Source organism: Ovis aries, chromosome 2 (assembly GCF_016772045.2).
Source record: "Ovis aries strain OAR_USU_Benz2616 breed Rambouillet chromosome 2, ARS-UI_Ramb_v3.0, whole genome shotgun sequence".
Classification (NCBI taxonomy): Eukaryota; Metazoa; Chordata; class Mammalia; order Artiodactyla; family Bovidae; genus Ovis; species Ovis aries.
Window position 1 is genome coordinate 31,839,158 of NC_056055.1, and position 144,179 is coordinate 31,983,336.

General features: G+C 42.5%; 2 protein-coding genes and 1 pseudogene across 2 annotated transcripts; 2 read left to right on the forward strand and 1 right to left on the reverse strand.

The window, feature by feature from the left end:
* The first annotated feature begins 7,588 nt into the window (after positions 1-7,588).
* FBP2 (fructose-bisphosphatase 2) lies at positions 7,589-58,289 on the forward strand. The gene is made up of 7 exons (XM_027964239.2): positions 7,589-7,851; positions 12,867-13,029; positions 14,978-15,070; positions 37,223-37,363; positions 43,242-43,379; positions 54,545-54,664; positions 57,880-58,289. The coding sequence occupies exons 1-7, from the start codon at positions 7,682-7,684 to the stop codon at positions 58,072-58,074; spliced, it is 1,020 nt and encodes a 339-aa protein (XP_027820040.2). The 5' UTR covers positions 7,589-7,681; the 3' UTR covers positions 58,075-58,289.
* A 22,811-nt stretch (positions 58,290-81,100) lies between these two features.
* LOC101114425 (CTD nuclear envelope phosphatase 1-like) lies at positions 81,101-82,734 on the forward strand (annotated as a pseudogene).
* CTSL (cathepsin L) lies at positions 82,653-88,413 on the reverse strand. Its single transcript, XM_027964241.2, has 8 exons — positions 88,352-88,413; positions 87,762-87,897; positions 87,136-87,258; positions 86,895-87,041; positions 86,486-86,710; positions 84,774-84,936; positions 83,491-83,608; positions 82,653-83,027 (listed from the first exon to the last, which is right to left on the reverse strand). Exons 2-8 carry the CDS (start codon positions 87,885-87,887, stop codon positions 82,928-82,930), a joined length of 1,002 nt encoding a protein of 333 aa, XP_027820042.1. The 5' UTR covers positions 87,888-87,897; positions 88,352-88,413; the 3' UTR covers positions 82,653-82,927.
* Positions 88,414-144,179: the final 55,766 nt, after the last annotated feature.

Below are 144,179 nucleotides of genomic sequence, written 5' to 3' on the forward strand. Positions count from 1 at the left end.
GCCCTGCTTCATTCCGCATTCCAAGGCCAAATTTGCCTGTTACTCCAGGTGTTTCTTGACTTCCTACTTTTGCATTCCAGTCCCCTATAATGAAAAGGACATCTTTTCTGGGTGTTCGTTCTAAAAGGTCTTGTATGTCTTCATAGAACTGTTCAACTTCAGGTTCCTCAGCGTTACTGGTTGAGGCATAGACTTGGATTACCATGATACTGAATGGTTTGCCTTGGAAACGAACAGAGATCATTCTGTCATTTTGAGATTGCATCCAAGTACTGCATTTTGGACTCTTTTGTTGACCATGATGGCTACTCCATTTCTTCTGAGGGATTCCGTCCCACAGTAGTAGATATAATGGTCATCTGAGTTAAATTCACCCATTCCAGTCCATTTTAGTTCGCTGATTCCTAGAATGTTGACGTTCACTATTGCCATCTCTTGTTTGACCTAAAGCAAATCCTTTATGATTATACAGTGGAAGTGAGAAATAGATTCAGGGGCCTAGATCTGATAGATAGAGTGCCTGATGAACTATGGAATGAGGTTCGTGACATTGTACAGGAGACAGGGATCAAGACCACCCCAGGGAAAAGAAATGCAAAAAAGCAAAATGGCTGTCTGGGGAGGCCTTACAAATAGCTGAAAAAGTAGAGAAGTGAAAACCAAAGGAGAAAAGGAAAGATATAAGCATCTGAATGCAGAGTTCCAAAGAATAGCAAGAAGAGATAAGAAAGCCTTCTTCAGCAATTAATGCAAAGAAATAGAGGAAGATAACAGAATGGGAAAGACTAGAGATCTCTTCAAGAAAATTAGAGACACCAAGGGAACATTTCATGCAAAGATGGGCTCGATAAAGGACAGAAATGGTATGGACCTAACAGAAGCAGAAGATATTAAGAAGAGGTGGCAAGAATACACAGAAGAACTGTACAAAAAAGATCTTCATGACCCGGATAATCATGATGGTGTGATCACTCATCTAGAGCCAGGCATCCTGGAATGTGAAGTCAAGTGGGCCTTAGCAAGCATCACTATGAACAAAGCTAGTGGAGGTGATGGCATTCCAGTTGAGCTATTTCAAATCCTAAAAGATGATGCTGTGAAAGTGCTGCACTCAATATGCCAGCAAATTTGGAAAACTCAGCAGTGGCCACAGGACTGGAAAAGGTCAGTTTTCACTCCAATCCCAAAGAAAGGCAATGCCAAAGAATGCTGAAACTACTGCACAATTGCACTCATCTCACACGCTAGTAAAGTAATCCTCAAAATTCTCCAAGCCAGGCTTCAGCAATACATGAACCGTGAATTTCCAGATGTTCAAGCTGGTTTTAGAAAAGACAGAGGAACCAGAGATCAAATTTCCAACATCCACTGGATCATGGAAAAAGCGAGAGAGTTCCAGAAAAACATCTATTTCTGCTTCATTGACTATGCCAAAGCCTTTGATTGTGTGGGTCACAATAAACTGTGGAAGATTCTGAAAGAGATGGGAATACCAGACCACCTGACCTGCCTTCTGAGAAATCTGTATGCATGTCAGGAAGCAACAGTTAGAACTGGACATGGAACAACAGACTGGTTCCAAATAGGAAAAGAAGTACGTCAAGGTTGTATATTGTCACCGTGCTTATTTAACTTCTATGCAGAATACATCATGAGAAACGCTGGACTGGAAGAAGCAGAAGCTGGAATCAAGATTGCCGGGAGAAATATCAATAACCTCAGATATGCAGATGACACCACCCTTATGGCAGAAAGTGAAGAGGAACTAAAAGCCTCTTGATGAAAGTAAAAGAGGAGAGTCAAAAAGTTGGCTTAAAGCTCAACATTCAGAAAATGAAGATCATGGCATCCAGTCTCATCACTTTGTGGCAAATAGATGGGGAAACAGTGGAAACAGTGTCAGGCTTTACTTTTTTGGGCTCCAAAATCACTGCAGATGATGACTGCAGCCGTGAAATTCAAAGATGCTTACTCCTTGGAAGAAAAGTTATGACCTACCTAGATAGCATATTCAAAAAGCAATTGAAAGAGACACATGTACCCCAATGTTCATCGCAGCACTGTTTATAATAGCCAGGACATGAATCAGTTCTGATGAGATGGATGAAACTGGAGCCGATTATACAGAGTGAAGTATTTAGAAGATGGCAATGACGACCCTGTATGCAAGACAGGAAAGAGACACAGATGTGTATAACGGACTTTTGGACTCAGAGGAGAGGTGGGATGATTTGGGAGAATGACATTCTATGTCTGACGCAGGATGCAGCATGCTTGGGGGCTGGTGCAGAGACTAAGGTCCATCTAGTCAAGGCTATGGTTTTCCAGTAGTCATGTATGGATGTGAGACTTGGACTGTGAAGAAGGCTGAGCACTGAAGAATTGATGCTTTTGAACTGTGGTGTTGGAGAAGGAGAGTCCCTTGGACTGCAAGGAGATCCAACCAGTCCATTCTGAAGGAGATCAGCCCTGGGTGTTCTTTGGAAGGAATGATGCTAAAGCTGAAACTCCAGTACTTTGGCCAACTCATGGGAAGAGTTGACTCATTGGAAAAGACTTTGATGCTGGGAGGGATTTGGGGCAGGAGGAGAAGGGGACAACAGAGGATGAGATGGCTGGATGGCAGCACTGACTCGATGGACATAAGTCTGAGTGAACTCCGGGAGCTGGTGGAGCTGATGGCGTGCTGCGATTCATGGGGTCGCAAAGAGCTGGACATGACTGAGCAACTGAACTGAACTGAACTGATAGTCCTATGGGGACAAGTGTGTAGATATTCTGACATATTTTGCCATAATTGCATAATTTTTTGCATTACATTTTTTTTCCAGTTTTACCTGATGGCATTGTGATAGGGCTTCCCAGACCACATAGTGGTAAAGAATCCACCTGCAAATGCAGGAGATGCATGGGATAGGGGTTCAATCCCTGGGTCAGGAAGATTCCCTCCAGCAGGAAATGGCAATCCACTCTCATATTATTGCCTGAAAAATTCCATGGATGAAGGATCCTGGTATAGTCCATGAGGTTGCAAAGAGTCAGACAGGACTGAGCAATTAAGCACCTGTTTTGATATAATAAGATCTTCTCTGATTGAAAACTTCAAAAACAAAGTAAGATAAGAAACTATGTTGGGATTACATGAGAGTGTATACTTAGAGCATCTTAGCAGAGTTTTGCTAACAAAGAATAGTCCCTCAGTTGATAGTCTAAAGTCACATTCTGGATCCCTGCTTTTGGGTGGACAGCCCTGAGCCAGAAATGAGATCCTCCCTTCTATTAGAAGGATCTGCTTGTCTTTATTAGACTTAGGTCTGTGAGCATTTTTCACTAAGCAGAGCAAGGCCAGAGATAGCTTTGTGGTCACCAGTGTATCCTTAGCACTGAAATACATGTGATCTGCATGCTCTTCTCCCTTCCTCCGGGCTTTCACCATAGCTCCTAATATGTTTCCACCCTGTCATGTGCCCTGAAAGAACTTTGGCATTTGCTGAAAGGTCATCAGCTGCAATCTTAGACCACTGGGTAACTCAAACGTCTGACATTTAAATGCAGCTGCAAAGGGGGTGGGACTGCTGCTGCAGCCTAGCTCAGGCTGGAAGTTGGCAGCCCCTGCCTTGAATCCCTTTATAAAGGAGTGGTTGACTGCTTAGAGGTGACACCAACCAATACTCTCCCTCCTATCCTCAAATTATCAACCCTGGGTGCCTGTGATAAAGCACTAGTCTGTTACTTTCATTTCTAATCTCTTGTGAACAAATACTTTCAGAAAACACAATAAAAGGAAACTACAAAGGCTAATAAGTACATGAAAAGATGCTGAGCATCACCAATCATCAGGGAAATGCCAGACAAAGACACAATAAGATACCATTTCATACCCATGAGGATGGCTATTAAAAATAAACAAACACAATGGACATCCCTGGTGGTCCAGTGGTTAAGAATCCATCTGCTAATGCAGGAGACACAGGTTCAATCCCTGGTCTGGGAAGATTTCACATGCCATAGGGCAACAAAGCCTGTGCACCAAGACTACTAAAGCCCACGTGCTGTAGAGCCCATGCTCTGCAACAAGAGAAGCCGTTGCAATAAGAAGCCTGCACATTGCAATTGGAGCGTAGTCCCCACTCACCACAACCAGAGGAAGCCTGCTTGCAGCAACAAAGACCCAGCACAGCCAAAAATAAAAACAAATAAATAAATTTTTGAAAAAAATTCTTGGCAAAGATGTCTACACACTGGAACTCTTGTGCACTGCTGGCGGGAAAGTAAAATGGTGCAGCTTCTACGGAAAATAGTACAGCGATTCTTCAAGAAGTTAAACAGAGAGTTACCATATGACCCAGCAATTCTACTTCTGAGTATGTACCCTCAAAAAACTGAAAGCAGGGACTTGAACATGTATTTGTCCTACTATGGTCATGATAGCATTATTCATAGGAAAAGGTGGAAACAATCAAACCCGCTCTCAATGGATTAATGGGTAAACAAAATGTGATATATCCACCAGAGGAATATCATTCAGCCTTAAAAAAGAAGTTTCAGACACATGCTACAACATGGATGAACCTTGAAAATATGATGCTGAGTGAAATAACCCAGCCACAAAATGAGAAATAGTATATGACTCAGCCACAAAATGAGAAATATTATATGACTCCACTTATATGACATACCTAGAATAATCAAATCTGTAGAGACCAAAAGTAGAATGCTGGCTGCCAGGGGCTAGGGATTGAGGGGGAAGAGAGAATTATTGTTTAATGGGCACAGAGTTTCACTTTACAATAAAACGATGTTTTTTAAATGAATAGTTTTATGAATTTCAACACATGTATAGGTTCAAGTTGCCATCACCATAATCAATCAGGATACAAAACAGTTCCATCAGCAAAGAATTTCCTGTTCCATCCTCCTTGTCCACACCAACTACCCTGGCAACAATGAAGTTGGTCTCTGACTATAGTTTTCTTTTTTTTTTGAAAATATCATATAAATGGAATCATACAGCATATAGTCATTTAAGCTTAGCTTCCTTCACCCGCATAAGGTCTCTGCGATTCATCCCAGTGCCACGTGCAGTTTGTACCAATAGTTTATTCCTTTTCATTGCTGAATATTGTTCTATTTTGTGCATCTATTAATACCACAGTTTCTTTACCACCACTGAGGAGCATTTGGGTGTTAGCAGTTTCTGACAATTATAAATAGAGCTGTCATAACTATTTATGGATGGGTTTTGGCGTGAATGTACACATTCATTTCTCTAGAAGAGATGTGACAGTCCACTCTGAGTGGCATTGTTTTGTACCACCGTGGGGGAATCCCTCCTAATCAGATGACGACGTTCAACTTCAAAGGAAACCTGGAAACCAAGGAACCAGGCCAGTCTATTCAGTTATAGCCAGTTACTGACCCAGATAGCCTAATATCCAGCCACTGCCCTTTCTATAATTATGTCTGAAGAATTATGATTGATCTCCCGTGCAAAGGACAAAACTGAATTACTTATTGATGGTAACATGATACATGAGGACCAAAGAAAGTTCCATTCTACAGTCCTCACAATTCCCAGAAACTCTTGGGGAAGAAAAAGATAGTTTTCCTATGTTCTTAAAGACATTTAGATCCTGGTGATGTCAAAATTAAAATGCTGTGACACAGCAGTTCATCTTCTACAGCTGTATCCTACTGAAGCCCTCAAACAAGCCCTGGCACAAAGGTTAGGCAGCTTGGTACAGCACTGTTGGAAGAACAAACATTAAAAAAAAATCTAACTGTCCACACATGGGAATGCAGTATGTCTCTATGTATTGACACAAAGAGGTTTTGCTGTGGTAGACACTTGAGACTGGTTGATTCAATACCAGTGTCCAACTCTTGCAGCAAAGCATCACCCATCTAGCCAATGCTACATAAGTGGAACGTTACTTGGGACAGCGATGAGGGGTGGTAATGGATGTTTCCGGGGAATTACTTATTTATTTCCTAATAAAAGAGAACTAATGTGGTTGAAGCTGCCTACTCCTCTCTGAATCTTCAGCGTGAGCTAGATGTTTGGAGCTGCAGTTGCTGTTTTGTGCTGATGAGATGTGGCATGGAGGCAAAAGCCCGCTGGCCAAGGATTAGAGAGGAGACAGAGAGGTTCCTAATGGAACTTTTGACCAGCTATATGAATGCCAGCTGCTGCCTCAGAGAAAATATGGGAAAAATATGTGAGACTTCCCACATATTTAAATCACTCTATATTTACTATTACTTGCAGCTAAACACATTCCAATTGAAGTAACTGTCAAAGGAAAAAATCAAATTGCCCAGCAATGTGCATATTGTCCTATTTTGTAAAATGAAATTGTATATGTATACCTAATAGTTATACAGAATTCAAAAAATTGGAAAGGTAATAGTAATTAACCAGTATTGAGCACCTACTGTGTGACAAGCATACCTTATCACTTTAACCCTCACAATCACTCCGTAAACGTTGATGTTTTATTGTTTTCACCACTTATAAGTGAGGAAACTGAGGCTTCAGGAGCTTTTCCAAACTGTACAGCTAGCAGAAGGTTAGCCTGGAACCTGGAGCCAGGTTTCTCTGCTCCTGGAGAAAGTGCTTGGACCACTCTGTGCAGGCCCCACCCACACCCCTGCCTGAGGTGCGTATTACTAATACTGTGTGTGCGTAGTTGCTCAGTCATGTCTGACTCTTTGCGACCCCATGGGCTGTAGCTGCCCGGGCTCCTCTGTCCATGGGGATTCTCCAGGCCAGAATACTGGAGTGGGTTACCATGCCCTCCTCCAGGGGATCTTCCCAGTCCAGGGTTGAACCCAGGTCTCCTGCATTGCAGGCAGATTTTTTTTACTGTCTGAGCCACAAGGAAGCCCATTACCAATACAGACCCCACCAGCTCTAACGCAGCTATTTATTTCTATGGGGTGGTTTAGAGGATGGGCCATTTCGATAGTGTTTCCTTTTCAATAAGCAAGTATGAATTTTGTTTTGAAAATACAAATGTAGAGAAACTGAAAAACTAAAAAATTAATAAAGTGACTCTGGTGTTAGGCACTGTGCTGGGATTTTTTTTTTCTTCCAGATTTGAATATCAACTATAAATATCCATTCAGTCATATAGACCTTTTTGGAATTAAAAAGCATCCTTTTCAAACATATGAAAGAAGCCTGGCTAACTGGGTTGCCAATATTTTGTTATGTGACCTATACCCCAGATAAGTTATCTGCCAGTCTGACTCCTGCCCCATTAAGGAATGAAACCCTGCAGGAAGTACATGTGAAGAATACTTTTGAGTCTTTGAATAAGAGTTTTATGAATCATTTTTCTAGTGGCTGGATTTCTTGTCTCTACCTGTTACCAAATGATTGCTTCTTAGGGTCTTTAAAATAAAAAAGTTCATCAAGAAAAAGCAGGTCTGTGTTCCAAGTTCTATTTACAGCTGACTTCTGGTGCCTTGGCAGCCTTCAGGTCAGCCAGCCAGAAAGGTTTCCTTGAGGGCTCGCCCAGTTATCTCAACCACGTGGTCTGAGGCACTTTCCCTTAAAGGTCCTGGCACCAAGGTACAGATTTCTAATCAGCTCTGATACTGCGGAGCCACTGATCAGCCCTTAGAGATAAGGCTTTCTTCTGCAGTGAGAAAAGAATCTGAAAAATTACCTGCCGCCATGGGGGACAGAAGTCCCTTCGAAACGGACATGCTCACCCTGACCCGCTATGTTATGGAAAAGGGACGTCAGGCCAAAGGCACCGGGGAGCTCACGCAGCTGCTCAACTCCATGCTGACGGCCATCAAAGCTATCTCCTCAGCTGTGCGTAAGGCGGGCCTGGCCAACCTGTGAGTGATATCCCCGACGACATGTTGCGACCCCAGTCTGGTGGGGGTGGGCAGAGCTGCAGGAGTCTGGGCCGGAAACTGGGTCAAAAGTATTAACCTGCACACAACCCTGCAGGGAAATGGCCTTTCAAGTTTCTGCCAGGTGTGCTTTGATAAGGAGGCTTTTGACTTGTCTCAGGAAAGGCACAAAATTCTTGGAGACATGCTATGGAGAAAAAAAGCATCATTTTTCTAGTCGCTGTGTATTCTAATGACAAGCTCAGGGGCTTGTTCCATGAAAACATATCCTGAGTTAAATCTGAAATCTGTTAGTTGCTTGGTTGGGTCTGACTCTTTGCAACTCCATGGACTGTAGCCCACCAGCCCACCACAGAATTTTCTAGGCAAGAATACTGGAGTGGGTTGCCATTTTCTGCACCAGGGGATCTTCCCGACCCAGGGATTGAACCTGGGTGTGCTGCACTGCAGGCAGGTTCTTCACCCTCTGAGCCAACAAAGAAGCCCACCTCTGACAAAGGGACTCTTATTTGCATTCTCACTGGCACAAAGCGACTGGCGGGAGACTTGAGACGACTCCTGACACCCTGGGCAGATAGGAGTGGTTTTATTGTCACGACCTTTGCCCCTAGTTGTCAGGAGCTAGAAATCATTTACTGAATCTTTTTTTCTCTCATTTACCAAATCTTGAAGCCTGTCGTCCATTTCATGTTCATTGTTGAAAGAAGTGTTTTGCTTTTAAAACCAGTTGTTATTTCTTCCCTGTGACTCAAGCTTCTGTCTACTTGGTATGTAGGACGCTGGGAGGTGCTGGCCTGGGAGCGGGGAATGAAGGGCCTTCTTCCACTTTGCTCTCTTGGTGCTTCACCCAAGCCCAGGAGGCCAAGTTCAGGCTGTGCTGCTGATCCTCACAGCCAAGGGTCCAGTTCCAGTCTGTGGTGAAAAGGATCAGTCTTTGGGTTTCCACTTTCCAGGTAGCAATTCCAATGGAGGTCCTCTCAGATGAAGAGACCCCATCATTCATTATTATTATTATTCCAAAATGAAGAAATAACCAAATCCAATAATTTAAAATATTTATTCTTGGGCATTCCCTGCTGGCTCAGTGTTTAAGACTCTGTGGTTCCATTGCAGGGTGCATGGGTTTGATCCCTGGTCAGGGAACTAAGATCCTGACAGCCAAGGGACCAAAAAAAAAGTAAAAAATGTTTATTCTGAACAACTTAGCACTTTTAACACCAAAAACAATGTGATAATCACAGAATTTATTTTTATTAGTGTAAGGTTTCGTGACCCAGTAACCCAGTGATGAGCTCCAAGTCAGAGGAGATTGTGACTGGCTTCCCTTCTCTCTGTGTATTGCTTTAACTGTCTTAGCACCTCACTTGGCACTAATGGCCAACTCCACCTTTAAGGACCTTCGTGAATGCGAGTCACAGCCACTTGCCTCTGTTCTGCTCCAGCCTGATGGTGAGCGGGGCTGTGTGTAGAGCAGTTCCCCGGGCTGGCTGCTGAGTGTTACTCACCTGAATGGGCTCCCCTGTGCAGGGGGCTGGGCAGGGCAGAGTTTGTGGCTAATTGCTGCAGAACTCTGACTTCGTGGTCATGCAGTGTCCAGAGGAAGTGGACTTAGGGACTGGATGATTCAGGTGTTCCTCTGACTTGGTTTTTCATGCCGTCTGATTATAGTCAATGACCCACTCTCGCTAGGGACTGTAAAATGTAAAATGACTTGGATACTAATAGCCTCTAACTAAATTGTGGGGCTGTTGTAAGGCTTAGTAAGCCCATGTGATGATGATTTTGATGTTGCCAGCCCCATAATAAATGCTCAGTAAATGTTCATTATTTGTTGTTCAGTCGCTGTTGTGTCCGACTCTTAGACTCCATGGACTGCAGCATGTGAGGCTTCCCTGTCCTTCAGCATCTCCTGAAGTTTGTGCAAAGTCTTGTCCCTTGAGCTGATGATGCTATCTGACTATCTTATCCTCTGTCATCCCCTTCTCCCCCTACCCTCAATCTTTCCCAGCATCAAGGTCTTTTCCAACAAGTTGGCTTTTCACATCAGATGGCCAAAGTATTGAGGCTTCAGCTTCAGCATTGGCCCTTCCAATGAATATTCAGTGTTGATTTCCTTAAGAATTGACTGGTTTGATCTCCCTTCTGTCCAAGGGACTCTCAAGAGTCTTCTCCAACACCACAGTTCACAAGCATCAATTCTTCAGCACTCAGCTTTCTTTATAGTCCAACTCTCACATCCATACATAGCTACTGGAAAAACCATAGCTTTGAATATATGCACCTTGGTTGGCAAAGTGATGTCTCTGCTTTTGAATATGCTGTCTAGATTTGTCATAGCTTTTCTTCCAGGGAGCAAGTGTCTTTTGATTTTGTGGCTGCAGTCACTGTCTGCAGTGATTCTGGAAAATAAAATCTGCCACGGTTTCCACTTTTTTCCTCAACTATTTGCCATGAAGTGATGGGACAGGATGCCATGATCTTAGTTTTTTGAATGTTGAGTTTCAAGCCAGCTTTTTCATTCTCCTCTTTCATCCTCACCAAGAGGCTCTTTAGTTCCGTTTCCCTTTCTGCCATTAGAGTGTTATCACCTGCATATCTGAGGTCGTTGGGTTCCATGTCCAGGTCAGTTCAGTCGCTCAGTCATATCCGGCTCTTTGTGACCCCATGGACTGCAGCGCACCAGACTTCCCTGTCCATCACCAACTCCCAGAGATTGCTCAAACTCAGGTCCAAACCTGGGGAAATTTGCGGGCAAACAGGTTGATGTTGAAAACTGACCACTAGGTGGCAGGCGCAGCCTGTGGAAACAAAATGTCAGAATTTCACACTTCATCAGAGGGCAGAGGCAGGATTCTTCAGTTTGACAGAGACCATGTGTTCTGCTAGTTCAGATATTTCTGTCTCTTTCTCATTTAGGGGGGTTCCTCTTTTGGGGAAGATATTTCTAGGCACATGCTCCATAAATGCAAAACTGATCAGAGGCTCATATTTTTCTTCTTTTTTCTCTGCTTCCTGCTGTAGGAAGAAGGGAACACTAGCATTCTGGGAATGCTGTCCCCAGAATCCTTTCCACAGCTTCCTAATGTCAAAATGCAGAACAATTCATTTAAAATTTGTCAGCAAAGTCTTAATGTTAGTAAAAGCTGTAAGAAGATACTGTCTATGGGTTATAAAGCATTTTCCTGTCCATGATCTAACTTGGAGCAGTTGTCAGGCAATTAGATCTCTTGTAAATGAGCTTCCATTCTTTCTGAAAGTAGAGGTGTTGATGGAGGGATTGTGGAGAGGGAGGGAGACAGAGCAACATGCCCAGTTCCTGTAAGGAGGGTGCACAGGGTGGGCTGAGAGGTAGGGTAAGGGCAGGGTTAGTGTGGTGTTGGGGAGAGGTGTTTGCAAAACACTGAACAGAGAGCCTGTTTCTCTTCCCCACCACCCATAGGCTCCTGGCTCCCCTGCATTAAACAAGAAAACTGAGTTCACAGGGTTTGTGAACTCTGTAAACGCTGATGCAGAACAATCTAGTTTTGTCATTGTTGTGTGCTTGTTTGCTTTTATTTTGAAGTAGAAGGTACAGTCTTTGAGGTCAGTCTACCAGCATCATTTTCCAAGGCAGATCTCATCACATCAGACATCAAGTGATGGGGGACACCTGTTGGGGTGAGGGGAGATGTTGTCAGTCAGGGGAAGGGATGGGAAATGAGTTGTCTCCCAGTTTAGGGTAAATCAGTGACTCTCAACCCTGGCTACTTGTCAGAAACACTTGAAGAATCCTTCAATAAATAAATGATGTTAACAAAAAGGAGAGGAAGGAATTACTTTCCTGCCATCCATTCTTTGTAATTCAGTGAAGGTATTCTGAGCCTCTGAGCACTGCGGAAACAGGCACAGTGAGGCACAGCTCTTGCCTTCAGTGAGCAGACAGTCCAGCAGGGAGGACATTCCCATGAACAGACTGTGAGTTGCTGTGGAAGGGCTGACAGAGCTGTGTCTGGTATGTGGTGGGACCAGGGAAGCTTCTGGAAGATGTTAGGAGGTGGGCAGAAAGCACTCCCATGGGGTGGGGGGACACCCCATGACTGAAGGTGGGAAGGAGGGAAGCAGCTTGCAGGGTGCTGGTGGCCTCAGGACCTTTGCAGCTGTTGGAATGTGGAAGTCTGGAGGGGAGTGATAGCTATGTGGCTCATGGAGAGACGAGCATGAAGCCAGGGGACAGTGAACCAGGAGTCCATGGGAGGCAGGTGTGTGCCCACACGGTGCCAGAGGCTGAGGGTGAAAGGCTAAGTGGCGAGGCCAAGTGTGGGGCCAGGGCTTCCTTGATGGGGTCTGAAGCCAAGTATGGGGGACCTGGGGACTCTGGGAGAGATGGGGGTGGTCTGACTGGCTTTTTAGAAGGTTCCTACCCACGAGGACGGGAGCCGGAGACTTTAGATAGCAATCCTCTATAACCTAAAGCACCCAAATACAATTTTTACACTGGTATTCTTTCTTATATTGCTTGGTAATGGTAATAAAGAACAAAATTAAATTTTATCCCTAATTTCCTTCTTTATTCAAGTAATGCCAGGCTACAGCAGAACAGTTTTTAATTCAGCCCAACAGGCCACTATTTGAGGATAATCAACAAATACTAGAAATTCCAAGGCTGGAAATCCACAGTCCTTTACCTTCTAAAGTTTTTAATTATGGCGATGTGTCTGACTTTATGAACTCCCCCTCTGTCTTTCAGGGCCCCAAGGGAGGCGGAGGTGGGGCAGAGTTGTACATTAGCAAGACTGAATTCTGTAGTGTTACTGGGATGACTAGGAACTTGCAACAGTGGCCCCAAGCCAGGGTAAAAACCAGCGCTGTGAGACAGGACGCACTCGGTCGTATTTATGCTCTGGAGACCCTGGAGCCCTGAAGGGAAAAGGGATGCGGGGGAGGTGTCTTGGCGTCCTGGCATCTTCGCTGGAGTCTGGGCTCCCTTCCTGATTTCCTCCAGCTTTTTCCCGTCTTAGGTATGGAATCGCGGGAAGCGTGAACGTGACGGGGGATGAGGTGAAGAAGCTGGACGTGTTATCCAATGCCCTGGTGATCAACATGCTCCAGTCTTCCTACAGCACCTGTGTCCTGGTGTCGGAAGAGAATAAAGAAGCCATTATCACCGCCAAGGAGAAGAGGGTACGTGTGGCAGCCGGGCTGAGGTTCTTCTATTCACCAGTGGAGGTCGCAACTGAACTGGGAAGAATCTTTGATTCCCTTGCTTTATTTTAGTTTCTGGGATTTTCCTCTATTGCTTAATTTTTGTTTTCCAGAAACCACGGTTTGCATATTTCTTTACTTTGAAGTTTTATGCTGTTTAGTCAAAGAGACTCCATAATAAGGAAATGATTCATTCAGGAAATAAATCAGAGTGCTTTACCGAAACTTATCAGTGGACAGGGTTCATCTTGGGTTTCCACCTAATGTACTCGTAACAAGTCCCAATGTTTTGAAGCTTGAAAATCAGGTCCAGTAAAAAGTAGAGTTTCTGGGGAGAAAGATATTTTTGGTCTTTTACTCTTCTCATCCCCACAATCCTCGCCCCTTCCCCAAGGGGGTTTGGTTTTAGCAGAGATTTCGTCATGCCTGACAACCTGTTAGACTAAAACAGAAACGAAATTGTAAAGATTGTTGCTTTTGCCTTAATACAATGGTAAACTTGTTTAGCTCATGGCATGCCTGGGGAGGGTCTATATTCAGGATGGTTCCACAGTTTATTTTTTAAAAAATTCGTGGCCAAAAATTCAACCCATATTCAGTTGCGATGCAGTAATACCACATAAATGCCAGCACTGTTGGCTCTTGTTTTATACACTGGATCTTGGGGACAAGGTGCCATTACTTTATGATTAGCTGAAAGGATGGAAAAAGTAAAGCCAAATTTATTAAACACTTACTGTATACTGGGGATTGTGCAAAAGTCCTTTGTACTTGTTGTCTCACGTAATTCAGGCTAAGTCACATCTATTATTCTCAACTGTCACACTAGCTCCTGAACATTCTCCAGTGTGTGCTTGATGTTGAACAAATAACTGCTGAATGCATGCATGCATGCATGAATGAGCTGATTTGGATTATCTACAGGGAGAATGAGAGATTTCCAAGTTTATGGATTCCACTCCCCTACCCCCATCTCCTATTGAGAAAGAAGGAAGGAAAGAAAGGAAAGCCAAATTAATCTAGGGCACTACTCATTGGAAAGTCAGGGGAAAAGTAGCTAAGCAGTGGGAGAAATGACTCCCATTTTACTTGATGTTGTACTAGCAGTATTTAATGAGCCAGGAGACCCCAGTCCCCATCATTAAGGCTCTCATAGAACCTTGTACCTAGGAGGTCAGTAAAATGTATCTGGTGATTTCTTTCCACTGACTTGTCTGTGACAGCAGCGTGGGTGGACATGAGGGGCTTGGTATCTCAGGACCCCACCTGGTCTTCTGATCTTCAAGTCAGAAAGGAAAGGCAAATGCGGCAAAACCCAAAGGAATACTTTTATTCTCTTGATTTACTTACATACAGCTGCTATCTTAATAAGAGAGGCCCAGAGGCCCTGGGACCTTGTTCTGAAGTTTTCTTTTGATAAAAATGTGCCCAAATGAAGAAAGCCTGTCTGGGGAGAAGCGTGATGTATCAATAATTCAATAACAACGTTACTATGGACTTAGGTAGAACTTGCCCAAGTTTATCTTCAGCTTCTCCAACTCCTTCCAGCATGGTGCCCAGTTCAGACCAGTTCCTCTCACACCTTCAGCAATTCCAAGTTCCCAGGTAGGAGGGGAGGATGAAGCCAGAGTAGGTGGGAGCAAAGATATTTGGGGATAGGTGGGACCTCCTTCACCCCGTGTGGGCATCAGGTAATCTGTTTATGGGCAAGTGAGTTCTGAACTGCACAATTAATATATGTGGATATGCTCTGCATTCCTTAAGTAATTGTAAATTTTGATAAGGATATCCCTTTGCTCTAAGTTGCTTCTGATGGGGTGTTACCTGCCAGACTCAGCCACTTACACAGAGTGTGTTGACTGGTACAGAGTGTTGACTTACAGTATTGACCTGCGTTGATCAGGTGTTCTGCCTTCTGTGCACGTAGGGGAAATACGTGGTCTGCTTTGACCCGCTGGATGGATCTTCCAACATCGACTGCCTGGCTTCCATTGGAACCATATTTGCCATCTACAGAAAGGTAAGCAAACAGTCTGCTCTTTAACACCTCCTTCCTCTGATGGTTTCAGGAAGGTTCCTGGACTCAGAGCCACGAGTCTGGAGTTCTAGCCTTTGTCTTCCCAGTAACCAGATATACCACGGCAGGCAAGCTATGAACCTCCCTCTGCCTCAGGATCCTCATTTAAGACCCGAGTTGGTATTTTCCCTCAGCCTTCTTCTCAGTGTTCATGGGAAGGTAGGGTGAGAGGATACATGGGAACTTGTTTTGAAAATCTGGATGCGATACAAATGTCAGACATGGAGTTAGGTTCCAAGCGACATCTGAAGGCGCCTGTGTTCCTTCTTTATGTATCTCAAATCTTATTGCATTCATTTTCTGTTGCTGCTGTAACAATTCACATGCATTTAGAAGTTTAAAACAACACCCATTTATTGTGTCCCAGTTCTTGGGTCAGAAGTCTGACAGCATGGCTGAGCTCTATCTGATAAGGTCAAAATCTGGGTGTTAGCTGGCTTGGTCTCCTATTGAGAAGAGCTCGCTTCCAGGCTCATTGAAGTTGTTTGCAAAATTCAATGAAATAGTTAATATCCATCCTCTCAATAGTTACAGTTTTTGTTCTTGTGATGAGAACTTTTAAGATCTACTCTCACGTTAGTTGCTCAGTCATGTCTGACTCTTTGCCACCCCATAGACCATAGCCCACCAGGCTCCTCTGTCCATGGAGTTCTCCAGGCAAGAATACTGGAGAGGGTTGCTATCCCCTTCTCCAGGAGATCTTCCCGACCCAGGAATCGAACCGCATTGCAGGCAGATTCTTTATCATCTGAGTCACCAGGGAAACCCCATGAAGTGAAGTGAAGAAGTGAAGTGAAGTTGCTCAGTTGTGTCTGACTCTTTGCGACCCCATGGACTGTAGCCTACCAGGCTCCTCAGTCATTGGGATTCTCCAGGCAGGAATACTGGAGTGGGTTGCCATTTCCTTCTCCAGGAGATCTTCCCAACCCAGGGATTGAACCTGGGTCTCCTGTATTGCAGGCAGATGCTTTGAAACCCCATAGCAGCTTTCAAATACACAGTGTGGTATTAACTGTAGTCACCATGCCGTCTATTACATCCCAAGGACTTATTTGTTTTATAACTGGATGTTTGTACCTTTGACCACCTTCACTCTCTTCACCTACCTCCATCCCCTGATTCTGGCAACCACCAATCTGTTCTATGAGTTGGCTTTTTTTTTTTTTTTTTTTGAGTCCACATGTAAATGAGATCATACAGTACTTATCTTTCTCTGACTTATTTCATTTAGCATAACACTGTCAAAGTTCATTCAAATTGCAGGATTTCCTTCTTTTTCATGGCTGAATTTTATATATGTATGTATGTATACTTGAAATAGTGGTTTCATTTCCTTCATGTATATACCCAAAAGTATAATTCCTGGAAATTATATATAGTTCTATTTTTAATTTTCTGAAGAACCACCACACTGGTTTCCATAGTGGTTGTACCAGTTTACATTCCCACGGGCAGTTCACAAGGGTTCCGTTTTCTCCACATCCTCACCAACATGTGTCTTCTCTCATCTTTTTTATTTAGTCCTTCTGGCAGGTGTGAGGTGATCTCTCATTGTGGTTTTGATCTGCCTTTTCCTGATGGTTAGTGGTGTTGGACACCTTTTCATGTACCTGTTGGCCCTTTGTATGTCTTCTTTGGAAAAATGTCTATTTGGTCAGATTGTTTGTATTTTTTGCCATTAAGTTGTGTGAATTCTTTATAAATTCTGGATATTCATCCCTTATTCTAGGTATAATCTGCAAACGTTTTTTGCCTTTTCCTTTTTTTATGATGGTCTTAATAATGTCTTAAGACCAACTGATTTAAAAATGAAAAGGAATAATGAAGGAGGCTGTGCATGTGTGCAGGCAGCAGATATGTTGGAAATCTCTATTTCTTTCCCACAATTTTTCTGTGATTCTAAAACTGTTCTAAAAAAATGAAGTCTGAAATGAAAAAGAGAAGAATATTATTATATATAATATGGGCTATTCACATATGGGTTTTGGTGATTTTTGAACACAGAGATTTTGTCTTAAAATTTAAGTAAAACACAGACTCTGAAGACTAGTCCAAATAACCACAGGTTTTCTCTGATTGTATTGCTAAAGAAGGGGGACAGTGTTGCTTAATGCTCTAGTGAGAGAGCAGGTCTCTTCAGAGCTCTAATTACCAAAAAAAAACTGCAAAAGAAAAGACACTGTAAATAAAATCAACAGGCAGATGACAATTGAGGAAAATGTTTGCAACATATAAGGCATTTATATCTTTCATATGTAAGAAATAAATCAACATTGCCTGCATGCTAAGTTGCTTCAGTCATGTCCGACTGTGCTACCCTATGGACTGTAGCCCACTAGGCTCCTCTGTCCGTGGGATTCTCCAGGCAAGAATATTGGAGGTTGCTAAGCCCTCCTTCAGGGATCTTCTTGACCCAGGGATTGAACCCAAGTCTCTTATGTCTCCAGCATTGGCAGGCAGGTTCTTTACCACTAGCGCCACCTGGGAAGCCCAAAATCAACAATAAGAAGATGACTATCTAGATAGAAAAGTAACCAATGACGTGAAACAGGCAACTTACAAAATAAGAAACAAAATGGTCAATTAATATATAAAATTTTACTTTATTAATTATACAAAATGGAAACTTAAGCAAGTATATTTTTTTTTTCACCCATCAAGTTGACCAAGTTGAAAAAACAGCACTATCTTATTTTTATCAGATTAAATTGAATTGAATGCCCTTGTCACTGGTACCAGCCTTGTCATGGCGAATGGGCTTGCATAACTCTGTGAAGTTATGAGCCATACTGTGCAGGGCCACTCAGGACAGATGAGTCATAGTGAAGAGTTGTGACAAAATGTGGTCCACTGGAGGAGGCAATGGCAACACTCTCCAGTATTTTTGCCAGGAGAACTCTGTGAACAGTACAAAAAGATAAAAACATATGACACTAAAAGATGAGCCTCCCCCTCAGGTTGGAAGATGTCTAATATGATACTGGGGAAGAATGAAGGGCAATTACTAACAGGTTCAGAAAGAATGAAGCCGCTGATCAAGGAGGAGATGGCAAGACTGAACATCTGCTTCTTAGTAGATGTTAGTGAACATTGCATGTTAGGAATTAGTGAACTAAAATGGATGGGAATGGGTGAATTTAATTCAGGTAATCATTGTATTTACTACTGTGAGTAAGAATCCATTAGAAGAAATGGAGTAGCCCTCATAGTCAACAAAAGTGTCTGAAATGCAATACTTTGGAGCAACCTCAAAAATGGCAGAATGATCTTAGTTCATTTTCAAGGTGAACCATTCAGCATGACAGTAATCTAAGTCTATGCCCCAACCACTGATGGTGAAGAAGCTGAAGTTGACCAGTTCTATGAAGACCTACAACACATTTGAGAACTAGCACCAAAAAAAGATGTCCTTTTCATCATAGGGGATTGTAAAAATAAGGAATGCAAAAGTAGGAAGTCAAGAAATGCCTGGAGTAACAGGCAGGTTTGGTCTTGGAGTACAAAATGAAACAAGGCAAAGGCTAACAGGGTGTTGTCAAGAGAAAGCAATGGTCAGAGCAAATACCCTCTTACAACAGCATAAGAGAGGACTCTACACATGGAGATCACCACATGGTCAATATTGAAATCAGATTATGTTCTTTGCAGCCAAAGATGGAGAAGCTCTATACAGTCAGTGAAGACAAGACCTGGAGCTGACTGTAGCTCAGACCATGAGCTCCTTATTGCAAAATTCAGGCTTAAATTGAAAAAAGTAGTGGAAACCTCTAGGCCATTCAGTTCAGTTCAGTTCAGTTCAGTCACTCAGTCAAGTCCAAGTCTTTGCAACCTCAGGGACTGCAGCACGCCAGGCCTCCCTGTCTATCACCAACTCCCAGAGCTTACTCAAACTCATGTCCATCTCATCCTCTGTCATCCCCTTCTCCTCCCACCTCCATCTTTCTCATCTTTCAAATTACTCAGTTCTTCACATCAGTTGGCCAAAGTTTTGGAATTTCAGCTTTAGCATCAGCATCAGTCCTTCCAATGAATATTCAGGACTGACTGATTTCCAAAGAATAGCAAGGAGAGATAAGAAAGGCTTCCTCAGTGATCAATGCAAAGAAATGGAGGAAGTAGAATGAGAAAAACTAGAGATCTCTTCAAGAAAATTAGAGATACCAAGGGAACATTTCATGCAAAGATGGGCTCAATAAAGGACAGAAATGGTATGGACCTAACAGAAGCAGAAGATATTAAGAAGACGTGGCAAGAATACACAGAAGAACTATACAAAAAAGATCTTCACAACCTAGATAATTGTGTGATCACTCATCTAGAGTCAGACATCCTGGCATGTGAAGTCAAGTCGGGTAAAGGAACAGGATAAATGCCCACCAAACCAAACAAAAGAGGAAGAGATAAAGAACCTACCTGATAAAGAATTCTGAATAATGATACTGAAAATGATCCAAAACCTTGAAAACAAATTGGAGTTACAGATAAATAGCCTGGAGACAAGGATTGAGAAGATGCAAGGAAGGTTTAACAAGGACTTAGAAGAAATAAAAAAGAGTCAATATATAATGAATAATGCAATAAATGAGATTAAAAATACTCAGGAGGGAACCAACAGTAGAATAACAGGCAGAAGATAGGATAAGTGAGGTAGAAGATAGAATGGTAGAAATAAATGAAACAGAGAGGAAAAAAGAAAAAAGAATTAAAAGAAATGAGGAAAATCTCAGAGACCTCTGGGACAATGTTAAGTGTCCCAACATTGGACTCATAGGAGTCCCAGAAGAAGAAGACAGAAAGACTATGAGATAATACTTGAGGAGATAATAGTTGAAAACGTCCCTAAAATGGGGAAGGAAATAATCATCCAAGTTCAAGAAACCCAGAGAATCCCAAACAGGATAAACCCAAGGTGAAACACCCCAGGACACATATTAATCAAATTAACAAAGATCAAACACAAAGAACAAACATTAAAAGCAGCAAGGGAAAAACAACAAATAACACACAAGGGGATTTCCATAAGGATAACAGCTGATCTTTCAATAGAAACTCTTCAGGCCAGGAGGGAATGGCAGGACATATTTAAAGTGATGAAAGAAAATAACCTACAGCCCAGATTACTGTACCCAGCAAGGATCTCATTCAAATATGAAGGAGTAATCAAAAGCTTTACAGACAAGCAAAAGCTGAGAGAATTCATCACCACCAAACCAGCTCTCCAACAAATGCTAAAGGATCTTCTTCAGACAGGAAACACAGAAAGGGTGTATAAACTCAAACCCCAAACAATAAAGTAAATAGCAATGGGATCATACTTATTAATAGTTACCTTAGATGTAAATGGGTTGAATGCCCCAACCAAAAGACAAAGACTGGCTGAATGGATACAAAAACAAGACCCCTATATATGTTGTTTACAAGAGACCCAGCTTGAAACAAGGGACACATACAGACTGAAAGTGAGGGGCTGGAAAAATATATTCCACACAAATAGAGACCAAAAGAAAGCAGGAGTAGCAATACTCATATCAGATAAAACAGACTTTAAAACAAAGGCTGTGAAAAGAGACAAAGAAGGACACTAGATAATGATCAAAGGACCAACCCAAGAAAAAGATTTAACAATTATAAATATATATGCACCCAACATAGGAGCACTGCAATATGTAAGACAAATGCTAACAAGTATGAAAGGGGAAATTAGCAATAATAGTGGGAGACTTTAATATCCCACTCACACCTATGGATAGATCAACTAAACAGGAAATTAACAAGGAAACACAAACTTTAAATGATACAATAGAGCAGTTAGACCTAATTGATATCTATAGGACATTTCACCCCAAAACAATGAATTTCACCTTTTCTCAAGTGCACACAGAACCTTCTCCAGGATAGATCACATCCTGGGCCATAAATCTAGGCTTAGTAAATTTCCAAAAAAAAAAAAAAAATTGAAATCATTCCAAGCATCTTTTCTGACCACAATACAGTAAGATTAGATGTCGATTACAGGAGAAAAATTATTTAAAATTACAACATGTGGAGGGTGAACAACATGCTTCTGAATAACCAACAAATCACAGAAGAAATTTAAAACAATTAAAATATGCATAGAAATGAATGACAAATAAAAACACAGCAACCCAAAACCTGTGGGACACTGTAAAAGCAGTGCTAAGGGGAAGGTTCATAGCAACACAGGCTTACCTCAAGAGACAAGAAAAAAGTCAAATAAATAACCTAAATCTACACCTAAAGCAACTAGAAAAGGAAGAAATGAAGAACCCCAGGGTTAGTAGAAGAAAAGAAATCTTAAAAATTGGGGCAGAAATAAATGCAAAAGAAACAAAAGAGACCATAGCAAAAATCAACAAAGCCAAAAGCTGGTTCTTTGAGAAGACAAATAAAATCGACAAACCATTAGCCAGATTCATCAAGAAACAAAGGGAGAAAAATCAAATCAACAAAATTAGAAATGAAAACGGAGAGATCACAACAGACAACACAGAAATACAAAGGATCATAAGAGATTATTATCAGCAACTATATGCAAATAAAATGGGCAGGAAGAAATGGAAAAATTCTTAGAAAAGTACAACTTTCCAAAACTGAACTAGGAAGAAATAGAAAATCTTAACAGACCCATCACAAGTACAGAAATTGAAACTATAATCAGAAATCTTCCAACAAAAAAAAGCCCAGGACCAGACAGCTTCACAGCTGAATTCTACCAAAAATTTATAGAAGACCTAACACCTATCCTACTCAAACTCTTCCAGAAAATTGTGGAGGAAGGTAAACTTCCAAACTCATTCTATGAGGCCACCATCACCCTAATACCAAAACCTGACAAAGATGCCACAAAAAAAGAAAACTGATCAGGCCAATATCACTGATGAACATAGATGCAAAAATCCTTAACAAAATTCTAGCAAACAGAATCCAACATCATATTGAAAAGATCATACATCATGACCAAGTGGGCTTTATCCCAGGGATGCAAGGATTCTTCAATATCTGCAAATCAATCAATGTAATACACCACATTAACAAATGGAAAGATAAAAACCATATGATTATCTCAATAGATGCAGAGAAAGCCTTTGACAAAATTCAACATCCATTTATGATAAAAACTCTCCAGAAAGCAGGAATAGAAGGAACATTCCTCAACATAATAAAAGCTATATATGACAAACCCACAGGAAACATTATCATTAATGGTGAAAAATTGAAAACAATTCCCCTAAAGTCAGGAACAAGATAAGGGTGCCCACTCTCACCACTACTATTCAACATAGTTTTGGAAGTTTTGGCCACAACAATCAGAGAAGGAAAAGAAATAAAAGGAATCCAGATTGGAAAAGAAGAAGTAAAACTCTCACTGTTTGCAGATGACGTGATCCTCTACATAGAAAATGCTAAAGACTCCACCAGAAAATTACTAGAGCTAATCAATGAATATAGTAAAGCTGCAGGATATAAAATCAACACGCAGAAATACCATGCATTCCTATACACTAACAATGAGGAAACAGAGAAATTACAGAAACAATTCCATTCACCATTGCAATGAAAAGAATAAAATACATAGATATATATCTACCTAAAGAAACAAAAGATCTGTGTATAGAAAACTATAAAACACTGGTAAAAGAAATCAAAGAGGACACTAATAGTTGGAGAAATATACCGTGTTCATGGATCAGAAGAATCAATATAGTGAAAATGAGTGTACTACCCAAAGCAATCTATAGATTCAATGCAATCCCCATTAAGCTACCAATGGTATTTTCACAGAGCTAGAACAAATAATTTCACAATTTGTATGGAAATACAAAAACCTTGAATAGCCAAAGCAATCTTGAAAAAGAAGAATGGAACTGGAGGAATCAACCTGCTTGACTTCAGACTATACTACAAAGCCACTGTCATCAAGACAGTATGGTACTGGCACAAAGACAGAAATATAGATCAATGGAACAAAATAGAAAGCCCAGAGATAAATCCACACACCTATGGACACCTTATCTTTGACAAAGGAGGCAAGAATATACAATGGAGAAAAGACAATCTCTTTAACAAGTGGTGCTGGGAAAACTGGTCAACCACTTGTAAAAGAATAAAACTAGAACACTTTTAACACCATACACAAGAATAAACTCAAAATGGATTAAAGATCTAAACTTAAGACCAGAAACTATAAAACTCCTAGAGGAAAATATAGGCAAAACACTCTGACATAAATCACAGCAGGAACCTCTATGACCTACCTCCTAGAATATTGGAAATAAAAGCAAAAATAAACAAATGCGACCTAATTAAAATTAAAATCTTCTGCACAACAAAGGAAATTATAAGCAAGGTGAAAAGACAGCTTTCAGAATTGGAAAAAATAATAGCAAATGAAGCAATGGACAAAGAGTTAACCTCAAAAATATACAAGCAACTCTTGTGGCTCATTTCCAGAAATATAAACAACCCAATCAAATAATGGGCCAAAGAACTAAACAGACATTTCTCCAAAGAAGACATACAGATGGCTAACAAACACATGAAAAGATGCTCAGCATCACTCATTATCAGAGAAATGCAAATCAAAACCACAGTGAGGTACCATTTCACACCAGTCAGAATGACTGGTATCCAAAAGTCTACAAGCAATAAATGCTGGAGAGGGTGTGGAGAAAAGAGAACCCTCTTTCACTGTTGTGGGGAATGCAAACTAGTACAGCCATTATGAAGAACAGTGTGGAGATTCCTTTAAAAACTGGAAATAGAACTGCCATATGACCCAGCAATCACACCTCTGGGCATACACACCAAGGAAACCAGAATTGAAAGAGACACGTGTACCCCAATGTTCATCACAGCACTGTTTATAATAGCCAGGACATGGAAGCAACCTAGATGTCCATCAGCAGATGAATGGATAAGAAAGCTGTGGTACATATACACAATGGAGTATTACTCAGCCATTAAAAAGGATACATTTGGATCAGTTCTAATGAGGTGGATGAAACTGGAGCTTATTATACATAGTGAAGTAAGCCAGAAATAAAAACACCAATACAGTATATTAATGCATATATATGGAATTTAGAAAGATGGTAACGATAACCCTGTATGTGAGACAGGAAAAGAGACACAGATGTATAGAACAGTCTTTTGGACTCTGTGGGAGAGGGAGAGAGTGGGATGATTTGGGAGAATGGCATTGAAACATGTAAATTATAACATGTGAAACAAATCGCCAGTCCATGTTCAATGCATGATACAGGGTGCTCGGGGCTGGTGCACTGGATGACCCAGAGGGATGAGATGGGGATGGAGGTGGGAGAGGGGTTCAGGATGGGGAACACATGTACACCCATGGTGGATCCATGTCAATGTATGGCAAAACCAATACAATATTGTAAAGTAAAATAAATAAATGAATAAATAAAACAGATTAAAAAAATGAAGTCAAGTGGGCCTTAGGAAGTATCACCACAAACAAAGCTAGTTGAGGTGATGGAATTCCAGTTGAGCTATTTCACATCCTAAAAGATGATGCTGTGAAAGTGCTGCACTCAATATGCCAGCAAATTTGGAAAACTCAGCAGTGGCCACAGGACTGGAAAAGGTCAGTTTTCATTCCAATCCCAAAGAAAGCCAAGGCCAAAGAATGCTCAAACTACCACACAATTGCACTCATCTTACATGCTCATAAAGTAATGCTCAAAATTCTCCAAGCCAGGCTTCAGCAATACATGAAGCGTGTACTTCCAGATGTTCAAGCTGGTTTTAGAAAAGGCAGAGGAACCAGAGATCAAATTGTCAAAATCTGCTGGATCATGGAATAAGCAAGAGAGTTCCAGAAAAACATCCATTTCTGCTATATTGACTATGCCAAAGTCTTTGTGTGGGTCACAATAAACTGTGGAAAATTCTGAAAGAGATGGGAATACTAGACCACCTGACCTGCCTCTTGAGAAAGCTGTATGCAGGTCAGGAAGCACCAGTTAGAACTGGACATGGAACAACAGACTGGTTCCAAATAGGAAAAGGAGTACGTCAAGGCTGTATATTGTCACCCTGCTTATTTAACTTATATGCAGAATACATCATGAGAAACGCTGGGCTGGAGGAAGCACAAGCTGGAATCAAGATTGCCAGGAGAAATATCAGTAACCTCAGATATGCAGATGACACCACCCTTATGGCAGAAAGTGAAGAAGAACTAAAAAGCCTCTTGATGACTGTGAAAGTGGAGAGTGAACAAGTTGGCTAAAACTCAACATTCAGAAAATGAAGATCATGGCATCCGGTCCCATCACTTCATGGGAAATAGATGGGGAAACAGTGGAAACACTGTCAGACTTTATTTTGGGAGGCTACAAAATCACTGCAGATGATGAATGTAGCCATGAAATTAAAAGATGCTTGCCCTTTGGAAGGAAAGTTTTGACCAACCTAGACAGCATATTAAAAAGCAAAGACATTACTTTGTCAACAAAAGTCCATCTAATCAAGGCTATGATTTTTCCATTACTCATGTATGGATGTGAGAGTTGGACTATAAAGAAAGCTAAGTGCTGAAGAATTGATACTTTTGAACTGTGCTTTTGGAGAAGACTCTTGAGAGTCCCTTGGACTCTAAGGAGATTCCTCCTAAAGGAAATCAGTCCTGGGTGTTCATTGGAAGGACTGATGTTCAACCTGAAACTCCAATATTTTGGCCACCTGATGCAAAGAGCTGATTCATTGGAAAACACCCTGATGTTGGGAAAGATGGAAGGCAGGAGGAGAAGAGGACGACAGAGGATAAGGTGGTTAGATGGCATCACCGACTTAATGTACATGAGTCTGAGTAAACTCTGGGAGTTGGAGATGGACACAGAGGCCTGGCGTTCTGTGTTTCATGGGGTCGCAGGGAGTCGGACACGACAAGTGGTTGAAATGAACTGAATTGAACTGATCTCCTTTAGGATGGACTGGTTGAATCTCCTTGCAGTTCAAGGGACTCTCAAGAGTCTTCTACAACACCACAGTTCAAAAGCATCAATTCTTCTGTGCTCAGCTTTCTTTATATTCCAACTCTCACATCCATACATGACTACTGGAAAAACCATAGCTTTGACTAGATGGACATTTATTGGCAAAGTAATGTCTCTGCTTTTTAATATGCTGTCTAGGTTGGTCATAGTTTTTCTTGCAATGAGCAAGCATCTTTTAATTTCATGGCTGCAGTCACCATCTGCAGTGATTTTGGAGCCCCAATCAATAAACTCTGCCACTGTTTCTACTTTTTCCCCATCTATTTCCCATGAAATGATGGGACTGGATGCCATGATCTTAGTTTTCTGAATGTTGAGCTTTAAGCCAACTTGTTCACTCTCCTCTTTCACTGTCATCAAGAGACTCTTTAGTCCTTCTTTACTTTCTGCCATAAGGGTGGTGTCATCTGCATATCTGAGGTTATTGATATTTCTCCTGGCAATCTTGATTCCAGCTTGTGCTTCATCCAGTCCAGCATTTCTCATGATGTACTCTGCATATAAGTTAAATAAGCAGGGTGACAATATACAGCATTGATGCACTACTTTTCTGATTTGGAACCCATCTGCCATTCAGGTATGACCTAAATCTGATCCCTTATGATTATACAGTGGAGGTGACCAACAGATTAAAGGTATTAGATCTGGTAGACAGAGTGCCTGAAGAACTATGGATGGAGATTTGTAACACTGTATAGGAGGCTGTGACCAAAACCATCCCAAAGGAAAAAAAAATGCAACAAGGCGAAGTGGTTGTCTGAGGCAGCTGTAACTGAGGAAAGGAGAGAAGCAAAAGGCAAGGGAGAAAGAGAAAGATATACCCAACTAAATTCGAAGTTCATAGAAAGCAAGAGAGATAAAAAGGCCTTCTTAAATGAACAATGCAAAGAGAAGGAGGAAATTGATAGAATGGCAAAAACTAGAAATTTCTTTAAAAAAAACCTGGAGATATCAAGAAAACATTTCATGCAAGGATAGGCATGATAAAGCACAGAAAAGATAAGGAGCTAACAGAAGCAGAAGAGATTAAGAAGAGTTGGCCAGAGTACATAGAACTATATAAAAAAGGCCTTAATGACTCAGAAAACCACAGTAGTGTGGTCACCCACCTAGAGCCAGACATCCTGGAGCGTGAAGTCAAGTGGGCCTAAGGAAGCATTACTATGAACAAACCTAGTAGAGGTGATAGAATTCCAGCTGAGCTATTTAAAACCCTAAATGATGATGCTATTAAACTACTGCACTCAATATATCAGCAAATTTGGAAGACTCAGCAGTTGCCACAGGACTGCTGGTCAGTTTTCATTCCAATTCCAAAGAAGGATAATGGCAAAAAATGTTCAAACTACCATACAATCACACTCATTTGACATGCTAGCAAGATAATGCTCAAAATCCTTCAAGCTAGGCTTCAACAGTATGTGAACCAAGAAATTCCACATGTACAAGTTGGATTTAGAAAAGGCAGAGTAATTAGAGGTGAAATTGCCAACACTTTTTGGATCATGGAGAAAGCAATGGAGTACTAGAAAAATGTTACTTCTGCTTCATTGACTATGCTGAAGCTTTTGACTGTATGAATCACAATAAACTGTGGGAAATTCTTTAAGAGATAGAAGTACCAGACCAGCTTATCTGTCTCCTGAGAAACCTGTGTGTGGGTAAAAAAAGTAACAGTTAGAACTGGAAGTGGAACAACTGACTGTTTCCAAATTGGGAAAGGAGTATGACAAGGCTGTATATTGTCACCCTGCTTATTTAACTTATATGCAGAGTACATCATGCAAAATGCCAGGCTGGATGAATTACAAGCTGGAATCAAGATTGCCAGGAGAAACAGCAACAACCTCAGATATTCAGATGATATCATTCATTGAAGAAAGTGAAGGGAAAGTAAAGAGCCTCTTGATAAAGGTGAAAGAAGAGAATGAAAAAGCTGGCTTGAAAATCAACATTCAAAAAACTAAGATCTTGGCATTCAATACCATCACTTCATGCAAGTAGAAGGGGGAAAAGCGGAAGCAGTGGCAGATTTTATTTTCTTGGGCTCCAAAATCACTGAGGATGATGACTACAGCCATGAAATTAAAAGACACTTGCTCCTTGGAAGGAAAGCTATGACAAACCTACACAGTGTATTAAAAAGCACAGACATCACTTTGCCAACAAAGGTCCATATAGTCAAGGCTATGATTTTTCCAGTAGTCATGTATGGATGTGAGAGTTGGCCCCTGAAGATGTTGAGTGCTGAATAATTGATGCTTTTGCATCGAGGTGCTGAAAGAGACTCTTGAGAGTTCCTTGGACTACAAGGAGATCAAATCAGTCAATTCTAAAGGAAATCAACCCTGAATATTCATTAGGAGGACTAATGTTGAAGCTGAAGCTCCAATACTTTGGCCACCTGATAGTAAGAGCAGACTCATTAGAAAAGACCCTGATGATTGAGAAAGATTGAAGGCAAAAGGAGAAGAGGGTGGCAAGGGATGAGATGGTTAGAAAGCATCACAGATTCAATGGACATGAATATAAGCAAACTCAGGGAGATAGAGGAGGATGGAGGGGCCTGGCATGCTGCAGGCCATGGAGTCTCAAAGAGTGGGATACTACTTAGTGACTGACCACCACTAACAACAAACCATAAGTTTATTTTTCATGTCTGTAACTCTATTTCTGCTTATATGTGGAATCTACAAAAAAAATAAAATAAAGAGTGGGCTTCCCTGGTGGCTCAGATGGTAAAGAATCTGCCTGCAATTCAGGAGACCTGGGTTCAATCACTGGGTCAGGAATTTGCCTTGGAGAAGGAAATGGCTATCCACTCCAGTATTCTTGCCTGGGAAATCCCATGGACAGAGGAGCCTGGCAGGCTACCACCCATGGGGTCGCAATGATTCAGACATGACTGAGTGACTAACACACACATTAAAAAAAAAAGAGTACAAATGAATTTATTTACGAAGTAGTGGCTTCTCTTGTTGTGCAGAGAGTGGGTGTCTAGACGAGTGGGCTCAGTAGTTGCAGCACTGAGCTGTGGAACACGGGCCCAGTGGTTGTGGCACATGGGCTTAGTTCTTCCGAGGCATGTGGGATCTTTTTGGAACAGGGATTGAACTGGTGTCCTCTGCATTGACAGGCAGATTTGCATTTACACCACCAGGGAAGTCTTAAAATTTTATCTTTGTTTTTTTTTTTGCCCCACCACACAACTTGTGTAATCTTAGTTTCCTGACCAGAGATTGAACCTGGGCTGTTACAGTGAAAGCCTGGAATCCTAACCACTGAGCCACCAGGGAACTCCCTAAATGTAAAATTTTAAAAAAATTATAGTAAAACATAAGATAAAAATCTCTAGGAATTAGGGCTTAAGTTCTTAGACCTAATTCCAAAATTATGATCCGTAAAATTTTTAAAAATAATAGTTGGATTTCATTAAAATTAAAAAGTTTTGCTCTGCAAAGAGCTCTGTTAAGGGGATGAGTATAAAAACTATAGAGAATATTTGTAAACCACATACCTGACAAAGGACTCATACCTAGAATATAAAAGAACTTTCAAAACTCAGCTGTAAAAATGCCAAACATTTTTTGTGTTCTAATTCATTTAGAACATGGAATATGAAGAGACATGTCACAGAACAGGTAAGATAAGTTTTTTGGCAAGTAAGCACATGAAAAACATCCAACATCACAAGTCATTAGGAAAATGCAAATTAAGTGCTGTATCTTTATGTGGTGGTGTGTACATAATCTACTCATGTTAAAATGCCGTAGAGCTATACGTGCACTTAATACCAATGTCAGGTCCTGGTTTTAGTATTGTACTATCATAAAATATATAAAATGTAACTATTTGGGGAAATTGGGTGAAAGGTACACAAGATCTCTCTGTATTACCTGTGCAACTTCCTGTGGATATATAATTATTTTTAAGTAAAAACTTAAATTTTAAAAAAAATTTATTTTATTTTTGGTTGTGCTGGGTCTTTATTGTTGTGTGAAGGCTTTGTCTAGTTGCTGCGAGAGGGAGCTACTCTCTAGTTGCAGTTGCAGGCTTCTTGTTGTTGTGGCTTCTCGCGTTGCAGCGCACGGGGTTTAGGGTACACAGGCTTCAGTAGCTGTGGCTTGCCGGCTCTAAAATGTGGGCTCAGTAGTTGTGATGTATGGTTTTATTTGCCTGGTGGCATGTGGAATCTTCCTGTGCAACCTGTGTCCCCAGGATTGGCAGGCAGACTCTTAACCACTGGATCACCAGGGAGTCCAAAAATGTGTTTTAAATTTAGGAAAAACCTAAACTTTAAGTGACAGAGATTGATTAAATTTGGGGTGTCCATACAATAGACTATTCAGAATACTGGTGAAAAAGTATATATGAGTGTGAATAAGTTTGCATATGTATGTGTGTGTATATGTGTGTATGATGGAGAAGGCAATGGCATCCCACTCCAGTACTCTTGCCTGGAAAATCCCATGGGCGGAGGAGCCTGGTAGGCTGCAGTCCATGGGGTCGTGAAGAGTCAGACACGACTGAAGCGACTTAGCAGCAGCATGCGTGTATGAACTGAATGCAACAACCACGGGCCAGATTGCACTAGGAGGTAGGAAAGCAGATGTAAACAAGACAGTCAAGCTGCCAGCATGGAGCTAGCAGTCTATTTAGGAAGCCAGACAACAATCATGCTAATGAGTTATGTTGGGAGTGTCAGAGGAAAAGCATTGAGTACCCAGAAGACTAAACGCTGAAGTCCGGGAAGGCTTCCATGGGGAAGCTGATGCTTTACCTGAAACTTGAAGGCTGACTATGAGTTCCTCAGGCAAAGGGTATGGGAGAAAGGAGAGAGCCATTCTGACTAGAAGCAAATGCACAGGCAGAGTCCCGGAGTTCACATGCAGGATGGAGTGTCCAAGAAGAGAAAATAAGCTTGGTGTTGCTATAGCACAGGGCCTGGGTTTAGAGGGGTAGAGGATGGTGTTTGACAAGTCTGGTCAGCCAGCAGGGGCCAGGTCTTGGAAGACCTGGTAAAAGGAGTTAGGAATATTGGACACCAAGGCAGTGGGAAGTCAGTGAAATGTTTCTAGAAGAGAAGGGCCATAGGTGAGGGCAGGGTGAGGATGAAGTCAGGAGACCAGGCAGAAGGTGATGGTTTGTTCAGACCAAGTAGTGGTGGGGGTGGATAGAGAGGAAGGCATGGTCCTGCGGAGACAGCTAGCAGGACTGACTGGACTGAATGATTGAAAGGCCATAGATGAGGGCGAGGAGGATGGTCAGGAGATGGTGGGGAGGGTGACACTCAAGTTGCTCCAGGAACCATTTGTCAAGATGGGCAGCAGTAGGAGAAGTTCAGGAATTTGGGGAGGAGTGGGTGAGAAGGGGCAGAGAAGTCCATCTCAGACATGTTAAGATTGAAGCATCTATGGAATACCTGAGCAGGAATGTCTGGTGGGCAGGTGGCTCCAAGGCTGGGCTCTCAGAGGAGATGGAGCTGTAGGTCTGGGAGGCAGCATCTGTGTGGGGCTTAGAATTTTGGCTGCAGGTGAAATGGCCAAGAAGTGTGTAGAATATAAAGAGAAAAGAGCTTTATTAGTTAGGATTCTGTTATAAATGTCAGGGATGAGTCAGGAAACCCCAAAGCTTCAGAGAGGGACTGGACCAGAGAAGGTCAGGCCAGGAGAGTTTTTTCCCTTGAAGTCTCTCATCTCACCTTCCCAGTTTTCTCTTGTTCTCTAGCCAGTGATGGAGGAAAGATGGTCACCCAATAACTTCTATGTGGATATTCACCAGAATGATGTAGCCCCAAACAGATTTATGGAGCATAGAATGGGCCAGTTGGAGTCACCACATTCCACAAGGTGGCAATGAAGAAAGTTCTTTAGATGTTCTGGCTGGATATTCTGAGTGCGGGGAAGAACCAGGAGGAGCACTGACATTTAAAAGGTCAAAAGAACGGGAGTTGGCAAAAGCAAATGAGAGGCATATGGAGATTCTTAGAAAGAAATTCAGAAAAGAGGGAAGTGGGCAGAAGCTCAGGAAAGACATATCTCATGAATGAGATAGCAGTCACTGGATCCAATGCTGCCAAGAGGCAGAGGAAGAGGAAGACTGGAAAGTGTATGCCCAATTTAGTGGCAGCCTGCAGTGAGGACAGGAGAAGGGAGATAACCAGTGTAGAGAGATGTTTTCCATTCCAGAACCTAGATGAAGACAGAGATGGGGCAATAGCTGGAGGAAAGCCTTGGGTCTAGAAAGTATTGTTTAAATTTTTCTAAGGCCAGTGAACTAAAGAGCCTCTTGATGAAAATGAAAGAGGAGAGTGAAAAAGTTGGCTTAAAACTCCACATTCAGAAAACTAAGATCATGGCATCCAGTCCCATCACTTTAGGGCAAATAGATGGGGAAACAATGGAAACAGTGAGAGATTTTATTTGGGGGGGCTCCAAAATCATTGCAGATGCTGACTACAGCCATGAAATTAAAAGATGCTTGTTCATCGCAAAAAAAAAAAAAAACAAAACTATGAGCAATCTAGACAGAGTATTAAAAAGCAGAGACGTTACTTTGCCAACAAAGGTCCATCTAGTCAAAGCTATGGTTTTTCCAGTAGTCATGTGTGGATATGAGAGTTGGAATATAAAACAAGCTGAATACTGAAAAATTGATGCTTTTGAACTGTGGTGTTGGAGAACACTCTTGAGAGTCCCTTGGACTGCAGGGAGATCCAACCACTCCATCCTAAAGGAGATCAGTCCTGAATATTCATTGGAAGGACTGATGCTGAAGCTGTCCTCTAATACTTTGGCCACCTGATGTGAAGAACTGACTCATTTGAAAAGACCCTGAAGCTGGGAAAGATTGAGGGCAGAAGGAGAAGGGGACGACAGAGGATGAGATGGTTGGATGGCACCACCGACCCAGGGACATGAGTTTAAGCAAGCTCTGGGAGTTGTTGATGGACAGGGAGGCCTGGCATGCTGCAGTCCATGGTGTCACAAAGAGTTGGACACGACTGAGAGACTGAACTGAACTGAAGGCCAGTGAGGTCTATTTGTAATTCAAAGCCAGAGAAGCCAAAGGGGGAGGGGTGGTTCTTTTCAAGCCCCAGTGCAGAGTCTAGAGGACCAAGGACAAGGTGTGATGCCAAGCAGAGGCTGCAGGATCACAGCTCTGAGAAAGAATAGGCTGTAGTTTGGGAGAAATCGGAAAACAGAACTCTGGTTTCATACACAGAAAATGTAATCCTTCTGATGACTAAAATGAAGATATTTCATAAACTTCAATGGGGAAAACTAAAGATTTTAATAAAAAATCCAGTTCTGCCTTTGACTTCCACTTTGCTGAAAGTTCTTAAGAGATCATGCTGTACAGCAGTAGCTCCCACACTTTAGTGTCACAGGTTGATTCTGGCGGCCCAGGGTTTCTGTTTCTGTAGGCCTGAGGTGAAGTTCAAGAATTTGCATTTCCAAGATCCCAGGTGATAATGCTGCTGCTTGGCCACATTGAGAATCATTTCTCTAGATCCTGGTTCTCAGAATCTGTATGTGGCCTGGGAATCTGGAAATAAAGCGAATTTATAGAGTACATGTGCAAGTTGGATGAAAATGTATCTAGCTGCAAGAAAAAAAAAAGGGTTAGAAAGAATGCAAGATTGTGAAAGTAAGGAAAAATATTAAAGGGAATATACTGTTTTAATTTTTAAATTAGTAGTTCTTGTAGTCCTGAGAAAATATGAAAATAACAAAAATATTAAAAGGAATGTGGCATCTTTAAAAAGAAGGATAAAATTTGGTGTAAAAATAAAGGCCTTAAGGGAATCCCTGATCATCCAGTGGTTAGGACTCTGTGCTTTCACTGCTAAGCGTGGGGGTTCAATCCCTGAGAGGGGAACTAAGATCTCAGAAGCTGCACAGCATGGCCAAAAAAAGAAAAGTCATTGTGATTTTACTAGCAGACAGCAAACTTGGTCCCATATTCCAAGTGCTGTTGAAAAGAACGCTGGCTTCCCAACAAGAGACTTAGGTCAAGCCCCAGCTTTATCACTGTCTGGTTTCAAGATGCTGTGTATCTTTCTGACCTCCATCTCTTCTCTTTCAGAAGAAGAGAAAAATTCTCCCTGAAAAACAAAAATTCTCTTTCAAAAAAATTTTATAGAACCTCTTCATTGTTTCATAAAACATAATGAGAAAGTGCTGTGTCGTAGGGAAGCAAAATTTTCCACCCCAGAAATTGTCTCCATGGCATGAAAATTCATTTAGGCTGATTATTTTTAAGGCCTGAAAGACTCAGGAAGAACCTTTAATCTACACCCCAGTTGCCTAAAACAATGTGGATAGTAAGATCTTGTTTCTGGAAGGGAGCTATTACCATCAATATTATAGTTTGAAACTAGGCTTGTAGACTGGGAGGAACTTAGCAGAATCTGTTTGTTAGAATTGCACTCTGTATCCGATTGTCTCCGCAGGGTCCAGGGAACATTTGTTTACCAAACATTTGCTATTCCATCTCCGTGTGCCTTCCTCACCTCTGAAGTCCCAAGCCACTACCTCCAACATCCTCTTTGGTCTTTAACTGATGATGAGGGCTTTAGACATTTTGGCGAGTTACAGTTTTCCTGGGTCTCTCCCATGTCTACATATTACTAAACCTCTTTTTTTCCCTGTTAATTTTTCTCATATCAATATAATGCTTAGAAAAGCCTGAAGAACTTAAAAGGGTAGAGGAAAATTTCTTTCTCCCTGACAGTACTTTGAAAGATATAAAATCTCATATAATTACAACCTATTTTTTTACCTTAATTTTTTTTTTAAGAAACTTCCTGATGGTTCAGTAGTTAGGGCTCCATGATTTCACTCCTGGGGGCCCAGGTTAAAATCCCTGGTTGGGGAACTAAGATCCTACAAGCCACATGGCATGGCCCCCACCCACCCCCCCACCAAATTTTTTTTTCAGGAGTTAATTATCATAATGGACATATTTCCAATGTGTGTGTAATATTCAAGCTCACTATCATTCTCTTTCCTATGAACATAATCACCAAGTCTGTCTTTCTAACTTTAAATGTGTTATCTTTCACCTCCATCAGTTTCCAGTTCTCTGGAATTTTCTGCTCCTGAAGAAATCTCTATGTAGTATTTCTGGACCTGTCTTTTTGTTGCAGGAAGGGAGATCCCTTCGGGGCTCAAGAGTGGGTTCTTGTCTAACACTCGGAAGTGAATTGTCCAAGGAGACACACGTGCTGACAGAGCAAGAGACTTTACTGGGAAAGGATGCCCCGGTTATGAGCAAGAGGGAGAAGGAACCCAGGGCTGCTCTGCCACATGGCTCCCAGCCTCAGTCTTGGGTTTTATGGGGATGGGATTAATTTCCTGGTCATCTCTGGCCAATCATTCTGACTTTGGCCTACTGGTGCACATATTGCTCAGCCAAGATGGATTCCAGCAAGGAAGATTTTGAGAGGTTGATAGGACATGTGGTATCTCCTTTTGACCTTTTCCCAACTCTTCCAGTTGGTGGTGGCTTGTTAGTTCCGTGTTCCTTTAGGACTTCCTGGCTTAAATAACTCATGCAAGTGGTTACTATTGTGCCTGACCAGTGTGGGTGGTTTCAGTCAGTGTTTCCCCTAACATTTTAGCCAGAACTCACTGGTGTCTAGAGAGAACACAGCCTCTAGCTGAATATCTGTGGTAGTTACTCTAGTAAACAGATGGGAGAAAATCGAATGACAAAAAGAGTAAGGCCAACAATTTTTGATTTGATCCTTGCATAGGAAGCACCACGGTCTTTGGGTATGGTGGTCTTTGGGAAGCAAGTTTGGAGCTTCAACTTGTCACATATGTCATACTTATTTGCTCAGTGTGTGAAACTGAAGCTAGTTGGATCTGTTGCTCCGAAAACAGTTCATTCAGATCTGCCCATTCACTTTTCCTTCAAAGCTCCTCTCACATTTGCCATCCATAATGATGTTAAGGTGTAGAACCAGAGCCTGAGTGTTCCTGCAAACATTCCCCTCTCCCCCACTGCTTCCAAAGTGTGTGCAGTGTAGTCAGAATCTTAGACGATGGTGGAAAAAGAACTGAGCAACCCCAGTGGCCATATTCCTGCCTCTCCTTCCCCCATCCAATCAGCTCCTTACAGTGGGGGCAAGAAGTTCACTCTCCTTTTTTCCAAATTCATAAGATTTGATTCCTTGTTTTTTTGAGCATAAGAAGATAGGGAAGGACAAGCCCTTCAAGAGATCCTTGGAAAAGCAGGCTGTGAAATCCACGCGGCTCTCCCCTTCCATCAAGAACCTTTACTGCTTCTTCCTTGGATGCCTGCCTCATCCTGTCTCACTGAATTCCCACTTCCATGCACACTGTTAGCTAACACAAGAGGCTTCATCAAGAAAATGTCCAGATTGGTAGACTTGGGCCCTGGGGGTGGGAACAGGCAGGGGCAGGGCCTTGAAGAGGCAACAGCCTGGGTTGATTCCCGCTCCGCTTGATGTTGGGTGAATTATCCAATCACGCAGGCCCTGAGTTTTTCATCTGGATGATGGAGACCATAAAGATACCTATCTCAGAGTGCTGTTGTGTATGTAGAATGAGATATTGCACAAAATCAGAGCTCAATGACCTTAGTCATTTTAATCATTATAGAGCATGGCTTATGATTTTTAAGAGAGGTTGTGATTTTAACACCTTGGCATGCTGTTCTTGGCAGGATGGAGACAACTATGTTCAGGAAATGGAGAAGTCCAAGAATGTCCTTTGCAATGGCTCAGCTAGACCTAGTCATTAACATGGCAACTTGTTTCCTCCAGCTACCTTTACTGCAGCTTGAAAATCTGATAACTGCACTTTCTTCCATGATTCAAGTAGATCTGAAGTGCAGTTCAGTTCAGTTCAGGTGCTCAGTAGTGTCTGACTCTTTGCAGTCCCATGGACTGCAGCACACCAAGCGCCCCTGTCCATCACCAATCCCCAGAGCTTGCTCAAACTCATGTCCATTGAGCTGGTGATGCTGCCTCTGGCAAAGGGCTCTATCCAGAGACAGTAATGTTTCTCTTTTTCTTTTGCAGACCTCAGAGGATGAGCCTTCTGAAAAGGACGCCCTGCAGCCAGGTCGCAACATTGTGGCTGCTGGCTATGCACTCTATGGAAGTGCAACCCTGGTGGCTCTTTCCACAGGGCAAGGAGTGGACCTCTTCATGCTTGACCCAGTAGGTACCTAGTGATGAAGTATGAGCCTTTGTGCTTTAATTCTGTCCTCTGGGATAATTTACTGGTTATTCCTAATACTTGCTTTGGGGGTCAGGGAGTCTAGTTTGGGGGACCAACAGCATCATCTAAAAACATTAAGATCTCTGTTCATGGGAGGGTATTTGAGGGGTTCTACATGGTCAAATGTATCACTCAGGCCCTGTTTGTAAGGAATTTATTATCAAAAAAATATATTCAGCTTCTTAGTTCCCTGACCAGGGATCCAGTTGGTGACCCTGCATCGGAAGTGTAGAATCTTAACCTCTGAACCACCAAGGAAGTCCCAAACATGGATTCTTTACAGTAGCACCATCCAATAGAATTTTCTGTGATAATGGTTATGTTCTGTAATCTATGCTGTCTGGTATGGTGGCCACTAGCCTTCTGTGACCATTGAACATTTGCAGTGAGTTAGTGTGACTGAGAAACTGGGTTTTTACATTTTATTTCATTTTAATTAATTTAAGTAACTACACGTGACTATTGGACTATTGGTACCCTATTGGACACCAGTTTGGACGATGTCCCCTAATATACATGTTTTTCCCAAAAGGATGAGTCACTGGTAGAAAGCTGTTTTATCAGATACTGTGTTATTCTCCACACTTTCCACAATGATAAAATAGCAGTAGCAGAAGAAGAAGAAGCACCACCTCTGGGTAGATGAAAAATGTAACACAGTGCTGATTGGAAGAAGTAATTGGAAACAGACACAGAGTTCAAAAACAAAGATTGAGCCTTCATGGCAAATGTACATTAAAAATGTTCAGGGGATCAACTGTTCTTAAAATTTTTCATGTCAATGGAAAATAATAAAAACAATAAACAATAAATTTACTACACATACTTTTACTTGCTAACTATGAAACTCTTTTGTAATGCTATGATCAAGCTAATCCATCATTTCATAGAAGCAAGGTATCTATTCTGAGAATTAGTGATTTGGGGGCGCCTCTAGAATGAACAATTCAGTACAGTTCAGTTCAGTCGCTCAGTCGTGTCTGACTTTGTGACCCCATGGACTGCAGCACGTCAGGCTTCCCTGTCCATCAACAACTCCTGGAACTTTCTCAAACTCATGTCCATCAAGTTGGTGATGCCATCCAACCATCTCATCCTCTGTCGTCCCCTTCTCCTCTTGCCTTCAATCTTTCCCAGCGTCAGGGTGTTTTCCAGTGAGTCAGTTCTTCACAGAAGGTGGCCAGAGTATTGGAGTACGGCTTCAGCATCAGTCCTTCCAATGAATATTCAGGACTGATCTCCTTTAGGATGGGCTGGTTGGATCTCCTTGCAGTCCATGGGACTCTCAAGAGTCTTCTCCAACACCACAGTTCAAAAGCATCAATTCTTCTGTGCTCAGCTTTCTTTATATTCCAACTCTCACATCCATATGTGACTACTGGAAAAACTATAGCTTTAGATCGACCTTTGTTGGCAAAGTAATGTCTCTGTTTTTAATATGCTGTCTAGGTTGGTCATAGCTTTTCTTCCAGTGAGCAAGCATCTTTTAATTTCATGGCTGCAGTCACCATCTGCAGTGATTTTGGAGCCCCCAAAATAAAATCTCCCACTGTTTCCATTGTTTTCCCATCTATTTGCCATAAAGTGATGGGACTGGATGCCATGATCTTAGTTTTATGAATGTGGAGTTTTAAGCCAACTTTTTCACTCTCCTCTTTTGCTTTTATCAAAAGGCTCCTTAGTTTGCCCTGCTTATTTAACTTTTATGCAGAATAAAGCATGAGAAATGCTCGGCTTGATGAAGCACAAGCCAGAATCAAGATTGCCAGGAGAAATATCAATAGAACTTCAGATATGAAGATGACATCACCCTTATGGCAGAAAGCGAAGAAGAACTAAAGAGCCTCTTGATGAAAGTGAAAGAGGAGAGTGAAAAAGTTGGCTTAAAACTCAACATTCAGAAAACGAAGATTTTGGCATCTGGTCCCATAACTTCATGGCAAACAGATGGGGAAACAGTGGAAGCAGTGGCTGACTTTATTTTGGGGGGCTCCAAAATCATTGCAGATGCTAACTGCAGCCATGAAATGAAAAGATGCTTACTCCTTGGAAGAAAAGTTATGATCAACCTAGACAGTGTATTAAAAAGCAGAGACAGTACTTTGCCAACAAATGTCTGTCTAGTCAAGGCTATGGTTTTTCCAGTAGTCACGTATGGATGTGAGAGTTGGACTATAAAGAAAGCTGAGTGCTGAAGAATTGATGCTTTTGAACTGTGGTGTTGGAGAAGACTCTTGAGAGTCCCTTGGACTGCAAGGAGATCCAACCAGTCCATCCTAAAGGAGATCAGTCCTGAGTGTTCATTGGAAGGACTGATGTTGAAGCTGAAACTCCAATACTCTGGCCACCTGATGCGAAGAGCTGACTCATTTGAAAAGACCCTGATGCTGGGAAAGATTGAAAGCAAGAGGAGAAGGGGACGACAGAGGGTGAGATGGTTGGATGGCATCACCGAATCAATGGACATGAGTTTGAGTGGACTCCGGGAGTTGTCTATAGACAGGGAGGCCTGGTGTGCTGCAGTCCATGGGGTGGCAATGAGTCAGACACGACTGAGCAACTGAACTGATTGAGCATCCAGTGAGCCCTCAGATACCATTCTAGGCAGTGGAGGGAGATAATGCACTGGTCAAACAGAAATTATCTGTCAGGAGTTTACATGCTGATGCATGCGAATGCATGCAGCTCTGGTCATGGTGCCTGCGGGTGTATCATTTAGTTTGCTAATGTGCACTGAGGCTCAAAGTCTAGTGAAAGTTGACTCTGTCTGCCATCTTGGACCTGTTTGAGTCTAGTCAGTTTATTTTGTGTCCTTGTATTATGTCATTCTTTTAAAGACTGTACTCTGTCCACTTCCCTCCTATATCAATTGTCACATGCTCTCTGCTGAGCTTTCTTTATTAGCCTGAAAACCCACAAAGGACACTTGAACAAGGACCCTATGTATGAAGCTTAGGACCTGTCTGAGAGGTTGAAGCAGCATATGGCACTTGTTACAGGTAGAAAACCATGGAGGGTGGCCTGCACATTACTCAGGCAGAGCCTCACAGGACAAAGTTCCTTGGTGGGGCAACCAGAGCCTCCCTAATCTGCGAGTGTGCAGGGCTGGTAATTTGATTTTGTCAGGGCACAGATTTTGTTCAGGTACAGAGGGACTACCTCACTTAACCAAACACTCAACTGTGGTCTAAGCCACAATGAGAGGTATTTGTTTACATATGACAGATATAATTTCAAAATGGCAGGGATATGGTGCCTGATCATCAGGTGCCCTCTTGTCCAAGTTGTGGAAGGCCATTTGTATACACAGTGTGTGCTAGTGATCCCAGTCAGAACAAAGGTATGTATTTTCCAGGTTGGAGTAAGGCTCCACAACCATCTTTACCCCACAATAGAGAACACCTCGCCAGGGGCCTGAGTGTCCACATTCCCAGCCCTGGGGTGGATAAACAAGTGAAGACATTATTTAGACAACAGTTGTGTATCTGTCTTGATCTTCATGGTGCTGGAGAATACCCTTGAGAGTCCCTTGGACAGCAAGGAGATCAAACAGTCAATCCTGAAGGAAATCAACCCTGAATATTCATTAGAAGGACTGATGATGAAGCTGAAGCTCCAATACTTTGGCCATCTAATGCAAAGAGCCAACTCATTAGAAAAGACCCTGATGCTGAGAAAGACTGATGGCAGGATGAAAAGGGGATGATAAAGGATGAGATGGTTGGATGACATCACTGACTCAATGGACATGAGTTTAAGCAGGCTCCAGGAGATGGTGATGGACAGGGAAACCTGGCATGCTGCAGTCCATGGGGTTGCAAAGCATCAGACACGACTGAGTGACTGAACTAAAAGAGTCAAGGATCTTGGATAACTAAGTAAAGGGTGTTATTGCATTAACAGAAAAGCTGAGGCCCCAGGTTAGCGATGGGCAGGTCTAGGAGAGAGGATTCACAGGACCAGTCCCACAGCACAGCCCCTGGTCTGGACACCACCCATGATGCTGTGTCTCTCTCTCAGGTTTCAAATGCCAGGAAGGAGTAATTATTTTGCCAAGCTAAGTCAAGTATTTGACCTAGGGCTAGGGGAGGTCCAGCTTAGAGTCTTTCTAGACTGGCATCCAATAGGAAGAGTTAATTATTCAAAGGAAGTTTAGGTGCTTTTAAAAAGTGGAACTCCACACTGGGCTACTCTAAAGCAACAAATGTCTAGAGCAGGTTATTAAAGTTCATGATCCAGAGACTGTTGAGAACTTCCCTAAGAAGCTGGGTTTACTAAGCTTGGGAGAAGGCATTCTAGAAGAACCCTGAGGCCTCATGCTGAGAGGGGGTTCAGTTCAGTTCAGTTGCTCAGTCTTGTCCAATTCTGCGATCCCATGGACTGTAGCATGCCAAGCCCCCTGTCCATCACCAACTCCGAGAGCTTGCTCAAATTCATGTCCATCAAGTTGGTGATGCCATTCAACTGTCTCATTCAGATGAGAGAGGAAGATGGCATGGTCTTATTATATATAGAACATGGGCTTTTGCTTGATGATTCTAAGGAAGGTTTGAGAAAGAGAGGGTCAATTCTGGATTGGGTATTGTCTAGATGTGGGTACAATGAATGATTTTGTATCTCAGTTTTTATCTGGGAGGCGGGAAAGTTAAAGTGAGGGTGATGATTCATTGGTAAAAAAGCAGTCAGTACTCACATTTCACAGAAAAGAAGCATGTTTGGTTATTTTTACAGTTTAATATCCTTGTCATTGTTTTATTTCAGACATGGTCAGCATAGCCTTGTCTCTTTGTTGGAGTGTTGTCAATGTTCATTAAGAATCATCTAGCTGTGAGCTGTCATCTTGGGGGATTTTTCCTTTCTCAGCCTTCAAAGTTTAATCAGAACTGATTAGATTTCCAGGTCTTGATTTCCTTCCTAATGACTTAGTGAGACGTTGAGCCTTTCAAAGTGAATTTGCAGCTAGCTAATTGCAGCCCTAGAGATGAGACCACCAGCACTCAGGTAAAGAGATTCTTGAGGGATGCCCTGAAGAAAGGGATGAGGTGGCTATAGGGAGACTGGGCACTTTTATAAGTAATTCTGAGGATTAAAATAAATTTTATCAATGATTCTTCATGCCAAGTGAATACAGTTTCTGATTGAAGGGATTTCCTCTTTACCCTGTATAAGAATACTTGGGGTACAAGGAACTCTGCTCTTTTTTGTTCTTTTTTTTTTTTTCGCTGTGACATGCAGCTTTCAGGATCCCCACCAGGGATCGAACCAACGCCCCCTGAATTGTAAACATGGAGTCTTAACCACTGGACCACCAGGGAAGTCTCTAGGGATGCAAGGAAATTTGAATGGCTTCCAAGATTGAGTCATTAAGATAAAATAACTGGACCACAAATTAGTGGTCTAATTACATCCCCACTTTCATGACAAATCCCATCTGTGTAACTTCTTCCTCTCATTGTTGATGGCCCAAATCTTCCTGAAAACATTAGGGATTAACTGGGGATGAGAACTTGAGGGGATAAACACGCTAGGTTCTTTACAAATGAGAGTTACAAGGGAAACTTTCCTTCTTATTCCTTTGAATCATTTTATTTTTTGTTATATTACAGCTTGTTCTACCTGTGCAGGCTCCGCATTGTCCCTGTTATTTGTAAGTCTCATAAAAACATCACTGGACAGGCTGCAGGAGGACCTTGCTATCCCCTGGGTCCTTTCAGCAGGCCCGCCTCAGTTATTGTTCTCTGGTTATTGGAGTGTGTGCTACTGACTTCTGTTTCTTGATATCTCTCTTCTTCCTGGTATTTCCCTTCATCTTTCTAGGCTCTTGGTGAATTTGTCTTGGTGGAAAAAGATGTCAAGATTAAAAAGAAAGGAAAGATTTACAGCCTCAACGAGGGCTATGCCAAGTATTTTGATGCTGCCACCACAGAGTATGTGCAGAAAAAGAAGTTTCCTGAGGTGAGTGAAGAAAGCCTGAAACAGAAGCAGGGAGAATACTGTCTCAGTGGGTTCCTGTTTGGGAAATGGCTGTGGGGGGCTGGCTGAAAGAGGTTGTTGCCCCTGTTTGTGGCTTTGACCAATGTGAGCATGGCAGACTCTGACTTTCTTCATTAGCAATCAATATCTTTCTTTCATAGCTAAGATTTACCTACTAAAGGTATTACTCTCTAGGTTAGTTTATCCAGGAGAAATTATCTATGAAGAAGGCAGAGACCAATTTTTCAAAATCCAGAGTTTCAGGCCAGAGCATCTCATTTTTTGCCGAGCTACCATGTGTGTAGATTCTGGTCACTCGGTTATATTTAAGTGAAGGTCCCTTTCACATGGTTTAAAATCAGGACCTGGTGTTTACTCCAAGTTTTAGAAAGGTCTTCAGCTCTAAGGGTGAACTCTGAGTCCTGGACTTCATGTGGCTATTAAGACAGCCCAAACAAGCCAATAAGTATGTCTGCCATACAAAAAGCCCTATTAAGACAAGTGTGGGAGGGAGTCACAGTGTTTCCAGGTCAAGAGTGTGAAGTCTGACCCACACTGGAAGTGACTGGAAGGACAGTGGTGTGAGGTGCCAGCCTGGCTGTCCCTGGAAGCCCTTCACAAACTCTAGGCAGAAAAGTGCTCAGAATTCCATGGAGTCCAGAGCACTTGGTTAGCAGGGTGCTGGACCTACCTCTGCTGCCTCAGACTGAAGCTTTAGAAAGTTTTCTTCTTTCTGTCTTGTTTGTTCTTGAAGCAAAAATCTTTGAAGCGCAGTTTCTGGTATCTCTCCTTTGTCATCACACACAAACCCATCAGGTATCTTAAGGGCAGAAGTGATAGGATATGGATTGTGAGGTTGATAAAGTCAAAATTATTTATTTACAAGTTCCCAGTCTTGGCGATAATTTCACAGTGGTTCCTATTCTAAGGTAAAAGGTACCTCTTCCAAAACCGATAAAGGAAGATACTTATTTCACCACTGGAAAACCAAACTCTTAGGCACACACACACACACAAAGCCATAAATCCCTTCGAAGGAGAAGTTTCAAACTGAGAAACAAAGGAGTCATCCCATGTATAACCAACAACAGGTGAAGAGTCTGACTGCATGAGGACCCAAATACAAGGATGAACACCCAAACAGAAAACCAGACAAAGGGCACGATCATGCAAGGCATGGGAGATGCTAATAAAAAAGAAAGGCAAATTAAAATACAACATCATTTCCACAGTTGAGATTCGCACAGATTCAACAGATGAATAGTGCTCAGTGGTGTGGGAAAATAAGTACTCTTATAAAATGTTAAAGGAAACTTAAATGTCCCCCCTCACCCCCCAACCTTTCTGAGTGGGGCAGTCTGACAGTATGATTTCCAATATTAAATATTCATATCTTTTGACTCAGTTAATCCTTAATTTCCCCCAGAAACTGATCCTAAAAAACCAACTGATCAAATAGAAACAGAGATAAATGAACAAGGATATGTCACTGCAGCATTGTTTTATAACAACAACGAAGGAACAACTGAAGTATCCAACAGGAAGGGTTGGTTGGGCCATTCACAATATTCAGGTGAAGTGTTGTGCCACACAGCTATTCATCCATTAGAATTTTAAGTCCTTCTTTATATATTGGTAGTGAGACATGTCCACAAGATAGGCAGTCAACGAAATGGATGACACCATTAAATACATATGAATGTATTTCTGCACACACATATGTATATATAAGATGTATGTATGCATAAAATGTCTTCATAATGTGCCGTCTTGTTAATAGTGGTTTCTAGAAGTTGATATTATAGAGTTCTTGACTTTCTCTGATGTATGAATATGTGCAATATGTCATTGAAAAGAGATCATTGTAACTCTTTCTAGAAATTATTACAAAAACCATTGTCGTTTGCAGAGGCAATCAAAGAGTATGCAACCAAGAAAATTGAAAGGGAAAAAGCATATCAAGTAGTTAATTAATAAAAATGCCATATTCTTTTTCTGGATTTTATGTTTAGTATAGTAAGAGTCAGCTTTTAAAAATGCATATGTTGTGATTCCTTCTCCCTTATTTTAAATAATAAGTGTTTAAATAAGAAGTGTTTGCTCTTACACTTAAAAAAAAGGAGAGAAAATAGACTATTCTGTTTTGAAAAGAAGTGTCCTTGCTGTCCTATAGTTTTGCCCCGGGAAGCCCATCTCCAGGGTGTGCAGGCAGCGTCCCTCCCACTCCTCATTCTTCCGGAGGCCATTGCTTTCTGGCAGGGTCTTTATGTTCTGGCTGCTCTGCTTCCACATGCTGCACCCCAAGGAGATGGGAAGCGGACCAGCACTTTTCCATACCATCCACCATTGTGGAAAGAGCAGTCCTCCTTTGCTATTTCTGTCTCTTGCCAGTGGCAGTTTCTCCTATCCCTGACTGCACTCTTCTAGCTGTGTGTCCTGTGTCTGTTCCAAGTGCTTATCATGTACTAACTCATTTAATTCTCCAACAGATTACAAGATAAGTATGAATACCACAACCCTCATTTTACAAATAAAGGAACTGAGGCCCAGAACAGCCAAGTAATGTTAAGGAGTGCAAGCTCTTACTGCTTGCCACATGACAAGCCAATAAATCAAGAGACTAGTTGTTAGGGCAAGGAATAAGGACTTTATTAGGAAAGTCAGCAGACCAAGAAGATGGTGGACTAGTGTCCCAAAGAGCCATTGTTATGCCCAAGTCGTGAAATCTCCCAATGACCACCAGGGAGCCGGTATCTGATGCAAAAGCAAGAGAGTTTTTATTACCAAGCTCAAGTTGGGGCTCCCACCGTTACCGATGCAGCAGCTAAGGAGAGGAGCCCCAAACTCTGGGTTAAATTGCTTATATAGGGTATTCTCGCGTGAAAAATTTGAAAAACGGGAGTTTCCGGGTTGGGAGACGTCTAATTGGTTACCTTCTGTGGAAGGGTTAGGTGTTGGGTTCTGATTGGTTTTCATTTCCTGGGCTGGCGACGGGTTCTCATTGATTCCCATTTCTTAGGTTCTTCATTCCCCCCTTCTCAAGGTCCCAGGACAGACCCAATCATGGGTCTGTGACCAGCTCTATGTTTTCTTCCACTAAAGGGGCCGTTGGTACGGCCGTATATTGGGACCTGAGCACCATAAGCTGAGCCGTATTGATGCGGCTCTTGATGAAGGTCATTAACTTGTTCAATAAACACGGCCCGAAGGTGAGTAGCAAAAGTAAGATAATCAGAGGCCCTGTATACCCCAGACAAGTCCTGATGTCCATCTTATGTCCCTCTGTCCTTCAGAAGTGAAGGAGACCTTGACGAGGTCGCAGTCAGGGCAACTATCAGTAAATCGCTTGTTCCACATGTATGAGGTGATAGGATTTACAAAAGTCATCGTGACCAGGTCTGATGGCCTGGCCACACTCCATTTCCAACAGCCATCATTTGAAGTCACACATTCCCATGCCTTACAGTGACGACTCTGCATGCCGCCACAAGTCTTTATCTGGTCCTTTTTGTGCGCCAGACATGCATAGAAACCCACTTTTCACAGATAAGCACGTGCCCAGGAGGTCTCCATCAATTCTTTTAGGTGGAAGTATAAGTCAGGCCACCATGTATTTATGGGGTGCGTGGCAGTTGACTGGTTCAGCACGTCCATTTCATAGTTTCCAGGTTATATTGTAAGGACCGGAGACAAAAAGCAACTTCTGATCATCTATTTCTTTTAACACTTCTGCCTTTAGGTTAGGGATTATTGGGGGAGGTATCCCATACATGATTTCAAAAGGGGTGAGTCCCAGTTGGTAGGGTGAGTTCTGCACCCGGTACAGGGCAAAAGGGAAGAGAGCCACCCAGTTCCTGCCAGTCTCAGCAACTAGTTTTGTTAATGTCTCTTTAAGCGTCCTATTCATCCTTTCTACTTGTCCTGAGCTCTGGGGCCTATAGGCACAGTGCCGCTTCCATCTAGCCCCTAAAGCCTGGGCTACCCCCCGGCTTACCTGAGACAAGAAGGCTGGCCCATTATCTGACCCCACCTGTGCCAGAAACCTGAACCGTGGCAAGATGTCTTCAATCAGCTTTTTGGCCACCACCTGTGCTATTTCTCTCTTGGTGGGGAACACTTCTACCCACCCTGAGAAGGTATCTATGAACACCAACAGGTATTTTTATCCATATTTACCCGGTTTTACCTCAGTGAAGTCCACCTCCCGGTAAGCTCCGGTCCTGTCCCCGTTCTCTAATTCCTTGGTTGGCCGGATGAGGGGCAGCATTCATGAGCTTTGCAGTTTGATACCATGTCTTATATTGTCATCCTGACATCTTTCATGGTAATTTTGGCATGTCTAATCAGGTCTTGCATCTTGTGGGTTCCCAGGTGAGTGGCATGATGCATTTTTAGTAATACTTGTTTTCCTAGTTCTTCTGGGAGGATTAGAGAGCTGTCTGCTGCTCTCCACCACCCGGCCAGCTGTTGGGCCATAGGCAGGCTTTTTATCCAGTCTAAGTCTCTTGTTGAGTAATTGGGCAAAGCTGGCAGAATAGGGCTCCCAGGGTCAGGCAGCTGAAGCGTGGCCTCTATCATGATATTCTGGGCTGCATCCCTGGCTGCCCTGTCCGCCAAGTTGTTTCCCCTTGAGATCAGGGTGCCTGGCTTCTGGTGCCCCGGGCAGTGTATTATGGCTAGTTTTTTAGGAAGCCATAAAACTGAGAGGAGAGCTTTTATTTCTTCTTTGTTTTTAATCGTCTTACTCTCGGCTGTGAGGAGTCCCCTTTCTCTGTAGATGGCCCCGTGTATATGGGCAATAGCAAAGGCATATCGGCTATCAGTAATGATGTTAAGTTTTTTGTCCTTTCCCAACTGAAGGGCTTTGGTTAGAACGATTAGTTCAGCCCTTTGAGCCGAAGTACCCGGAGGTAGTGCTTCCGCCCACACGATTTGGGTTTCCATGATTATGGCTGCCCCTGCATACCTGAGTCCATCTCCAGTGAAACTGTTCCCACCCGTATACCAGGTGACCTCAGCATCCGCCAGAGGGCGATCTTGCAAGTCCTCTCGCGTCCCGTGCACCTGGGCTAGTATGTCGCTGCAGTCATGGATCAGGGCTTCCAAGTCTGGGTTAGGAAACAACGTAGCTGGATTGAGAGCAGTAGGTGGTAGAAAGATGATCCTGGAGGGGTTTAGCAGTAGTCCCTGGTAGTGGGTCAGCCGAGCGTTGCTGATCCATCTATCTGGGGGTTGTTTCAGTATGCCCTCAATGGCATGGGGGGCGGTAATATGTAACTCCTGCCCTAGTGTCAGTTTGTCTGCATCTTTGACCATTAGGGCCACTGCCGCAGTCATGCGGAGGCATGGGGGCCAGACTGATGCTACAGGGTCTAGGAGTTTAGACAAGTAGGCCACTGGCCGTTTCCAAGGTCCCAAATGTTGCATCAGCACCCCTTTTGCTACTCCTTGTTTTTCATCGCATTGGTTCTTTCCTAATGCTGGTCGCATACGGGGGCGGCTCTTACCTTCAGCCACTAGGTGGTGAAGCTGGCGTTCCCTTTCTCCCGAATCAGGAACTGTTGCCGCTAGCAGGATGCGCGCCATATTGCAGGTCTGGCTGTCTGCTTTCTTAGCTTGTTTTTCCTCGGGGGTCTCTCGAGTATTGTAGACCCTTTCTGCCACTGTTATTAAATCCTAGATACTCTTTTTACCCAGGCGTTCTAGTTTTTGTAACTTTTTCCTGATATCTGGAGCCGCCTGGTTGACAAAATGCATTATCAAAGCAGCCTGAGTGCCTTCTGCTTCTGGGTCCATGGGGGTGTATTGTCTAAAGGCCTCCATCAGCCTTTCCAGATAAGCAGCTGGACTCTCAGTGGGGCCTTGTTGAACATCTCCTACTCTAGCTAGGTTAGTGGGTTTCTGTGCAGCTACCTTGAGCCCCCCAGTAGAGTCTGGCGGTAGACCCAGAGCTTCTCCTTACCTTGTGCCGTATCGTAATCCCAGTCAGGTCGCGATAAAGGAAAAGAGGTGTTAATTTCATCTATATTAGTGGTGGGTTCTCCATTTGCCCCTGGGACCCATTTACGGGCCTCATTCTGTATACTCTCTCTCTCTTCCGTAGTGAAGAGAATCTGGAGCAGCTGTTGACAGTTCCAGGTGGGTTGATGAGTAAAAAGCACAGTTTCTAGATTAGTTAGATCTCTAGGGTTATCTGAGAACTTAGCATTCTATGATCTCCAGTTATATAAGTCACTGGTAGAGAAGGGCCAGTATTGATGAGGTTGGTTCCCTTCCTCGTCAGGGGGACTGGCCACTCGTAAAGGGAGGGCAACAGTTGAGTCTACCAGCCCTGCTGGAGACATGGCTCGCCTATGGTGAGTATTTTGTGTGAGCCCCCCTTCTGCTGCGTCAGCCTTAGGTGGAGGGATAGCAGGGGCCTGCGGTGGCTCGAGGGGTTGGTAAGGGGGTGGGAAGAGAAGTTCTTTCTCTGTTCCCCCTTGTAAAATGGGGTACAGTGGCGCCATTGGTTCAGGTTACTTGGGATCTTTCAGATTCTTTCCTATAAGTGTCACCAGCACCTGTGCAGTGGAGAATCCCTGTTGAGGCAAGAAATGTTGTACCCATGGAGGGGGGCGCAATATGAGATCTTCCCACACTATGACATAGGGAACTTGGTCAGGGTGTCCGCTCCGCGGTCGAAAGATGATGTCTCGGACTCGGTGCACGGTTTCCAAGTCAAAGGTGCCCTCTGGGGGCCATCCCACGTGGAAGGTTGGCCATTCTGCGCTGCAAAACGTGATTAATTTATCTTTCTTAATTTCCACACTAAGGTCATGTGCACGCATCTTGACCTCCTTAAAACGGTCAGTGATCAGGGATAGAGGGGTAGGGCTAGATTGACTTTGCCCCGTCATTCCTAGATCAGTCAGATATTGGTAAATTAACACAGACAGTACAGATAGCCACACAGACAGACAGAGAGACAGAAGATACAGACCTCTGGGATTCCGGAGGCAAAACTGAAAGTAAGACAACAGCCTCTGGCCGTTCAGCGGGAGCGACCCGCTATGGTCTATGGAGAACAGGGGTACTCCGTCCCCTCTGAAGGGGCCGGGGACGTCTCCCAACGACCTGCACCAGTGACCTGCCAGCGTGTCCGCCTGAGTCATATACCGGCTTCAGAAAATAGGCCTTATCAGAAACAAAGAGATAGAGAAGAGCTTACCGGCTGCAGATAACTCTCCGGATCAGTTTCCCTGTGGGGCCGATGGGAGATCCCGGACGAGTCCCCAAATGTTATGCCCAAGTCACGAAATCTCCCAATGACCACCAGGGAGCCAGTATCCGATGCAAAAGCAAGAGAGTTTTTATTACCAAGCTCGAGCTGGGGCTCCCATTGTCACCGATGCAGCGGCTAAGGAGAGGAGCCCCTAACTCTGGGTTACATTGCTTATATAGGGTATTCTCGCACAAAAAATTTAAAAAATGGGAGTTTCCGGTTTGGGAGACGTCTAATTGGTTACCTTCTGTGGAAGGGTTAGGTGTTGGGTTCTGATTGGTTTTCATTTCCTGGGCTGGCAACGGGTTCTGATTGATTCCCATTTCCCAGACTTAATTTGAATTTCCCGGGCAGGTCATAAGTCCTGAACGTAAAGTCAGGAGATCCTGATCTGGGATCTGATTGGCTCGCAGGTGGTGGGGTGAGGTCAGGGGGATTTCCAAAGACTCTTTCCTCAGAACTCTAAAATGGAGTCTTTTTTAACAAAATGGGGTGGCTTAGGTTCTTTGTTGCAAACTTTTGGTGTCAGGATCCTTTGTTCTTGCAGTTGCCCAGGTAGGTCAGGATGTGATGTTCCTATAAAACTCCAACAAGACAAATGTTATTCTCTGTTCTGCAACTTTTTATTTCTCTCTGTGTGTGTTAGTTGCTCAGTTATGTCTGACTCTTTGCAACCTCATGAGCTATAGCTGCCCCACCGCTCCCCCCCCCCCACTTTGTGTTTCTATATATTTGACTACTTTAGATACCTCATATAAGTTAAATAATGTTGTATATGTCATTTTTTTGACTGGCTTATTTCACTTGGCACAATGTCCTCAAATTTCATCCATGTTGTGATGCTGAAAGCTCAGCTTCTCTGTACACTGGTGCTGAATTGAACCTTGGAGACAGAATTTGGCATGAAGTAGAAAAGAATAGTGTTATTGCCTTTCCAGCAAAGGGGGACACAGCAGGCTCATACCGTCAAAATCATGTGTCCCCTCTTGGAAAAGATAGTGAGAAGTTTTGTAGTAATTGTCCAAAGAGGACGTGATCAGCTTGTGGACATTCTTCTGAGGGGTTGGTGGTGGGCTAAGTTGGAGTCAGCATCATCAACCTTCAGGTCCAACTGGTCTGGGGTCTACGTGCTTGTGGGTGGCATACCATCGTTAATTGTTATCTTCTTTCACCTGTGGGGGTTTCAGAATCTGCAAAATAGTTCAAAGATATTGTTGTGTATATCCTTTAATGGGGAAAACAGGACCTTGTCCCAAGGCTGCTCTTGACTGTTTCTCCTTGATCTTCCATCCCCTCCCTTTTCTGATTAACAACTGCTTGAATCTGCCCTTTGTAACTCAGGGACGGTCATGAAGGCTGAACGAAGGCTGCTTTCTATAATCAAAGAAATGGGGGACACAGAAAGTCTTTGTGCCCAGGAGCCCTAAAGGGCCCTGCTTGATATCAATTGAGCAAGTGACAAGATTTTTTTTTCAAAGTCCAAATAATATCCTACTGTGTGTATATACCACATTTTCCTTATCCATCCATCTGTCAATGGACACTTAGGTTGCTTCCACTTCTTGGCTATTGTGAATAATGCCTTGATGAACATGGATATGCAGATATCTCTTTGAGATTCTGTTTCCAATTCTTTTGGATAAATACCCAGAAGTGGGAAGAAAGTTTTCATTTTTTGAAAGTTTTTCTTTCCTTTCATTCCCTCTTTAACCCTCTTGGTTCCAATATCAACCCTTTGTAATCCTCTTTTACATAATCCAGCATCATGTTTCCACCTTATGTTACTTGACCTCTCATGGCATTTAGGGTTGTTTACTCTTCCTTTCCAGCTTCTCTGGTGGCTCATTGGTAAAGAATTGCTCTGTTAATGTGGGAGAAACAGATTCAATCCCTGAGTCTGGAAGATCCCTAAGAGAAAGAAATGGCAAGCCACTCCAGTATTCTTGCCTGGGAAATCCCATGGACAGAGGAGCCTGGCAGGCTACAGTCCATGGGATTGCAAAAGAGTCGGACACAATTTGGTGGCTAAACAACAACAGCAACCCTGTCCTTCGTGAAACTTGTCTTCTTTAGCCTTGTGTCTGGTTTTCCATCCATCTGCCTAACCATCTTCTTCTTTTATTAGTTCCCATAGCTCTGCCTACACTTCTGTCCTGGTACATATAGTACTCTATTCCCAAAAAACCTTTCGGCTCACACTTGTCCCCCCAGGGTGATCTCATCTAGTCTCTTCTCATAAGATTCAGATCTGCCTGCTCCTCCAGACACCTAGAACTCCACATATCCAACTCTGACCCTCCTATTCCCCACCCCCCACCACTCTACACATACACAAACAAACACACACACCTCCCCCCGACACACACACACCATCTCCCAAGTTTACTACTTTCTGATTTTCTTCTCTGGACCTATACTGCCTCTACCATCATATTCATTCCCAACAAAGTTTGGGGAATCCAGAGGATTACCTCTTTCTTATGCTCATGACTAATCATTTACTGGACATTACCAACTCTATTTTCTAAATATTCCTCAAAAAGTGAAAGTGAAGTCACTCAGTTGTGTCCAACTCTTTGCGACCCCGTGGACTGTAGCCAACCAGGTTCTGCTGTCTATGGGGATTCTCCAGGCGAGAATACTGAAGTGAGTTTCCATTTCCTTCTCCAGGGGATCTTTCCAACCCAGGGATCGAATCTGGGTCTCCTGAATTGCAGGCAGACTCTTTACCCTCTGACCTACTCAAGTTAGCTCAAGCTACTCATTTACCCTCTGAGCTACTCAAGTAGCTCAAGATACTCATTTTCTTCATCCCAAATTCAGACCTGCATTCTTTTACCTATTGAGAAATCTCTTAATTGGCCTCTGAAGGTGTTTTGTATGCTTAATATCATTATGTAAATAAAATGGAGGAGGCAAAATCTCCCATGTAATTTTTAACATACAACTTGAATAGTGCTTTCAAAATATTGCATGTGTATGCACTTCAGAAAGTATTTCCCCAGCAGCTACTTTTTGCCCCACACCAGGCTGAGCTCAGGGTATGATGCCAAGATCAAGCAGACAGTCTTTTCCACAAGGATGTCACACACTGATGGAGATATCTGGCTTATAAATGCCTATAAAATCAATGCACTTTATAGTGGCTGATGCCACACAAAGCATTGGATATTTGCTCTAAAAATTTTTGGCGTTTCCTTGTACTGTCAGAAAATTATTAGATTAGACACAGAAATCTCGCATGGGTCACTGAATGAGGAAAAAGCAAACCTGCCCGAAGGAGCCTTCCATGAGATAGTCATGCCTTACTGATATGCCCTACGTAAGGGAAATCATGAACTTTGACTTATTTCTTTCAGAGCAAATCTTCTTTTTGTTATAAGACTAATGAAATTGACGTTTACACGGAAGCTGTTTTATTTCTTTGAATGATTTCTAAAGGTATTTAAAATAATTTTACCAGTGGATAAACGCTGCTTACACTAAGTGCAAAAGTTGTCGTGGTTCAAGGGGATCTTGTTTTCAAGAAGCTAAAAAGTGCTCTGAACTGTGAGGGCCAAGGAGGAGATTCAAAGAGGAGCCCAACAGTTGGTGTTTGTCTATACTTCTTTTTCCAGTGGTTTTTTTTCCCCCCTCATTAGCTTCTGTCTTAGAACACATATTGTCTCTCACTTTAAGTAGTCCAGCATTTAATGAGTGCAATTACTAGTTGAGGTTTGGGAACTCCTAATGGTCAGCTACATAATAATTTCAATTCCTAAGCTGGTGGGTAGAGGAAAGAGGACCTGGAATGTAGAGCTTACATCGACCGGATGTGTCACCTGAAGTGGATACTGACTGCTTGCTAAACCCACTGCATCTTGCCTCTCCCCTCTCCATCCTCCAGGACGGCAGTGCTCCCTATGGGGCCAGGTACGTGGGCTCCATGGTGGCTGATGTGCACCGCACCCTTGTCTATGGAGGAATCTTCCTGTACCCAGCGAACCAGAAAAGTCCGAAGGGCAAGGTAACTCTCCTCTGTCCGCTGGCTGAATCTGCTCAGGGAGGCGGTCACAATTCTCTTTCTCATCATGCCTGTTTTTGGCTACCATCTGTCTGCGAGTGGGCAGATGGAAGAGACACGAAGTATATATCCCATTAATAGAGTTCTAAGGTTGTGGTAGAAGGTCTGGAGGAGAAGGAGGCTGAAGTTGTTGGTGATTGTCACTGGCCATCACTTCTGCGGCTCTCACACTCCTCAATTCACGGTGAATCAGCTGTGTTCATCCCCCACTTTCCACATGCTGTGTCTTTTTGCTTCATTACCAGCTGATTTGGATCATAGATCCTTTTGAGAACTTAATGAAACTTTTGAAACTTACATGAAACTCATTACATGTGAACATACACATTACATATGTTGTCAGGGGGTTCACAATAACCTGAGGATGACCCAAGAATTTCCTAGAGAGTTCCCAGAAGTTCAGGCTAAGAACTTTTGAACTACCTATAAAGGTAGCTTTGGGAAGATCTCATTGCAACTTTATGAAGCAAAACCTAAAATACCTGTGTTATCAAGTGGGAATCCTATGATCCTAATGCGTCTGTCTTGAATAGACCCTGCCATGGAAAGGTGTCTGATTTTTAGCCAGTCACAGAATCATAGGTATAGGAGACAAATTCAAATAAATGTCTGCATATTCTCTGACACACTAACAACTAGCCACACATATATGCATCTCTCAGTGTGGGTGATCCGATCTGAATTATTGGAATGCCAGATTCAAAGCCATGATAAGAAGTCTAACACAGCACGTGAAACCAGAGAGATTTTAACATGCAGGTTGGTGTATCAGGCATTTCTCTTCCTGTGATGGTTTAGCTCTTGTATATCAGCTTGTTGGACAGATAAATCTAATGAGCAGAACAGTGCTAAGGAGTATTACATGAGATCAAGTAGAAGATGTGGAAATTCTCAGGTAGAACCACATTTGCCATCTACTCAGTTCTAACAAGGAGAACATTAAGACTACTAGCTATTATTAAGATATTTAAAATTAGTCAGAAAATATCTACATATAATTACAAAAATATTTCCATAAAATATATAACTGCATATATAGATCTACATTCATAGTACCATATTCAAAGTACCATTGGTTTCTTTTTTCAAATTTTATTTGGAGGATACTTGCTTTACAGTGTTGTGTTGGTTTCTGCCCTATGACAATGTGAATCAGCCATAAGTATACATATATCCCTTCCCTCTTGAACCTCCCTCCCACTCTCCACCCCATCCCATCCCAACATAGCACTGGTTTGAGCTCTCTGTGTTACACAGAGACTTACCATTATCTATTTTACATATGGTAATACATATGTTTCAATGCTACTCTCTCAATTCGTCCCACCCTCTCCTGCCCCTGCTGTGTCCACAAGTCTGTCCTCTGTGTCTGCGTCTCTATTCCTGCCCTGCAAATAGGGTCATCAGTACCAGTTTTCTAGGTTCCATATATATGTGCTAATATATGATACTTGTTTTTCTCTTTCTGATTTACTTCAGTCTATATAACAGGCTCTAGGTACCACTGAGTTCTGATCTCCATGTTTTAGCTCTCATGGTCTCTGTGACCATGTTTTTGTGAGTGGGTGGGTAGTGGGGTGTGACTACTTCTCCTCCTATTGTCTTTGTAGAGCAATGTAGATTTTAATTGTGGGGGAAAAATAGATTACGTAGCCTGCAGGTAAAGGCACCATGAAGATCTGGACACTGTTTTAAAATGAGTTTACTACAACAATATCTTAAGGTCAGAACAAAACTTGGTTCCAAGGTAAGTTTGATGTAAGTATCCATGTCCTTATCTATCTATCTATTTTTTAATAGTACATGGTACAAATAGAAGCATCCTATTCTGTTTCCCCAAAATGGAAATAAATGCCCCCTACAGTTTTAACTTACTTTCCGCTCAGTGCCTGGCTCTCCAATTCAGATTGGAAATAGTTTGTTCCTCTCTTTGAAATAAAAATAATTTAAAAATCATCACAAGATGTAACTATGAAGAAAAGAATGGAAAGACGTTGTGCAGAGCCGGATCAATCACTTTGAAAGCTGATTACAGAAAAGGACATTTAAGTTACAGATTTCATACCTATGAGGGAAGGAAGGAGAGGATAGTGTGATATAGAGTCAGAGCATGCAGCAAGAACGTCACCTGAATCTATGTGATGTGTGTGCGTGTGTCTGCTGTGGGTCAGGGGATGAGGAAGAAGGCAAAACATAATGACAGAAAAAGACCCAGAAAGGATATTCAATCAGCCCATTTCAATTCAGCTCACCATATACTAACTGGACACAGGATTGACACCTAGTCATCTCATAGTGCCCTTTAGCAGGGCATTTCTTTCTCAGAACAGGCACTGGATCCATGTACCCGGCTTGGCAAAAAATGGTACAACTGATTTCCCCCCATTTCTGCCCTCCACTGGGAGCCCTTGTGCAGCATACACCGTAGCCTTGTTTGGACATGCCCTACACGTCAGGCAGTACTAGGAATGAAGATGCCACAAACACCAACCTTAAGAGATGCCTCCCCTGCCCTCAAGGGAGGGCGTCCAAGGAGGAAAGCAGATGTTAAACAAACCTCAGAGTCAGGATTATCATGAAAGGGGAAGTACAGGATGCTGTGGGAGAGCAAGCAACAAGAGACTAGGCAACTCAGTCTAAGGGGTCAAAAGAAAAGGTCATCTAAACACCAGAAAACTCTTCAGCCAAGTTGACACTTGAGCTATTCCTCCCTCCCATCCTGGACATTGTGGTTATCTGAAGAGACCACCCAGCACTCTCTAGGTGACCCTCCGATCCCATCCAAGCTTGACTCTATTGGCCTTAAGGTCTGGCATATAGAGACTCCTAACCTGGACCCAGAATCACTTCACCTCATTGATGAATTAGTGAGGGGTGAACACTAAGATCTGATACTCCCAAGTCTCTCATAAGCACCAAGGTCAGGTAGCTATCGACTGGAGGTGTCCCCAAAGACATATGTGATCAGCATCAGCTGGGGCATCCAGCCTTCTGGAGAGTGTTGGTCTCTGGCAGCCGGCTCCCCTGAGATGGGCAAATGTACTCGCACTAATGAGACAGAGGCTCAGCAGTTGGAATTCCTCCTGGAGCTTCAGGTGCATGGTTTGAGGATCTTGGCAACTTGGAACACTTGTCCACCTGACTCTGTTTCTCCTCAGCTCCGGCTCCTGTATGAGTGCAATCCTGTGGCCTACATCATCGAGCAGGCGGGAGGCCTGGCGACCACAGGCACCCAACCCGTGCTGGATGTGAAGCCTGAAGCCATTCACCAACGAGTCCCCCTCATTCTAGGGTCCCCGGAAGATGTACAGGAATATCTCACCTGTGTGCAGAAAAATCAGGCAGGCAGGTAGTGAGTCTGACCCACAAGCCCTCTTCTCTTTGTATGTGCTTTGTTAGGGACCCTAGATGAATAAGTGAGTGAATGCTGGTGATGAGAAACAAAAGGTAAACCCACTGAATCATGTGCAGAAGAGCAGCAGCCCACTGCTCACGACAGGTCTAGAAACCAGAGGCAAGTTTGTGCTCAGTGTAAAGGGCTGAAAATAAAACCCGCACATGAAAAGAACAACTGTGATTTGTCTTCTGTCATGAACAGTGGTAAATAGTGTTGTTATTTATCAGCCCAAGTAATCAGCAGCTATCCCTAGTGGGCAAAAAGTACAGAGGTCAGTTAAGAATTTGTCTTGGCTGAGAATTTGAACCTAATGTCTTAATCCTATAGTGATTAATTTCCTTTCTTATAGAATAGATGCATCTATTTACTATATAGACTCATTTCATATATACTTATAAATATATATATTTAATGCATATAAATATATCCATTATAGATATTTAAATGGTGACTTAATTTCTTAAAAGTTTTTGTCTTATTGTGGATAGGCTTTGAGTTATAAATTTCATGGCTATTAAATTGTAAAATTTTGGATCAAGCAAACAAAGATACATCAGGTCAAAGTCAAGCCATTTTTAGGAGCAATGATTTGGATGACCAATAACTATTTGAATGGAAAAACGTGGTCACCTGTTGACAAAGTCACATACTAAGTGGAGTTAATATTTAAAAATTAATACCTAGTTTTCTCAGCCTTGTGACTTTTCCTTTTTAATTTTTTGGGGAAATACTTTAATCTATTCTAGATCCTAACCCGAGTACACTGGTTAATGACTTCATTTGTCCAAATTGTGCTATGATTGGGATGGGTGGCATATGCATCAGAAATCTGTTTACTTTTCCAAGAGTTGCTATATATGTATATAGACCTGGAGGCCAAAAATGCCTAGTGAAATATTCACAAACATATCCAGAAATATAAAACAAAGATATGCATCAGGACAAAATCAGGCTTAACTCCAAATTTCAAGAATGATTCAATATCAGAAAATCCATTAAATAATGCATTGCTGCTGCTGCTAAGTCGCTTCCGTCGTGTCTGACTCTGTGAGGCATTAGATTAAGGCAAAAGGCAATGGTGGGGAAGTGGGGGCTTGGAGAAACCATGGGAAGAAACATTCCTTCACTTTAGCTTTGGACAAGGTGGTTCATATAACACAGAGGTGGATTTCAGTTTGGATATAATTCAGGACTCAACAATGTTCCTCAGTCCACCTTTGCTTGGCAGCAGTAAGAGAAGCAGTAAAATTTAAGCATAATCAAAAAGTTTTCATCTCTCCCTACAAAACACAAAGATTTTCTTTCTCTAGGAAAAAATCTGATGCTAAGCAATGGGCTATTAATGCTTTATTAGACAGTTCATCTGAAATTTATATCTGCAAGATTCAAACTGAAGTCTTCACTTCTTAGGAATAAATTGATATGGTGCATTTATAACACATGGTTTCAAGACCTCACAGACAGGAGGAAAGTTTTTTAGGAAGCAAAGCTGAGTGATAGCACCTTCAATCATGATTTGTATTGCTCTGATGAATATGGTAGGTGCTCAGGGAAAGATCCATTCACTATCCTTCTTTAAGCTGAGACTCTTGGTCGCTGCACATCAAATCTAAAAACAGGAGTCTAGTGAAGAGCATGGGACTGTCATTCAATTCTTGGTGGCTACATATCAAAGATTTGAGGGTATCAGTGCAATGGTGCCTGGGTGGCCAGTGCTTTCATAAGCAGGGTCTGGAAAGACCATCAGAAAGAGGTTGTGCCTTCTGGCCTAAGTGATCTGAGAATTGCTTTTCTCTTGGTTTTTCATTCCCTCCTGAATACCTTCACAGTTTAGATGCTTGTATCCAATTCAGGAGAAGTCCAGTTGCTCTTTCCATTTTCCAGCAGCCTCCAAAATACACTCTCCAGGTGTGGCCTCACTTGAGGAAAGTGGGACCATTCACTGGTTTCCTTTGTGATTTGTACAGATGAGCTTCTTGGAGCAGACCCATTAACACATCAAAAGGAGAAAAGACATTTTAATAGGTGTTCTTTAAAAATAAAAAGAAAACATGCTGTTTCAAATCAGTGGGAAAAGAAATGACTGGTGTTTGAATAATTAGCTAGTAATTTGAGGGGGGAAAATCCCAAAACCTGGATCCCCAAACATGTTGCAGATGGATTCAAAAATTAAACGTAAAAAGTAAAACTGTAAAGGCATTGCAAAAAGATAAAGCATATATATTTATGACCTTAAACAGGACCAAAAGACACAAAGCCCAAGATATAAAGGAAATACCTATGTGATTACATCAAAATACACCACAAATTTAAAAAGACAATTGATAGCTTAGGAGAAAATACTTGTAATATATAACAAAAAATGAACACCAAGAATCATACATATTGAGAGAAAAAAGAAGCTATCCTAGAGAAATAAACTAACAATAAAAACTGCAATTTTCAGAAGAGAAAACACAAATAGTCAATTCACATGTGAAAAGATGGTTAGACTCCCTGATGATTCAGTTCAGTTCAGTTCAGTCGCTCAGCCTTGTCCGACTCTTTGCGACCCCATGAATTGCAGCACGCCAGGCCTCCCTGTCCATCACCAACTCTTGGATTTCACCCAAACTCATGTCCATCGAGTCAGTGATGCCATCCAGCCATCTCATCCTCTGTCGTCCCCTTCTCCTCCTGCCCCCAATCCCTCCCCAGCATCAGAGTCTTTTCCAATGAGTCAACTCTTCGCATGAGGTGTCCAAAGTACTGGAGCTTCAGCTTTAGCATCATTCCTTCCAAAGAAATCCCAGGGCTGATCTCCTTCAGAATGGACTGGTTGGCTCTCCTTGCAGTCCAAGGGACTCTCAAGAGTCTTCTCCAACACCACAGTTCAAAGGGAAATATAAGTAAAATAAAGTCAGATTCAGTTCAGTTCAGTTCAGTTCAGTCGCTCAGTCATGTCCGACTCTTTGCCACCCCATGAACCACAGCATGCCAGGCCTCCCTATCCATCACTAACTCCCAGAGTCCACCCATGTCCATTGAGTTGGTGATGCCATCCAACCATCTCATCCTCTGTCATCCCCTTCTCCTCCTGCCTTCAGTCTTTCCCAGCATCAGGGTCTTTTCAAATGAGTTAGCTCTCTGCATCAGGTGGCCAAAGTATTGGAGTTTCAGCTTCAACATCAGTCCTTCCAATGAACACCCAGGACTGATTTCCTTTAGGATGGACTGGTTGGATCTCCTTGCAGTCCAAGGGACTCTCAAGAGTCTTCTCCAGGGGCGGTCCTAAGATGTCGGAGGAATAGAACAGGGAAATCACTTTCTCCCTCACAAATTCATCAAAAGAACATTTGAACGCTGAGGAAATTCCACAAAACAACTTCTGAATGCCGGCAGAGGACATCAGGTACCCAGAAAAGCAGCCCATTGTCTTTGAAAGGAAGTAGGAAAAAAATTTAAGACAAAAAGAGAGACAAAAGAGGTAGGGATGGAGATCCGTCCTGGGAAGGGAGTCTTAAAAGAGAAAGAAGTTTCCAAACTCCAGGAAACACTCTCACTGCTGAGTCTGTGGCAAGCCTTGGAACCACAGAGGGCAACATAACCGGGAGGAAAAATAAATAATTAAAACCCATAGATTACGTGCCCAATGGTAACTCCCCCAGCGGAGAAGTAGTGCAGATGCCTGCATTCGCCACTAGCAAGTGCGGGCTGGGCAGGGAGGCATGGGCTGCATTGCTTAGAGTAAGGACGGGCCTGAATGCCCCAAGGGCAATCTGAAGGAACTAACTTGAGCTAGCAAACCAGACTGTGGGATAGCTACCATGCAAAAAACCCTAACCTAAGACACCATCAGGGCCGCTCACAGAACAAAGGACTGAACACAGTTAGCTGGCCGCAGACCATCCCCTCCAGTGACAGGCAGCCAGAGCCCGAAGGGGGCAATTGCGGCCCCAGAGAGACATTATCTACCAAACTGCAAGCAGGCTTTGTTGCTAACTAAGACTTCTTGGGATTTTGGATGGTCAACATCCTCCTGAGAAGGTGCGCCTGTTGTACACCCAGAAAACCGAGTGGCAGGGATGGGGGAGGGGATAAGTCGCAGTGACCGTGCTCACCAAACACCTGGTCACCTGAGCTGCTCGGACCTGGGAAGGGCACAAAACACAGGCCCAACATTGTCTGTACCTCTGAGGACTACCCGAGTGCCTGAACCTGAGTGGCTTAGACCTGGAAAGTGCATGCAGCCCTGGGCTGGCCTCGGATGGTTCCCAGCGGAGCAACCTAGAGCCTGAGCAGTGTGGGTAGGGAGGGCACACGCACCGTGAGTGGGGGCAGGCCCAGTGTGGCTGAGACACTGTGAGCGCATGCCAGTGTTATTTGTTTGCAGTGTCCCTCCCTCTCCACAGCACGACTGAACAAGTGAGCGTAAAAAAGTGTCCACTACCGCCCCCTTGTGTCAGGACAGAAATTAGACACTGAAGAGACCAGCAAACAGAAGAAGCTAAAACAGAGGGAACCTCCTTGGAAGTGACAGGTGCAATAGATTAAAACCCTGTAGTTGGTACCAACTACATAGGAAGGGGCCTATAGATCTTGAGAAATATAAGCCAGATCAAGGAACTATCGAAAATGAACTGACCCCACACTGCTCACAACAACACCAGAGAAAGTCCTAGATATATTTTTACTATTTTTACTATCATTCTTTATTATTTTTTAATTAAAAAAATTTAAGTCCTCTATTACTCCTTTAATTTTCATTTTTATAGCCTACTATTACTTTGCAAAAAAAGAGCAACCCTATTTTTTAAAGCAAACTTCATATATATATATATATATATATTATAATTTTTGTGACTTTTTTCCCTTTAATATTGTATTTTGAAAATCCAACTCTACTCTAGATTTTTAATCTTTGCTTTTTGGTATTTGTTATCAATTTTGTGCCTTAAAGAACCCAATCTTCAGTACCCACTTTTTCTTGAGAGCAAGATTACTGGCTTGACTGCTCTCTCCCCCTTTGGACTCTCCATTTTCTCCACCAGGTCGCCTCTATCTCCTCCCTCCCCCTTCTCTTCTCTATCCAACTCTGTGAATCTCTTTGTGTGTTCCAGACAGTGGAGAATACTTAGGGAAATGATTGCTGGCTGGATCTGTCTCTCTCCTTTTGATTTCCTCCTTTATCTCCTGGCCACCTCTGTCTCCTTCCTCCCTCTGCTCTTCTCTGTATAACTCTGTGAACATCTCTGAGCAGTCCAGACTGTGGAGCACACATAAGGAAGTGATTACTGGCTAGCTTGCTCTCTCCTCTTTTGATTCCACCTCATCTCATTCGGGTCACCTCTATCCCTCCTTCCTCTTCTCTTCTTCGTGTAACTCTGTGAACCTCTCTGGGTGTCCCTCACTGTGGATAAACTTTTCATCTTTAACCTAGATGTTTTATCAATAGTGCTGTATAGATGGAGAAGTCTTGTGGCTACTGTAAGAATAAGACTGAAAACCAGAAGCAGGAGGCTTAAGTCCAAATCCAGAGGACACCAGAGAACTCCTGACTCCAGGGAACATTAATCGACAGGAGCTTATCAAATGCCTCCAAACCTACACTGAAACCAAGCACCACCCAAGGGCCAACAAGTTCCACAGCAAGACATACCACGCAAATTCTCCAGCAACACAGGAACACAGTCCTGAGCTTCGATACATAGGCTGCCCAAAGTCACTCCAAACCCATTACATCTCATAACTCGTTACTGGACAATTCATTGCACTCCAGAGAGAAGAAATCCAGCTCCACCCACCAGAACACCGACACAAGCTTCCCTAACCAGGAAAGCTTAACAAGCCACCTGTACAACCCCACCCACAGTGAGGAACCTCCACAATAAAGAGAACTCCACAAACTGCCAGAATGCAGAAAGGACAACCCACACTCAGCAATATAAACAAGATGAAGAGACAGAGGAATACCCAGCAGGTAAAGGAACAGGATAAATGCCCACCAAACCAAACAAAAGAGGAAGAGATAGAGAATCTACCTGATAAAGAATTCCAAATAATGATAGTGAAAATGATCCAAAATCTTGAAATCAAAATGGAATCACAGATAAATAGCCTAGAGACAAGGATTGAGAAGATGCAAGAAAGGTTTAACAAGGACTTAGAAGAAATAAAAAAGAGTCAATATATAACAAATAATGCAATAAATGAGATAAAAAAACACTCTGGAGGGAACAAATAGAATAAAGGAGGCAGAAGACAGGATTAGTGAGGTAGGAGATACAATGGTAGAAATAAATGAATCAGAAGGGAAAAAAGAAAAATGAATTAAAGAAATGAGGACAATCTCAGAGACCTCTGGGACAATGTTAAATGCCCCCAAGATTCAAATCATAGGAGTCCAGAAGAAGAAGACAAAAAGAAAGACCACGAGAAAATACTTGAGATAATAGTTGAAAACTTCCCTAAAATGGGGAAGGAAATAATCACCCAAGTCCAAGAAACCCAGAGAATCCCAAACAGGATAGACCCAAGGCAAATCACCCCAAGACACATAATCAAATTAACAAAGATAAAATACAAAGAACAAATATTAAAAGCAACAAGGGAAAAACAACAAGTAACACACAAGGGGATTTCCATAAGGATAACAGCTGATCTTTCAATAAAAACTCTTCAGGCCAGGGGGGAATGGCAGAACATATTTAAAGTGATGAAAGGAAATAACCTACAGCCCAGATTACTGTACCCAGCAAGGATCTCATTCAAATATGAAGGAGAAATCAACAGCTTTACAGACAAGCAAAAGCTAAGAAAATTCAGCACCACCAAACCAGCTCTCCAACAAATGCTAAAGGATCTTCTTCAGACAGGAAACACAGAAAGGGTGTATAAACTCGAACCCAAAACAATAAAGTAAATAGCAACGGGATCATACTTATCAACAATTACCTTAAATGTAAATGGGTTGAATGCCCCAACCAAAGGCAAAGACTGGCTGAATGGATACGAAAACAAGACTCCTATATATGTTGTCTACAAGAGACCCACCTTGAAACAAGGGACACATACAGACTGAAAGTGAAGGTCTGGAAAAAGATATTCCACGCAAATAGACACACAAAGAAAGAAGGAGTAGCAATACTCATATCACATAAAATAGACTTTAAAACAAAGGCTGTGAAAAGAGACAAAGAAGGACACTACATAGTGATCAAAGGATCAACCCAAGAAGAAGATATAACAATTATAAATATATATGCACCCAACATAGGAGCACCGCAATATGTAAGACAAATGAAAACAAGTATGAAAGGGGAAATTAACAATAACACAACAATAGTGGGAGACTTTAATACCCCACTCACACCAATGGAAAGATCAACAAAACAGAAAATTAACAAAGAAACACAAACTTTAAATGATACAATAGAGCAGTTAGACCTAATTGATATCTATTGGACATTTCACCCCAAAACAATGGATTTCACCTTTTTCTCAAGTGCACATGGAACCTTCTCCAGGATAGATCACATCCTGGGCCATAAATCTAGGCTTGGTAAATTAAAAAAAAATTGAAATCATTCCAAGCATCTTTTCTGACCACAATGCAGTAAGATTAGATGTCAATTACAGGAGAAAAACTATTAAAAATCCCAACATATGGAGGCTGAACAACACGCTGCTGAATAACCAACAAATCACAGAAGAAATCAAAAGAGAAATCAAAATATGCATAGAAACGAATGAAAATGAAAACACAACAACCCAAACCTGTGGGACACTGTAAAAGCAGTGCTAAGGAGAAGGTTTATAGCAATACAGGCATACCTCAAGAAACAAGAAAAAAAGTCAAATAAATAACTTAACTCTACACCGAAAGCAACTAGAAAAGGAAGAAGGAAGAAATGAAGAACCCTAGGGTTAGTAGAAGGAAAGAAATCTTAAAAATTACAGCAGAAATAAATGCAAAAGAAACAAAAGAGATCATAGCAAAAAAAAAAAAAAAGTCAAAAGCTGGTTCTTTGAGAAGATAAATAAAATTGACAAACCATTAGCCAGACTCATCAAGAAACAAAAGGAGAAAAATCAAATCAATAAAATCAGAAATGAAAATGAAGAAATCACAACAGACAACACAGAACTACAAAGGATCATAAGAGACAACTATCAGCAATTATATGCCAATAAAATGGACAATTTGGAAGAAATGGACAAATTCTTTGAAAAGTACAACTTTCCAAAACTGAGCCAGGAAGAAATAGAAAATCTTAACAGACTCATCACAAGCACAGAAATTGAAACTGTGATCAGAAATCTTCCAGCAAACAAAAGCCCAGGTCCAGACGGCTTCACAGCTGAATTCTACCAAAAATTTAGAGAAGAGCTAACACCTATCCTACTCAAACACTTCCAGAAAATTGCAGAGGAAGGTAAACTTCTAAACTCATTCTATGAGGCCACCATCACTCTAATACTAAAACCTGACAAAGATGCCACAAAAAAAGAAAACTACAGGCCAATATCACTGATGAACATAGATGCAAAAATCTTTAACAAAATTCTAGCAATCAGAATCCAACAACATTAAAAAGATCATACATCATGACCAAGTGGGCTTTATCCCAGGGATGCAAGGATTCTTCAATATCCACAAATCAATCAATGAAATACATCACATTAACAAATTGAAAAATAAAAGCCATATGATTATCTCAATAGATGCAGAGAAAGCCTTTGACAAAATTCAATATCCATTTATGATAAAAACTCTCCAGAAAGCAGGAATAGAAGGAACATACCTCAACATAATAAAAGCTATATATGACAAACCCACAGCAAACATTATCCTCAACAGTGAAAAATTGAAAGCATTTTCCCTAAAGTCAGGAACAAGACAAGGGTGCCCACTCTCACCACTACTATTCAACATAGCTTTGGAAGTTTTGGCCACAGCAATCAGAGCAGAAAAAGAAATAAAAGGAATCCAAATTGGAAAGAAGAAGTAAAACTCTCACTGTTTGCAGATGATATGATCCTCTACATAGAAAACCCTAAAGACTCCACCAGAAAATTACTAGAGCTAATCAATGAATATAGTAAAGTTGCAGGATATAAAATCAACATGCAGAAATACCATGCATTCCTATACACTAATAATGAGAAAATAGAGAAGGAAACAATTCCATTCACAATTTCAACAAAAAGACTAAAATACTTAGGAATATATCTACCTAAAGAAACAAAAGACCTATATATAGAAAACTATAAAACACTAGTGAAAGAAAGAGGACACTAATAGTTGGAGAAATATACCGTGTTCATGGATCAGAAGAATCAATATAGTGAAAATGAGTGTACTACCGAAAGCAATCTATAGATTCAATGCAATCACTATCAAGTTACCAATGGTATTTTTCACAGAGCTAGAACAAATAAGTTCACAATATGTATGGAAATACAAAAAACCTCGAATAGTTAAAGCTATCCTGAGAAAGAAGAATGGAACTGGAGGAATCAACTTGCTTGACTTCAGACTATACTACAAAGCCACAGTCATCAAGATAGTATGGTACTGGCATGAACACAGAAATATAGATCAATGGAACAAAATAGAAAGCCCAGAGATAAATCCAATCACCTATGGACACCTTTTCTTTGACAAAGGAGGCAAGAATATACAATGGAGAAAAGACAATCTCTTTAACAAGTGGTGCTGGGAAAACTGGTCAACCACTTGTAAAAGAATGAAACTAGAACACCTTCTAACACCATACACAAAAATAAACTCAAAATGGATTAAAGATCTAAATGTAAGACCAGAAACTATTAAACTCCTAGAGAAGAACATAGGCAAAACACTCTCCAACATAAATCACAGTAGGATCCTCTATGACCCACTTCCCAGAATATTGGAAATAAAAGCAAAAATAAACAAATGTGACCTAATTAAAATTAAAAGCTTCTGCACAACAAAGGAAATTATAAGCAAGATGAAAAGACAGCCTTCAGAATGGGAGAAAATAATAGCAAATGAAGCAGCTGACAAAGAATTAATCTCAAAAATATACAACTCTTGCAGCTCAACTCCAGAAAAATAAATGACCCAATCAAAAAATGGGCCAAAGAACTAAAGAGACATTTCTCCAAAGAAGACATACAGATGGCTAACAGATGAAAAGATGCTCAACATCACTCATTATCAGAGAAATGCAAATCAAAACCACAATGAGGTACCATTTTGCGTTAGTCAGAATGGCTGCTATCCAAAAGTCTACAAGCAATAAATGATGGAGAGAGTGTGGAAAAAAGGGAACACTCTTACACTGTTGTGGGGAATGCAAACTAGTACAGCCACTATGAAGAACAATGAGGAGATTCCTTGAAAACTGGAAATAGAACTGCCATATGACCCAGCAATCCCACTTCTGGGCATACACACTGAGGAAACCAGAATTGAAAGAGACATGTGTACCCCAATGTTCATTGCAGCACTGTTTATAATATCCAGGACATGGAAACAACCTAGATGTCCATCAGCAGATGAATGGATAAGAAAGCTGTGGTACGTATACACAATGGAGTATTACTCAGCCATTAAAAATAATACTTCTGAATCAGTTCTAATGAGGTGGATGAAACTGGAGCCTATTATACAGAATGAAGTAAACCAGAAAGAAAAACACCAATACAGTATACTAACGCATATATATGGAATTTAGAAAGACGGTAATGATAACCCTGTATGCGAGACATCAAAAGAGACCCAGATGTATAGAACAGTCTTTTGGACTCTGTGGGAGAGGACAAAGGTGGGATGATTTGGGAGAATGGCACTGAAATATGTAAAATATCAAATGAATCGCTGGTCCAGGTTCAATGCATGATACAGAGTGCTCGGGGCTGGTGTACTGGGATGACCCAGAGCGATGGTATGGGGAGGGAGGTGAAAGGGGGATTCTGGATGGAGAACACGTGTACACCTGTGGTGGATTCATGTTGATGTATGGCAAAACCAATACAATACTGTAAAGTCACTCAGTTCAGATCAGTCGCTCAGTCGCGTCTGACTCTTTGTGACCCCATGAATCGCAGCACGCCAGGCCTCCTTGTCCATCATCAAATTCCGGAGTTCACTCAGACTCACGACCATCCAGTCAGTGATGCCATCCAGCCATCTCATCCTCTGTCATCCCCTTCTCCTCCTGCCCTCAATCCCTCCCAGCATCAGAGTCTTTTCCAATGAGTCAACTCTTTGCATGAGGTGGCCAAAGTACTGGAGTTTCAGCTTTAGCATCATCCTCCCAAAGAAATCCCAGGGCTGATCTTCAGAATAGACTGGTTGGATCTCCTTGCAGTCCAAGGGACTCTCAAAAGTCTTCTCCAACACCACAGTTCAAAAGCATCAATTCTTCGGCACTCAGCCTTATTCACAGTCCAACTCTCGCATCCATACATGACAACTGGAAAAACCATAGCCTTGACTAGATGGACCTTAGTCGGCAAAGTAATGTCTCTGCTTTTGAATATGCTATCTAGGTTGGTCATAACTCTTCTTCCAAGAGTAAACGTCTTTTAATTTCATGGCTGCAGTCACCATCTGCAGTGATTTTGGAGCCCAAAAAATAAAGTCCGACCCTGTTTCCAATGTTTCCCCATCTCTTTGCCATGAAGTGATGGGACCGGATGCCGTGATCTTCATTTTCTGAATGTTGCGCTTTAAGCCAACTTTTTCACTCTCCAATTTCACTTTCATCACGAGGCTTTTAGTTCCTCTTCACTTTCTGCCATAAGGGTGGTGTCATCTGCATATCTCAAGTTATTGATATTTCTCCCGGCGATCTTGATTCCAGCTTGTGTTTCTTCCAGTCCAGCGTTTCTCATGATGTACTCTGCATAGAAGTTAAATAAGCAGGGTGATAATATACAGCCTTGACACACTCTTTTTCCTATTTGGAACCAGTCTGTTGTTCCATGTCCAGTTCTAACTGTTGCTTCCTGACCTGCATACAGCTTTCTCAAGAGGCAGGTCAGGTGGTCTGGTATTCCCATCTCTCTCAGAATTTTCCTCAGTTTATTGTGATCCACACAGTCAAAGGCTTTGGCATAGTCAATAAAGCAGAAATTAGCCTCCAATTAAAATAAATAAATTTATGTTTTTTAAAAAGTGTCTTTTCCAACACCACAGTTCAAAAGCATCAGTTCTTCTGAACTCAGCTTTCTTTGTAGTCCAACCTCACATCCATACATGATTACTGGAAAAACCATAGCCTTGACTAGACGGACCTTTGTTGGCAAAGTAATGTCTCTGCTTTTTAATATGCTATCTAGGTTGGTCATAACTTTCCTTCCAAGGAGCAAGCGTCTTTTAATTTCATGGCTGTAATCACCATCTACAGTGATTTTGATTAACAAGGAACAATGAAGACTGCAAACATTTATTGCTAACAAGGCTGGGAAATGATCCCCTTAACCCCACTGGTGAAACAGATAGTGGGCACATTCTTCTGGAAGGGCAATTTGACAGTTCTTCTTTTTTTAATGTTTGTTTATCAACTTTATTTTTGACCGTTCTGGGTATTTGTTGTTGTGCAGGCTGTCTCTAGTTGTGAGCGGAGGTTGGGGGTGGCACTACTCTTCGTTGCAGTGCACTGGCTTCTCACTGCAGTAGCTTCTTGTGTTGTGGAACACAGAGGCTAGGGCACTCAGGCTTCAGTAGTTGTAGCTCATGGGCTCAACAGTTGCAGTTCCTGGGCTCTAGAGCAGCAGGCTCAATAGTTGTAGTGCACAGGCTTAGTGGCCCCGCAGCAGGTGGAATCTTCCCAAATCAGGAATCAAATCCGTGTCTCCTGCATTGCAAGGCAGATTCTTTAACACTGAGCCACCAAGAAAGCCCTGAAATTTCTTTTTAATTGGAAAGCCCCTCTGTCCCAATAGTCCCATTTTTGTATTTACAAAAGCCTATATTAGTCTTTTAAAATTTAAGTATTATTTGTGATAGCAAAAGGATGAGAATAAATTTTTTTACCTTATTCACAGAAATCCATGCTCTATTTTTTTCTAGGTTAATATGGAATAATGGATTACAATTGCTTCTGCCATTTGGCAAATCTGAGCTATGTGTTGACTTTTGATTCTTGTAGATTTAATCCAAACTATAGTTGCTAGTATACTTAGCCTTTGTAAACTTCATATATACCTAGTTGATCAGAAAAAATGAACAAACAATAAAATAAACAAAATACCCAGGATGAGAACAATTTAAATGTCCATCTACAGGGAGATTACAGATTTGCTATGTAGTGGTTTACGTAAGTTGGGACTTACAAACCCACTGGAAATAAATGCATTAAATAGATTTATACAAAGGCATTCTTAACATTAAAATAGATAAATGCAAAAAGAAAATATGTCTGCTAGCACTCTTTGGCCTTTTGTTTCCTTTTAACCTGAATAGAATTAACATGTTCTTCACTAACCTAGAGCCAGACATCCTGGAATGTGAAGTCAAGTGGGCCTTGGAAAGCATCACTACGAACAAAGCTAGTGGAGGTGATGGAATTCCAGTTGAGCTGTTTCAAATCCTGAAAGATGATGCTGTGAAAGTGCTGCACTCAATATGCCAGCAAATTTGGAGAACTCAGCAGTGGCCACAGGACTGGAAAACGTCAGTTTTCATTCCAATCCCAAAGAAAGTCAAGGCCAAAGAATGCTCAAACTACTGCACAGTTGCACTCATCTCACAGGCTAGTAAAGTAATGCTCAAAATTCTCCAAGCCAGGCTTCAGCAACATGTGAACTGTGAACTTCCAGATGTTCAAGCTGGTTTTAGAAAAGACAGAGGAACCAGAGATCAAATTGCCAACATCCGCTGGACCATGGAAAAAGCAAGAGAGTTCTAGAAACACATCTATTTCTGCTTTATTGACTATGCCAAAGCCTTTGACTGTGTGGATCACAATAAACTGTGGAAAATTCTGAGAGAGATAGGAATACAAGACCACCTGACCTGCCTCTTGAGAAATCTATATGCAGGTCAGGAAGCACCAGTTAGAACTGGACATGGAACAACAGACTGCTTCCAAATAGGAAAAGGAGTATGTCAAGGCTGTATATTGTCACTCTGCTTATTTAACTTATATGCAGAGTACATCATGAGAAACGCTGGACTGGAAGAAACACAAGCTGGAGTCAAGATTGCCGGGAGAAATATCAATAACTTGAGATATGCAGATGACACCACCCTTATGGCAGAAAGTGAAGAGGAACTAAAAGCTTCTTGATGAAAGTGAAAGAGGAGAGTGAAAAAGTTGGCCTAAAGCTCAACATTCAGAAAACGAAGGTCATGGCATCTGGTCCTATCATTTCATGGGAAATAGATGGGAAACAGTGGAAACAGTGTCAGACTTTATTTTTTGGGGCTCCAAAATCACTGCAGATGGTGACTGCAGCCATGAAATTAAAAGACGCTTACTCCTTGGAAGAAAAGTTATGACCAACATAGGCAGTGTATTCAAAAGCAGAGACATTACTTTGCTGACTAAGTCCATCTAGTCAAGGCTATGGTTTTTCCAATGGTCATGTATGGATGTGAGAGTTGGACTGTGAAGAAGGCTGAATGCCGAAGAATTGATGCTTTTGAACTGTGGTGTTGGAGAAGACTCTTGAGAGTCCCCTGGACTGCAAGGAGATCCAACCAGTCCATTCTGAAGGAGATCAGCCCTGGGATTTCTTTGGGAGGATGATGCTAAAGCTGAAACTCCAGTACTTTGGCCACCTCATGGGAAGAGTTGACTCATTGGAAAAGACTCTGATGCTGGGAGGGATTGAGGGCAGGAGGAGAAGGGGATGACAGAGGATGAGATGGCTGGATGGCATCACTGACTGGATGGTCGTGAGTCTGAGTGAACTCCGGGAGTTGGTGATGGACAGGGAGGCCTGGCGTGCTGCGATTCATGGGGTTGCAAAGAGTCAGACACAACTGAGCGGCTGAACTGAACTGAACTTATTCTCTGGCTTCACTTTCATGAAATGAAAGCTAATCGCTTTTTTTTTTGGTAAGGAAGAGAATACAAATGAGAAAGATATGGAGGGAAAGTGGGAGAGGGAGGGTGGGTTTATAAAGTGGGTCTGTATTTCAGTCAGGGTTCTCCAGAGAAACACAACTGATTGGGGAAACAGACACACACGCACACCATGAACCCATGCTAGCGATTTAACTGTGAAGTAGACAAAGTCCCTGCCCTCAAAGAGCTCGGGCCTGGTGGGTGAGACATGTGTTTAATTGCTACTCACTGCGATGGGGGCTCTAGGGATAAAGTACTGTATGTTTGCCCTGGAGCCATTTAAAGGAGCTGCCATTCTAAAGGTAAGGATTCAGGCAAGATTTTCCAGTGGAAATGTCATCTAAACTGAGACTTGAAAGTGAGGCCAGAAACTAGAAAGTTCGGAAGGATGGAGAAGGCAAGTGAGAGGGATATGCACTAGCAGGTGAGAGAACAAAGATTTGAGAATTGGTAGAGTATGATTTCCTGGGGGCACAGCTGGTAATTCAATTGGGAGTAGAATGTGAGGAGGGGGAGTGAGAGGTGAGGCTGCAGGGGTAAGCAAGGCCTAACTCATACAGGGTGTTTTGAGTTGGTTAAGGAGTTCGAAATTCGTCCTGAGGGCAGTGGGGAGCCGCTGATGTGTTTTCAGCAATGGAGGAACATAATCAATATGCATTTTAGTAAATATTACTTATACTATCAAGATAGGCGGGAAAAACATCAACAACCTCAGATATGTGGATTATACCACTCTAACGACAGAAAGTGAAGAGGAATTAAAGAGCCTCTTGATGAGGGTGAAGGAGGAGAGTGAAAGAGCCGACTTAAAACTAAATATTAAAAAAACTAAGACCATGTCATCCAGTCCCATTATTTCATGGCAAATAGAGGAGGAGAAGGTGGAATTAGCAACAGATTTCCTCTTCTTGGGCTCTAAAATCACTGTGCACAGTGACTGTAGCCATGAAATCAGAAGATGATTGCTTCCTGGAAGGAAAGCAATGGCAAACCTAGGTAGTGTGTTGAAAAGCAGAGACATTACTCTGTTAACAAAGGTCCATATAGTCAAGGCTATAGTCTTCTCAGTGGCCACATACGGTTCTGAGAGCTGGATTGTAAAGAAGGCAAAGCGCCAGAGAATTGATGCCTTTGAACTGTGGTGGGGGTGAAGACTCCTGAGAGTTGCTTGAACAGCAAGGAGATCAAACTAGTCAATATTAAGGGAAATCAACCCTGAATATTCATTGGAAGGACTGATGCTGAAGCTGGAGCTCCAGTATTTTGGTCATCTGATGTGAACAGCTGACTCATTGGAAAATTCCCTGATGTTCGGAAAGATTGAGGGCAGAAGGAGAAGAGGGCATCACGAGATGGGATGACTGGATGGCATCACTGATGCAATAGACATGAACTTGGGCAAACTTTGAGAGATGGTGAGGCACAGGGAGGACTGGCATGCTACAGCCCATTTGGTAGTAAAGAATCAGACATGACTGCACAAACTAACAACAACAACTTATACGATAGAAAATGGATTCAGAGTAGTCAAACTAGAGTTTTGTTAGTTCACCACCATAAGAAGGTTAATGTCATCATCTCCACGAAAATTGATGGTGCTAAGCAAAAAAGCCGTAAGTATGGAGAAAGCATAGGTGTTTGAGGACTATCCAGTGTTCTTGCCTGGAGAATCCCAGGTATGGGGGAGCCTGGTGGGCTGCCATCTCTGGGGTCACACAGAGTCAGACACGACTGAAGCAACTTAGCAGCAGCAGCACGAAGGTTGAGGTATCAGAGGTTGATTATGTATGTCAGAGAAAAGGAGAGGGAGGGAATGAATGAAATGTATGTTTGTGCCATTTACAAAGCCAGGGAGCACTTGCGGATGACCTATTTTGGGGAAAATTCAGCTCTGTACATTGGAGTTTGAAGTTTCCGTGGGTCAGCTGGGTTAGGACATCTTATAGGCAGTTGGGTACATGGGAGGTTTCGAGCTCAGGAGAGGGACTGAAAGTCATCAGAAATTTCAGGTGGTACCTGTAGTAACTAGAGTAAATGAGGTCATTTTGGAGGGTCTGGACTTTAGGGACAGACCTAAGTTAATAGAAGGTGAGGAAGTGGGGTATAGCAAGTTTAAACAAGCTGTTCAAGAGATTTTAGCTGGAAACAGGAAGAAGAATATAATGTAGTAACTGCAGTAGTAACCTGGGGCTAAGAGGAGGTTTGCTTGCTTGTTTTATGATGGACAAGACACACTTACATCTTTAAAAAAAGAAGAAACAAAAACAGTGAAGAACAAAACTCCATGTGTGTTTGGGTAAAGATGAAGAAAAAGGACTATTCATATCCCTGAATTAATAATTGTGGTTGTTCCCCTGAGGAAGGGGAATATTTAAGGGGATATAGTTTCAAAAGGGGCCTTTGCATTATCTTCGCTGCTAGACTTTCAAAACTCTGAGAATGTATTCGTATAATGTGGGTACATTGGTTATTCATTTTTCCGGATAGCAGATCATATTGTGTGCCTACTCTGTGCCAGGTCTTGTCTTCAGTGCTGAGGACAGAGAGGTGAACAAAACAGAACCCCTTGTCTCTGTGTGGATCTCTGTATAGACTAAATGCTGATGTGCGGAAGAAAAAACTAACAAATAAAATGTAATAGCGTGATGGCGGTAAACGCTATGGGAAAAGTAAATCAGGGGAGGGGAGAACAGTACTACCAGGGGTATTTTAATTTTAGTTCTGGGTAAGGACATAATTCAGAGAAGGCAATGACACCCCACTCCAGTACTCTTGCCTGGAAAATCCCATGGATGGAGGAGCTTGGAAGGCTGCAGTCCATGGGGTCGCTGAGGGTCGGACACGACTGAGTGACTTCACTTCCACTTTTCACTTTCATGCATTGGAGAAGGAACTGGCAACACACTCCAGTGTTCTTGCCTGGAGAATCCTAGAGACAGGTGAGCCTGGTGGGCTGCCATCTATGGGGTTGCGCAGAGTCGGACATGACTGAAGTGACTTAGCAACAGCAAGTCACTTATACTTTTGTCTGTATATATGCCTAGGAATGGGAATTTTGGATCATATGGTAACTCTAGTTTTAGTTTTTTGAGGAACCTCCATACTGTTCTCATAGTAGTTGTACCAAATTTCATTCCCACCAACAGTGTAGTAGGGTTCCCTTTTTTCCACACCCTCTCTAGCAATTGTTATTTGTAGACTTTTAATGATGACCATTCTGACCGGTGTGAGGTGATACCTCACTGTAGTTTTGATTTACTGGTGCACATTTGATAGATGGAAAAGTGAGTAGATAAAAGGTAAGTTCTGGTTCTCACCAGGTGAATAGTTAACTCCACCTGAGACCATGTTCTCTGGCCTGTTCCTTAATAAAAGAGTTTCTCAGAAACACAAGGGTTTTTTGTTGGAAATGCAGCTTATCTCCAGGAAGCTATCTTCTTCTTGGAAGTTAGAATGATACTCAGGACAGTATGACAGACTGTGATAAAAGTCATGTGACAAAAGGCTCCTAAGACATCCAGGGAGAATGAGGGTGGTGGGCCAGTTAAGCACAGGCCAGGACTACCCCTTACCAAAGGAAAACAAAAGTCAACCCAGGAGTCAGAGAAAAACTCCTATTGCTAGAGACAGGGAATTCAGTGTCAAAAAAGACCATAAAAGTACTCCCCAGCATGAGTTAGGCCATTTTGTGTCATGACTACTTTTTTCAGCAGCATTTATATTGTTAATATTAAGTCTTATTGCATCAACTCCCACTTTTCCTTTATATCTTTCTTATGATCTTTCCTCCCCCACAGAGAAAAAAAGGAAACATTTGATGTCATCAAGTAAAAGTGGTGCCAGTGAGTAAAGAAGACATTAATTTTCAAGTTAATAACTTTAATTCTCACGTTAAATACAAAGAGAAGGAAGCAAAGCTTCCAAAGTTTTCAGTGCATTTTAATGTGTGAGAATGTCTTTCTATGAGGTATCAACTATCTCTGGTTTGAAACACTGACCAGTGTTTGGTTTAGATGAGAGAGGACTTGTGAGGAAGGGAAAAGATACCCAAACTTCTTGTGCCTTTTTTTCCACTTGCTGATCTTTAAATCCACTGCTAAGTCATGTAGGATTTCTTCAGCTTCTCCTTAGCCGACTATTGCCTTGTGGATGGTACCATTTGAAGAATTGCAAGGAAAGGCTGAGAGGGATATGAGCTGAGGGATTCCTGATGTTATCCTTCTGTGTTCAGCAGGTCTGATTCATCATGGGTGAGTCAGTGACTCACTGAGCCAGTGAGTCTTCTTGGGCTGTCTGGGCTGCGGAGGAGAGCGCAGGTGAGTTGTGCAGGCCAGGGCTGCACTGGGGCTGACATACCCAACACACTATGGCTTAAAGTCATTGGAATTCACTCTCTCATTCCCAGAGGCCAGAATTCCAAACCAAAGTGTCTGCAGGGCTACATCCCCGCTGAGGGCTCTAGGGAGGAATCCTCTGTTGACTTTTCAGCTTCTGATAGTAAGTTTATGTTTCAGACCAGATTATTGTGTCAACTGAAGAAGAAAAAAAAAAAAACACAACCTAAAAGTTGGGAATTATGCTTTACTTACAGACTTAAGCAGGAGAGACAGCCTCTCAGATAACTCTGACCGACTGTTCTGAAGAGGTAAGGGAGGAGCCAGGATATGTAGGAGTTTTTGCAAAAAACAAAACAAACAAATAAAAAAATACCCCAGGTAGCTTCCCTAGTAGCTCAAACAGTAAAGCAGCTGCTTGCAAGGTAGGAGACCCAGGTTTGATCCCTGGATCAGGAAGATCCCCTGGAGAAGGAAATGGCAACCCACTCCCGTATCCTTGCCTGGAAAATTCTATGGACAGAGGAGCCTAGGGGGCTATAATCCATGGGGTTGAAAAGAGTCGGACACGACTGAGTGACTAACACACAGTCAGCATCAAAAGATAACTGTTTATTACTTTGTGTGCTTAGTCGCTTGGTTGCACCTCATTCTTTGAGACCCCATCGACTGTAGCCCACCAGGCTCCTCTGACCACAGGAATTCTCCAGGCAAGAATACGAGAGTGTGTTGCCATGCCCCGCCTTCAAGGGATCTTCCCAATCTGGGGATCGAACCCAGGTCTCCCACATTGTGGGTAGATTCTTGATCCTCTGAGCCATGAGGGAAGTCAGTTAATTACTTTAGTGCTTTTCTATGTTTGGGGAGATGCCAGAATCTGTATCCACTGCGATCAAGTTCTTTGATTTGTACCTTAATTATCTAGGTCTGGTATCCTGTTTTTCTCCATCCCAAATCCCCTCAGGTTCACAGCTGGTGGCAGCTTTTAGAGGGGTTGACGGCTGCAATATCCTTGGTTCACTGATATGGCGACATTTGTCTAAAATCAAAATTCGTTTTCAGCTTTATTTGATTTATGTCAATTGGCTTCTTTTTAAAACCTTTTATGACAGATAGTTTCAAACTTTTCAGAGTTTAAATAAATATAAATGTCTTTGAATGTTGCAGAAGATTCTAATATCTGTTTAATTTTTTGATGTCTGAGAGGTCTTCACATTTTCATTCATGTCAGCACCTAGGCATTTTCTTAGAGTCTTGGGTTGTACTTCCAAGATTACATGAAAGCAGTATGAACTAGCCTGTCCCAGTGAAGCAAGGTGACAGACACTAAGGAGTCCTTTCTAGTGGACTTTCAGAGATTGAAGGTGGCAGATAGCAATTTTCCAAAGATGGCTGCAACCACATCTTCCATCCCACATGCTCTTCTACTAAGTGACCTTGCCTTACCCCACCAGGAGGTGCACTATCAACCCCTTCCCCTGGAACCTGGGCAACATGCTCTGAATACAGTGAAGCAGCAGAGGTTGCACTTGGGACTAAGGTCAGGTCAAAAGCAGCCTTGCAGTTTCTCGTTAGGCATTCTGGCCTGTTCTCTCAGGGTGTTCCTCTCCGAGTCAGCCTTCATGCCATGGGAGTTCAAGTCATGGGGAGGTCCATGTAGGTACTCTGGTTGGCAGCCAGGGCTGAATGCCCAGACTACAACAGCATCTAGGACAGCCACATGAGTGAGCCTGCTTGGATGTCAGCCTGTCAGAACTGCTAGCGATTCCCGCATGCATGAAAGACTTCCAATGGAAAACAGTGCAGTTAAGCTCAGTCAGGAAATTGGAAACTTAGGTTTTCTTTTTTTCCAAACTGCTATGTTTGCTTATGGTTTATTTTTATAGTAATGAATAACCAGAATAGTCTTTTCACTGCATGCCCCACTGGTTCCCCTGTGTCCTAAAAACCTGTGTGTGTCCTAAAAACCTAAAATCCCATCTCCTGCACCTTAATCTAATCACTTCCCACTTTCTCTAAATGTCATTTCTCTTTTCTAAGGGTTCTGACCTGGGAATTCTATGCTCAGACACCCACCCTTTTATCCTGTATTATTGATCAACTCAGGCATCCCTGGTGGCTCAGTGGTAAAGAATCTGCCTGCATTGCAGGAGACCCAGGTTTGACCCCTGGGTTGGGAAGATCCCCTGGAGAAGGAAATGGCAACCCACTCCAGTATTCTTGTCTGGAGAATTCCATGAACAGAAGAGCCTGGTGGGCTACACTCCAGGGGGGTTGCAAGGAGTCAGACATGACTTAGTCTCTAAACAACACAACAACAATAACATTGACTGGATCCTCTGGGTCCACGTCAGGTTTGTCTCCCTTCTGGTGTTTCAACCACCTCTCTTGAACAGCACCATCTTCTCCTCAGGATTGGGAATGTCTCATCCACAGTGTCACCAGGACACAGAGGATGCTACAATTCTGGTGTCTCAATCTGGCCCCAACCAGTCGAAGGGGCTCAGATTGGGAGCCTCCCAAATTTTCCTGTGGCTACACTGGGTCGTACTATCTCAAAACCCACAAATATTTTCTCCAAACGCATCTGTCATTCTGGGTCAGGAAGTTGGAAATGTGGCCACATTGAGGCTCCAGCATAACACACAGTCAAGTGCAGATGGATTTGACCAGAGGCTGCTGGAAGTTTTGTGGGCTGAGACCCTAATTGTGCTCCATTTCATGTCCTCACAGCATTCTATTAACTGAATGCTTCCATTTGCTTTTTATTTCCCTGAATAGGAATAGGAGAATTTTAAACACAAAGACAGTAAATACTATGTGTTTCCTTAGCTTGTAGAATATAGGGAGTTTTTCTTTTTAAAATCAAATTCAGGAATTAGGGACCTAGGTGTAAATTAGGCTTCAATCACTTTTGATATTCACCTACTGTCCACCTCTGAAGCCACCAGACTACTTTTGAAGCCCATTCTCAAAAGTGGGTGCTTGTCCCTCATTGCTTATGAGTGTGAAGACAAACATTCTTGGCAATGCTTTGGGTCTTTTGCAAAGTAGCCATGTTGTCTTCACTAGAAGTCCAGCAAGTTGCGCCAGAAACAGGCTCTGGGACTTTGATTTTCAGAGTTATATCCTATAACATCGCGGGTCAAACGATCATGACCTTTAAGGCCCTTTTCTCGACTGGAAATCATATACATGTGTGTTCACTTTTGTAAAATGTGAATTATTTCCTTATGAAAACAATTTACCTTCTTTCCCAAGGGCAGTGCCCTAGCACGCCTGCGCAGCAGGCCATCCCCTGCTTCCTCTGCCCCTCCCCCTTCCTTATCCTTCCCTCCCTTCTCCCTAGCTCCTCAATTCTTCATCCCTTCCCTTCTGGTCTCAGAGGACCCCACTGTAGCACCACTTGTCTCGGCCCTGTGGGCAACCTCCGCAAAGCCGTCGGTACCACTCCCAGCCCACGTGGGCCCCAGTGGGCTGCCCACATCTGTCCCCCAGCTCCCTGTTCTACTGGGCTTTCTAAATCATCAGAAAGATGACTCGTTGAAGTCAATATTGAAAATGCCAATAAAAATCTAATTTCAAAAAAAGAAAAAGAAAGATGACTCATCGTGGGTGGCTTTCTGAGCCACCCCTTCCATGCCTCTCTCTGCATCCTCTTCGGCCACTTGGGACTCTGCCCCCTCAGCAGCAACCCCCCTACCCCGTCCCATTACCGTGTTCCCCCCCACGACCAGGGATCCGGCGGTCATGTATCCCGGAATTGGTCAAGCCAGGTGAAGGGGAAGATTCTGGTGTTACTCACTCCCCTTTTCATGGGGTCCTGAGGCCCACAGTCCACCTGGAACACCTCCTGACTTCATTCTGGAGGTGGCAATAGACAAACATCCCCTTGGGATTTTGTAGTTAAGAGGCCCCATGTGGCTTCCTTCCTGGAAGTGGTGAGCCAGTGGTCCCAGCTGGTGGTGGCCACAGCAAGCGTGGAGACTTGGGGCTCTACTGTGGCTGATGCACTGGATAATAGCAGAAGCACTCTGGAAATACTACAGACAACACTGCACTGTGGAATCTGGCCACTACCTCCAGGACACTCTCTGTGGCCCACAGTGGCTTCTCCAGCACTATGATCCTGCATGACTCCCCAGGGCTTACAGAAGCTAGCCAAGGCCATCCCCACCAAATCCTGGTTCAGTGACCCCAGCAATCTCACCCTTCTCGACCTAATTCTGATGCCAGATGCCCTCGGGTTCACCACTGATGTTTCTTCTGTGCTGAGTGGAAAACTTCACCAACATAGGCTCTGGTGGCAGCTGCTTCCCCTCTCGCTGAGTTGGGGTAGGGGGAAGGGAGGTTGAGCCCTCAGGAGGCTGTTTGTTTGATGCCCTGTCCAATGGTGATGACGGCCTGCGCAGGGTCTGCCCCTCCCACCCTCTCTGCCCTCAGAGCCCTGCACTCTGTATGGAGTCTGGAAGGACACAAGGGCCAGATTTTGAAGCAGCCACCCTTTAACTTCATGTTAGCACTCCCTGAAAACTCCAGACTGGGATCTAAGCAGAGGCCTAGGAGAGCCACAGCAGTGCTCTGGCCAGTTGAGAAACACGACTGGCCAGAGTTCGAGGCACATTCAGTAATTTAGGAGACTCAAAAGAGAATCCAAGCTAGCTTTGTTTTGACTTCATTTTTTAACAACTCTTGTACAAAAGGACTTACCCTTGTCCTTTAGACTGTCAAATTTTGCTCTATTCAAGGGATGTCAGACACAGTCAATGGGTAGCTAACATAAGATCTGCATATTCATAACTATAAGAACCAGAAGGCCACACAGCCATTCTCCTAATAGACCACTGGCACATTCAGTTAGGGGCTTCCCTGGTGGCTCAGAGGTAAAGAACCCACCTGCAATGCAGAAGATGTGGGTTTGATCCCTGGGTTTGGAAGATCCCCCTGGAAAAGGAAATGGCAACCCACTCTGGTATTCTTGCCTGGGGAATTCCATGGACAGAGGAGCCTTGTGGGCTATAGTCCATGGGGTCACAAAAGAGTCAGACATGACTTAGCAACTAAACAACAACAAAAAATAATTAGTTATGTCTTAAGAGCCCAATTATGTTTTTTACTCTAAAAATGTATTAAAAACAGAAAAAAGCCACCTCTATTCTGAAATAAAGTTTTATTTTAAAAGGTAAAACTGTATACATCCTTTTAAAACATGAAAGTTCAAAATTCATCGGGCAAGTTGATCATACAAACGTATTTACAACAGTAGTGAAAGAAGTGGTAAGTTTTCACCAGTGTAAAAGGTCACAGAATTCAGATCACAACTTGGATCTTCAATTATTCAAGTCTTTCATTCCCACACAATAAAGTCTGCTCAGTTTTAAGAGAATATCCTTCCTCTGGATATTGTTCTTAATCCAGCCTTTGAGGTTTAGACAGTAGGATAACTGGCCATGGTGGCGATTCCACAGTGGTTGTTCTGGTCTTTGGCCATCTTTATGTAGCCATTTATGCCCCAATGTTTACCCCAGCTGAAAGAAGAGAAGGTTTTCATTTTATACAAAGAATCAAACACATTTATATTTATTAATACCTAGTGCATCAGAGGTCAAGACAGATTCAGAAAGAAGCAAGAAATGCAGTTGTTCTTGTTCATGGTTGAGTTCTAAATGTATAAATAACTTCTATCCCCAAACCTTTCACAGAACTATAAAATTAGGGTGTTAAAAAGAAACTCTTGGGGCCAGATGTGTTTTAGAATTTAAAAAATGTTTGGATTTAGAAATGACATGATACCAAAACTACATCAATACCTTAGGCAACTTCAAACAGTATCTTAATGTTATAATCAAACATTAATATGTCTGTGATCATCCTAAGTGGCATAAGACTTCAGAAGTGTACTTAAGGATTTGAGGACCTGAATTCAAATGCTGATTCCAAAAAGGACTCCCCTTTTCAACCTCAAATATAAGTATTTGGGGCATTTTATACCTGTTTTTGACAAGCCAATATTTATTGTCATCTGAGTCTGCTCCTTCAAAGCCATAGCCAACTACCAGAACACCATGATCCACAGATTCACTCTTGCATTTTGGCTCATAATAAATGCCTGGGAAAATAAAATACAACGTTGGGGTGAAGACCTCCAAGTGACCTAGTCCATTAATCAGGGTAAGGAGACATCTCAAAGTTCAGCTAAATGATATAAATCTAGATAAGATTTAAAAACAAGATTTTACATGATATTATACATGTTTTAATGCCATTCTCCCAAATCGTCATGTAAGAAATGAATCGCCAGTCTAGGTTCGAAACAGGATACAGGATGCTTGGGGCTGGTGCACTGGGATGACCCAGCGAGATCATGGGAGGGAGGTGGGAGGGGGGTTCAGGATAGGGAACTCATGTACCCCTGTGGCAGATTCATGTCAATGTATGGTAAAACCAATACAGTATTATAAAGTGAAATTTTTAAAAAAAAAGGTAAAAATAAATAAATAAGAAAAAAAAAGATTTTTTTTTTTCATTCTAGGCTAGGGATCCAGGTCCTCATCTAACACTAGCAGATACGCAAACGGCATACTCTCTTTTGTAAACAACATGCCAAGAGACATAAAAGAACACTCCTTAAAATCTTATCATTTTACTTCCAGGACATTCAGCCTAGGGAAATAACACACAACACAAAATTACTTCAGCCAAGAAGTTCTTTCTAGTTTTAATTACAGTAGCAAAATTCTTTGGAAAATTTCGAAGGTCTAACAGTTGAAACTCTGGGTGGCTACAGTCATAAACAGGGCTTTCCAGGTGGTGCTAGTGGTAAAGAATCTGCCTGCCAATGCAGGAGACTCACGAGATGTGGGTTTGATCCCTGGTTTGTGAAGATCCCCTTCAGTAGGAAATGGCAACCCACTCCAGCATTCTTTCCTGGAAAATTCTACAGGCAGAGGAGCTTGGTGGACTACAGTCCATGGGGTTGCAAAGAGTTATGGACACAACTGAGCACATACAACTAAAAAAAAGTAAATCAAGCTATATGAATCAAATTAAGTAGCCGTTCAGATATATTTATGAAGTGCTTAAAATCATGGGGACATGGTTCAAGTAATGTCAAATGGACACATCAGGCACAAATACTAATATTAACAACTATATTAAATCTATACACCTTCACATTTTACACTGAATTCTACATACCACAGAGTCAGTTCTGCTGTATGTCATGGTGATTTTCCAATTTTTCTGCCTAAATTTCAACATAAACAAATACTTACCTGACTTATAGAACTGGAAAGATGGATTGCTTGCATCTACAGCAACAGAGATGGGGCCCAACGTTGCCACTGCCTTCATAAGAGCATTCTCCTGCTTAGGGAGGTCCACGAAACCAGTTTCATTAGCAGCAGAATTCTTGGGATTGTAATTGCAGGTGCCAACCTTTTAAAGGTCATGGGGAAGAGACGTGATTAATACCATCCTCCTCCTGGGGTACACAAGTTCAAGACAATCTGCAGCTTCATGATTTCCAAGTCAAGTTTGTTACAAAGCATCCCAGGAGATGAAATGCTATTGGCTGTTTTGAAATGGAAAAATTAGCTTGTGTCTATTCAATCAGACATTCTCAATCTACCTGCCCATAAGAAACCTTTACTCAGGAGAAATTTGTACTTATAAAGAATGATATGTATATTTCCCTGGTGCCTCAGCAGTAAATAATCCACCTTTACTCCTATAAGGTAGGAGACATGGAGACGGGGGTTTGATCCCTACAAGGAAGGAGACATGGAGACAGGGGTTTGCTCCCTGGGTTGGGAAGATCCCCTAGAGGGGGAAATGGCAACCCACTGTGGTAATCTTGCCCAGTAAATCCCACAGACAGAGGAGCCTGGCGGGCTACAGTCTCAGTTCAGTTCAGTTCAGTTCAGTTACTCAGTCGTGTCCGACTTTTTGCAACCCCATGAACCGCAGCACGCTAGGCCTCCCTGTCCATCACCAACTCTCAAATTTCACCCAAACTCATGTCCATTGAGTCGGTGATGCCATCCAGCCATCTCATCCTCTGTTGTCCCCTTCTCCTCCTGCCCCCAATCCCTCCTAGCATCAAAGTCTTTTCCAACGAGTCAACTCTTCTCATGAGGTGGCCAAAGTATTGGAGTTTCAGCTTTAGCATCATTCCTTCTGATGAACACCCAGGACTGATCTTCTTTAGAATGGACTGGTTCGATCTCCTTTCAGTCCAAGGCACTCTCAAGAGTCTTCTCCAACACCACAGTTCAAAAGCATCAATTCTTTGGCGCTCAGCTTTCTTCACAGTCCAACTCTCACATCCATACATGACCACAGGAAAAACCATAGCCTTGACTAGACGGACCTTTGTTGGCGAAGTAACGTCTCTGCATTTTCATATGCTATCTAGGTTGGTCATAACTTTCTTTCCAAGGAGTAAGCGTCTTTTAATTTCATGGCTGCAGTCACCATCTGCAGTGATTTTGGAGCCCAAAAAAAGGTTGCAAAAGAGTCGGATACGACTGAGTGACTAAACAACAACAACAAATGTATATTTCCACATACCATAGAAATATTAACAGCTTTATGGTAAGTATCTGGGCTTCCCAAGTGGCACTAGCAGTAAAGAACCTGACTGCCAATACAGGTGATGTAAAAGATGCGGGCTCGATCCCTGGGTCAGGAAGATCCTCTGGAGGAGGACATGGCAACCCTCTTCAGTAATCTTGCCTTGAGAATTCCATGGACAGAGGAGTCTGGTGGGCTACAGTCCAGACGCTCACACAGAGTTGGATATGATTGAAGCAACAGCATGAACACATGGTAAGTAGATAAACAGAGAACTGTGCAAGGCTGTCTATTTTAATGACAGTTCTGACAGTCTGCAGATAAAGATTCTACAGTCTAAAATGTGGATTCTAAACATGATATCTGTTTTCCCCTAAAGTGTTCAACTTTGATAACAAGGAGCTCCTCTTACCAATCCAGTGTATGGATAAGATTCCTCTGAGTCCAGGCCTCCAACGTCCAAAACATACTGGAAGGCATTATCCATGAGGCCACCGTGACAACCCCGATTGCCTTCAGGCTGAGAGCAGTCCACCAGGTTCTGCTCACTCAGTGAAACAAGTTTGCCAGTTTTTCGGAACATCTGTCCTTCAAGAGCACCCGTGGTACTAAAAGCCCAACAAGAACCACATTTACCCTGAAAACAAAATTTAAAAGCATAATTTACAAAACAAATAGCAAGACATTGACAGTAGCCCATATATTTGGAAATGCTTTTAAAACCTAGTGAATTGCATGTTGTTGCACAGTGTATCATAGCAAGGATGGCAGCTCCTATTTGGCTTTACTCTTGGAGAGAGATCTGCTGAATACCGTCATACCTGATTCTTCACAGGAGTTACATAGCCTTTCTCTCTCCAATCCACGGATGGGGGAATCGAAGCAAAGATAGTTTCATGGAACACTTTCCCCTTCTTGTTCTCCTGCCTTTGAAAGCCATTCATCATCTGCCTGAATTCTTCACTGGTCTTCAAGGAAAAGGAAATAGAATGTTGAAAAGTAAGAGGTTATTTTGCTAAAGTGTTAAGGAGAGAAGGCACAAAAAATTCATGCCACACTCACCATGTCACCAAAGGCATTCATTGCCATGCTGAAGCTATGTTTCCCTTGGCTGTATTCTTGATTATGCAGCTCAATCATTTTCATATTCTTCTTCCACACTGCTTTTCTCCATCCTTCTTCATTCTAGAGCAAACAGGTAGCCTATATTCTTTTTTTCTATTTTAAACCAACTCACCAAGGGCTTCACTAGGTGGTGCTAAGTGGTAAAGAACTCCTGTGCCAAGGCAGGAGATGCAAGAAACACAGATTCAATCCCTGCGTTGGGACGATCCCCTGAAGGAGGGTATGGCAACCCACTCCAGTATTCTTGCCTGGAGAATCCCATGGACAGAGGAGCCTGGTCACAGAGTTGCACATGACTGAAGCGACAGCACACACCGTCACCAAGTGGATTTGTATATAAAGAGGAAGAGGGACCATGGCCAGAGATGGCTCTATACTCTTGGGAGCTGTTCTCCAGCGCCCACATGACAGAGCAAATGCTCATAGTGTACTCAGTGACGGGTGCCATGAAGTTATTGCCCTCATAAGAGCCAGCCTCAAGAGACTACTATCTGCTATAAACTCCCAAGAGCGTGGACCATTCTCTGCAGGGTTTCAGATGTTCAGTTTCAGATGTTACCAACCAAGTCATATGGTTTCCTGTGTACTGCCTTCCACAGTTCCCATTGTGTATTTAAACTGTGGTCAAATTTTGGAGCAGCTGAGGCTATTCCCAAGCAAAGGACTGTCAGGAGGAGTGAAGGATTCATGTTCAAAAACCTAGGAAGGGAGAAGAAATGAGTATCTGATTAAACCAATCTTTCTAAAAGGCCATCTTTCTTTGAGCCATTATCGTGGACTAAAAACATTTATATTCCCAAGTATTTATAAAAGGACAGTAAGGGAAGTCTATAGATGTGGTTTCCGCGCGGGACAGGGTGAGGCTCTTCTGGGACTCAAACAGCGGCCCGGACGAGCCACCCTCGGGCGCTGCAGGCGGGCCCAGCCCAAGGGCGGGCCCAGCTCAGGGGCGGGCCCAGCGAACTCCCTCCGCTGACAGAGTATGTAGACGCGGTGCCGACAAACGCTCTGCAGTCCAGCTAGCGGGGGTCATACTGCCTTGTCAGACCGGCGCTTCCTGGAACCCCTCCCCAAGCCCTCAACCCTCAAGGGTGCAGTCGCGCTGCTAGCCGGAGTGACCCCGCCGCGCCCTGTCCCAGCCCGTGGCGCTCACCTGTGGCGAGGGCTGCCGCACAGGCGCAACCGGCGGCTCCGGATCCCGGGGCGTCTGAAGTTGGGTTGTGGGCACCAAGACCTCCCATTTAAGGCTCCGGGACTGCGCTCGGCAGGCCCCGCCCCCCGCTCGCACGCCCCGCGATTGGCTGAGCCTCATATAGGCGGGGCCCCTGTGCTGGGACTCCCGGCGCTTGACAAGGCTGGTCCCAAATTGTCCAGGTGCCAGCCGCAGGGGACCCCACAGCAGCGAGCTGGGGGAGGTGGGGGGCCCACTGGGCAGAACTGAGGAGGGCGGCCGGCGCCTCCCTGGGGACCCGGATCAACGAATTACATCGAATTCGTGCGCTTGGTCGGTGGTTCACTAAAAGAGGCTTGCAAGGGGTCCCAAGTGGATTTTTAGCGTAACCCTGTGCCTCCTTCCCTAGGGTTTTGTTTTGTATTGTTTAAATTTTAAGTCCTAATCCTAGAGTTCTTGGTGAAAGTCTTCGGGAGGACTGAGAATTGTCTCAGAGTCCAGGAAAGTGAAAGTGAAGTCGCTCAGTCGTGTCCGACTCTTTGCGACCTCATGGACTGTAGCCTATCAGGCTCCTCTGTCCATGGGATTTTCCAGGCAAGAGTGGATTGCCATTTCCTTCTCCAGGGGCTCCCGCTTATTCTACAGCAAAGGTGCGGCAGGCTGGAGGAATGCAAAGCTCTCAAGCCGACCTCCAGGGTTAAGGGTGGTACAAACTGGGTTTGAGGAGCGGAATCGCAGTTCCTCAGAGAACGTGGCGCTCTGGTCACTGCCGAAATCTCAGGAAGGCAAAGGGCTAGGAGGGCCTCCAGAGAAGAGGTGGCATTTTGTAATACCCTTCTCCTGTCTTCCCCAGTTAGGGGTTCTTCTTGTCTCTCAAGTTTCCCTCAAAACCAACAGAAACGAGTTGTTTACAGAAAATTTTAGTTTAATTAAGAAAAAAGGAAAAATGACAGGTAGTAACTGCTTTTACTTTCCCGCTCTTCTTCCTTAGTATCTAGGGCCTTTTCTCGAGATTTAAGAAATTTAAGATTTAAGGAAAGATGAAAAACTGGAAATAGAACTGCCATATGACCCAGCAATCCCACTGCTGGGCATACACACTGAGAAAATCAGAATTGAAAGAGACACGTGTACCCCAATGTTCACCGCAGCACTGTTTATAATAGCCAGGACATGGAAGCAACCTAGGTGTCCATCGGCAGAGGAATGGATAAGAAAGCTGTGGTACATATACACAATGGGGTATTACTCAGCCATTAAAAAGGATACATTTGAATCAGTTCTAATGAGGTGGATGAAACTGGAGCCTATTATAAGGAGTGAAGTAAACCAGAAAGAAAAACACTAATACAATACTAACGCATATATATGGAATTTAGAAAGATGGTAATGATAACCCTGTATGCGAGACAGGAAAAGAGACACAGATGTGTAGAACAGTCTTTTGGACTCTGTGGGAGAGGGCAAGGGCGGGATGATATCGGAGAATGGCATTGAAACATACATTAATATCATATGTGAAATGAATCAGCAGTCCAGGTTCGATGCATGATACAGGATGCTTGGGGCTGGTGCACTGGGATGACCTAGAGGGATGATATGGGGAGGGAGTGGCAAGGGGTTCAGGATGGGGAACAGGTGTACACCCGTGGTGGATTCATGTTGATGTATGGCAAAACCAATACAATATTGTAAAGTAATTAGCCTCCAATTAAAATAAATAAATTTATATTAAAAAAATAAACAGGTCTTGAGAACAAAAAAAAAAGATTTAAGGAAAGAAATTTAAGATTTAAGAAAAGGTCCTTTTCTGGAGATTTAGGAATTGTGACTTTTACTTCAGTGATTTCTACTTTAATTTATATTGAATGTCAGGATTTAAATGACAGCGAAATGTTTTAAATGGAGGAAGATAGGTTTATATGTTAAATACTAATTTACATAACTAAGAACTTAGGAAACACAAGTCAAACATTGTACATGTTTGTCCTTTACTACATAAAAACATATTCATTCTAGAAAATCCCTTTTAGAAAAAAATGATCATTACCTCATGTCTGGTCCCACATTACTTTTCTTCTGCGCATATTTTGAATCATTTAAATTAAAATGTAGCCATGATTCACTGGATTACTGAACTAATTTGTACCTAAGATTAAGTTGATAAGCATTTTAGAAGCACAATCAGACATGTAATTTTACTATGTTAATATCTACATAACATAAAAAATGTTTATTTAAGTGTACAGTTCTGTGGCATTAAGTACATTCACATTGTTGTGCAACCATAACCATCACCCATCTTTGGAACATATCCGTCTTCTGAAACAGAAACGGTACCATGAAACTATAATACTGCATTTCTCCCTGCCCACTGCCCGCCCCCAACCCCAGAAGCCTGTGGCAACCACTATGGAATCATGTAATATTTGTCATCTTAGGCTTATTTCACTTAACATAATGTCTTAAAGGTTTATTCATGTTGTTCAGTTCAGTTCAGTCACTCAGTCGTGTCTGACTCTTTGCAACTCCATGAATCGCAGCACGCCAGGCCTCCCTGTCCATCACCATCTCCCGGAGTTCACTCAAACTCATGTCCATAGAGTCGGTGATGCCATCCAGCCATCTCATCCTCTGTCGTCCCCTTCTCCTCCTGCCCCCAATCCCTCCCAGCATTAGGGTCTTTCCTACTGAGTCAATTCTTTACATGAGGTGACCAAAGTATCGGAGTTTCAGCTTCAACATCAGTCCTTCCAGTGAACACCCAGGACTGATCTCCTTTAGGATGGACTGGTTGAATCTCCTTGCAGTCCAAGGGACTCTCAAGAGTCTTCTCCAACACCACAGTTCAAAAGCATCAATTCTTCGGCGCTCAGCCTTCTTCACAGTCCAACAATCACATCCATACACGACCACTGGAAAAACCATAGCTTTGACTAGATGGACCTTTGTTGGCAAAGTAATATCTCTGCTTTTGAATATGCTATCGAGATTGGTCATAACTTTCCTTCCAAGGAGTAAGCGTCTTTGAATTTCATGGCTGTAATCACCATCTGCAGTGATTTTGGAGCCCCCCAAAATAAAATCTGACACTGTTCCCACTGTTTCCCCATCTATTTCTCATGAAGTGATGGGACCAGAGGCCATGATCTTAGTTTTCTGAATGTTGAGCTTTAAGCCAGCTTTTTCCACTCTCCTCTTTCACTTTCATCAGCAGGCTTTTTAGTTCCTCTTCATGTTTTGCCATAAGGGGGGTGTCATCTGCATATCTGAGGTTATTGATATTTCTCCCGGCAATCTTGATTCCAGCTTGTGCTTCCTCCAGCCCAGCATTTCTCATGATGTACTAAATTCATGTTGCAGTGTGTGTCAGAGTTTCTCTTTTTCTGAAGGTGATTAAAATACCCTTGGATAAATGTTTTGTTTCTCCAGGCGTCCCCAGGTGACTATATGGGTTTTTTCTAGATTTGACTATGTTGAATGACGCTACTGTCAATGTTGTTGTACAAATGTTCATGTTTCTGTTTTCAGTTTTTTAGGGGATCTACCCACAAGTGGACTTCCGGATATGGTAATTCTATGTTCATTTTTTTCTCTGTTTTCCACTGTGTCTACATCATTTTACCAGCATCGCACAGGTTCCAATCTGATTGTGATTTGCAAATATTTTCTTAAATTCTGTGAGTTGCCTTTTCATAAAATCAGTACTGTCTTTTGGTGCACCAAAGTTTTAAATTTTGATGAAATCCAGTTTATCCATTTTTTCTTTGGTTGCATATTCTTTTGGTATCATATCAAAAAAATTATTACTAAGCCCAGTATCATGAGGCTCTTTGCTTGTGTTTTCATCTAAAGTTTTGTAGTTTTAGTTCTTATGTTTGGGTCTTTATCCATTTCGTGTTAACCTTTTCATATGGTATAGTTAAGGGTCCAATTTCATTCTTTTGCATGTGGATATCTGACTTTCTTAGCATTATTTGTTGAAGACTATCCTTTCCCTATTGAATGGTCCTGGACACCCCATACAATTTAGAAAAATCAATTCTTTTAAAGTTTTAAGATCTTTGAGGAAATAGAAGCTTTCCTCTCTCAGACACAGCTAGAGGCCAAAGGTCTTACGTGGTTATCAAGTATTGGAAATGACTGGAGGTTAAAATTTTTAAAAAATATACCATGGAGTTCAACAGTCATTCATTCAAGAAATCTAAATACATCATCTAATATATGGGTTTTACATTTGCCCTTGGGGCACAGAGTGGAAAAACCCTACCACTGCATAACTGTCTATATCTGGGGCTGCCCTCCAAGGAGTGGCAGCTCCTTTGTTTCTTGGAATGTGATATAAATGCCCTGGAGAAAGCTTGGACTTTTTAAAATTCCAAATGTGCCCCCAAACTAAAATTAGGCTAAGAAATATCTAAGTGCCAGAGAAATATGGGAGAAGGTCATTTAAGCAAGAAACTGTAACATCTATTTATACAAAATCTGGTAAGTAACGTATTACATAAAAGCATTAACCATTTGTTCTTATTTCTACTCTTCTATGCCATTTATTTGCCAAATAACTTCAGTTCAGTTCAGTCACTCAGTCGTGTCCAACTCTTTGTGACTCCATGAGCTGCAGCATGCCAGGCCTCCCTGTCCATCACCAACTCCCGGAGCCTACTCATATCCATCGAGTCGGTGATGCCATCCAACCATCTCATCCTCTGTCATCCCCTTCTCCTCCCTCCTTCAATCTTATCCAGCATCAGGGTCTTTTCAAATTGAGTCAGCTCTTCGCATCAGGTGGCCAAAGTACTGGAGTTTCACCTTCAACATCAGACCTTCCAATGAACACCCAGGACTGATCTCCTTTAGGATGGACTGGTTGGATCTCCTTGCTGTCCAAGGGACTCTCAAGAGTCTTCTCCAACACCACAGTTCAAAAGCACCAATTCTTCGGCACTCAGCCCTCTTTATAGTCCAACTCTCACATCCATACATGACTACATGACACCTTGACTAGATGGACTTAGATAAGTGCTAATTATTAAAACTGGAGAAGGAAATGGCAACCCACTCCAGTATTCTTGCCTGGAGCATCCCAAGGACAGAGGAGCCTGGTGGGCTGCCGTCTATGGGGTAGCACAGAGTTGGACATGACTGAAGTGACTTAACAGCAATTATTAAAATAGTCATATTTTAGCTAAGTGATCAATCCTTTGCTTTGCCTTTGATAAAATGCAGTTGGTAGATTCCTACTTAAAATGTAGTATCTCTGAGAACATATTTTTGTGTGCATCTGTCTAGATTTCTTTTACTTACTGGGGAACAGGATATGATTCTTTACCCTGTCTCTGAAAGTTTTAAATCCTAGGGGGATGAACAAATCTTGTATAGTAGTATTCAAAACCCTGAGGCCACTTAACAGCTGTCCCCAATATAACAACCCACTCCAAGTTGATTAAATTTAATGAGCCAAGAATTACTCTTAAGAAACATTATCTAGGCAACTGTCCATTTGTAAAGTGGTTTATTATCACTTGGGCTTCCCTGGTGGCTCAGTGATAAAGAATTCACCTGCTGATACAGGAGACGCAGGTTCAGTGCCTGAGCTAGAAAGATCCCCTGGAGAAGGAAATGGCATCCCAGTCCAATATTCTTGCCCAGGAAATCCCATGGACAGAGGAGCCTGGTGGGCTACAGTCCATGGGGTTGCAAAAGAGTCGGACGTGACTTGGCGACTAAACAACAACAGTTATTATCACTTATAATTTTATGGATGAGAACCTGTTTATAATCACAGACTGTTGATATTCATATGAAGCCATTTATGAAATAAGTTACTTTTCTGAGCTACTCTAACATTGCTTTTCCTGTAGGATTAAACAGTTAGCCAATTCATTAAATCAATCAACAAGAATTAGTTAAGCTCTGACCTTGTGCTCACTGTCCTTTGCTTAGTGTAGCTTGAGCATAAAATTATAACAGTTTTCTCAGGTTTAGCCTGTTCAAGGCAAAATACCCTCCTGGAAGCTGATGGGGGTGGAGCGAGATCCAACCCATTTCAGGCAGCATGCCTTCTGTGTGGCTCACCTGTCTTTTCCTCCTTTCACATGACACCAGGTAAATTCCAGAGCCTGGCCCTGGGGAGCTGTGGTTCCTTATCTCACATTTCCTCAGTGCTCATGCTTCATTTTCCTCATGCCCTCTGGCAACCAGAGTCCAGTTTGCTGAGTGACTAATGGGGGCTAGGGGTGCGGGACAAAAGCAAAGTCTCCAAAGCTTAGCTTCCTTTTCTAAGCTCTGCCGGCCTGAAGCACATTTATTTCTTCACTTTAGAGAGGCATCTGGCACCACCGTTGATTTTGTATACCAACCGTGAACTTCCTGATGTTCAAGATGGTTTTAGAAAAGGCAGAGGAACCAGAGATCAAATTGCCAACATCATTGAAAAAGTAAGAGAGTTCCAGAAAAACATCCATTTCTGCTTTGTTGACTATGCCAAAGCCTTTGACTGTGTGGATCACAATAAACTGTGGAAAATTCTGAAAGAGATGGGAATACCAGACTACCTGACCAGCCTCTTGAGAAACCTGTATGCAGGTCAGGAAACAATAGTTAGAACTGGACATGGAACAACAGACTAGTTCCAAATAGGAAAAGGAGTACGTCAAGGCTGTATATTGTCACCCTGCTTATTTAACTTATATGCAGAGTACATCATGAGAAATGCTGAACTGGAAGAAACACAAACTGGAATCAAGATTGTGGAGAAATATCAGGAGAAATATCAATAACCTCAGATATGCAGATGACACCACTCTTATGGCAGAAAGTGAAGAGGAACTAAAGAGCCTGTTGATGAAAGTGAAAGAGGAGAGTGAAAAAGTTGGCTTAAAGCTCAACATTCAGAAAACGAAGATCATGGCATCTGATCCCATCACTTCATGGGAAATAGATGGGGAAACAGGGGAAACAGTGGCAGACTTTATTTTTCTGGGCTCCAAAATCACTGCAGATGGTGATTGCAGCCATGAAATTAAAAGACACTTACTCCTTGGAAGGAAAGTTATGACCAACCTAGATAGCATATGAAAAAGCAGAGACATTACTTTGCCAACAAAGGTCCGTCTAGTCAAGGCTATGGTTTTTCCAGTGGTCATGTATGGATGTGAGAGTTGGACTGTAAAAAAGGCTGAGCGCTGAAGAATTGATGCTTTTGAACTGTGGTGTTGGAGAAGACTGTTGAGAGTCCCTTGGACTGCAAAGAGATCCAACCAGTTTATTCTGAAGGAGATCAGCCCTGGGATTTCTTTGGAAGGAATGATGCTAAAGCTGAAACTCCAGTACTTTGGCCACCTCATGGGAAGTGTTGACTCATTGGAAAAGACTGTGATGCTGGGAGGGATTGGGGGCAGGAGGAGAAGGGGATGACAGAGGATGAGACGGCTGGTTGGCATCACCGACTCAATGGACATGAATCTGAGTAAACTCCAGGAGTTGGTGATGGACAGGGAGGCCTGGTGTGCTGTGATTCATGGAGTTGCAGAGTTGGACACGACTGAGCGACTGAACTGAACTGAACTGAACTGCTGTGACCATCTCCATCTGTAAAATGGGGCATGCAGTAGTACCCGTCCCTTGGGGCAGTCATTCTCCATATGGGTCCCCTTACCCAAAACATCGACATCACTTGGGAACTTACTAGAAGAGCAAATTCTGGAACCACATGTTAGATCCACTGACTCAGACACTAGTGGATAGAGGTCTGCAATCTGACCCCCAGGTGGTTCTGATGCACCTTCAATTTGGAGAACCGCTGTCACAGTGTTGTTGGGAAGAGTAAATGAAGGAGCATTTGTAAGAAGCTCAGAACATTGCCTGGTTCCTGTGTTATTTGGCTATTAGAATCATCATTATCATGGCAGGAATCTTTTCTAATCATGTTTTCATTTCTAGGAGTAGTATTCACAGGTGGAGATGCTCTTCCTGTGGAACAAAGCCAAAGGCACATATATATGCAAGCTCTCTCAATAGCGCAAAGATTTTCTTTGTCTCAACTACTTACCTTAATGATACAGAAATTGATCTTTACTTATGTTTCATTTCTTTTTTTAATATATAGCATTCTTTTAACATATAACTCATCATTTTAAAGTGAATATTATGTGGGTTTTAGTATATTCACTGTGTTATGCAACCATTGCTGTGTTGTGCTAAATCACTTTAATCGTGTCCGACTCTGTGCAACCCTATAGACTGCAGCCTGTCAGGCTCCACTGTCCATGGGATTCTCCACGCAAGAATACTGGAGTGGGTTGCCATGCTCTCCTTCAAGGGATCTTCCCAACTCAGGGTTTGAACCTGCGTCTCTTACATCTATCCTGCATTGGCAAGTGGGTTCTTTATCACGAGCACCACCTGGGAAGCCCAGAATATCCATAGTACTCCAAAAAGAAGCCATGTACTTGTTAGTCTCAGTTCAAGTATAGCATGCCTTGGCTTCCCTGTCCATCACCAACTTCTGAAGCTTGCTCAAACTCATGTCCATCTAGTTGGTGATACCACGCAACCATTTCATCCTCTGTCATCCCCTTCTCCTCCTGCCTTCAATCTTTCCCAGCATCAGGGTCTTTTCCAGTGAGTCAGTTCTTCACATCAGGTGGCCAAAATATTGGAGGTTCAGCTTCAGCATCAGTCCTTCTCAGTTAGTTCCAATTCCCTCCAACCCCAGTTCACATAATCTCCATATGGACTCTATGGATTTGTCTGTTCCAGACACGTCACAGAAATGGAATCATGAAATATGCGACCTTTTGTACCTGGCTTCTTTCATTTAGCATAAGATCTTCAAGTTTTTTTGCATAGTATAGCACATATCAGTATTTCACTCCTCTTTGTGGCTAATAGTTCAATGTATGAATATATCATATTTTAAAAATTTATTCATCCATCAATTGATGGCGTTTGTGTTTTTTTCACTTTTTTAGCTATCATGAGTAATGCTGCTAAAAACATTCGTGTACAAGTTTTTGCCTGAAGATGTATTTCTATTTCTCTTGGGTGTATACATAGGAATTGGTATGTATTACTTTCTGAGGAAATTCCAGACTATTTTTCACAGTGTCTACATCATCTTATTTTCCCACCTGCATCATATGAAGATTCTGATTTTTCCACATTCTAAGACATCTCATTATTCCATTTTGAAATGATATCCAGGCTGGTAGGTAGACATGCTAGCTTGTGGTTTGATTTACATTTCCCTAATGTAGCTCAGTTGGTAAAAAATCTGCCTGCAGTGCAGGAGACCCAGGTTCAATCCCTGGGTTGGGAAGACCCCCTGGAGAAGGAAATGACAACCCACTCCAGTATCCTTGCCTGGAAAATCCCATGGACAGAGGAGCCTGATGGACTGCAGTCCATGGGGTCACAAAGAGTCAGGCACGACTGAGTGACTAACACTAACACTAATGAATGATGGTGTTGAATATCTTTTCATGTGCTTGTTGGCTGTGTTTATATATTTTTTGGAGAAAGGTCTATTCAGATCATTTGCCCATATTTAAGTTGGGTTATTTATCCTTTTATTGTTGAGTTGTAAGTGTTCTTTATATACTTTGGATATTATACATTTATGAGCTATGTGATTTGCAAATATTTTCCCCATTCTGTCATTTGGATTTTCACTCTCTTGATCGTGTTGTTTTTAAAAATGGTGGTTAAAATACACATAACATAAAATTTACCACTTTAACCATTTTAAGTATACAGTTCACTGATAAGTACATTCACATTTTGTGTACCATGACCACCATCTATCTCTGGAATTCTTTTCCACTTATAAAATTGAACATTTGTCCCAATAAATAATAACGCCCCATTCCTCCCTTCCCACAACCACCAGCAGCCATCATTGTACTTTCTGTGAAAATACTAAAAGCTACCGAATTGTCCACTTTCATATCATGAATTTTCTGATATGTGAATTATATCTCCACTTTTAAAAAAGCAAGAGAGAGGAATTGATTAAAATCATTGGACATTTTATAGTGTCTCTTAATGTTGCTGTCATCTACTGGGATTGACTTCAATTGTCTGCCCTTCTCCCAATAGAGCCCTTTAGCGGTACCGAGGAGAAGGAAACAGTTCATGGAAAAATGATAACAATGAGCATGGAGGCAAGACTCATTTTAACCAAATGGCTCGTTTAGTGACTTACAAGTGTACCAGCACAGTAAAATCATTGGGCATTGACCCTTGCTGAGCACTCTGCCGATCTAGGCACTGAATCCCCCAGTCAGTGAAACTTCCTGTAAACACAATGGGGAGTTGTCACCTCAGAATAGATAGTTTGAGCATTTGCCCAGTAGATGAAAAGGCCAATCACTGGGACTTGCTTCAACTGTTATTTCTGTTCTATTTTTCGGTTTCCCTTTTGGATTGAAGAAGCAGTGAAAATCACTTATACTTTCTCTTCTTGTTGTTTATCATTTTGATTGAGGTGGAAGAAAGCACTGATAAATAATCATGTTCGACTGGAAATAGTAAACTTTGATAACCAAAATTACAGACCATCCCAAGGTTTCTGTTTAAAAACTTTTCATGACTGCCATGTCTGCATTAAAACAGTCATGGAAAAGAGAAAAACCAATAGAAACAACAATTTTTATATTCCTTGACTTCATGGTTTTACCACCCAATTGCACTGGCTTTGAAACATAGATAATTCCTGTCTCATCTTTGGTAATCATAAACTTTGTACAAATAACTTATCCTCTTCACGCTTTGGTTTCATCCACTCTAAGATGTGGACAATACTAATGACCTCAAAAGACTGTATAAAAAATTAAATGAGATAACATGAATACTGATACAAGCAGCCACATTAGGAATTTCTCTCTCTAAAATGGACATATCCTTGAATGACATTCATTCCAAAGGCATACTAACATTGCAGTGACCTCTGTTGCTACTGAGATATGATCTGTTGATCATGTTATGCTTTCACCATTCATCTAGAATCCTACTGTAAGGCAGTAGAGAAGGTTGTAACTTAATTCAGGGAAACAACCCTCAATGACCACAAAACCATGGGAGCTGGCATCCTTCCCATTCAGGATGATCCTCTGCCAAATTTCTTCCCTTTTTTCACATTATTGTCCTAGGAAGGTCTCCCCTCCAGGAACTCACGTGAACCTGTGAGAGAATTTGAAATCCTCTAAGAAGGTGATAGAATTCTAGAATATGTTTCCAATTTCATTTAAGGAATTTGAGTGGTAGGCATGAGACAAAGGATCTTGAGGCAGTTTGGCCTCAGGTGCCAGGCCTGCATCTAGAGTGACATAAATGACTGTCCCTCTCCTTTACTGCCAGCCCTTTAGGAAGATCTGTAGGCCTGGGTGTTACATCCATCTCTTCTCCACTCTCTACCTCCTGGGGAGACTGTATGAAGAGGTTGGAATGGAAGGGTGGAGCCTTGGGATAAGTGACCATTTACTTGTAAGTAAGTGTAAGTCACCATTACCTTCTGCACAGTGACTGGATTCAGGAAGTGATACTTTGCAATTCATTCTAGTGTTTTGTTTAAAACCTCAAAGGCTGCACCATCCTGCCACTACCTGTCCTCTCTGATTGGAATATTGGCCCTTAATTCCTCTGTTAACACAGAGGGACCTGCAGAAGGTAAAAATCCCTTTTATATTAAGCCCTGTGCTGAGGAATCAGTGATGAACAAACATTGATACTTGCCTGTGCTGGAGGAGCTTACATCCGTGCAGTAGACATGAATCAAATATTCCCTTTGGATAAAATATAGACTTGTGTTTGTTTCTTCCCCTGTTCACCTAACAATCTTGGCACTTTCTCATTTTGTGGGTCCCCAGGAAATGAAGTTTCCATGTAGCCATCCCATGCCCCTGGTAGAGGGAGGCTTAGAAAGTGTGGCCACTTCCTCTTCTCTGGATTCATCAGGAAAAAGAGAACTACATTGAATAAAAGACTTTCTGAGCCAGTGCTCTTTACTACAGCTCAGACGTGCCTGGTTGATTCAGATGTTTCAGCCAGAATCACAGGGCCCATCGTTTGCCACCTGGCTCTGCTCCAGCTCACCTGACTGTGACCTGATGTCCGATCTCTGTTTTCAGGGAGTCTGACTGCACCACTGGCCCTCGAGCTGTCCTTATAGTGTCCCTTGGTGACCTTACCATGACCTTCTGGAGGTCCCCCTGTATTAACAGAGGAAACAAGGGCCAATATTCCAATCAGAGAGGATAGGAAGTGGCAGAATGGTGCAGCCTTTGAGGTTTTAACCAAAACAGTTTCATCACACCTTGAAGTTATTTATCAGAAGGCAAAATGTTTATTTTAACAGAATGGGTACAGAATTCATCCCCTGTCTACCACCAAAGGCATTACCAAAACGTCTAGGATCATAAATGGCATCAATAACACAAATTCTTCTGTTTTAGATCTAATACTATACCATGGATATCTTTCCTTGACAATACATGTAGGCTTGCATTGTTCAGTTCTCATTCCCTTAAATCTCCTTTTCATCTACTGATGGCCATTTAGATTAGGCTTTTATTTTTTCCTTTGTAACATAGCCCTGAGTATCTTTGCACAGATATCTCTGTGGTTATGTATAAATAGTATTATAAAATTATTTCCGTTCTGTCTCCATTTTGAGTTTATCTTTGTGTATTGTGTTAGGAAGTGTTCTAATTTCATTCTTTTACATATAGCTGTCCAGTTTTCCCAGCATCATTTATTGAAGAGGCTGTCTTTGCTCCATTGTATATTTTTGCCTCTTTTTCCCTTATAAAGGTGCATACATTTATTTCTGGGCTTTCTATCTTGTTCCATTAGACTATATTTTATCCTTTAGTAAAAAATAAATACATTAAAAAAATTAATTCCAGGAAATGGCATTACTTACTGAAAAAAAGTTATTTCAGTGTGTAATACCATCTGTAGTGAATTTTCTCACAACTCATACACCAGCTGTTTTAATAGTCAGAATGTGACCTAATTTGCATATCTTCTTGGAAATAAAAAGAAAAGAAAGTTAGTCACTTAGTCGTGTCTGACTCTTTGTGACCCCATGGACTGTAGCCCACCAGGCTCATCCATGGGATTTTCCAGGCAAGAATACTGGAGTGGGTTGCCATTTCCTTCTCCAGAGGATCTTCCCAACCCAGGGATTGAACCCAGGTCTCCCACATTGCGTGCAGACTTTTTAACCTACTAAGCCACCAGGGAAGTCATATTCTTGGAGGGGTGTTCTAATTTCAACTTTATTATTACAAAATAGAAATATTATTATTCTCACCACGTAAATACTTTGGCCACCTCATGCGGAGAGTTGACTCATTGGAAAAGACTCTGATCTTGGGAGGGACTGGGGGCAGGAGGAGAAGGGGACAACAGAGGATGAGATGGCTGGATGGCATCACTGACTTGATGGACATGAGTCTGAGTGAACTCTGGGAGTTGTTGATGGACAGGGAGGCCTGGCATGCTGCGATCCATGGGGTCACAAAGAGTCGGACATGACTGAGTGACTGAACTGAGAACCCATACACCAGGCACTTTCGACACAAAGTTGATTTAGTATAATTTAAGGCACTCCTCATAACAACAATATGAGGTAAGAATTAGTCATTCATTGTGCAATTGAAATACAAAATGTGAGTTAATTTGTGCTCTTAGATAAGTAATTTGTGTTCTCTGTGTTTCCATTCTAATAATAGAATAATGGTGTAAGATTTTTATAGTATTAAAATACTATATATTTGCCAGACATTTCATGATGCCTGTGAATTGTTCAGGTGGCAACATGAGACATATGTCCAAACTTTCAATGTGCTGGGAAGGATGGAAGAACAGAAAGAGGACTAAAAAGACCAGAGGTCTGGTGCTGGAGTGTGTACCTTAACCACAAATGAGCTATGTGATGTAAGTCACAAAATCTCTCTCTGGACCTCCTTTCCTGCATTTCTCAAATACAAAAGTAAGGAATTGGATTAGATGGAGTTCAACTTTTTCATGGTTAAAATGTTTGTTTAAGTCCACAATTGGGCCTTAAAGTCTTTTTGTGAGCAACAGGCATGAACTAGAGATTATCACACCAAGTGAAGTAAGTCAGTCAGAGAAAAACAAATATCATACGACATCACTTAAATGTGAAATCAAAAAAAAATGATACAAATGAGCTTATTTATAAAAGAGAAATAGAGTCAGATGTATAAAGCCAACATGGTTATCAAAGGGGAAAGGGGTGGGGAGGGATAAATTAAGAGTTTGGGATTAACATATATGCACTGAAGGTGAAGGTGAAGGTGAAGTCGCTCAGTCGTGTCCGACTCTTTGGGACCCCATGGACTGTAACCTACTAGGCTTCTCCGTCCATGGGATTCTCCAGGCAAGAATACTGGAGTGGATTGCGATTTCCTTCTCCAGGGGATCTTCCCGACCCAGGGATCGAACCCAGGTCTCCCACACTGGAGGCAGACGCTTTAACCTCTGAGCCACCAGGGAAGTCTGCACTACTATATATAAAATAGATAACCAACAAGGACTTACTGTAGAGCACAGGGAACTCTACTCAATATTTTGTAATAACTTAAAAGGGAAAAGAATCCAAAAAGTTATATATATACATATAACTGAATTACTTTGCTATATACCTGAAATTAATACAACATTGTAAATCAGTTATACATAGATAAAGAAATCTTTGTGATTGTCAGCTTTGAGGTATCATTCACAAACAATAAAATTCATCAGTTTTAAGTGCACAGGTTGATGAGTTTGACAAATGTATCCAGCCATGTAACCACACGACCACCATGATTATGATATGGAATATTCCTATCACTCTACTAAGTTGCCTCCTGCCCCTTTGCAGTCCATCCTCTCCCCAGGGGTTTCCCTGGTAGCTCAGTGGTAAAGAATCCATCTGCTAATGTAGCCAACGGGGATTTGATTCCTGGGTCTGGAAGATCCCCTGGAGAAGGAAATGGCAACTCACTGCAGTTTTCTGGCCTGGGGAATTCCATGGACAGAGGATCCTGGAGGGCTGCAAGTCCATCGGGTTACAAAGGAATTGGACAGGGCTTAGTGACGAAATAACAACAACCTCTTCCCCAAGCCCAGCGCCTGGCAATCACTGATCTGCTTTCTGCCGCTGTAACTTTGCCTTTGTGTGCGTGCTAAGTCATTTCAGTTGTGTCCGACTCTGCAATGTTATGGACTGTAGCCCGCCAGGGTCCTCTGTCCTCAAGAATTCCCAGGCGAAAAGACTGGAGCGGGTTGCCATTTCCTCCTCCAGGGGATCTTCCCGACGCACAGATTGAACCCATGTCTCTTACGTCTCCTGCATTGGCAGGCAGGTTCTTACCACTAGTGCCACCTGGATGCCTTTATTAGAAGTTTATACAGGGCTTCCCTGGTAGCTCAGTGGTAAAGAATCTACCTGCCAATGCAGGAAACATGGGTTCAATCCCTGGTCTGGAATTGAGCCCCGGTGCCACAACTATCGAGCCTGTGATCTAGAGCCGGGGAGTCACACCTGCTCTGCAACAAGAGAAGCCACTTCAGTGGGAAGCCCTCACACTGCGACTAGAAAGTAGGCCCTACTTGCCACAACTAGAGAAAAGTTCAAACAGCAAAAAAGACCCAGCACAGCCATAAATAAATAAAGTTGTATTTTTTAAAAGTCCACATAAATGGACTCATACAGTATGCTTTCTCTTGTGTCTTGCTTCTTTCACTCAGCACTATGCTTTTGAGATTCATATCTGTGATTATTAGTGCATTTTATTATCATTTCATACTGGTTCTTTGTATTTGTTCTAAAATAGACTGTTGATGTAGTTTCCCCATTTTCTATTGCATTATTCCTCCTTTCATTGTAAATTTATAGACGCACATTTTAAAAAAGTCAATGAATAACATGGAAGTTGACTTAATTTTTCTAAATCTTCCTGAATGCCTTTTTTCACCCAAGGGCCTCCTTGGAGCAGCGATAGCCATAGATGTCACCTTCATTTTCTCTTCTGCCGCCTCTGGAGGTGCTTCTTCCCTTGCACTTCCCAGCTCACCACAGAGGAGCACACGCTGGCCGTGCTCACACTGCCCGGGTAGGACAGAGCCCCTGCTTCCACCCCTGCTCCTCGGCGCCCATCTAGGGTGATGTCCCCACCACGCGCTTCTGTCTCCAGACCCCGCTCACTGTTCATGAGCCTGTGCACCTGGTCCTGGGACCAGAGATGCTGCTTGGCCAAAGCCTGGATTTGCTCTGACCTGCAGCAAGCCTCCTTTTCGTCCTGTGCGATGGGATGAACCAAGAGGTGGAGGAGGGACTGTCACCCTCATACTGCCTGTTTCTCCCCGTAAAGACTCAGAAAACCTCCACAGGGACAGGCAGTCTCCGCAGTGGCCACTTCCAAATCCTTAGCGAAAAGGGAAGTCTGGGCAGGTGTATGGGGCTGGGGAACAAAGGGTGGTGGGAAACCTCCTGGGACAGACAGGGTCCCATCAGCCCCCTACAGCCGAGGCTGCCTGGGTGCCCCCCCCATGCCTCCTCTCTCCCAGGCTGCACTGTCGTGTCGTGATGCTGGAAGAGCCCGCCCTCTCTCGGGCCCCATAGGCCTGGATCTGCTGCACTGGGACAGGTGTGTGCCTGGCTTCCCAGTAGAGCTTACTGTCCACAGAGGCGAGACTCTATTGGGTGTCATCATCAGGGCCCCACCTCTGGTGTACCCCGTTAGTGGGCTATCCTGTACCAGCCTCAGTGCCTAACCACCAAGCACTTGACACTTGAGAGAAAATACATCTTGTTTTCCAATCAGCCGACCAGGCACACATTAAGGGCACACACGCTGCTTATAAACTGGGGTTACCCTGTTTAAAATTCATAGAAAGCTTAGGAGTGCTTCTCAGTCAAGTACAGGTGGATTTTGCTCAGTTTTCCGTTTTATTCTGTCTCTACCTAGTTCAAGATTGCATTGAAGAGGACACATAGCAGCATGGAGTAATTCAAAATGAGAATGGTGGTGATGGTGAACAAATAATCTTGGTTCAATGCACACCTGAAAGATCTTTTATTAAAAACTATTAACTGGAAAATATGTGCATAACTTTCCTATGATGATTTCATATGTTTTTGTTCCAGAATTTCTTTATGTTACTCTCTGAAATTTCCAGCTCTTAACCAATTGAATCTTCCCTAGTATCTTCAAATTCTCCATCTTTAGATTTGAAGGGCCTTGTAAAAGGTTCTGGAGATTTCTTTTTTTTTAATTTTTCTTTTGGTTTTGGCTGTGAACACTGGATCACTAGGGAATTCCCAGGATTCTGAAGATTTGACTCAGCAGTCAACAAAGGCCCTCCCAAACATTTTGTCTGACTCTGCAGTCCACAAAGAGACTGGAAGCCCTTCTCAGCATCTTTCCTTGGAAAGACCACCTGCTCCATCCTCTGCTGCAATACAAATAACCACCATGAAGCTCAATGGTTAGCTTCAATAAGTTTATCTTATCGTGTAGGCTTGGACTTCCAGGTATGTTTGTGCTGTGTTTCATATTCAAGTGCGCAGTTCCAACAGTTTATAAGTTGTATCCTTTGTCTACCTTGTATTCTGTCAAGCACCAGGTACAGAGTCATCTCTGTGTGGGTGCTCTGCCAACATTAATTAGTGATGATCAGGATAATGATATTGACCAATGACTCCATGAAATTGATGAATCATTTGGTGGAAGAAGCCAGGTACAGCAATTATGTAACATTGCTTCACCCAGCAAGTAATGTTTCATACCTCAGAGCAACGCAGAGCATTTTGCTGTCAGTGCCTGCTCACTATTTCCAGTCAAAGCCAAAAGGGCTTCTTTGTAGAGTAAAACTTTTCAAACACATTGATCCTGAAGGGAGACTCCTAATGTAAGAGATATAGCTGTTTCCTTTGGTTCAGGCTACTATCCAAACCTGGCTCCCTCATGAATTGACAATTGAATAAACAAAAAGATGAAGCAAGAAGTTTGATTCAACTAATAAAAACAAATAAACTAATTCAGCTAAAGCTGAAACTCCAGTACTTTGGCCACATCATGCGAAGAGGTGACTCATTGGAAAAGACTCTGATGCTGAGAGGGATTGGGGACAGTAGGAGAAGGGGACGACAGAGGATGAGATGGCTGGATGGCATCACCGACTCGATGGATGTGAGTTTGAGTGAACTCCGGGAGATGGTGATGGACAGAGAGGCCTGGCATGCTGTGATTCATGGGGTCGCAAAGAGTCAGGCATGACTGAGCAACTGAACTGAACTGAACTGAAGGTTTGCCATGGCTTTTCTTCCAGGGAGCAAGTGTCTTTTAATTTCATAGCTGCACTCACCATCTACAGCAATTTTGGAGCCCAGGAAAATAAGATCTGTCACTGTTTCCATTTTTCCTCATCTATTTGCCATGAAATGATGGGACTAGTTGCCGTGATCTTAGTTTTTTGAATGCTGAATTTTACGTCAGCTTTTTCACTCTCCTCTTTCACCATCATCAAGAGGCTGTTTAGTTCCTGTTCACTTTCTGCCATTAGAGTGTTATCCTCTGCGTATCTGAGGTTGTTTATATTTCTCCCAGCAATTTTGATTCTAGCTTGTGATTCATCCATGAGTGTAATTGTTTGGTAGTTTGAACATTGTTTGGCATTGCTCTTCTTTGGGATTGGAATGAAAACTGACATTTTCCAGTCTTTGCTGAGTTTTCCAAATTTGCTGACATATTGACTGCAGCACTTTGACAGCATCATCTTTTAGGATTTTAAATAGCTAAGCTGGAAATCCATCACCTCCACTAGCTTTGCTTATAGTAATGCTTCCTAAGTAATGGAAGCATTACTGTAAGTAATTACTATAGTAATGCTTCCCACTTGACTTCATACTCCAGGATGTCTGGCTCTAGGTGAGTGACCACAGCCTCTTCATTCTTTCTGGAGCAAATTCTCTGCTCTTTCCCAGTAGCATATTAGACACCTTCCAACCTGAGGGGCTCATCCTCCAGTGCCTTATCTTTTTGCCTTTCCATACTGTTCACGGGGTTCTCAAGGCAAGAAAACTGGTGACAGTGGAAGTCGCTCAGTCGTGTCTGACTCTTTGTGACCCCATGGACTATACAGTCCTTGGAATTTTCCAGGCCAGAATACTGGAGTGGGTAGCCGTTCCCTTCTCCAGGGGATCTTCCCAACCCAGGGATCAAATCCAGGTCTCCTGCATTGCAGGCAGTCTTCACTAGCTGAGCCACAAGGGAAGACCAAGAATATTGGAGTGAGTAGTCTACCCTTTCTCCAGGGGATCTTCCGAACCCAGGAATCAAATTAGGGTTTCCTGCATTGCAGGTGGGTTCTTTACCAGCTAAGCTATCAGTGGTTTGCCATTTCCTTCTCCAGTGGACCATGTTTTGTCAGAACTCTCCATCATGACCCGTCTACCTTGGGTGGCCTTACACATCATGGCTCATAGCTTCATTGAGCCCCTTTGCCACTACAAGGCTGTGATCCATGAAGGGGAAAAGAACTAAACTATGACTTCCAATTGCCTTAGATTTTAATGTTTTCCTGGTTTGAAAAGTACATCCATTCATAAATTGCTGTCATTCGTATTAAATATGAGAAAATGAAGTTGAAATATTCACATTTATATTTACTTTTTTCTGTTTTTGTTTTTTTCCTTTCCCCTTCAACTAATAATCCGTGATAATTCAACCAGGGCAGGTGAAGTTTTTTTCTATACTATATATGACAAAAGAACTTCACAAATAAATTAATAGTCAAACAGTTGCAGGACATATCTTTAAAATAACACTTATGTTAGCATTATTATTATCTGCATTCAAATGACCAGAAAATTACAAGTATATCATCTAGTAATTAATCCCCCTATTTGATTTATCTTTATCAGCAATAAGAACAGCAAGAACAAGTTACTTGAAACTGTCAATGGAAAAACACGCAGTGTAAGAACAGTGAGTTTTAGTTTTATTCAGGGAACTTACTGAGGACTAGTGGTAAAGAATCCTCCTGCCAATGCAGGAGATGCCAAGATTCCCAAGCCCTGGGTTGGGAAGATCCCCTGGACGAGGGCATGGCAACCCGCTCCAGAATCTTGCCTGGAAAATTCCATGGATAGAGGAGCCTGGCAGCTACAGTCCATGGGGTTACAGAGAGTCAGATATGACTGAGGACACATACACAAATCCACTGAAGACTATAGCCCAGAAGACAGTCTATCAGATAACTTTTTTGGCTGGGAAAGTCAGGCTGACAAGCATCCATCTTGATAAAATGTTACTGCTTTTACCAAAATAGATACCTCAAGTTAATGATTTTCGTGCTTGTTCCATATATGGAAAGAATCTGAGATCTATGACATTCTTCCCTAGATATGCGTCTTAACTATTTAGGGGCCAGATATGCAATATGCAGACTGCTTCATCCTGTTTTTCCATCCTGATTTTCCCTCAGAGTGCACGCTCACTGGATAACTGCAGCGATTTAAGACTTCATCCTTGGGGACTTCTCTTGTGGCTCAGTGATAAAAAGTCCGCCTGCTAATGCAGGAGACACAGGTTTGATCCCTGACCTGGGACGATCCCACATGCTCTGGAGCAACTAAGCCCCTTAGAGCCTGGGAGCCGCAACTACTGAAAGCTGTGCACCTTTGAGCCCGTGCTCTGTAACAAGAGAAGCCACTACAATGAGAAGCCCTCGCACCACAACTAGAGAGTAGCCCTGGCTTGCTGCAGCTAGACAAAGCCCTCACAGCAGCAAAAACCCAGCACAGCCCAAAACAAAGAAGTAAATAAGCAAAACAAAACAAAAAGCTGCGTCTAGCTGAGTGATGAGTAAGAGTCTTTGTTCTTTTTGTTTACAAAACTGTCAATTCAGATAGTATACAATTCAGAAAACCATCATCACCATCATTACCTTGGTACTAAAATCTTATGTACTTGTTCAGTTCAGTTCAGTTCAGTCGCTCAGTCATGTCTGACTCTTTGCGACCCCATGAATCGCAGCACGCCAGGCCTCCCTGTCCATCACCAACTCCCGGAGTTCACTCAGACTCACGACCATCCAGTCAGTGATGCCATCCAGCCACCTCATCCTCTGTCATCCCCTTCTCCTCCTGCCCTCAATCCCTCCCAGCATCAGAGTCTTTTCCAATGAGTCAACTCTTCGCATGACGTGGCCAAAGTACTGGAGTTTCAGCTTCAGTATCATTCCTTCCAAAGAAATCCCAGGGCTGATCACCTTCAGAATGGACTGGTTGGATCTCCTTGCAGTCCAAGGGACTCTCAAGAGTCTTTTCCAACACCACAGTTCAAAAGCATCAATTCTTCAGTGTTCAGCCTTCTTCACAGTCCAACTCTCACATCCATACATGACCACTGGAAAAACCATAGCCTTGACTAGATGGACCTTAGTCGGCAAAGTAATGTCTCTGCTTCTGAATTGTTAATAATTTAAATATACCATTGCATTTACTTTTTTCCTTTCTTAATTTTTTAGAAATAGGATAGTTCATTTATAATGTTCTATTAGTTTCAAGTGTACAGCAAAGTGATTTAGTTATACGTTATGTCTGTATACATATTTTTTCTGATTCTTTTCCATTTTAGGTTATTACAAGATTCGCTACACTTAACTTTTCATAGTAACCACTACTTGAGAGAGTCTCTGAATACTTGCTGCCCTTCCCAATGATCTAAAATCAAAGTTGAGGGATTCTAATTTCGTCTATATAAAGAATAAGAAACAGACTAGAAACCTGAGTAATGGTAGCTCAGGTGGTTTTAAGATCTCTTTGAGTAGCAAGTGACGGATTACCCAAATTGTTGCAGTTATAACAGAAATGAGTGAATGGCCTTTGGTGTAAACCAGCCAAACAGGCCTGCAAGAGTTAAACAATTTTGGTTATTCTTTAGCTGTTATGGCTGACAAACACTTGTAGCTAGACTTGTACTTCACAAAGCTTCACAAGGCTAATTACTCTTTGATTCCATATAGATAATACTCTGCACCTGGCTTTCTTCTCCCCCTACACTTTCATGTAGCATTCTGCATTTCAGAAAGGTCACAGGCCAATAACTTCAGGGACATCAGACCTGGTTGCTGAGTTGCCTGTGTCAGCTCTGGTCATTTTGAAACTTTGCACCAGAAAAAAAAGAAAAGCAAGATCTTCATGAGGATATAAAAGCTCTCTCTGTTCCTGAGAGGGGGACACAATTCTTGAGGTGCTAGCCAGCTGTGTTTCCCTTTTGCCTGGCAAAAATAATAAAGCTACTCTTTCCTATTTCCTCTAAACTCTGTCTCCATATTTCTCTTTGGCATCAGTGGATAAGGAGCCAAGATTTTGGCAACAAAATCTATTGAATTAGCTTTTTAAAAGTGAATTTGGGGCAAGAAATTGGGATGTTCAAAGAGTTGATGGCAAGGCTGGAGAAACAAATATCAGGATTGAAACATCCAGAATGCAGGGCAGTTCTGGCATCAAAGTAGCAGGAACTACTCAGCAGTATTGTCAGGGCTCAGCTGCTGGAATGAATAGATTCAAATTGTTTCTTGCATCCCTCTGCTGAAGATTCAAAATCCTGGAAGACACTGCTCGTCCCTTGTCTTGAGGAGGGCAAGGGACCATGATTATAGCCCCACCATGACTGCACACAGTGGGGAAGGAGAAATCAGATTGCTCCTACCAAGATAAGAAATGGATGCTGGTGGATAAGAAATAAACCACTGTAAACCATGGCAGCCGCTCTTAATCTTCCCAACATACAGATGAGCTTTTTTCTTTTTTTCAAATTAATTTATTGATTTGGGCGTGCCAAATCTTAGTTGTAGCATGTGGGATCTAGTTCCTTGATCAGGAATCGAACCTGGGCCCCCTGCATTGACGGCACAGAGTTTTAGTCACTGACCCACCAGAGAAGTCCTCAGATGAGCTTTTTTCTTAATTGCAATTTTCATTTTGAGATGATTATAGGTTCACATGAGATTATAAGAAATAGTACAGAGAAATTCCACATACCATTTACTCCAGTTTCCTCGGTGGTGACATCTTGTACAACCATAGTACAATATCACTGCCAGGACATTGACAAACCACTGACCTTATTCATATTTGCTACATGCATTCATTTGTACGTGTGTGTGTATTTAGTTCTACAGTTTTATCACATGGGTATGTTCATCTAATAATGCCCACAGTCAAGATACTGAACAATTTTGTCACCAGGAAGAGCCCTCACACTTCTTTTAGTAACTACACCATGTCCCTCCCATGTCTCTTCCCCTCCCCCATTGCCCCTTTTAGCCTCCAGACACCACTAATTTTGTCCTGCATTTCTATAGCTTTATCACTTCAAAGAATGTTATAGAAATGAAACCATACAGTATGTATCATTTTGGGATTTGCATTTTTCCCATTCATTAAAATTCTCTTGCAATCTATCCAAATTTTTAAGTGTATTAATAGCTTTTATTTATTACTGAGTAGTATTCTTCGGTATGGATATACCATAGTTTGCTTAACCATTCACCTATTAAAAAACAGTTGGGTTGCTTTCAGTTTTTGACTATTTGAATAAAGATGCTATGAACATCTGTGCATGTGTGTGAACACGTTTTTGTTTTTTTTTTAAACTGTACTCTATATTTAAAATTTGCTGAGAGAGTAAACCTTAAGTTCTCATCATAAGGAAAGAAAATGGTATCTATAAGAGGTGATGGATGTTAACTGAATTTACTGTAGCGATCATTTTGCAATAAACACGCATATCAAGTCAATATGTTGTACACCTTAAAAAATACAATGTCATATGTCAATTATATCTCAGTTAAACTGGGGAAAAAAGAAACTGCTAAAGTATATTCCGGAACAACTGTACCATTTTACACTCCTGCCAGCAATGGACTAACGATTCAATTCCTTCATATCCTTCCTGGCATTTGGGGTTGCCACTGCTTTTCATTTTAACCAATCTAATAAGTGTGTACTGATGTATTATTGTGGCTTTCGTTTGCATGTCCCTAATGGCTAATGGTGTTGAGCATCTTTTCATGTGCTTATTTGCTGTCTGCATATCTTCCTTGGTGAAGATAAGAAGTGCTAATCCTTCAAACATAATGCACAGACATCAGGAGCTAACTCAGTGTCAGGAGTGCTTATCCATAGGAACTCATGCGGAAAATGGCTCATTTATAGTATACGCCAATGGATACTTGATGTTCAGCAATGCCATCCAATAGAGAAATGTAGCAGATCGTCGTCTTCTTTCTCTCTTAGCATCAAAGTTGTGGCTACTTGGAAGAACTTCTCAGGATATAGCTGTTTCTGCTATATCTGCTATATTTGCTGCTTCTCAGGAGGCTGTCTCTGTCACTCTGCAGTTTTAGGCTCTTCATGTCTAGTGACAGGACTAGAGTTGCATGTCAATGCATTAGGAGTTGTTTTAAAATGTACACCCAGAAGCTTTACCACTGTGAACAATAAAAAGCATAAAGAGTGTCAATCGTGACTGAAAAATAGAAGCTGCTAATCTATGTTCCTAGGCAGCTGTACCATTTTCCATTCCCACCAGCAATGGATGGCATGATCCGATTCCTCCATCTCCCACCCACCATGCATCCTGAGGGGAATTCAGAAGGAAAAATATAGGATGAGGCATTCTGTGCTTTGGATAGATGGGTCCCTAGATGGTTAAGATGCATATCTCAGAAAAAAATTGCAATGACCCCCTATTCTTACTTCCCATACATAGAAAAGCACTAAAATCATTAACTTGAGGTATCTGTTCTTTGTGATTAGTAGTAGTCTTCTGCCAAGATGTCTGGTGACTATATGAATTTCTTACCCAAAAAATGCATCACTGGCTTCTCTCTTATCTCATGGAGCTGTCCTTTTAGAGCTACTGTGAGATTATTTCTAGGGCTATAGTCCTCAGTAATGTTTCTTGAATAAAACTTAACTCACAGCTCTTATGCTGTGTGTTTTTCTTTTAGTTGACACTAGCAAGTCACTTTGCTTTATTTGAAGGGCTTTGTACAAACTTTTAACAAGATTTTCTAATAGAAGCAGTGAGGCTATTGGGGCCCGTGGACTACTGTTCCAATAGAGTCCCATTTATTTTTGGCTTCTCATACAAAGTCACTAACCTCGCAGACTTACTGGGTTATCTCCGTACGTATAAGTTCACATTCTGTAAAAATACTTGAGCCCTTCTCACTATTTAAATATACAATTATAACTTAATACAGTGAGGTGCTAATGGAGATCTTTCAGGTTTCTCCCTCAGTTCTAAGGGAAGGCCACAGTCAGAGCTCAGACAAGTTCTAGCTATGAGACCAGTGCCTTTTTCTTGGGCGTGTCATGTCAGCAGGACTAGAACATCTGAAGTCCCTGTTTTCGTTAATTATGATGGTTTAATACAAGATAGAAAACTCTGCCTCAAAGTGACAGTTATTCACTGTTTCTCTCAGGTCTGTGATTCAGCTGAGGTTTTCTGGTCTAGGCTGGTTCAGCAGGCTCAGTTCAGTTCAGTTCAGTTCAGTCGCTCAGTCGTGTTGGACTCTTTGCAACTCCATGAATCGCAGCACGCCAGGCCTCCCTGTCCGTCACCAACTCCCAGAGTTTACTCAGACTCGCATCCATCAAGTCAGTGATGCCATCCAGCCATCTCATCCTCTGTCGGCCCCTTCTCCTCCTGCCCCCAGCTCTCCCAGCATCAAAGCCTTTTCCAATGAGTCAACTCTTCGCATGAGGTGGCCAAAGTACTGGAATTTCAGCTTTCATCATTCCTTCCAAGAAATCCCAGGGCTGATCTCCTTCAGAATGGACTGGTTAGATCTCCTTCAGAATGGACTGGTTGGATCTCCTTGCAGTCCAAGGGACTCTCCAGGGTCTTCTCCAACACCACAGTTCAAAAGCATCAATTCTTCAGTGCTCAGCCTTCGTCACAGTCCAACTCTCACATCCATACATGACCACAGGGAAAACCATAGCCTTGACTAGATGGACCTTAGTCAGCAAAGTAATGTCTCTGCTTTTGAATATGCTGTCTAGGTTGGTCATAACTTTTCTTCCAAGGAGTAAGCATCTTTTAATTTCATGGCTGCAGTCACCATCTACAGTGATTTTGGAGCCCCCCAAAATAAAGTCTGACACTGTTTCCACTGTTTCCCCATCTATTTGCCATGAAGTGATGGGACCAGATGCCATCATCTTCGTTTTCTGAATGTTGAGCTTTAAGCCAACTTTTTTACTCCTCTCTTTCACTTTCATCAAGAGGCTTTTGAGTTTCTCTTCACTTTCTGCCAAAAGGGTGATGTCATCTGCATATCTCAGGTTATTGATATTTCTCCCAGCAATCTTGATTCCAGCTTGTGTTTCTTCCAGTCCAGCGTTTCTCATGATGTAATCTGCATAGAAGTTAAATAAGCAGGGTGACAATATACAGCCTTGACATACTCCTTTTCCTATTTGGAACCAGTCTGTTGTTCCATGTCCAGTTCTAACTGGTGCTTCCTGACCTGCATACAGGTTTCTCAAGAGGCAGGTCAGGTGGTCTGGTATTCCCATCTCTTTCAGAATCTTCCACAGTTTATTGTGATCCACACAGTCAAAGGCTTTGGCATAGTCAATAAAGCAGAAATAGATGCTTTTCTGGAACTCTCTTGCTTTTTCCATGATCCAGTGGATGTCAGCAATTTGATCTCTGGTTCCTCTGCCTTTTCTAAAACCAGCTTGAACATCAGGAAGTTCACGGTTCATGTATTGCTGAAGCCTGGCTTGGAGAATTTTGAGCATTACTTTACTAGCATGTGAGATGAGTGCAATTGTGTGGTAGTTTGAACATTCTTTGGCATTGCCTTTCTTTGGGATTGGAGTGAAAACTGACCTTTTCTAGTCCTGTGGCCACTGCTGAGTTTTCCAAATTTGCTGGCATATTGAGTGCAGCACTTTCACAGCATCATCTTTCAGGATTTGAAATAGCTCAACTGGAATTCCATCACCTCCACTAGCTTTGTTCATAGTGATGCTTTCCAAGGCCCGCTTGACTTCACATTCCAGGATGTCTGGCTCTAGATGAGTGATCACACCATCGTGATTATCTGGGTCATGGAGATCTTTTTTGTACAGTTCTTCTGTGTATTCTTGCCACCTCTTCTTAATATCTTCCACTTCTGTTAGGTCCATACCATTTCTGTCCTCTATCGAGCCCATCTTTGCATGAAATGTTCCCTTGATGTCTCTAATTTTCTTGAAGAGATCTCTAGTCTTTCCCATTCTGTTGTTTTCCTCTATTTCTTTGCATTGATCGCTGAAGAAGGCTTTCTTATCTCTTCTTGCTGTTCTTTGGAACTCTGCATTCAGATGCTTATAACTTTCCTTTTTCTCCTTTGCTTTTTGCCTCTCTTCTTTTCACTGCTATTTGTAAGGCCTCCCCAGACAGCCATTTTGCTTTTTTGCATTTTTTTCCCATGGGGATGGTCTTGATCCCTGTCTCCAGGGGAGACAATGTCAGCAGGCTCAGCTCCATGCATCTCACATCCTCCCTGGGCTAGTCCTATTCCTCTTGTGGCAAGACAGAGATAGAAGAGGGTGAGCAAAAACACACACAGCCTCCTAATGCCCAGGCTCAGAACTGACACAATGTTCCTTCCACATGATTCCATTGGTCAAAGCAACTGACACAACCAAGCTCAACACCAACTGAGCAGAAAAGAATACATATGCAAGGAAGGAGGAGAGAATGAATGTTTCTGAATAAAATCCATCTAGCAGCTGGGTTCCAAGAGCAGATGTCCCCACACAGCCAGAAGGAAAAGTGTGGCATTTTTATGCTCCAGCCTCAGATGCCACATCTCTTGGCATTTCCCGTGCCATGTGGGGGAGTCACCAGATTCTACAAGGTTCAAGACAGGGGGACACAGATCTCATAGTTAAATGGAAGGATTGCCAAGATCATTTTGTAAAAAGACCATATAGAGTTGGAGATATTGATATGGATCTCTGGAAAATGCAGTCTGCATGGGAGCAATACAACAGTATTTCCAAGGCAAAAGCTTCTTAGTAATCAGGGTGTTGGGAGCTGAAACACACTCTCAGGATCCTGGGCGGTGGATGGGGTACCATTTGGTATCCTGAAGTAATTATTTCCTCAAAAAAGAAATGAGCACCAGTCTTCCAGATTGTAGGTTTCCCCCTGGACAATGGGGTCTGTACTGGTTTTAAGTTACTAAATTTCTTTCTGGGAGCTTCTGACTAGCTGACTAACATGTATAATGCAGGGCCTCTCAGAGATCATCACAAGATAAACTTATACCTCTGGGTGTTTTCTCAGGTAGGTGAGAGAGGCCAAGTGGACATGAGTGTGCAGATATAAGGGCACACTGCTTCCTTTCCAGTCTATGAACCTTGGGCATGCCACTTAGCTTCTCTGAGCTCCAGTGTTTTTATTCTACAAAATAAAAATGAGAAGAAATTTGTACTGAATGGTAAGATACGCTTGTGCATATAAAGCATTAGCATTGGCACTTGGCAAGTTCTCAAAAAATACACACTAGTATAAAGATGGTGCTGACTGATGCTACGTTGGGAAGGAAAAGGAGCAGAAAATCACTGGGTGTTTGCTGCAGATTGAATGTGTCTCCACCAAACCAGGCATTGAAACCTTAACCCCCAGGTGATGGTATGCAGAAGTGGGTCTTTGGGAGGCAATTAGGTCATGAGAGTGGGCCCCTAATGAATGGATTAGTACCCTTATAAAAGAGATCACAGACAGTTCCCTTGCTTCTTCTGCTGTTTGAGGACACATCGAAAAGATGGTCATCTGTGAACCAGGAAGTGGGCCCTCATCAGACTGAATTGACTGGCACCTTGATCTTGCACTTCCAGCTTCCAGAACTGTAAGAAATAAATCCCGGTCTATAGCAGTCAGAATGGATAGTGTTGACATATGGCTAACAGCTGGGTCCCAATTTCTCCACCTGGTTGCAAATGTCTGTAAATCTGGGTGGGCAAACAGCACTTCTGTTTCGGATTCTCTTTTTAAAGTGAGACCCAAAAAGAGGGATTATTTTGTTTGAGGAGTGAGGATGACTCTTCTCCTCTACCTACCGGGACAGAAGTTGAAGTTTAAGTGATTTTGGACACCAGATTTTGGAGTAGCAGAGGACCTGTTGGAAATAAAAAATGAATATACAGTGCTTATCAACCTTCTTTCTCCTTTTTTATTTTTAAAATTCAGCCACACTGTGTGGCATGTGGAATCTTTTTAATAGTTACTCAACCAGGAATGGAACCTGAACCACCTGCACTGGAAGCGTGGAATTGCTCAACTTATTTTCTATGAAATTTGATTGCCTAAGGAAAGGATAAATTAAACTCCAATTTTCTTTTTTTTTTAATTTTAATTTTTACTTTATTTTACTTTACAATACTGTATTGGTTTTGTCATACATTGGCATGAATCCACCACGGGTGTACATGCGATCCCAAACATGAACCCCCTCCCACCTCCCTCCCCACAACATCCCTCTGGGTCATCCCCGTGCACCAGCCCCAAGCATGCTGTATCCTGCATCAGACATAGACTGGTGATTCGATTCTTACATGATAGTATACATGTTTCAATGCCATTCTCCCAAATCATCCCATCCTCTCCCTCTCCCTCTGAGTCCAAAAGTCCGCTATACACATCTGTGTCTTTTTTGCTGTCTTGCATACTGGGTCATCATTGCCATCTTTCTAAATTCCATATATATGTGTTAGTATACTGTATTGGTGTTTTTCTTTCTGGCTTACTTCACTCTGTATAATCGGCTCCAGTTTCATCCATCTCATCAGAACTGATTCAAATGTATTCTTTTTTCTTTTTTTAATGCATCTCAAATAAAAACCTATATGCCACTTATTTTCACTCAATAATATTTCATCTTTTTATGTCAGTATATATAGATCTATGTCATTCTTTTTAAAGGTAACATAGAATTCTACATATGGACATCTCTCTTGGTGGACATTTGGACTGTCTTTTGGCTGTTTATTTTTCCTGTTATACATTGAAACAACGTTGTACAAATATTCTTGTACATTTGTGTGGCTATTTCTTGAGATTCTTGGGGAATTTATTACTTCTCTCTATCAGTAGATCATTAAAAATTTTGTGGATATTTACAAATTACCCTCTGAAAATGGAGCCAGTTGATATTCTCACAGACTATGCGGGTCCTCCCCTCCTTACCTATCTTAGCCAACGATGAATCTATTGGTTGAGAATTTATAGATCAAATTGTTATGGGGAGGTCTCTATGGTAGAAGGGAATTTGTAATGAGAGTTGTTGTTTTTGTCTTTAATGTTAAAAAATAGTTTAGTACCATCTATAATGATCTGTAGTGGGTACTGAATTCATACAGATAGAATGATGTGGCAGTTCTCTTTTTTCCATGGGTGGTCAAGTACAAGCCAGTTAAGTAAATAGAAAGCAAATTTTCTTTCCGTCTCTTGCCTTATCTCTGTTTTACTATGTATACAGATTCAATGAAGAACAATTCTTTGAAGTCTCAATAAAATATTAACAGGCATCATCTTCCCTCACATCACAATCACATGATGTTTTTAAAGATCCTAGTGTTGCAATCCAGGGATCAGGTTATTGGTAGCAAGTAGAGTTATGAGGAAAATGCATTATAGTCATATGCCTGTTACACAAGACACCATTCCCTTTCCCAGAGGCTGTAGTGAACTGAGGGACCTGGAGGGCACTCAGCAGGTCAACCAGAGGGCTTCAGTGGCAGCAGCGCAGGGACTAATAGTCCCTAAGACCAGTCTCTCTTGCAGATTTGCAGATAAGCATCTGTCTACCATAGGTGAGCATGAAGAACATGAGATCATGAATCCTGACCCCAAAAATGTGTACTGGGGCAGGAGTGCTCCCTGGAATATGAGGCAAGAGAGAAAAGCTTATGAGTGCTATGTAGTTGAATAAGATGACAGCAAATGTTATTGGGTCCTGACTTACTCTGAATATTCTGTGCCTTGTGGGTGGAGCACAAAAACCCCTCTAGGGTAGGGCTTCTTTATGTGAATTCCACAGACCTCTTGGGTTCATGGATAAATTTCAGGAAGCCTTTATTAGATTTTTCCAGAGAAACAGAAGCAATAGGAAGTATATATATATAGAAAAAGATTTATAAGGAATTGCCTCATGTGATTATGGAAGCTTAGATGTCCCAAAGGGCTTCCCTGGTAGCTCAGCTGGTAAAGAATCTGCCTGCAATGCAGGAGACCCTGGTTTGATTCCTGGATCAGAAAGATCCCCTGGAGAGGGATAGGCTACCAGCTCCATTATACTTGGGCTTCCCTTGTGGCTCAGATGACATAAAATCTGCCTGCAATGTGGGAGACCTGGGTTCAATCCCTGGGTTGAGAAGATCCTCTGGAGGAGGGCATGGAAATCCACTCCAGTATTCTTGCCTGGAGAATCCCCATGGACAGAGGAGCCTAGCAGACTGCAGTCCATGGGGTCCCAAAGAGTTGGAATGACTGGGAAATTAAGCATAGCATAGCACAGAAGTCCCAAGATCTGCAGTCAGTAACCCAGGAAAGTTCAGTCCAACTCAGAAGGCCAGAAAAATAGGACCGGGTAGAAAAGCCTGCAGGTTCCGGGCTCAAGAGGAGCCAGTGTTTCCATTGGAAACCAAAGACAGGAAAAGGCCAATGTGCCTGATGGAAGGTGTTCAGGCAGGTAAAGTTCCTATTCTTAAGCAGTTAGGTTAGCCTTTTTATTCTCTTCAGGCCTTCAACTGATTGGATGCATGCTGTCCATATTAGGGAGGCTAATCTACTTTACTCCATGTACCAATTCACATGTTCATTTCATCCCAAGGCACCTTCACCACAGATATACCTGAGTTTGACTAAATGTCTTGGTACTCTGTGGCCTGGTCAAGTTGACGCATATAACTAGCCATCACAAGTCCACCCCTTGTTAACTTGGGCATCCACATGTATCTCCTCAAACCATACTTCATCTCCAAATATAGACAATAACAAGATCATAATTCTGTCTAATATGATGCAACTATCCTGATACAATCCAAAATGTACTAAATCCCTTCCCCAAAGAGGAGATAAGGTTCTTGAGTGCTACTCTTCTCCTTGATGTCCTGTAAGTTAAATACTAAGATATAAAGTCAATTGTCTTGTGTTACACAATAGAAAAGAGATGGAAAAAACTAAAGATGTTTTAGGTACACACACCTATACATAACAATAGGGACAAAACGCTCACAACAATTACAATTTTCATTTCTATAACTGCTCACACGGTCACCCATGGCTGGTATTTGTGACTCCTTTCTCCTATTATCCATTCATATTCCCTTTGTCTTCAGCAAGACATCAGCAGGTTGTTTTTTTATTTTTTGTCTTGTGTGGTGACCCAAATCATCATTCCTGAAAGATCTAGGCTCTTACTAGACCTGCCTGGATTGGGTTGCTAATTCTCTATTGACCTTAACCACAGGACACCCTAAGATATCATTGGTACTGCAGACACGCTCTTCCTTACCTCCACTGTGGAATAGCAGTCCAATTTCTCCATGGAAGTGAGGATCAGTCACCCCAGCCAGCACCGCAACTCCCTTCTTTGTCTGTTAGCTCAGGTGTGAGTAACCCAAAGCGACTTGGCAGCATTCTTAACTTCCAGTTCACTGGAATCATGGTATTTCCTGCTGGAAGAATTCCTCCTCTGGAACAAATACTACTAGCCTGGCAAAACACAGTGTTGTGGTAAAAGGAAGCAAGTTTTACTAGTGGGTCATGAGGGATAAATACTGAGTGGTTCTGCTCCCATTTTCATCCCTTGATTCTTGGACCCTTGAATCTTGGCTGTCAGAGAAATAGCATCATATCCTAGATGCTGATTCCGACTATATATGGATTGTTACCTAGCCGGTGCTGAAACTGAGTCTTCAAAAGTCCATTCCACTGTTCATGGTAGGGAACATGGTAAGACCAGCGAGTTCTATGAGGATGGGCCCAATGATGCAATTCATTGGCTGATGGTTGAGGTCATTGAACAGAGGCAACGTTGTGTGGAATACTACAATGGTGGACAGGAATTCTGTAGCTCCATGGATGGTAGTTTTGGCAGAAACATTGCATGCAGGGAAGGCAAATCTAATCCATAGTAAGTGTCTATTCCAGTGGGAAGAAAATTCTGCCCCTTTGGGATGGAAGCACCATCTGAGTACCACCAGGTAGCTGGCTGATCACCCTGGAGAATGATGTCATATCAGGGACTTAGTGCTGGTGTCTGCTGCTGGCATATTGGGCATGCAGGCAGGTTGGCCTTGGGCCACAGCTCATGAATCAAACTATAATTACCTGTCTAGCCATTTCTTCTTCCAAGAAAAGTGAACAAACTAGAGGCTAAGGTCTGCCCTCCAGAATTCCCCTTTTCCTCTCTCCCTCAGGCATGTTCCAGAAAGGGGCATTAGTGCTGCAACTGGCCTCTTTCAAACAGTGCTTACATAGTGTACAGACTTATCAGTAAACCAGGACCAAGTCTTCTCTTTCTCTGTTGATTGGTTGTAGGGAACTCCCCATGAGGCCATAGGCACAGACCAGGTGAGAGAAGGCAGGAATTTGGGGGCCATTTCTTGATGTAACTGACTTGTGCCTTAAGGGGCCAGATCACGTACATACCACTTCCATTTGATGGTGGAGAATTGCTGTGCATGTCCAATTTTATGGTTTAGTGTGTCAGATAATATCTGTACACAATGGGCATCCCAGGTCTCATTGATGACCCATGGTTAGAACTTCAGTCTCTACAAAGGCTCAGTAGCAGGCCAGGATCTGTTTCTTAAATGGAGAGTAGGGCTTCGCTCCTAAATCCTTAGGGTCTGTGCTGTGATTCACCTCTAGGAGCCTGACAAAGCCTTCAAACAGCATCCTGACTTGCTGCTGCCACATCAAGCACCACTAGATATGACCCAGGTGGGAGAGCACTTTCTTCTGAGCTTCACTTAAAGTTAGCAGTGTGGACCTGAAAGGTTGTTGCTGAGCTGTGAAAGACACCAGGATTCTTGGCCTCTGGAGGAGAGGAATTCAATCCAGGGCAAGTGATGAGGCTTGATTGCTCAGAGCTTTTGTGTGATAAAGTTTTATTAAAGTATAAAAGAGACAAAGAAAGCTTCTGACATAGACTTCAGAAGGGGACAAAAAGAGTGCCCTCCTACTAGTCTTTAACAGGAAGTTACATACCTACTGCTGCTGCTGCTGCTAAGTCGCTTCAGTTGTGCCCGACTCTGTGCAACCCCATAGACTGCAGCCCACCAGGCTCCCCTGTCTCTGGGATTCTCCAGGCAAGAATAGTGGAGTAGGTTGCCATTTCCTTCTCCAATGCATGAAAGTGAAAAGTGAAAGTGAAGTTGCTCAGTCATGTCTGACTCTTCGCAACCCCATGGACTGCAGCCCACCAAGCTCCTCCGTCCATGAGATTTTCCAGGCATGCGTACTGGAGTGGAGTGCCATTGCCTTCTCCATACATACCTACTAGTAGGCTGCTAATTACAGAAAGGAAATGTCTCAAAACTCAGAGAGTGACACCAGGCCCCTCACCCACAACATGCATTTTGAGATAACATTGACACAAAGTGAGTCATCCTGGGCCATAGAATGATTGACGTGAATCTTGAGAAAGGCAGGATTCCAAGCAAATACATAGTCTCATTAACATAAATTAGGAGAACAATTGTAAGAGTAAATCATACTGGTTTGCTGAGCCATTATCCCTTCTGAGTCTTAGGTGGAACTGACTTGACCCCAAAGAGTCTAAGGTAAATACATAGTTTACTAACATAGCTACATCTTTTAGGATTTGAAATAGCAGCTGGAATTCCATCTCCTCCACTAGCTTTGTTTGTAGTGATGTTTCCTAAGACCCACTTGACTTCACATTCCGGGATTTCTGGCTCTAAGTGAGTGACCACACTATCTTTATCTGGGTCATGAAGATCTTTTTTGTATAGTTCTTCCGTGTATTCTTGCCACCTCTTTCAACATCTTTTGCTTCTTTTAGGTCTGTACCATTTCTGTCCTTTATTGTGCCCATCTTTGCGTGAAATGTTCCCTTGGTATCTCTAATTTTTTTGAAGAGATCTCTAGTCTTTCCCATTCTACTGTTTTCCTCTATTTCCTTGCATTGATCACTGAGGAAGGCTTTTTTTATTTCTCTGTGCTATTCTTTGGAACTTTGCATTCAAATGGGTATATCTTTCCTTTTCTCCTTGGCCTTTAGCTTCTATTCTTTACCCAGCTATTTGTAAGGCCTCATCAGAAAACCATTTTGCCTTTTTGCATTTCTTTTCCTTGGGGATGGTCTTAATCACTGCCTCCTGTACAATGTCACGAAACTCTGTCCAAAGTTCTTGAGGCACTCTGTCTATCAAATCTGATCCCTTGAATCTATTTGTCACTTGCACTGTAAACTCAAAAGGGATTTGATTTAGGTTATACATAAATGGTCTAGTGGTTTTGCCTACTTTCTTCAATTTAAGTCTGAATTTTGCAATAAGGAGTTATTGATTTGAGGCATAGTCAGCTCCCAGTCTTGTTTTTGCTGACTGTATAGAGCTTCTCTATCTTTGATTGCAAAGAATATAGTCAATCTGATTCTGGTATTGACCATCTGGTGATGTCCATATGTAGAGTCTTCTCTTGTGTTGTTGGAAGAGGGTGTTTGCTCTGACCAGTGCGTTCTCTTGGCAAAACTCTTTTAGCCTTTGACCTGCTTCATTTTGTACTCCAAGGCCAAATTTGCCTGCTACTCCAGGTATCTCTTGACTTCCTACTACTTCCTACTAGTTTAGCTATTTCAAATCCTAAAAGATGATGCTGTGAAAGTGCTGCACTCTACATGACAATAAATTTGGCAAACTCAGCAGTGGCCATAGGGCTGGAAAAGGTCAGTTTTCATTTCAATCCCAAAGAAAGGTAATGCCAAAGAGTGTTCAAGCTACCACAAAATTGCACTCATCTCACACACTCGCAAAGTAATGCTCAAAATTCAAGCAAGGCTTCAACAGTACTTGAACTGTGAAATTCCAGATGGTCAAGCTGGATTTAGAAAAGGCAGAGGAATTAGAGATCAAATTGCCAACATTCATTGGATAGTTGAAAAAGTAAGAGAGTTCCAGAGAAACATCTACTTCTGCTTTATTGACTACGCCAAAGCCTTTGACTGTGTGGATCACAACAAATTGTGGAAAATTCTTCAAGAGATGGGAATACCAGGCCACCTTACCTGTCTCCTGAGAAATCTGTGTGCAGGTCAAGAAGCAATAGTTAGAACTAGACATAGAACAACAGACTGGTTCCAAATAGGAAAAGGATTGTGTCAAGGCTGTATATTGCCACCCTGCTTATTTAACTTCTATGCAGTGTATATCACATGAAATGCCAGACTGGATGAAGCACAAGTTGAAATCAGGATTGCTGGGAGAAATAGCAATAACCTCAGATATGCAGATGACACCAGCCTTATGGCAGAAAGCAAAGAAGAATCAAAGAGCCTCTTGATGAAAGTGAAAGAGGAGAGTGAAAAAGTTGGCTTAAAACTCAACATTCAGAAAACTAAGATCATGGCATCCAGTCCCATCACTTCATGGCAAATAGATAGGGAAACCCCAAATCACTGCAGATGGTGACTGCAGCCATGAAATTAAAAGATACTTACTCCTTGGAAGAAAAGCTATGACCAACCTAGACAGCATATTAAAAAGCAGAGACATTACTTTGCTGACAAAAATCCATCTAGTCATAGCTATGCTTTTTCCAGTAGTCATGTCTGGATGTGAGAGTTGGACGATAAAGAAAGCTGAGCACCAAAGAATTGATGGTTTTGAACTGTGGTATTGAAGAAGACTCTTGAGGGTCCCTTGGACTGTAAGGAGATCCAGCCAGTCAATCCTAAAGGAAACCAGTCCTGAATATTCATTGGAAGGACTGATGTTGAAGCTGAAACTCCCGTACTTTGGCCACCTATGCAAAGAACTTACACATTGGAAAAGACCCTAATGCTGGGAAAGATTGAAGGCAGGAGGATAAGGGGATGACAGAGGATGAGATGCTTGGATGGCATCACCAACTTGATGGACATGAGTTTGAGCAAGCTCCAGTAGTTGGTGATAGATAGGGAAGCCTGGCATGCTGCAGTCCATGGGGTCGCAAAGATTTGGACATGACTGAGCGACTGAACTGAACTACTGCAGCTTAAGAAAAATATTCCCATAAGAAAAATGCATTGATTAGCTCAAGGCTTGAGTAAAGTTAAATTCAGGTGGACCCAGGTGTTGTCATGGCAACACTGAATTTTAAAAGAAACCTCCTTTTAATTTTGTATAGAGAAGGGAAAAAAATCTGACACTTATAGTTTGTTTCCTCCTGCTGTTTAAGAGAGAGATAAAAAACATCTGACATTTGCAGCCTATTTCCTCATTTTGGGGCCTCTAGCTTCCTGCCTGTTACCCTCTCAACTACCCTGGGGGTACAGTGGATAAGAATCTACTTCCCAATGTAGGGTACATGGGCTCGATTCCTGGTTGGAGAAGATCCCACGTGCCGCAGGAGCAACTAAGCCCGTGCACCATAGCTACTAAGCCCCTGCATTGCAACTACTGATGCACAGGTGCCTAGAGCCTGTGCTCCCCAATAACAGAAGCTACCACAGTCAGACGACTGTGTATCGCGGTGAAGAGTAGCCCTCGCTCGTTACAACCAGAAAAAACCTGTGCACAGCAACAAAGACCTAGCACAACCAAAAATAAGTAAATAAATAAATTTATTAATTAAAAAAAAAAAAAACTAGAAGTATTTTGGATCACTCAGTAAATGGACTGGAGTAACACATCCGAGTGAGGAATATGTCTCCAAAATTAAAAGATACTCAAGAAGCATTGTATCTCTTTTTGGGATATAGGAAGGGGTAGATGCAACAAATTATTCTTTACCTTAGAGGGGATATCTCGACCTGCCCCATTTGGGTCCCTAGAAATGTCACTGAGGTTGAAGGCCTCAGTGAATTTTGGTCTGATTTATTTCCCACCCTCTAACGTATAAATGTCTTACCAACAAGTCCTAGAATCGTTGCTACTTCTCACTCATTAGGTCCAATTAGCATAAGGACAGCAATGTAGTGGACTACTATGATATACTGTGGAAGGGAAATGCAATAATAATCCATCCAGACTGACTTATGATATAGGATTAGAGATTTGATATACCCCTGATACAGACAGTAAAGGAATGTTGCTGGCCTTGCAAGCTGAAAGCAGACTCCTTCTGGTTGGTCTTACTGACAGAGATGGAGAAAAGCACATTTGACCAGATTGATAGCTGCATACCAGTACCAGGAGATGTGTTAATGTACTTAAGCAATAAAATCTCATCTGCTCCGGCACTGCAGTTGAAGTCACCACCTGGTTTAAGCATATGATAATCCCCGTTCATTCTCCAGGATCCATCTGTCTTCTGCATGGGTCAAATAGGAGAGCTGAATGGGAGTGTGGTAAGAATCATCACCCTTGCATTTTTCAAGATCTTGATGGAGGCCCTAACCTCTACAATCTCTCTAGAGATGCAGTACTGCTTTTGGTCTACTATTTTCCTAGGTAGAGACAATTTTTGTGGCTTCAACTTGGCTTTCTCACATCATAGAGGTAGGGAACCAGTGTGCGAATTCTGCCAGATATATGGCTGTGCTGTGCTTAGTTGCTCAGTCATGTCTGACTCTTTGTGACCCCATGGACTTAGCCCACCAGGCTCCTCTGTCCATGGGGGTTCTCCAGGAAGAATACTAAAGTGAGTTGCCATGCCCTCCTCCAGGAGATATATGGCTGACCATATCTATTCCAATTATGTATTCCAGAGCTGGGGAAATAGCCACAGGATAGGTTTAGGGAAACACCAGGACCTCTGTGAGAGGCACCTGAGCTAAATCTCCACTGAACACCTGTCTTCCATAAGCCTATGCTCAGACTGGTGCTCCACAGTGACATTTTAGGTCTCCTGGAATTAGTGTCAGTTCAGAGCAAGTGTCCAGTAGCCCCTGAGAGATCTGATTATTTTCAATACATAGTTCCATTGATCAAAGGCCATCAATCACTTTGGAGAATGCTGGAAGAGGTTAACAGTATAAATTTCTGATAGTATATGAGGGTCCTTCTTCAAGGGAACCTGGCTTCCCCTTCATTCAAGGAGTGCTGGGTCTACAAACTGGCTCAAGTCTGGGGACTGATTGATTGATTAAAGCTGTTTAATGATTCAGATTAAACTTTTGTTCACTTGACATGGAAATTGCTTAGTAAGAACTTGGTAGGCTTCCTATTTATTTCCCTTCTAGGAACACCATGATCAATCAGTCAGTGCCACAGGCTTGCACGAGTCCATCTATTTTGATTATTGCTTTGACTTTGGGGTCCATTATGGTAACCATGCCTACCTTGCCTTTGGTGGTTGAGTGCTGTCACTTGGCCTCTTACAAATTTATTTCTCATAGTTTTAGCCAAAGGGTGTCTTCCAGACCCTTCCCAGTGTTTGTAAGCAATCTTCCAGTCTCCCTAAGCCTCTGAATCCCTCCATCTACATTAAGCCAAGGCAGGTCTGGCAATTCCAAGTTTCATAATAGGCCACCTTTTGGTTGATGATTCAGTCAAGCAAATAATCAAACTGGTATAGCCCTTCCTGACTTCCTGAGCTGAAACATTAAATGCAGGATCTCTGTCTAGTGAGTCCATGTCAATAAATTCATCCTGACCCAACTTTATGTTCCTTCCACCATTACCCCCAGTTTTAGTCTCCATTTCCACATGCGTTCCCCAGATTTATGTGTGTATCAGTTAGAAAGGTCAAGTGGCTCTTTTGGAGTGTAACACACTGTCTCATGGGTTGTACTTTGTACCTCACCATTAGAAGTGTGCTGGCAATTGAGTGTAGTTATAGACCTAGAGACAAAGTGCTGGTGGGATGGGGCTGTCTTAAGCTGCCTTAGTAATCTTATCTGTCCTAGTCTGCTCAGGATGCCGTAGTAAAACACCACAGTCTGAGGGCTGAAACAACAGAAGTTTATTTCTCACAGTTTGGGAGGGCTTGAAAGTCCAAGATCAAAGCACTGGTTGATTAGATTTCTGGTGTGAGTCTTCTTCCTGGCTTGCAGATGATTGCCTTCTTGTTGTGTCCTCATATGGCCCTTCCTTGATTTGGGTGCATGGGGAGAGACAGAGAGAGAAAGATCTGTTTCTCTCCTTCTTCTTAAAAGGTTGCCAACTCTATTGGATTAGAATTTAGGAACTCATTTAAAGAGTCGGACACAACTGAAGTGACTTTAGCATGCATTCACCTCTTAAAAGTCATATATCAAATAGTCCTGTTAAGGGTTAGACCTTAAACAGAATTTGAGTGGGACACAATTCAAAGCAGATGCCATAAATTTATAGGGGGAAAGAGAGTTCATCTATGTTTTCACTAATCTTTGACCAAAAGTTAACCTCCCTTTCAACTATATATGTCACCATACTCATGATTGGTGTATCTTGAGACATCAGATATGTCACATGACAGCACAGTTGGTCTAGACATCTTATAAAGTTGCTTATGCCTGCCACTGTTTCAGAATAGTGAAATATGGGGAAACAGTGGCTGACTTTATGTTTTGGAGCTCCAAAATCACTACAGATGGTGATTGCAGCCATGAAATGAAAAGATGCTTACTCCTTGGAAGGAAAGTTCTGACCAACCTAGATAGCATATTAAAATGCAGAGACATTACTTTGTCAGCAAAGATCCATCTAGTCAAGGTTATGGTTTTTCCAGTGGTCATGTATGGATGTGAGAGTTGGACGATAAAGAAAGCTGAGCACAGAAGAATTGATGCTTTTGAACTGCGGTGTTGGAGAAGACTCTTGAGAGTCCCTTGGACTGCAAGGAGATCCAACCAGTCCATCCTAAGGGAGATCAGTCCTGAGTGTTCATTGGAAGGACTAATGTTCAAGCTGAAACTCCAATACTTTGGCCACCTGATGTGAAGAGCTGACTCATTTGAAAAGACCCTGATGCTGGGAAAGATTGAAGGCAGGAGGAGAAGGGGATGACAGAGGAAAAGATGGTTGGATGGCATCACTGACTCAATAGACATGGGTTTGGGTGGACTCCGGGAGTTGGTTGAGGACAGGGAGGCCTGGCATGCTGCAGTTCATGGGATCACAAAGAGCTGGACATGACTGAGTGACTAAACTGAACTGAACTGATTTCAAAATTATGGCATTTAAGCGATACCCCACTGGAGGTATGAGTATGATCCTATTACTACTTCAATTTTTATATTTTGATAGGATATTACAATATCCAGTCACCTTGTAATTTTATTGCAGACATTTGAAAGCATTATTTTGAGACAGGACCCAGAGGTATTACTAGATTGCAAGAGGTCAGGCTGAAAGCTCCTACTGTAAGGAAACCTGTTGAACTTTGGGTGTGCTCCACTGGGTAAAAACTGTCAGGACCACCTGGGATGCCTTAGAAGTGAAATGTGAAAAGTCAAGCTAATATTTAAACCATAAGGTCCCGTTGGCAAGAAAGGAGTTAAGTGACCAAGGCCTCCCAACACAAACTTGCAGGGCATTGTGTTTGCACTGCCAGTACGTCAGGATCGTAGTCAAGGACTCTGGTACTATATCAAGGAGTACTGAAGCCTTGACTAAAGGGTAAAAATGACCAGGTTGCAGATAGAATTATTATCAACTTACTTCTTCTCATGAAATCACTCATGGTATCCTCTTGCACTTATCTAACATTAGCAGCACCTTGCTCTATAACAGATAAGTGATTATTTTCTGGATTGTGTATTAAAGGTTAAGCTTTTTTTCCCTTCTGAACACTTTCAGAAGATTAAAAAGTGACTAATAAACACATGCAAAGTTATCCAAAATCATTAGTGATAAGGGAAATAAAAATTAAAACCACAGAGAGATACAAGTTTATACCCACTAAGATAGATAAAATTAAAATTACCAAAACTGCCAAATGTTGGTGAGGATACAGAGAAACAGGAATGGTTTTACATTGCTAGTAGGATTAAAAATGGTATATCCACTTTGGAAAATAGGCATTTTCTTATAAAATCCAAATATACATTTTCCTCCAGACCTGGCAATTCTTCTCAGGTATTCACCTGAAAGAAATGATGGCCTATGGCACTGAACAACTACCAGAATGTTAGCAATAGCTGAGTTTATAATAACCAAAAGGTAAAAACAGTCCAATGGCTGTCAACAGAAGAATGGATAAATTGTTGTGGCATATTCAGACAATGGAATAGTATTCAGCAATGAAGAGAAGTGAACTTCTGATATAGGCAACAACATGGATGACTCTCACAGACATTCAGTTCAGTTCAGTTCAATTGCTCAGTCATGTCTGACTCTTTGTGAGCCCATTGACTGCAGCATGCCAGGCTTCCTTGTTTATCACCAACTCCTGGAGCTTAAACTCATGTTCATCAAGTTGGTGATGCTATCCAACCATCTCATGCTCTGTCGTCCACTTCTCTTGCCTTCAATCTTTCCCAGCATCAGGGTCTTTTCAAATGAGTCAACTCTTCGCATGAGGTGGTCAAAGTATTGGTGTTTCAGCTTCAAAGGCAGTCCTTCCAAAAGAATATTCAGGACTGATTTCCTTTAGGATTGACTGGTTGGATCTCCTTGCAGTCCAACAGACTCTCATGAGTCTTCTCCAACACCACAGTTCAAAAGCATCAGTGCTTTGGTGCTCAGCTTTCTTAATAGTCCAACTCACATACAGACATGGCCACTGGAAAAACAAAAGCTTTGACTAGATGGACATTTGTCAGCAAAGTAATGCCTCTGCTTTTTATATGCTTTCCTTCCAAGGAGTAAGCGTCTTTTAATTTCATGGCTGCAGTCACCATCTGCAGTGATTTTGGAGCCCCCCAAAATAAAGTCAGCCCCAGTTTCCACTGTTTCCCCATCTATTTGCCATGAAATGATGGAACTGGATGCCACGATCTTCATTTTCTGAATGCTGAGTTTTAAGCCAACTTTTTCACTCTGCTCTTTCACTTTCATCAAGAGGCTCTTCAGTTCTTTGCTTTCTGCCATAAGGGTCATGTCATCTGCATATCTGAGGTTATTGCTGTTTCTCTTAGCGATCTTGATTCCAGCTTGTACTTCATCCAGCCTAGCATTTCTCTTGATGTACTCTGCATTTAAATTAAATCAGCAGGGTGACAATATACAGCCTTGATGTACGCTTTTTCCTATTTGGAACTAGTCTGTTGTTCCATGTCCAGTTCTAACACTGCTTCCTGACTTGCTTACAGGTTTCTCAAGAAGCAGGACTCTTGAGAGTCCCTTGGATTGCAAGGAGATCCAACCAGTCCATCTTAAAGGAAATCACTCCTGGGTGTTTATTGGAAGGACTGATGTTGAAGCTGAAACTCCAGTACTTTGGCCACCTGATGGGAAGAGCTGACTCATTTGAAAAGACCCTGATGCTGGAAAAGACTGAGGGCAGGAGGAGAAGGGGACGACAGAGTATGAGATGTTTGGATGGCATTACCGACTCAATGGACATGAGTTTGAGTAAACTCCGGGAGCTGGTGATGGACAGGGAGGCCTGGTGTGCTGTGGTCCATGGAGTTGCAAAAAGTTGGACATAACTTTGCGACTGAACTGATATTGAAACTGTGCTTCATCCAGTCTGGGATTTCCTGTGATGTACTCTGCATATGAGTTAAATAAGCAGGGTGACAATATACAACTTTGATGTACTCCTTTCCCAGTTTGGAACCAGTCTATTGTTCCATGTCCAGTTCTACTATTGCTTCTTGACCTGCATACAGATTTCTCAGGAGCCTCAGAAAGTGGTCTGGTATTCTCATCTCTTGAAGAATTTTCCACAATTTGTTGTGACTCATACAGTCAATGGCTTGGTGTAGTCAATAAAGCGGAAGTAGATGTTTCTCTGGAACTCTCTTGCTTTTTTGATGATCCAGTGGATCCTGGCAATTTGATCTCTGGTTCCTCTGCCTTTTCTAAATCCAGCTTGAACATCTGGAATTTCATGGTTCAAGTACTGTTGAAGCCTTGAAAAATTTTTAGCATTACTTTGCCAGTGCATGAGACGAGTGCAATTGTACAGCAGCTTGAACACTCTTTGGCATTGCCTTTCTTTGAGATTGAAATGAAAACTGACCTTTTCCAGTCCTATGACCACTGCTGAGTTTTCCAAATTTGCTGGCATGTAGAGTACAGCACTTTCACAGCATCATATTTTAGGATTTGACATAGCTCAACTGGAATTCTATCACCTCTACTAACTTTGTTAGTAGTGATGCTTCCTAAGTCCCACTTGACTTCACATTCCAGGATTTCTGGCTCTAATGAGTGATCACACCATTGTGGTTATCTCCATTGTGAAGATCTTTTTTGTACAGTTCTTCTGTGTATTCTTGCCACCTCTTCTTAATCTTTCCTGCTTCCGTTAGGTCCATGCCATTTCTGTCCTTTATTGTGCCCATCTTTGCATGAAACCTTCCCTTGGTATATCTAATTCTCTTGAAGAGATCTCTAGTCTTTCCCATTCTATTGTTTTCCTCTATTTCTTTGCATTGATCACTGAGGAAGGCTTTCTTCTCTTTCCTTGCTATTCTTTGAAACTCTGCATTCAAATGAGTATATCTTTCCTTTTCTCCTTTGCCTTTAGCTTCTCTTGTTTTCTCAGCCATTAGTAAGCCCTCCTCAGACAACCATTTGCCTTTTCGCATTTCTTTTCCTTGGGGATGGTCTTGATCTCTGCCTTCTGTATAAAGTCACGAACCTCCATCCAACGTTTTCAGGCCTCTGTCTATCGGATATAATCCCTTGAATCTATTTGTCACTTGCACTGCATAATCCTAAGGGATTTGATTTAGGTCATACCTGAGTGGTCTAGTGGTCACACCTGAAAGTCACAGACATTATGCCGAGTGAAAGAAAGCAATGCATACTGTGTGGTTGCATTTATTTAGGTCAAAAACTGCAAACTCATCTGGTGAAGGGCTTCCCTGGCGGGTCAGTGTTAAAGAATCCACCTGCCAATGCAGGAGCCAGGGGATCAATGCCTGGGTTGGGAAGATGTCCTGGAGAAGGAAATGGCAATCCGCTCCAGCAGTCTTGCCTTGGAAATCCCATGGAGAGAGGGGGCTGGTGGGCTATAGTCCATGGGGTCGCCAAAGAGTCAGATGTGACTTGTCGACTAAACCACAACAATCTGGTGAAATAAATCAGAGCAGAAATTGCCTCAGATGGTACAGAGGGTAGGGTACTGACTAGAACTGGAGCACAGTGGACCTTGATTGTTGGACTGAAATGTTCCATATCTTGAGTTTGCTGTTGTTCACACAAGTGAATACATGTATCAAAACTCATCTGTCTGTGAGGTGAAGACATGTTACCTCAAAAGTATACCTTAATTAAAAGAAAATGAAAACTGAATTCTCCCACATAGGAAATACTCGGGAACAGTTTTCATGCCTCAATTTTTTACTCTTTAAGATGGAATTGAAAGTCCCCCTCTCTCTTTCACACATGTTGGGATGGGAAAAAATGGACTGGATAATGTATATTTACATCGCTTTGAGATATGAGCAATGAATAGGAAAGCATTAGCTTATCAGAGAGTAGTTTTTGAAATCTAAAATAGCTGATTTTTATGAGTTCCTATCCTGGAGAACCAGCCAGAACATAGAATACTATTTAACTATGATATCTGGATTTGTGCTCTTATGAAAGAAAAATGGCATTCTTCATCTCTTATAACCATAACTTGTTTGCCTTGGATACAATGTCTGGCATGTGGAGGGGTTGCTGTAACAGAGACTCCCAGCAAGAACCCGGGGCAGTAGCAGCAAACTCCTCTTAACTGGAATGCCAGTTAAGGACAAGACCTTCACCTCGAACTATTCTACTCACCGGAGAGCCTTGACAGGAGGCCCAGGAGGAGTACCCCTTCCCAATTTTGTCAGGACATTCCTTGTTTAGACGAAGGAACTGAAACCCACATGGCTAGCCCCAACTTGCCTAAAACTATCACTGTGACCAATAAAGAAGGCTGAGTGCCAAAGAATTGATGCTTTTGAACTGTGGTGATGGAGAAGACTCTTGAGAGTCCCTTGAACTGCAAGGAGATCCAACCAGTCCATCCTAAAGGAGATCAACCCTGAATATTCACTGAAAGGACTGATACTGAAGCCAAAGCTCCAATACTTTGGCCACCTGATGCAAAGAGCCGACTCATTGGAAAAGACGCTGATGCTGGGAAAGACTGAAGGCAGGAGGAGAAGGGGATGACAGAGGATGAGATGGTTGGATGGTATCATCACCAACTAAATGAACATTGGTTTGAGCAAACTCTGGGGGATGGTGAAGGACAGGGAGGCCTGGCATGCTGCAGTCCATGGAGTTGCAAAGAGTTGGACACGACTGAGTGACTGAATAACAGCAACAAATGTTAGATATTATTGTGGCTATTATTATATTGCTATGGTTAATAATGAAAAGATAATAATAATGACAAGTGACTGAACAGCAACAATCACTGGGACACTCACACATCATCCTTTTAGTTACCTTTGAATGTGGTCTCATTGACAGAGAATCTGCTCTCTCTTACGGAGGAAGCAGCACTGATGCCCTAGAGTGAATTGGATAACTCATTAGTTGGGGAATGTGGTAGTGTTTTCAACAAACTTTGAAATCAGAGAAACCATTTGACAAGTTTTAGGACAAAGAACACCACTCAAAGTTTCTATTTGTGGGCAATTGAGTGGAGTAGGGGCAGGAATGCACCTTGCAATTCTTCTTTTTTTTTTTTTTAATATTTATTTATCTGGCTGCACTGGGTCTTACCTGCGACATGTTGGATCTAGTTCCTGGACCAAGGATGGAACCCAGCACCCCTGCATTTGGAGTGTTGAGCCTTAGCTACTGGACCACCAAGGAAGTCCCTACCTTGTAATTCTAATTTAAGATTAGCAACAACTCTGACCTGTGGAGGATGATCAAGCTCTTTTTCTTCTGACAGAGGTCTGTGGGGCCAGGCCCTGCTGCTCGTGCTGCCTCACTCATTAAGCTGAGCCTCCTCAAGCTGACACAGCACGTGCAGGGCCAGTACAGGGCCTCCCACTTCCACATTCTTGCATGGCTCCTCTCATCCGTGCCTCCTGGGATTCAGCTGTTTCATCCTGAGTGACTAAAAGAAACCCTCAGGAAGCTTTCTTAATACTCATCAATAATCCATGGATGACATTGAATCCTTTGCTATTAAAAAACCTTCTAAAATTCAGACTTAGTAACTCCTTCTCCTAAATGTCCTTAAAAGACCCATAGTGGCTTTGATGCACCATAGACACCATCTTCCATAGCAAAGTGTTCCTGGGAGGTGGGAAGCAGCTTGCCTTCCCTGGAAACCTGACTACAGGTGCTTAAGAACACCGAGTCTTGAGAAGAAGCTTAGTATTTATTGATAGTATTCAAAATAAGTCCATATGAACTGAGAGAGTAGCACTGACATCTCTATTTTATGCATATACACTAGCGTGCATAAAATAGACAGCTAGTGGGAAGCTGCTGTAACAAAAAGAGCTCAACTCAGTGCTCTGTGAGGACCTAGAAGGGTGGGATGGTGGAGGGGTTGGAGGGAGGCTCAAGAGGAAGGGCATATATGTACACATATGGCTGATTCATGTTGCTGTACAGCAGAAATCAACACAACATTATAAAGCAATTATACACCTATTTTTAAAAAATTAAAAACAACAAAAAAAAAAGTCTATACTTTCAAGAAATACAAGGAAGGCATTCAGAAGAAAGAGGGGGGAAGAGGTAGAGACATTTGCTGAGTATGGGCCAGAGTGTCCAGGGGAAAATATACTGGATGAACAGAGGGGCAAAGGCAAGTGGGTGGGTGGAGAAGGAAGGAGTGCAGATGGAAAGGGCAGTGTTTGATCATTCTAGACTAAAGAGAAAGAGGTGAGGTAAGGCTGGTTAGTGAGGGGTATCAGAAAAAAGTCATTTTATCTCATTGAAAATGAGTCTGCAGAACTGACATTAGTTTTTGGTGGGGGGAAGGTGCTAGCCATGTTTTTTAGAGACTTTAATATTTAGGGCAAAGAATTTTCCATTTGAGGCTAGATTTAGTTTTCCCTTCCTGAAAAATGTTTTGTTCGTGTTTGCTACTTAATTCAGACTTTCCAGCTTTCTAACAGCTTGAGCTGATCGATCTAGCATGTAGAATATTAAAAAAAGGAAAGAAATTCTACAAAAGTCTTGACATGAAGTGTGTTTGCAATGTAACAAAATACTCCCGCTTCTGTACCAGGGAGCCCCAGAGTTGAATGGACTTCTTTGGAGCCACAGCTATTGGCCCTGATAGTTTCATGAACTCTGAATAACCAGTGACCTGCCATTCCACCATTTTATCTCTGCTTCTGACACTTTGAGGGGAGACAGAATTCTCTTGCTTCCCCAGTGATTCAGTGGTAAAGAACTCGCCTGCAGTGGAGGAGATGGGTTGAATCCTCAGGTCAGAAAGATTCCCTAGAGTAGGAAATGGCAATCCACTCCAGTATTCATGCCTCAAGAAACCCATAGACAGAAGAGCCTGGCGGGCTATAGTCCATAGTGTTGCAAAGAGTTTGACACACCTAAAGTGACTTGAGTATGCATGCCCAGCATTATCTCATTCAACAAGTATTTATTTAGGACCTATTACATATCAGGGCCCCTGGAGAAGGAAATGGCAACCTACTCCCGTTTCTTGCCTGGAAAATCCCATGGATGGAGGAGCCTGGCAGGCTATAGTTCACGGGGTCACAAAGAGTTGGACACGACTGAGCGACTAACAGACACAGACACACATATCAAGTGAAGGTTGAACACAATGCCTGGTGGGCAAAGAGACATGATCAGCAAATAAACAAACAGTGCAGTAATTAAGGCCACAGATTTTGGAATCAAATAGGTCTGGGTTCACGTCTTGGTTCTATCACTTAACAGTTCTGTAACTTTGGGCAACACACTTCACTTTGTAGAACCTCCATTTTCTCATCTGTCAAAGGGGGAAGAGGACGTGACTGAGCAATTTCCCTTTCACTTTTCACTTTCATGCATTGGAGAAGGAAATGGCAACCCACTCCAGTGTTCTTGCCTGGAGAATCCCAGGGATGGGGGAGCCTGATGGGCTGCCGTCTATGGGGTCACACAGAGTCGGACACGATTGAAGTGACTTAGCAACAGCAATACTGTCAAAATGCCCTTGTTGTGGTCATATCCCAAGATATATCACTGAAGATTTTAGAGTTCCCAGATAATACTGAAAAATAATCGGACATGTGACCAGCCCTTGAGGCCCGTCACATACCTGAGGCCTTGGGACAGAGCAGAGATGAACAGAAGATTAGGGATACACAAACGTTCACCTGGGGCCACAAATACTCTCCTGGCGCCATCTCCACATGTTGATTCAGGTGTACTTTGCTCTCGTGGTTCAATTTAGAACTAAAGAACTCCTGTGCCCCTGGAGTTTCTCAATCAAAGCAGCTTCCATCATCACCGCCTTCTCCCCAGCTTTTCTTTTGTTTTTGAGCCCCATATACATACGCAGGAAGCACTGACATAGGCTAATTGTGGGCATAACTTTGGCAAAATGCAGTGTTGAATCCAGCCCTTGTCTCGGTGAACCTGGCTGACTTGTGCTCCATGGGGGAAGCTGCTATTCTTCCCTCTCTTTTGCACAATCTCAGAAAGAGAATAAGTCCAAAATGACTTTTTTGACTTCTAGTGGACTGATCCAAATTATCCTGGTAAACTTGACCTATGAGCTGACATGAGCAAATCACTGCATTAAAGTTTTAGCCTCTAGGCCCTGACCTACTCATAATCTAATAAAAAAGCATTGGTTTGTTGTAAAAATATAAAGTATGTGAATGATTCATTACCAAGTAGATCAATGAACCAAACCAGTTATCTGGCTTAGGAGCAGTAATGTCATGATTTCCCTAGAGTGTGTCCTGGGGGAGGGACAGTAAGCCTGACACAGCTTGCTTTCCTCCCATGAGTCCTTTCATGGAGGAACCTGGTAGTGGCTATTTATAAGGTTTTTTGGAGGGACATTGGCCATTGTCCTCCCAGTAGTTTCTTCCTTTTCTTCTTTTTCTTCTTTTTTTGGGGGATTAAAACACAAGTAATCATTATGAAAAAGTTAGAAAATACAGATAAGCAAAGTGGGGGAAAAAAGTACACAAAATCCCACTGACCTCTTGACATCAGTAGACAATTCAGAATGTATAGCTCAGTCATGCACACTCTGCTTTGAGTTATGGCATTTGCTCACCATAATAACTCTTGTCTCCATTTTACAGAAGAATAAACTGAGGCTTTGAGAAGTCTGGGGACTTCCTCAGCTGACAGTCAATGTAACTCCAGACAAGCCAGCGTGCAGCGCCACAGGACTGTCTCAGCCTTGGATTGAAGGTTGATGGTTGTTAAAAATCAGTCAAGACAATTATGCTAATAGGACCTTTCTCACAGCGTAGGGGAGCAACAACCAAGAGCCCACCCTTCCCAGTGCCCTATACAAGGTCATTCTAGGTACCTTAGAGACCCTAACCCTCTGTCACTGCCTCCACCTAAACATTTCCTGAAGGGGCTTTCTGTACTGTGATTCTCCTCTGACTTAAAGGGAAATCCTACCGAGGCTGACCTTAGAGATGGTGGACTCTAGAAGATTCCCATGCACTGACTTGGCTTGGAGGGGGCAGGTCCTGCATCTTGGGATGACCAAGGGTGGCAAAACAAACTTCCCATGAGACCTCAGGCCCTTTGCACAACCTCAGGGAAGAGTGGCTCCATGAAAAATGAAAGAGGCTAGGTTTTGCATGAGTGGGGGTCCAAATCAGATATATTTTAACAATAAAGGAATATGATAGTTCTCAACAGTGTGGGAGAATAACTAGCTCCAATGGCAGGGTAACAATCATGGATGAATCTGAAAGGGGGTAAGTGGTTCCTAGAAAAAGGAAGGAAGTGTAGAGAGTGCATGAAATCTAGAGAGTTCAAGTTTGCAATTTCTTCTAAAGCTAGTCTTATGATTCCAGTGACTACAAGTTCATCTATAGTCTTGCTGCTGCTGCTACTGCCAGGTCACTTCAGTCGTGTCCAACTCTGTGTGACCCCAGAGACGGCAGCCCACCAGGCTCCCCCGTCCCTGGGATTCTCCAGGCAAGAACACTGGAGTGGGTTGCCATTTCCTTCTCCAATGCATGAAAGTGAAAAGTGAAAGTGAAGTCGCTCAGTCATGTTCGACTCTTAGTGACCCCATGGACTGCAGCCTAACAGGCTCCTCTGTCCATGGGATTTTCCAGGCAAGAGTATTGGGTTGCCATTGCCTTCTCCGACTTATAGTCCTACTCAGACACTAACAAGGATGAAGATTGATGAACATAAAGAAGAGCATGCCAGTCTTGCTAGTGAGTTAGGACACTTGATGTATATCAGGCACATGTGTTCTGCCTTGGGTTCATGCTTCCTGGCTGGTGAACTCCCTTCCTACGCCCCACTCTCCTCCACCCTGAGTTCTGCACATTTCTGTTGTAAAATGGAGCTGTTCTTGGTGGGTACTCCACAATTTGTATTGTGGAATATTCACTGAACTCAGAGGGATCTAAGCAGTCTTGGCACAAATCCAGTCCAGGCTGTGCCAAATACTATCTTTAGAATGGTCAAGGCTTGGTGCCAACGATTACCTATACACATGAGAACCATGGGCTGTGAGCACGTGGCTTGAGTTAAATGTGGTGAAATGTGGCCTCCCACAGTCCCCTCTTACAGGCACCTTTGAGCAGTTCCCAAAGTGCATTACTGTTTGCACAAGTTGGGTGGGTGTAGGCTGCTGTGTGTAAAATACACAAAATGCTCCACCCCTGCTTGCTAAGAACTCACAATCGAGGATAATTTGGGCAGGCAGAAAGTCAAGGCTGGTCTGTCACACAAACTATAGCACCGGTAGATGAGTCTTGTTGCTTCCACCTGTCTCTCAGGGGGTCCCCAGTGCCCTCCTAAGAGCACCCACCACCATTGTTTCCAACTCCTGTCTTGTTCTCCTGGAAAGATGGAGCAAGAGAGCTTCCTTTACTCACCTGCTCACTGGGAAGCAACCTTTTTTTCTTTTTTATTGTGGTAAAACGTACATAACAAAATTTACCATTTGAGCCGGTTTTGATTCAGTACATTCACGTCATTGTGTAACCATCACTAACATTCATTACCAGAACATTTTCATCATCTTAAGTTGAATCTCTGTGCTCATTAAACACTAACTTCGCATTCCTCTTTCCTCTTGGTCCCTTAATTTCAGCTGTGATGAGAACAGTATTTTGAAATGATAAGGCTCATTTCTTACTGACTTTCTTATATGTAACCCTCCCCTGATTCAGCCAGAGGTTGCCATTCATTGGAAAGTGTTAGGATTATTAAAGGAGAAACGAGGAGAGAACAAGATGGCAGAGGAGTAGGTAGACATGGAGTACTTCTCTCTCCATGGATACATCAGGAATACACCTTCAGACACAGAAGTGCATGCAGAACACCAGCTGAGAGCAGACAGGAGCACCTGACCAGAGGAAGAGAATACATAGAACCATGCAAAACTCGGTAGGATGAAGGAACTAAGGGGAAAAACAGGAGTGTTAGTAGGATGGGACCTGCCCTTGGCGGGTGGGGGAACTGAAGCAGGGATTTGATCCCCACATCAGGGCAATTGTCTGAGTCAGAGAAGAAACATTTAAGGCTGGGAGTGAAACAGCTGATCTGAGGCAGCCTAAATGGAATGAGAATCAGACAGTCCTTGCCGCAGCCATACATACCCCAGATGGCACAGTGGCTGGGAGCTGGAGTTTAGGGACTGTGGAGCAATCCCAGGGCGAGGGCTGATGTTGACTGTGAAGAGATGGCTCGAGGGGATGTGAGGGAGGAGATTGTGGTGGGAAATGCCTGTGGGGGAAAACTGGGCAGCCTTGGAAACAAGCAATACTACTGAGTCATGCATAGGGGGTGGAGCCACCACTATAGCCTCTCTCCCCCCTCTCTCCAGCCAGCATTGGCAGCTGAACAATAAAGAGGCTGGCCCATCAAATGCCTGATGCGCCAATCTGCAGAGTAGGACCCCAGACAGGGGGGCCCCTCTATGTTCCTGATGCACAGAACAATAGAAAAGGACCCGAGGTAAGGAAGCCCTCTAAGTGCCTGAATGGGCGGAGCTATGGAGAAAGTCTGGCCAAGAGGCCTTCTGATTGCTAGCAAAAGAGGCTCGAAAAAAGACTTTGATAGGGCCATAACTCCTGCAGGCAACAAATTCACTCAGAAGGACAATGCAGATAGTGGAGTGCAGTTTATTACACCGGCGGGCCCAAGGCAGAGTTTCCTCTTAGCCAAGGACCCCTACCAGCATTTGTGAAAATCTTTTATACCCCATGTGTACGTGTCTGAACCCACCACTCCAAATTCCTTGAGACTTAACATAAACCAAGGAAAATACAATCCCAATAACCCCATCATTCATGTGCTATGTGCTCACGTGCTCAAACAGTCAAACAATTAGCCAATAATCAATAAACCTGAGGTTACACTCCGATAGGTACAGAATAATTTATGGCCTGTCTGGAGGAAGGGGTGATTAGTGTATGTTTTCTCTTAGGAGATGAGTAATCTAGATATGATCTTCAAGGTTCCCCTGTCTGGAGGGGGTCTTATCCTTCTGTTGTTGTTTTCATAGGCACTAAACACAGAGTTCAGAGTCCATTGGAAAGGTGGCCGAGCATGATCAGCAAGAACAGGCCTAAGATGGAGTCCAGGCCCTATGAATTTCTCCTTCAGAGGCAGTCTGTGCTCCTGCACACTTGGCACCATCAGGGTCCCCGCAAGCCAAGCAGTTGCACCCTCTTCACGCTCAACTCTCAATGGGGCAGGGCTGCCACAGTCAAAAAATTCTTGCACCTATGTGTGCAAGGTTGCTTCGGTTGTGTCCAACTCTTTGCGACCCAACTGAACTGAACTGAGACTGTGGCCTGCCAGGCTTCTGTCAGGGAGGGGGGTTCTCCAGGCAAGAATAATGGAGTGTATTGGCCAATACTGGTTGCCATACCCTTCTAGGGCACTGTATTTCCTGCTGCCCTAGCCGCCAACTCCCCTGAGTACCTGGTGCTGCCAGAATCCCTGCGACCCAAGCAGCTTTGCCACCTCCATACCTGGCCTTCACTGGGGCAGGCCCAAGTCCTCCAGGGCAGCCTCAGGAGCAAACCCTGGTGAACCACCCACATGCAGAGGTGGAAATAAAACCACAATTGAAACTCAGGGGCAGTGTGGCTAAGGAAGAAGACCCCAAATCTTCCCACCAGCTATATAAGCTGCAGATTAAATCCACGCAATCCACTAGGCAGACTCCGTGTCTATGGAATATATAAAAGGACATTGAGAGCTCCCACAAAAGACAGCACACTAGTTCTGACAGCTATGGACATTGGAGGCAAGAAAACAGAGGAGTAGGACCAGATTAGAATCTGAGCTGCCCCCACAGCAGGTCCAGAGATCAGCACAGTATTAGAGGGCATCCTAGGGAAGTGAAGGCTTCCCTGGTGGCTCAGAAGGTAAAGTATCTGCCTGCAATGTCTGAGATCTGGGTTTGATCCCTGGGTCAAGAAGATCCCCTGGAGAAGGAAATGGCAACCCATTCCAGTATTCTTGCCTGGAGAATCCCATAGACGGAGGAGCCTGGTAGGCTATAGTCTAAGGGGTCACAAAGAGTCAGACATGACTGAGGGGCTTCACTTTCACTTAGGGAAGTGAGGTGGACTGTGACTCCCAGTGAGGGAAAGGACTCTGACAGCAGTGACTCAAGAAAAACATTTATTATTCTTATGTTTTGACTTGTTCTGTAGATTCTCTTGAAAACTTTTTTTTCTTTTCCCCCCTCTCTGTTGTAGTTGTCAATTTTATTGGCCCTATGAAATCTAATTAAACTTTTTTTCTTTTTATTCTCAGTCACATTTTTTACTATTGTTAAAAACCTCTGCCTCTGCATTGGGCTTTTGCAGTTCTGAGGAGTTTTCCTCCTTTATTTTTGTTTTATTCTCTTTAAAAATTTTTTTAAACCTATTATTATTTTTTCTACATTTATTTCTTAGTTTGCTTTTCCTACTATTCTTTCCCCTGCAGTTAATCTTTAATATGTATAAATCTTCTTTATCTACCTCTATTTAACTTTGCATATCCTTTTTTTCTTTTATTTTTTCCTTTCCTCTCAACATATTTGTTAGTTTTATTTTCCTTACTTTATCCCCCAACTGACACCTTGTTTTAATTTTGTTTTTCAGTTTGTATTTTAGTTAGTTCTGGTAGACATAATTTTTGGTTCCCTTTGCCAGGTCAATCCACTGTACTTTATTTTTGTTGGACTGTTTTGATTTTGCTTTTGGGTGTATATGTATATATGTATATTCCGTCACACTTTTTATTGTTGTTATAAACCTCTGCCTCTATGTTGGGCTTTTGCAGTTTTGTGGAGTTTTGCTCTTCTTTCCCCCTTTTTTTCTTTCTTCTTCTGTTTCCTTGTTCTCTTTTATATAATTTTAACTTTTAATTTTTTTCCCTCAT

Excerpts from the sequence above, each read along its gene's own strand:
- FBP2 (XM_027964239.2), top strand. The coding sequence starts at position 7,682 with ATGGGGGACAGAAGTCCCTTCGAAACGGACATGCTCACCCTGACCCGC. Across the intron at positions 43,380-54,544 it reads AGAAAAAGAAGTTTCCTGAG|GACGGCAGTGCTCCCTATGG; the intron begins GTGAGTGAAGAA and ends TCCATCCTCCAG. Across the intron at positions 54,665-57,879 it reads AGAAAAGTCCGAAGGGCAAG|CTCCGGCTCCTGTATGAGTG; the intron begins GTAACTCTCCTC and ends GTTTCTCCTCAG.
- CTSL (XM_027964241.2), bottom strand. The coding sequence starts at position 87,887 with ATGAATCCTTCACTCCTCCTGACAGTCCTTTGCTTGGGAATAGCCTCA. Across the intron at positions 87,042-87,135 it reads TGAATGCCTTTGGTGACATG|ACCAGTGAAGAATTCAGGCA; the intron begins GTGAGTGTGGCA and ends TTTTCCTTGAAG. Across the intron at positions 84,937-86,485 it reads CTTATCCATACACTGGATTG|GTTGGCACCTGCAATTACAA; the intron begins GTAAGAGGAGCT and ends GACCTTTAAAAG.